Source organism: Lepus europaeus, chromosome 17 (genome assembly GCF_033115175.1).
Source record: "Lepus europaeus isolate LE1 chromosome 17, mLepTim1.pri, whole genome shotgun sequence".
Lineage (NCBI taxonomy): Eukaryota > Metazoa > Chordata > Mammalia > Lagomorpha > Leporidae > Lepus > Lepus europaeus.
This window is the reverse complement of record NC_084843.1, coordinates 76862511-77002525: the sequence shown is the minus strand read 5'-3', so window position 1 is coordinate 77002525 and position 140015 is coordinate 76862511. Positions and strand designations below refer to the sequence as shown.

The window sequence follows — 140015 nt, the reverse complement described above, 5'->3', positions numbered from 1 at the left end:
ATGCCTTTGTGAAACCGATGGTTAAGAATGTAATCCTACCACGGTTTTAATGATCTATAATTACTTAAAGATTTACCACAGAGGGATGAAACGCTCATTTCTCCGTTCAATGACTGTTTACACTCGGTGTCTATAGTCTCACTAAACTGGTATAATTTTGTTTTTTACTCGCTAACCTTAGCTAGTGAAGTATTAAGCCTTTTTACTGTAATGTAATTTGAAAATGGGCTCAAAGTCTAAACCAAAGACAGAAAGAAAAAGGAGAAGGAAACACAGTGGAAAGGAAAAAGGGGGAGGGAGGAAGGCAATATCACTGTGTTCTTACAGTCGTGTCTACAAAGCACACTGAGTCTGCTAAACACTAATTAAAAGGAAAAAAAGATAAGAAACACAAAGAAAATGGACACACATCAATTTGTTCCCCACATCACTGCTTACCGATTTGCCAAACAAACTGCAAAAACGCAGTATAGAACGAAGAAAATAAGGTACATTCAACAAATAACAACTATTGAAGTGTATTAACTATAAACAGGATATTGTATAGAAAAAACCACATATAATGTCATGAAACTTCACATAGTACCAAAGCATTTACATAAAATGTGTGTGCACATGGAAAAGATGAAGATTATTTGCAGAGAAATAAATATATGAAGGAAATAAAATTAAAACACATTGTAAGTTCTTAATTTCCTTTTAAAACTGTTGCTAAACTGTAGTGATTTTTAGAACTCAGAGGGACAAGCATTTGAAATCTTGGTTACCAAGCCAATTAAGGTCGCCTGCATCCCCTCCTTGAAGTACCCGGGTTCAGTATCCACCTCCAGCTCCTGACTCTAGCTTCCTGTTAAGGTGGATGGGGAAGGTAGTTGTGATGGCTCAAGAAATCGGGTACCTGTTTCTGGCTCCTGAGTCTACCTTCCTGTAATGTGGACCTGGAGGGCAGTGGATAGGACTCAGGTATTTGGGTACCCATCACCCTTTCTGGGAACATGGAATGAGTTCTCCAATCCTCAACTCAGCCAGGCTCAGGCCCAGTAGTTGTGGGAATTGGGGAGTCAAACAGCAGATGAGAATCCTCTTTATGGCTGTTTCTTGCACTGTGTGTGTGTGTGTGCGTGCATGCACATGCATGGGTGTGAGTATCTGCCTCTGAAGTAAATCTTAAGAATACATACAAACCACCCAGTTTTGAAGAATTTTAACTGTATTTAGTTAAGAGGCAAAGAATGGCGCTCTCCCATTTACTCCCCCACTCCTTAAATGCCTGCAGCAGCTAGGGCTGGGTCAGCCTAACGTTAAGAGCCAGGAACTCAGTCTCCCGTGTGGCTGACAAGTACCCAGGCACTTCTGCCATCACCTGCTATCTCCCCAGGACACACCTCAGCAGGAAAGCTGGAATTGGAAATGGATCCAGAGTGCCAATCCGGGCACTGGAACACAGGCCAGACATCCCAAGGAGACACTTAACTCCCACATCAAATGTGCGCCCCCAGGCATCTGACAGATGACACCACAGGCCGTTAGCCTAAAGCTAGGGTGAGGGGCACTCTCAAAGCGAGAGAAAACTCCCTTGCAACTGACTGCCTATCGTCCTTCCCCTTCATTCAGTAGATTACGACTGCTATGACGTTTCCCTACCCAACCTGGTCATCCGTACTGCCCACCTGATGTCCACGCCACGGCCAACTCAAGCGGCCACCGCCGCCTCCCTCTCTCTCTTCCGCTGCCCAACACAGAGCCACCACCGCCGCCTGCTTCGCTGCCGCCCCAACGTCACTGAGCCACCACCTTCGCCGCCACCACCCATCGCGTCAGCACCGCTGTCCCTACCTGCTGCTTCCTCACTGGCCGCCCGACGATGCTGACCACCGGACTCTGCACCAGAGGCCCCACCGCCGCGTCTTTCCACGCCGCCTGCTGGCCGAACCGTCCAGAGCACCATGGTCCACGGGACGCCCACGCCGACAGCCACCGCTTCCTGGTTCCCTCCGCTGCTGCCGCCAGCGAAGACTGAGGCTTCCCGCCTAGGAAGCCCCGGGCTTCAGTTAGGCCGAGGCAGCATCGGCTTCTCCACCCCGGACGCCCGACACGGAGCCGCCCCCGCCGCCTCTATCCCCGCCACCGCCGCTGCCGCTGCCTCCTTCGCCGCACTGCCCAGGGCTACACTAACACCGTCCACACCTACCTCTGCTTCCTCGCTGACCGCCGACTTCTCAGACCACCGCCGCTGCATCCTTCCTCGCCACTGCCAATGAACTGCGCCGCCCCGCCCACGACGTCGAACGCGACCCCGACGCTACGCACGCTGACGCTGACGCTATCGCCGACGACGTACACGACGCTATGACGCTGAGGCTTACCCAGCTCCGCATTTAACACTGCTGACGGATCAGCGTTGCGTCATGACGTCGTGTGCGGCATCAGCGTCAATGTCAGCGTGCGTAGCGTCGGGGTCGCGTTCGACGTCGTGGGCGGGGCGGCGCAGTTCATCGGCAGTGGCGAGGAAGGATACAGCGGCGGTGGTCTGAGAAGCCGGCGGTCAGCGAGGAAGCAGAGGTAGGTGAGGACGGTGTTAGTGTAGCCCTGGGCAGTGCGGCGAAGGAGGCGGCGGCAGCGGCGGTGGCGGGGATAGAGGCGGCGGGGGCGGCTCCGTGTCGGGCGTCCGGGGTGGAGAAGCCGATGCTGCCTCGGCCTAACTGAAGCCTGGGGCTTCCTAGGCGGGAAGCCTCAGTCTTCGCTGGCGGCAGCAGCGGAGGGAACCAGGAAGCGGTGGCTGTCGGCGTGGGCGTCCCGTGGACCATGGTGCTCTGGACGGTGCAGGTCGTCGGCGAGAGGCGGCGGCGTGGAAAGACCCGGCGGCTGGGCCTCTGGTGCAGAGTCCGGCGGTCAGCAGCATCGGGCGACCAGCGAGGAAGCAGCAGGTAGGGGCAGCGGTGCTGACGCGATGGGTGGTGGCGGCGAAGGTGGTGGCTCAGTGACGCTGGGGCGGCAGCGAAGCAGGCGGCGGTGGTGGCTCTGCGTTGGGCAGCGGAAGAGAGAGAGGGAGGCGGCGGTGGCCGCTTGAGTTGGCCGTGGCGTGGACATCAGGTGGGCAGTACGGATGACCAGGTTGGGTAGGGAAACGTCATAGCAGTCGTAATCTACTGAATGAAGGGGAAGGACGATAGGCAGTCAGTTGCAAGGGAGTTTTCTCTCGCTTTGAGAGTGCCCCTCACCCTAGCTTTAGGCTAACGGCCTGTGGTGTCATCTGTCAGATGCCTGGGGGCGCACATTTGATGTGGGAGTTAAGTGTCTCCTTGGGATGTCTGGCCTGTGTTCCAGTGCCCGGATTGGCACTCTGGATCCATTTCCAATTCCAGCTTTCCTGCTGAGGTGTGTCCTGGGGAGATAGCAGGTGATGGCAGAAGTGCCTAGGTACTTGTCAGCCACACGGGAGACTGAGTTCCTGGCTCTTAACGTTAGCCTGACCCAGTTCTAGCAGCTGCAGGCATTTAAGGAGTGGGGGAGTAAATGGGAGAGCGCCATTCTTTGCCTCTTAACTAAATACAGTTAAAATTCTTCAAAACTGGGTGGTTTCTATGTATTCTTAAGATTTACTTCAGAGGCAGATACTCATACCCATGCATGTACATGCACACACACACACAGTGCAAGACACAGCCATAAAGAGGATTCTCATCTGCTGGTTGACTTCCCAGTTTCCACAGCTGCTGGGCCTGAGCCTGGCTGAGTTGAGGATTGGAGAATTCATTCCATGTTCCCAGAAAGGGTGATGGGTGCCCAAATGCCTCAGTGCTATCCACTGCCCTCCAGGTCCACATTACAGGAAGGTAGACTCAGGAGCCAGAAACAGGTACCCAATTTCTTGAGCCATCACAGCTGCCTTCCCCATCCACCTTAACAGGAAGCTAGAGTCAGGAGCTGGAGGTGGATACTGAACCCGGGTACTTCAAGGAGGGGATGCAGGTGACCTTAATTGGCTTGGTAACCAAGATTTCAAATGCTTGTCCCTCTGAGTTCTAAAAATCACTACAGTTTAGCAACAGTTTTAAAAGGAAATTAAGAACTTACAATGTGTTTTAATTTTATTTCCTTAATATATTTATTTCGCTGCATATACTCTTCATCTTTTTCATGTGCACACACATTTTATGTGAATGCTTTGGTACTATGTGAAGTTTCATGACATTATATGTGGTTTTTTCTATACAATATCCTGTTTATAGTTAATACACTTCAATAGTTGTTATTTGTTGAATGTACCTTATTTTCTTCGTTCTATACTGCGTTTTTGCAGTTTGTTTGGCAAATCGGTAAGCAGTGATGTGGGGAACAAATTGATGTGTGTCCATTTTCTTTGTGTTTCTTATCTTTTTTTCCTTTTAATTAGTGTTTAGCAGACTCAGTGTGCTTTGTAGACACGACTGTAAGAACACAGTGATATTGCCTTCCTCCCTCCCCCTTTTTCCTTTCCACTGTGTTTCCTTCTCCTTTTTCTTTCTGTCTTTGGTTTAGACTTTGAGCCCATTTTCACATTACATTACAGTAAAAAGGCTTAATACTTCACTAGCTAAGGTTAGCGAGTAAAAAACAAAATTATACCAGTTTAGTGAGACTATAGACACCGAGTGTAAACAGTCATTGAACGGAGAAATGAGCGTTTCATCCCTCTGTGGTAAATCTTTAAGTAATTATAGATCAGTAAAACCGTGGTAGGATAACATTCTTAACCATCGGTTTCACAAAGGCATAAAGCAAAGTTTTACAAACTGTATTCGCAGCAATACTGATACACACAAACATTTCTTTCTGTTTGATTCCCTGAGATTCCTCCCAGCAGTGTCTGAGTGTTCCCCTTCCCCCACATCCATGCCAGCATTTGTTCCTCTGTTGTTTGGATTTTAGCCGATCTAATAGGGGTAAGGGGATATCTCATTGTGGCTTTGATTGGAGTTTCCCTGAAGCCTGGAGATGTTGAGCATTTTTTCATATGGTGGTTTGCCATTTGTATTTGTATTTCTTCTTTCTGAGAATTGATTCTTGAAGTCCTTTTCCATTTCCGAACTGGATTGATTTTGTTGTTGTTGACTTTTTTAAGTTGCATGTGTATTTGGGATATTAATCCTTTGCAGATAGATGGCTTGCAACTATTTTTCCCATTCTGCTGGATGTCTCCCCACTCTAACTGTCATGTGCTTTGTTTCTGAGTTTGATATAGTCCTGTGTCCTTAGTTTTGCTTTGGTTGCCTGTGCTTCGGGGTTCCCATCCAAGAAGTTGTTCCTACACCAGTGTCTTTGAGTGTTTCCCCTATGTTTTCTTCCAGCAACCTCATAATGTCCATAATGTCAGGTCTTATATTGAGTCTTTGATGTATCTTCAGTTGATTTTTGTATGTGAAGAGAGGTACGGATCTACTTTGGTTCTTCTACATATATGCATCCAGTTTTGCCAGTGCCATTTTGAAAATATTATCCTTAACTCCACTGTGTGGTCTGAGCACTTTTGTCAGAAGTCAATTGGCTATCTCTATGTAAATGTCATTTCCTGCAAACTTCAGGAAATACTCTTGTACTTTTAAATGTTTTAATCTTTTTTGGAACAAAAGCTCTCTGAGAAGGCAGAACATTTTGTTTTGTTCAACAGGGTGTTAGAAGTGCCTAGCACATAGTATGTGCTCATAAACATCTGTCAGCTTTATTGAAACACAGAATTAGCCCCAAGCCTAGCATTAAATACAGTTAGTTAGATGATTCTATATTGAAAAACAGTGCAGTCCTAGGTGCAGAAAGAAATTTGTTCCAATTTTCTAATCCCGTGTAACAAATCATCCCAAACGTTGTAGTTTTTAAGTGGTACTTATTAACTTCCCACTATTTGGGGGATGGCTGGGTGGTTCTCACTTGGAGTTCTTGTGTGTATAGTCTGGTGGTTGCTGGGCTGATGGTTCCTTCATCATGAGGCTGTTGAAAGCTGGCAGAAAGTAACCATTTCTTCCTCCACCTCCTCCAGTCCAGGTGGTGTCTCTACTTGGCTCACTTCAGCTTCCTCACCACATGGGCAGTAGGTATGATTTCCTACACCACAGCTGGATCCCCATAGAGCCAGTGTTAGGAGAGGCCCAGGTGGCAGCTGTCTTGCTGCCTTAGAAGCCTTAAGATCATTTATGCATGGTCCAGGAAGGAAAGAATTCATCTCTTAAGAGACAAGCTACTTAGGGGATATTAAACTCATGATGTTATAGACAAAGCGACCTTCTGAACAGAATGCCATGGAAAATATGGAGCAAATAGTGTTGAACGGTAATAAGAGTAAGAATGGTGTGTCTGGTTAGATTGCCTTGGTCAAGCCCTGACTTCCCCATACGCCAGTTCTCTTTGACACATCTTGGCCATTTCAGGTTCAACTTCTCACACATAATAATGGATAAGCCCATTCAGATTGCATCGTTAGATTCTTCTGCCATTAGGCATGTTTTGGTGGGACATTTTGAGACTCTTTGTAAAAGGAACATGGAAGCTGATATAATCAAACTAAAAATTGTATTTGGAATGTTGTATTTCTAGTCACTTTGGCCACTGAATAACTCTAAAATCAGAATGAACCAGTGACTGGTTGGTCTTAAGTTTTAGGAATGTAGGGAGATGATCCTTCTTGTCTTTGGCCTTGGGTGCATGCCTCATGGTGCAAAAATGCTGCAAAAATCATCCCATCACTGACTAGCTTGAAGTTTACTATTAGATAAATTTATTACAGATCAGTCCTTCCTGATGTTTACATCTCTGTTCTTTAACGCTAGAAGTGTACTCCTCAGTGAGCCTGAAGAAAATTCTGCGTCTTTGCAATAAATTCTGCTACCACTCCAGATTCATCCTGTTAGCCATGTGATGCAACGTTGAATGGGTTTTCTGAATCAATGTCGGTTTCTTGGAAGCCAAACCCTGTAAAGGCTTTTAAAGTTAGAACCTGTACCTGTTGATCTTATGAAGCCAGGGTCCATTGGTTGGCTTCTGGATATGTGAAAGTGAAGAATTTGGAGATTGCTTTTGGGACCATGTCCTAGTCTTACGCTGAAGCATCAGTTCTGTTTGTCCCAGGTTATTTCCGGTAGTAGTAGATGTGCCTTCTCTTCATTTCACTTGATCTTAGACAGCAAGGCATTCTGATTGTTGAGCGTTATTTTGTTTTTATCTTTTCTCTTGTTATCTCTACATTCTTCTGTAATGATGGAGTGTCAGAAGAGGCTCACTGAAATAAAATCAAAGGCCTGTTTCCATTTTCTGATACTACCACGTAAATCATCTGATCACATAACCATCATTTGTCCACCTTCTTCTTGGCATATGATGAGGGAAACATGAAAGGTTTTAAAAACTCATGAGAGCATTCAAGTACAAGTCATTGTTAACAATGGCAAGGAGATAGATGTTGTCGTTTTCCAGTTTTGAAGAAGGTAGACTTCCAAAATGTTTAAGGTGTGCTGGGAATACTATAGGAGATGAAGATCGACTTTTCTGCCCCTGGTCATGAATGTTTTTCAGACCAAGGATGTGATTTCTATTTCTCTTGCTTCATTCTTTCAAATGCTGTAGTCATTTTCAGTCTTTCTCAGTGAATGTTCTTATTCCCAACTCCCCATACGTTCCACCCAGTATCCATGTTGACCCACATTTTTTGCCTTTAAAGAGAGTTCCCATGAAGGAGGATGAGCAGACCAGAGTCATTGTTGTGGCCAGATTCATGAGGAGTGGTAGGAATCTACATGATAATTGTGTACACACAGGTCACCATGGGTGCCTTGTGAATAGTATTTCCAAGGTGGAATGAAGAGCATTGCAGTCTTTTGATAGAATACAACCAAAGTACTAAGATACAGTTATCTCTGTTCACGTGGGAACTTAATCAAAGAAGTGGTCGAAAAATGTGACTGCAGGGTCTTAGTGTAGGCTTTGAAAGTAACATTCACAGTCATTTCAGTGTTGCTGATGGGAAAAGTACTTGTGAGCATACGCAGCATTTAGAATCAGTATTTTATAAAACCCAGTTACTCAAATGTCTAGACAAAGACGTGATGCTGAGTCATTCCAAGTATTATATTGTCGTTGTCCATTCATGGAGACGTGCACGGAATCAGGAGCCTGAAAAGAGTGACGGTCTCTTTAAGATCCTTCAGTGGGGCAACCAAACCTTGCTTTCCTTATGGAAACAACTGCAAAGGACAGCTTCTGACTTCCCAAATTCCACGTCATGGGGCTTCTTACTCATGTCAGTCATGAACTCTGGGAAGTGACAACAATCCCAGTTGTGAGTAAAAGGCCCATGGAAGTGACACAGATTTGGGAAAGCTGAGGATTTGTTTTGAAGTTGAGATAACCAGTTGACTCTGTGTATATCAGATGTTTCATACTTTGTTTTTAAAAGCAGAATAGTTAATGTGTTTCTAGGGGTAGATAGCATGTAAGGATTCAAACGTGATAACATACGTTAGATGTTTTTGTAAAAGCTGCTTTGGTTTTCAGTCATTTACTATATTTCACTGCCTTTTCACTCTTGTAAATTAACTATTCAACTGCTGCACAGTCTTTACAACTTTATGTTTTACATAATTATCGTCTGTGCTGCTTCATAGTAAGATTGTACTCCACCCAAATTAGAAGCAGTCAAAGAAATTAAAGCCAATAGCAGTGAAATTCGCATAAGTGAATGCTGGTGGCTCAAGGATGTGTAAGTACTGATTAGGCAACATCTAAGTTGCTGCTGGCAGAAAACTTCTCTTTATTTGTATTATTAGAAGGATATAGTATAAGTCGTTGTTAATGAAATCCTCAGAAAGGAGGTGATTAAATAGAACTAAATACTTCCTCAACATACATACCACTTGCTGATCGGTATGGGGAAATACTGAAACTGGCCTCTTGTTAAACTTTTGGTCGCAGGGAACAAGGTCTTGTAGGTCCATTTTATTAAAGATTAGTTTATTTGAAAGGCAGAATTGACAGGGAGCTCTTCCATCTGCTATTTCACTCCCCAAATGGCCACAATGGAAAGGGTTATGCCAGGCCAAAGGCAGAGCCTGGAACTGCATTCGGGTCTCCCAAAGTGGTGCATGGACCCCAGCACGTAGGCCCTCATCAGCTGCTTTCACAGGCAGATTAGCAGGGAGATGGAATGAAGTGGAGCGCTGGGACTCGAACCTGTGCTCACGTGGGATGCTGGCATTGTGGGCTGCGGCTTAACCCACTGTGCCATAGTGCCAGCTCCTATCAGGCCCATTTCTAAAACCTTGGAGATCTTTCGGGAAAATCACTTCGGTCAGACCTGCTTGGTAAAGCAATCCCAACAGAGTTCCTTTCCCTGCTGCTCCACTGCTCAACTGCCTGCAGCTGCCGGGGCTGGGCCAGGCCAAAGCTAGGAGCCGGGAACTCAGTCCAGGCCTCCCCCGTTGGAGGAAGGGAACCAGATGATGGAGTCAACATCTACTGCCTCCGTGCGTGTGCATTAGCAGGACATTCAGTCAAAAGTGGTGCTCGGTCATGTATGGAATTTGGATTTCAAACCAGGGTTTGGTTCCCAACTGCATCATGTACTCTCACATGTCATTAGAAATGTTGTAATCTGCATATGCCTTCATTCTCCTTCTGTTTTCTCCATTGGAGCCTTACACTTCTAGTCATCTACAGGCCCCTCATCCACCCAGATACCACCATTGCACCACCATCCCTCCTACTCTGTGTTAGCTTCACCCTACTTGAGGGCCTACATACTTGCCTCCCACTCTGTCCTCTCTGTGTATCCTCCCATTCCTCTGGCCCACCACATTGGACTCACTTTCCTCCCCGCCTCCATACCAGCCTCATCATCCCAGCTGGTCCTGTGTACCAGCCTCACCCTCTTGTCAAGGCCAGCCTCACTCTACCTCTGGTCCACAAAAACAACCACACCTTATCCTCATCTTCCACCTCCGTTGCATTTCCCTTGTTTCCCCACCACAACTTCACCCTTCCTCTAGACTTCCACATCCGTTTCATCCTTACAATTTTCTACCATGTCCTCAACCTGTCTGTGGTACTCTACACCAGCCTCAACCTCTTTGTGGGGCCTACATCCTGGCCTCCCACCCTCTGTAATTCACACTGGGTTCAGCCTCCTTCTGGCTACCATACCAGAATCACTTTCCTTCTGACCCTCCAGCCAACCCTCACTCTCCTGGCCCTGAAAACCAGCCTCACCCTCCCCTGGTCCTCAGTACCAGCCTCACCCTCTCCTGGTCCTCGGTACCAGCCTCCCCCTCCCCCTGGTCCTGCATGCCACACCAGTCTTACTCTCCTTCCGTTGGTCCACTTGGCCTCACTCTTCTAGCCCTTCACATGGGTTTCGTCCACCAAATCTGCCGTAACTTCACCTTTCTGTGGTACTCTACACCCCTTCATCTTCCTTGTGGGCCCCCATCCTGGCTGTGCACTGCTTATACGCCACTGTGACTTCCAGCTTCCTTCTCATCCTCAGTGCCAGCCTCTCCCCCCTTCTCATCGCCAATGCCACCCTCACCCTCCTCGTTCTCTATGCCAGCCTCGCATTCTTTCTATTCCTTGACACTGTCCTCACCTTCCCTTTGTGGCTCATCCCTGGAATGACCCTTCTGGTGATCCCTCACCTGAGGATTGCTTTCTCTCTGTTCTTCCGTCCAGTTTCTACCCTCTCTATAGTCATCCACCTAAGCCTAGCCTTCACTCTGGTTCTCAACCCAAGCCTTTCCTTTGGGCCTCAGTAATAGCCTCACGTTCCTCCTGGTCCTCCACACCAGTCTTATTGTCCTGTTTCTCCACTGCAGCCTTACCCTCCTTTGAGTCCTCCACCTGTGCCTCACCCACCAGCTCTTCTATCACGGCCTCACCTTCCTTGCTGTGCACTGCACCAGACTCAACCACCTTGGAGGCTTCCATCCTGGCCTCCCTCTCCTGGACTCCATATTGCCCTCACTTTACGTCTGTTCCACCTCATTAGATATATTTTCTTTCAGTCTCCACAGCCCAGTCTAAGCCTCAGCATCACCAGCATATGGAAGAACCAGCGACGGAATGTCTCGCTCGCTCGCTCTTTCTCCCTCTGTCTCTCCCACCCCTCTTTTCAAAGAAATCATTTTAAAAAAAGAGAGATCAGATTCAGGAGCTGCAGGCAAGGATTAAACTCAGATATTCAGGATGCTTGTATCCCAATCACTGGACTATCTGCCTGCTCCATTTTTTAACATTTTAAATGTTATTTGTTTAGTAACTGCCATGGGATTTGCAACATGCATTTACAGTTAATCTCAGTCCATTTTCGAATATTCTGCTTCCTAGATGCTGTGAGTGCCTCATAATAACAAAATATTCCCCATCTCCTCCCATTCCTTCAACCCTCATGCATATTTTCCTTGCAGTGATAGAAATATATATACACATGTAATATATAAATATGAATATATATGAATATTATGTATGACATTTTTGTGTGTATTGCATATATGTAGCTTAAAATCATATATAATCTAATGTGTTGCTATCATTATTTTCAGCAATCCTATTAGTAAATTAAGAATAAGAAAAGTAAAATTTGTGTTTTACTGCTATTTTTCTTTTCTTCTCTCATGTTCTTCCTTTTTAGTAGATCCAAGTTTCTGACCTGTATGATTTTCTTCCTCTCCAGAAAACTGTTAGCATTTCTTGCAAGATAGTCTTCTGGCAACAAAATGTACAATTTTTGCCTGCCATTTCTTTCTTCTTCACTTTAGAAAGACAAGTCTCAGGATACCAAATTCCAGTTTGGTAGTTTTTTTCTCTCCATGCTTAAAATATTTTTCTCCACTCAGTTTTTCCTTGTGTGGTTTCTGAGGAGAAGTCAGTACGTTTGCTCCCCCATGGATTGTTTTTTCTGCACAAGCTGCATTCAGGACTTGTTTATGGGATACTTCTGTATATAATGAATATCAGGAAGCCTTTGGAGAAGTTGTTTTTGTTTTTAAGAAAGTATGGGAGGAGATATGGATCATTTTTTAAAAACTCGGGACAAGCAGACCTGTTTAGACTACATTCTACTAAGTAATAAAACTAAGCATGAATGTTGGTGAGCTACATCATGCATGAGATTTAAAATAGCACTCTTCATCAAAAACACAAGTTTCAAGAGCATCAGTTAACAGAGAGTATTGAATTTGCCTCTACGCTTTTTCAGTGTACTGCAAAGTAAGCATTTTGGGCAAGGACCACGTGTCAGATTTCTCTTTGAATCTCTCTTGCCTGCTAAATGATAGGCCTGAATATGTGCTTAAATGAATCAATTAAGGAATCTAGTCATGCATTAAATTCAAATCAAACTTCATGGTGTTTGATGTCAGAATTGTGTAACTAAATAATGTTAGGTTCTAAAATATCAACATGGCATTTCACTTGGAGAAAACGTAGATTAACGGCTCTGATTTTGAAACTGCTTCCTTCTTTCTCAAAAAATGCAGTAAACCTTGGGTGACAGTCATGAAGCCTCTTCCTACTGCAGCTAAGTAACGTAGACCCACTATGGCTCATTGTCCTCATTTGTAGCACTGAGTTTAGGTTGTCTGAATAAGTACCAAGAGTTTCGCCATACCATTCTTGTTCATTCTGGTTTGTGTGGTCTGCACTGATATCTGTCACAGATTTCCAGTCACTACTGGCAAACATTTAGTTCACTTGCTCTATACAGAACAGTTCCAGACTCTGCTGCTGGGATAGAAAATAGATCTCATGTGGAGTTTTACCCTGTAGATACAATTTGAAATAGAATGAAAACCATTGGCATAGAGTCCCTGTTAAAGATTTACCTGTTGTGGAAGCATTAGAAAGAAATCATACTAAGGGCAAAGATAAATATTTACTTAAATGATTAAAACATCTTGAGATTTTTTTGCCATGGCCCTGATGTCATAAAATAATATTTAAACTATTGTGATAACTTTGAAACCATAGATACAGAGGTTAGTATGCATTGAGAGGCACATAATGTATATACTGTTAGCTTGCTTGAATTAAGGGTAGCCATTGTATATTTTAAATTACTTTAATGTTGAAATTTGTATGTGGTTTAGGAAATGTAAGGTATGGTCTGTTGAGAGTTGGCCTTAATCCTCAAGTAGGTTGGCTTACACTCAATTTCAGGGAGACGACACACATATGCATAGTAGGATACTCAAACAGTAGGCTTTGTAAGGCAAAAAGTCTATGAATATCATGGAGAATAAGAATTCCAGGCTTTGTTTGTTTTTAATATTTATTAATTTATTTATTTGAAAGGCAGAGTTACTGTTGCAGTTGATTTCTCAACAGTGTTGCAGTGGATTCATTTCTGAGAGGAGCAGTGTGGTGGGGGCAAGAGGCGCCGGAGTCACCACACAGACCCCAGGAGTCAGGTGAAAGCAGGCTTGAGGCGAGCAGCCCGCAGACTCATTTATTTCAGTTGGTACCACGTCTTATATAGCCAAGACCAGCCAATCTGGTCAAGGGGCGGTCTATGCCCCAACCAATCCCAGCCTGGTGCCAGGCAGTTTCAAATCCATCCAATCACAGCCTGTTGTCAGGCAGTTTCCAAAGCCATCCAATCACAGCCTGTTGCCAGGCAGGCTCCGTTGCCAGGTGGGTTTCAAAGCCATTCCTGAGTAACTGATGCTCGCTTGCCAGTGGCCACCTCAGCATGGCCTTCTCATTCCACGACAAGTTACAGAGAGGCAGAGGCAGAGAAAGAGAGAAGTCTTCCATCTGCTGGTTCACTTTCCATATGGCCACAACAGCTGGAACTGCATCTTTCTGGAGCCAGGAGCTTCCCTCAGGTCTCCCAGGTGGGTGTAGGGGCCCAAGGACTTGGACCATCCTCTTCTGCTTTCCCAGGCCATAGCAGAGAGCTGGATCAGAAGTGGAGCAACCAGGACTCAAACCAGCATTCATATGGGATGGCGGCACTGTAGGTGGCGGCCCTACCAACTATGCCATGTCACTGGCCCCAGAATTTCCATTTTAACATTTTTTCTTACTTGAATTTCCATCGAAGAAGGGATTGATGATGACATGTTAGGAATCTATTATTAAATGATGCATAACAGCCCTCCTGCGTTACTCCTTGTTTCCAGCTCTGGCAGATTGAATTGACAGATTGTTTCGGTGCTTCTATCACACAGTAAATGATTTTTCCAACGTAAGCCATATTCATTCCTATGTTACTCAATTTTAACATTAAGACTTAATGATAATGCTAACTAAATTTTTTTAAATTTAGTTAAAATTACATTTGCATATGAAAGTGGAGGCAATATTACCTAATTTATTCTACTTCTAAATATGCATAAAATATTCTTGAGGAAACAGGATGGCAGTCAGGTTAGAGAGGGCTAGTTCTTGAAAAGGAAGTTGTAATATTTAATCATTTAGGAGTGGCCATCTGGAGGTATTGATGCTCTTCACTCTTCACAATTATTTAATTATGTTCTAGGTGGCATTTCTTTTTTTTTTTTCTTTTTTTTTCTTTTTTTTTTTTTGACAGGCAGAGTTAGACAGAGAGAGAGAGAGAGAGAGAAAGGTCTTCCTTCCATTGGTTTACCCCCCCAAATGGCCACTACAACTAGCACAGCTGGTGCGATGCGCCGATCCGAAGCCAAGAGCCAGGTGCTTCCTCCTGGTCTCCCATGCGGGTGCAGGGCCCAAGGACTTGGACCATCCTCCACTGCCTTTCTGGGCCACAGCAGAGAGCTGGACTGGAAGAGGAGCAACCGGGACAGAATCCGGCGCCCCGACCGGGAATAGAACCCGGGGTGCCGGCGCCACAGGCGGAGGATTAGTCAAGTGAGCCACGGTGCCAGCCTAGGTGGCATTTCATTGCTTGATGCCTTTTGTGGATATATCATACTTTATACATCCAGTTGCTGAACCACAGTAAATAGGCTGATTCCATATTTCAGCTATCGTGAGTAGCACTGCCATAAACGTGGACTGGAGACATCCTTTTGACACACTGATGTCATATCCTTTGAACACAGACCCAATAATGGAATTGTGGGATTTTACTCGGTTCTGTTTTGCTAGAGAGACTCCCATACTATTTTCCATAATGGTTGTGCTAATTTGCCTTCCCACAAATACACTAAAAATTTCACCTGTCTTGAAATCCATGCCACCCTTTGTTATTTTTTGTTTTCTCCATGATAGTCATTCATACTGGAGTGAGATGATAGTCTCATTCTGGTTTTAACTTGCATTTTTTTCTTGATTAATGATGTGGAGAATTTTTTCATGTAACTATTGGACATGTTCATGTCTTCCTTTGAGATGAGTATGTTAAGTTCTTCAGCCTGGTTTAAAAATTGTTATTTTTTCTGTTTTTTTTGTTTTGTTTTGTATTTTTTAGCACTGGGTTTTTTGAGAAAATTGTATAGTCTGGATATTAACTCCTTGTAGAAAACCTGAGGGGAAGTACTGTGTGGCATTGTATTGGGGACAGGTTTTGTTACTTACTTTTTGGCATAGAAGCACAGGCTAGACTGGCCTGGGTAGGTGGCTCGGGGCTGCTCCCACACCAGGAATCTGAAGCAGTGTCAGTGGCCGAGGGCTTAGCAGGTTGGAGCTGGATGGACCTGATGCAAGGTGGTGGGCACCACTGGCACAGCACCCTGGCTGGCCACATGGGGGAAAAGGCCCGGGCCGTGCTGCCCACGTGTGACTCTTGGGGTTTCGGCTGCATTGCCACTTTGTCCTGGGAGGCCCTGCTACATGCCGCTGCACTCTGGAAGCTGGAAGCCCAACAATGCCCTGCAGGTCTAAGGAGCCTGCCCTGGTCCCTGCACTGGCTGCAACCACTGGAGAATGAAAGAGCCCCAGATAATAGCACCTGTGGGCTCAGACAAGGAGCTCAGTGACCTCCTGGACTTCAGCATGATGTTCCTGCTGCCCATGGCCAGTGGAAAGGGCTGGCCTGTCTCCTTGGCCAGTGCACAGTTCAGAGGAGCAGGTCCGGAGGACTGGCCCGGGTCAGGCTCCTGGGACACTGGCGATCAGAACACCTCCTCCTTCAACCCTGGCCAGAGCTACAGTGAAGGACCCACTTCCCTGAGTCCCACGGCAGCCTTTCTTTCCCATTCCTGGGACCTGGGACCTGGGCTTGGAGGCAAGGGCGGCCATTGGGACGGGGTACGTACCCCACCTTCTGGAGAGGCACGGCTGTTGGTGGCTTGACTCGGGTCAGGTTCCTGACTGGTGAGCTGGCCCTCTGCAGCCCCGGGCCACTGTCCTCAGACATCAATGGCAGCACCCAGTACAATGCCTCCTAACCCGGCAACCCTTGGGGCAGAGCCTCAGGTGGCCACTGAGCCCACAGCCCAAGAATGTCCAGAAGTTTCTACCTGTTCCTCATTGTACCCCCCACCCCCAATATAATAAAAATAACTTTTTTAGATTTATTTATTTGAAAAGCAGAGTTACAGAGAGACAGAAAGAGAGAGAGATAGAGAGAGATCTTCCATCCACTGATTCACTCTTCAAATGGCCACAACAGCTGGAGCTGGGCCAATCCGAAGCCAGGAACCAGGAGCTTCCTCCAGGTCTCCCACATGGGTGTAGGGGCCCAAGCACTTGGACCGTCTTCTGCTGTTTTTGGACCATCCTCTTCTGCTTTCCCAGGCATATTATCAAGGAGTTGGATCAGAAGTGGAGCACCCGGAACTTGAACGGGAACCCATATGGGATGCCGGCACTGCAGGCAGTGGCTTTACCCACTGCACTGCAACACCGGCCTCAATAAGAATCACTTTCTTTCTCTCTCTCTTTTTTAAATAAGTCTTTTTTTAACAATTCTTTTTAGATTTTTATTTATTTATTTATTTAAGAAATAGTGTTACGGACAGTGGGAAGGAGAGACAGAGAGGTCTTCCATCTGCTAGTTCACTCCCCAAATGGCTGCAATGGCTGGAGCTGCACTGATTGGAAACCAGGATCCAGGAGCTTCTTCCAGGTCTCCCATGCAGGTACAGGGGTCCAAGGGCTTGGGTCATCTTCTGCTGCTTTCCTAGGCCATAGCAGAGAGCTGGATTGGAAGACGAGCAGCCGGGACTAGAACTGGTGCCCATATGGGATGCTGGCGCCACAGGTAGAGTAACCTACTGAGTCACAGCACTGGCCCCTGAATCACTTTCTTTCTAAGACCAGACTAAGAAAAGGCCAGGTGAGTGAGTTTTTAAAAAAAAAAAAAAATGTTCTTAGTGTCTGGAGTTCCTGCTCGATAGTAAACACTGGCTTGGGATGCGTTGGGGCACAGCAGTTAAGACACTGCTCATGGTGCCTGTATGTGCCTGTATCCGTGGACCTGGGTTCAAGTCTTGGCTCCACTTCTGAGCCAGCTTTCTGCTAATGCACACCCAGAGAGGCCAGATGTTGGCTCAAGTACTTGAATCCCTGCCACCCATGTGGGAGACCTGGATGGAATTCTGGGCTCCTGGCTGCAGCTTGACCCAGCCCTGCGTATTTCAGGCATTTGGGGAGGAGGTGGAAGGTCTCTCTCTCTCTCTCTCCTTTTCCAATAAAAAACAAATAAATGAAACTTTAAAAAAGGTTGACTTTGCTTTTTCCATAAGAAGTATTTTCATTATTATACAAGGGGCCTCAAAAAGTTCATGGGATATTCAAATTGTCATTTGATTTCTTTTTTCCCTAAACTCTTTGAAGCCCACTATATAAGGAAAGCACATTTTTTAAAAGATTTGTTGACTGATTAACTTGAAAGACAAAATGACAGAGGGTAAGGGAGACAGGGAGAGAAAGAGATCTTCTATCATCTGGTTCACTCCCTCAATGGCTGCAATAGCTGGAGTTAAGCCAGGCCACAGCCAGGAGCCAGAAATTCCATCCGGGTCTCCCATGTGGGCGGCAGGGGCCCTAATGCTTGGGCCATCATCCAGTGCTTTCCCGGGCACATTAACAGTAAACTGGATCCGAAGCAAAGCAGCAGGGACTAAAACCAGCACTTGCTACGGGATGCTGGTATTGCAGGCACTGGCTTAACTCTCTGTGCCCAAACTCCAGCCCTGGAAAGCACTTTTCATGTTTTAGGGTTGAGTGGGATGTGGAGGTACACACTGCAGGTACTGTGCATTTGTCACAACCAGACTGCAAGGGTTTATGTAAAGACACCCCTCAAACTCAACCTCTTAAAATAATAGTGATAATGATGCCTGTTTTTTAGGGTTATTGCAATGTCCAGGCCTGGACCAGGCTGAAGCTGGGAGGGAGGAACTCAGCCTGGGTCTCCCGTGTGGGTGGCAGGGAGCCACCACTTAAGCCATCCCCACTGCCTCTCAGGAAATTCATTAGCAGGAAGCTGGATTCGAGGGTTAGAGTTCGGTAGCGAACCCAGGTTCTCCTTTGTGGACTGAGGGCATCTTAACCACTAAACCAAATACCTGTCCCTTTTTTAAATGCCATGATTTATACAAATTGCCAGAAAGAAGAGGACAAGACAAATCCCATGAAAACATCTACTTTTTAAAATTATTTATTTGAAAGAGCAAGTCAGAAAAGTAGGTAGCTTCCAGCCACTGGTTCACTCCCCATATACTTCCAACAGGGCTGGAACCATGCTTGGCAAGTTGAGGCCCCATGGGGGCGTTGGGCTGGTGACCTGATGCGGCCATGGTTTAGACCTGTGTGGTCAGGGTGTGGAGGGTACAGTCAGCCCACGCAGAACATGTGCCAAGGGAGAGAGGCTGTGCTGAGTGACCCAGGCACTGAGCTACCCCAGCCAGCCCAAGGGTGGTGTGGAGGTAGCCAAAGGCACCCAGTCTCAAAGAGGAGTTGAACCTCCAGGGAGAAGTCAACGGCAGTGGAGACCAAGATTTCTTGAGACCTTTAGGCCCTAGGAGTGCATGGAGGATGCTGGTGAAAGAATGTTCTATGGGAGGCGTGAGCCAAAGACAGGCTGCAGGGGGCTGAGGTATGAACAGGGGATAGGATGTGCAGGCCAGGCAGCGTCAGGTGCCCTGTTTAACTCTGCACCGCAGTGGGCAGGAGGGCAACCATGGAGGAAGCGGACACGGCCCGAGGGGGAAGGTTTTGTTGGCTTAAAATGGGACAGGGTTGAATGTGTTTAAACTCGTGAGAGACCCAAGCCCGTAGAAAGGGCAGAGGCTGGCCGGCGCCATGGCTCAGTAGGCTAATCCTCCGCCTTGCGGCGCCAGCACACCGGGTTCTAGTCCCGGTCGGGGCACCGATCCTGTCCCGGTTGCCCTTCTTCCAGGCCAGCTCTCTGCTGTGGCCAGGGAGTGCAGTGGAGGATGGCCCAAGTGCTTGGGCCCTGCACCCCATGGGAGACCAGGAGAAGCACTTGGCTCCTGGCTTCGGATCAGCGCGATGCACCAGCCACGGCGGCCATTGGAGGGTGAACCAACGGCAAAAAGGAAGACCTTTCTCTCTATCTCTCTCTCTCACTGTCCACTCTGCCTGTCAAAAATAAAAAAAAAAAAAATAGAAAGGGCAGAGGCTGAAGGAGGAGGTGGCGATGGGAGACAACGGCGGGGGCGGGAGGGGGGTGTGTCCGGGGGAGGCAGGGCCAGCGTCTGTGACCTGCGATGGAGAAACCAAGCGTGGGGCAGTGTGGCTGGGGGCGAGAAGGCCAAGCGAGGCTGAATATAAGAGTTTAGAAAAAAAGTGGGGGCCTCGAAAATACAACTGAACCAAGGCATCTCTGAGAAAGCCAGGCCAGGGTGGAGGGTGGGGGTTAGAGCACAGGGCCCGCCCAACTAGAGACCATGACCTTGCAGCAGCTGAGTGCGTGGGAACCGCTGCCCAGATGCGGGCCCAGGAACCTCTGCCCGCCCTGCCTGCCAGGAAGGGAGGGGGCTCGGCCTCAGTCACAGCGAAGGCCAACAGGTGCCAGTCTCCCGCCCTCACTCGCTCCTCTGCCACAAGGCTAAGCTGGAGGCCACAGTGTCTTCTAGAAAAGGTGTCAGGAAGAGCTGCAGAGAAGGAACAGGGGGCTGGAGGGAAAGACAGGCGGCGAGGGAGGTGGCGGCGTGGGTGGGCTGCTGCGATCCTGGAGGGAACAAAGGCGGTGCGAGTGGGGCGCCTCTGGGAGCCTCCTCCCTGATACAATGAGCATGATCCTGGGGCGAAGGCGATGAGCGTGTGCCCACAGCACTCTCCCCGGCGCGGGGTGCGAGGGAGCCACGGGGCCGTGGTGGCAGGAGCGGGTGGCGGGCTCGGGACCCCACGAGCGCAGCGTGTAAGCACCCCCCTTGTCCTTCCTTCTGCCTGCCGGGCTCTGTTGGGGAGCCGGAGAGCCCCGGGACTAGCGGTGTGGCCACCTCGGAGCCCCAGCCCCTTTCCGTTCCCCTTCTTCCGCCACGTAAGCCCGGACCCCTGAGGGAGCACGGGTCTGATGGCAGAGGCCGAGCAGGACATAAGCCGGCCCGGCAGGTGCCTGTAGTCACCCCGGTGGGACCCGGTGGCGCACTCCGTCCTCGCACGCTGTGCTAGGCCATCTACCCGGCGGGGACCCAGCATCTGAGCGTGCGCCGCCCCCTTGGGGTCCCCCCACTGGGCAGTACTGAGCGAGGCGCAGGCCACTGGACGGTACTGAGCCCAGGGCGCCGTGCCCCGCGCCTATTGCCAACGGAGCCGGGCCCCCGCGCCTCTCCGTCTCCACTCATTGTACGGTGTTTATCCTGCGGATTTTTAATAGTCTTTTAAAAAGCATTTTTTCCTTCGGCGCGTCTTCCTTGCATCCTTTTCACCTGGGAGTTTGCAGCGGGCCGTGGGTGGGAGAAGAAACGTCAGTTTCCATCGGAAAACACCAAGAGACGAGGCTGTTTCTTACAGCAGCGAGGAGGAACGAAGCGGTGCCAGATGCACAAATCGCTGCGCCTCTCTGGTGCTTTCTGTACGCATTCCTAACCGTGCGGACATCAGTCTCAGCGGGCAGGCATGGGGTGATTGGGCAACAGCAAGACGACAGAAGACCAGGGCGTCGTTGAGAAAGAACGACGTGAGGCCAGCAACAAGATGGAGAACCAGTTGCGGAAAGCACCTGGCTTACAAAGCAACTCACCGGCTGCTGCCGCTGGGTAAGGGCATGCGGTGGCTGCGGCCCGGCGGAGCGCACAGCCCCGGGCAGGGCGCACGGCCAGCAGCCCCGCAGAGCTCTCTGGGCTGGGAACAGGGCGAGCCCGGGCAGAGCGGGCAGGGCCGGCCGACTCCAATGGCACAGGGCCGAGCTCCTGCAGCCAGGAGCGGCGAGGACGCAATAGCTCCCTGTTTAGGGGAAAACTCGCTTGGTCAGGTCAGGGTGAGCGGGGTGGGCAACAATGTCAGGACGCACATCAGAACATTCTGTCTGTCTGTCTGTCTGTAGGGGCTGGTGAGTCCGGGAAAAGCACTATCGTCAAACAGATGAGGATCCTGCACATCGATGGAGTCAATCCCGAGTAAGAATGATCAGTTCCGGGTTTGCTGCCCAAGTGCCTGCAAACCTTGTCCCTTCTCTGGCTGCCCTCAGAAGTGCTGTCACTGAACAGTTCATTGGACAGGGGCGGGGGTAGGTGAGGGAGAATACCAATCTGCTGCTGAATTAATGTACCCAGGCAAACTCTCCTTCTGACAGTATCTCCTTTAAATATCTCCTTTAAAAATACCTCCTTTAAAAAGGCTCGGTGGCTCAATAGGCTAATCCTCCGCCTGCGGTGCCAGCACACAGAGTTCTAGTCCTGGTCAGGGTGCCGGATTCTGTCCCGGTCACTCCTCTTCCAGTCCAGCTCTCTGTTGTGACCTGGGAGTGCACTGGAGGATGGCCCAAGTGCTTGGGCCCTGCACCCGCATGGGTGACCAGGAGAAGCACCTGGCTCCTGGCTTTGCATCAGCAGCTGCCACTGAGGGGTGAACCAACAGTAAAGGAAGACCTTTCTGTCTCTCACTATCCACTCTGCCTGTCCAAAAAAAAAAATCTTGACTAACAAAATACAGTTTATTCGATATTTTTATGCTGTTGGTTTGCAATACTGGTACTGCTCTGAGCCCACCATCAATGCAGTTTTTCCCCAGTGTCGATGGGCGATGGGTTCCTGGACCCCTCAGATCTGGGTTTGCTGAAGTTTCTTATGTAAAACACTGCGCTGTTGGAACAGAACCCACGCACATCCTCCTGTGCACTTGAAGGCACCTCTGGATGACTTGCAGTGTGTTAGCACAGTGGAAATGCCCTGCGCGTAGCTGCTTACTGATGATAGAGTGATGACAAGGGGAAAGGTGGTACGGGTTCAGCACAGACCCAGTGTTTTCCCCCCAAATGTTCTTGATCCACAGATTCTGACTGTGGATGTGGAGAGCAACTGCACCTCAATATACACTTTTCTCCATTATATCATTAGCTTGAGTCTACTTCAGTGTTTATGTAACAACATACAGGAGAGGTGGAAGTAAAACGTATTTACAAATAAAACTAAAGTTGTACTTATATGGACTATTCTTAGCAATTTTGTCGCCTTTTGAAGTAACTTGCATAAAGTTGAAGTAACTTTCTTAAAGCTATCGATTATGAAATGACTGTTGGAAAGCAGACATTGAAGTTTGTTTTGAGTTCAGTTTAGAAAGGGGCAGTATTTTCCCTTCCCAGATAAAAACTGCACAGCTGTTGTCTTGGGGTGGTGGAAACCATCTGTGAACCAGTCTAGCCCCACTCCATAGTGGGAAACTTAAAATCCCACTCAGTTGATTCACATCAGTGCTAAGGGGAAATTTATATTAATACCAATTCTCTTTCAACACAAGGAAAAGAAACAGAAAATCTTGGACATCCGGAAAGATGTTAACGACGCTGTGTGGTAGGCACCTTTTGTAATGGCTGCTTCCTAGAAAGTTGAAGCACTCTGCATTCTAAAACTGTGGAGACAGAAGTGGATACATCTTAGAGTAGCGACCATAGAGCCCAAGCACTGTGTTTATCCATCTTAGAGTAGCGACCATAGAGCCCAAGCACTGTGTTTATCCATCTTAGAGTAGCAACCATAGAGCCCAAGCACTGTGTTTATCCATCTTAGAGTAGCGACCATAGAGCCCAAGCACTGTGTTTATCCATCTTAGAGTAGCAACCATAGAGCCCAAGCACTGTGTTTATCCATCTTTCTTTTCTTCACTCTGTTTCAGACAATAGTTTCGGTGATGAGCACCATGAGACCCCCAGTTCCACTGGCCAACCCGGAAAACCAGTTTCGATCAGATTACATCAAGAGCATCGCACCTATCACTGATTCTGAGCATTTGAGTATTTACGTGCGCCCTCTCATTTCATCCTCACGACACAACTAAGACGTAAATGCTATTACAGACCCAACTTTCCTGGGTGCCCCTGAGATGAAGAAGTTGGTATCAGTCCTGGGCGCAGCACCAGGTGTGTGTGTGCTACCCTGCCCTAAGCTGTCCCACATGGGGTCACAGTGAGATGCAGGGTGGGCTCAGGGAACATGAACTCTGGAGTGTGCAGATGGGACACAGCAGCAGCTCCGGTGCTCGGAGCCTGGCCAGGTGCGCAGGAGTGTGGACCGACCTTGGACTGAGAAACCATGCCCACAGCCAGGCATGGGCACTGGGATCCCGGCTCAGGCACACCCAGGCTGTGTGACCTGGACCGAACACCTGCTCCCCCGGCAGCCCCTGTTCTCTGCTGTGGACAGAGCCAGTGTGGCAGCCGCACCGCCTGAGCCAGGTGTCTCTGCAGCCCAGGGGGTGCAGAGCAGAGCTCAGAAACTCAGGTCGGAGCCTGGGATCCAGCGCACTCAGCACCGGGCACCTGTGTGGTGGCGCTCGGGAAGCACAGGCCAAACCAACCTCGTGTCCTTGGGGCTGAGGTGGGCGTGGCCTTCCCAGGGACTGCCTGGGACACTGGGGACTTGCTGCCCCCTCCTCAGCTCCCCCACGTGGCCCCCAGCTGCCTTCCCCTGACTCCAGGACACTCTGTTTGCAGACGCCCCTCCCCCCAGGAGGCTCTGGGCCACCTCCTCCCCAGGGGTGCACAGGCTGTGCAGGGGCTCTCACTGCCTCTCCCCCACTGGCCAGAGCCGTGCATGCGACCTCAGTAGCCAGAGGTCCCTCGGCCTACACTTGCTCAGGAGCGGCTTAGACGGTGAGCGGCCCCTGCCTATGGGAGCAAATGAGCATGGAGCCCTCCTTACCCCAGACCCCACCCAGCCTGTCACACCCTGTCCCCATGGAGCCCACAGCAGCCCTCCTGGAACTCCCGTATGGATGGAGACAGGGGTGGGGCCAAGGAGGAGTGTGCCACAGACAGCTGTGGAGCCAGAGCTGGGAAGAGACCCAGGAGAGATCCAGAGTTCCAGCTCCCTGCTAATGCGCCTGGGAAAGCAGCAGGGGACAGCCCTGGTGCTGGGCCCCTGCACAGGCATGAGAAACTTGGGAGACGCTCCTGGCTCCTGGCTTCGGATTGACCCAGCTCTGGCCAGTGGGGCCACCTGGGAGTGAGCCAGCAGATGGAAGACCTCTCTGTCCCTCTCTACCTCTGCCATTCAGATAAATAATAAAGCTTTTTTTAAAAAAAGAAAAAAGGACGCAGTGTGGGTTGGCCTTCTCTTAGAAGAGTGGACAGAATCCTGAGTGTCCATGCACATGGGGACAGTGTGGGGGTCAGGAAGGAGGTCTGGCTTCCTGAGGGAGGTGGCCTCGCCACCTCCTTGACTCAGACTTTTATGTGGCCACACCATGAGACCCTACCATGAAGCACCCAGCACTAGGCATTCGAAGGCTTCTCTGGAACATTAGGGGTTGGAGGAGATGAGGGTCAAGTTCATATCTCACAGACACTTGGGGACTGTTTTCACAGAGATCGGGAAACATGTTCCTGTGTCCCCAGCCCTTGGTGACAGGGCTGCTGGGACAGAGGCTCACCTATGCTTTGAGGCCACACCACACTAGGTGCCCTGTCTCAGCAGGTGCACCCAGAGGACATCTCCCACAGTGCAACGTCTCCCCAGGTGACAAGCCCTGGCCACTGGCAGCATGCTCCTACTGCTTTGCCCATAAAGCAAGACTCATGCACACATCACACTCAGCAAGCAAAGCCTCTTCATCTGGGGTATGGGTGCTGAGAGGCCGGGCTACAGGGGAGGCAGGGACAAGGTGCTCCTGCAGAGAGCCGGATTCTGGGGAGCGGGCAGCGGCAGCATCCTGGTGGAAGGCCTGGTGCACCTGTCTGGGAGGTGGTGGCACTGGGGACACCAGGTGAGGGGGAGACTCTCCAGGCTGGGTTGAAGGCAGAGGCTGGAGGTGCTGGGGGCCTTCATGAGGGCGAGGTCGGGCCACCTCTCCTGGAGGGAAGAGAACAGAGAGAGGGGGCTGGGGCTGGCATTTCCACTTGGCCAGAAGGCAGTGGTGGGCGGGTCAAAGGGATGGGGCAGGAGCATCAGGACCCAGAGCTTGGACCTTGGTGAAGCCCCTGGTGGCCCGGGGCTGCTGGCCTCAGAGCCTGGAGGCCTCCTTCCTGACCGAGCACAGGTGCCAAACACCTGCCGCTCCTGGTATGCTGAATAGAAGCTCAGAACGATGTCCTGTCCATCAAACTGAGAACCTGTGCCCAAGTCCCTGGCCAGGCAGGAGGTGCTTGATGCCTGTGGCTGTGGAACCTGGGCTGGGCTGCTGGTGCAGATTGTGTGGGCGGGCTGATGTAATACCAGGAGTCCCCATCAGGGGGAGGCAGAGGGAAGCTTGAGGACAGGGAGAAGAGAGCCTGGGACCAGTGTGGCATGGAGACCAGGGAATTCTCTGCACTGCTGTCTGTGGATGGACAGAGGAGCCAGCATCCCAGGAAGGGGGCGGGTGCTGAGCTCTAGAACTGGGGAAGGTGAGGGGTCCGGACGTCCAAGAGCCTCGGCAGGGAGCTGAGCCCTGGGCACTCCTTGATTTCTGCTGAGTGCTTTTCAGATGGGCAGGAGCCGAAGCCCCGACAGGTGCAAAGGATGAGGCCTGTGGGGCGTGCGGGGCCAGCACTGGGCGCTGAGTGCAGCGCTGAGGCCCAGCTGCCTTTGAATCAGAGCTAAAGGCAGAGACACAGTGACCCCCCACAACCTCATCCAAAGTCTGGAGGGGCCTCCAGGACTGAAGTGAGGGGGCGCACAGGCAGCCACAGCAGGTGGGCCTCCCAGTGACGCACCTGTCCCTGGCTCTATTCCCGGTGACACTGGGCTGGGTGCACTGCCTTCCTCCAGGCCCTCCCAGTGCTGCCTGCCCCCAGAGCTGCTCTGGAGTGTGGGGCTCCTGCCTCCCTGCTGTGTGCCTCCCAGCTATGGGCACGCCCCTTCAGCATCTGGGCATGAGGGAGGGGGAGGGCCCTGGGCAGGTCAGTGCTGGCCACACTGCAGCTGCTACCATGTCCCCAGCACTGCTGCCCCAGGGAACTGGCCACGGCCATACATGGGGCCACGAGCAGGAGCTGTCAGCTCTGTGTCCAGGGCATTCCTTTTGGCACCTGCCAGCCCTGACTCTGAGCCATGGTTCCAGCAGGCAAGTGTCAAGGGCAAGAGCAGTGGCCGTTGTGCCCCGGGGAGCATCCCTGAGCCCGGCTCACCTGGCCCCTGGCCCGGCACAACATCATCGGCGAAGGGTGGCAGCTGGGCTGGATGTAGTTGTAGAAGCCGTCCACGGTGCCCTGAAAAGCAGACGTGGCCGTGAGCAAGCCCTTGAGCACAGACCCCGCCTCCAGAATCCCGGGACCAGGCTGCAGCCTCCTCCTGGGAGGGGCCGGTGCCTGCGTGTTTATGGGGCGCTTGCTGCCCGCCATGCAGAGTTTGGGATCTGGAACAAAGCAGCCTCTTTGGAGCAGGAAGCAGGGAATTCAGGGCTGGCCTGAGAGGGGAAGTTCACGGTGGATACGTGGGGGGTGCGGGGGGCACGTGGTGCACATCAGGGCCTGGGCAGGAGCGGGAGGAAGGAGGAGAAGGCCTGCATCTGGGGTAGGCACAGGGAGAGCCTGGTAGGGGCCCTGTGCGTGCCGGGGGGACAGGCAGGTGTCTGACAGCTGGGGCGAGAGGGGAGGAAGTAGAGCCCAGGCCAGAAGGAGCCCTGTGGGGCCCTGCAGTCCAGGCCTGAAGTCTGGGCCCTGGGGAAGGCGGGGCCGCACCCTGCAGGCTGATAGGCCTGGGCAGTGGTCGGCTGGGCTGTCTGTGTCCAGCACGGTCAGGGGACAGGCAGAGGAGCCGGGAGCTCCCAGGAGTATGCCGGAACCCCACCTATTGCCGAGTATCCATCCCTGTGTGCACAGTATTCGTGATGGCCTTTTAGGGTCCTGTGTCCTCCTACTGGTGTAGTTCAGTGCCCCCGGCTCAGCAGGCATCAAGGCCAGGGACAGCTGTTTCCCCCCAGCCTAAGGAGCCTACAGCCGGAGCTGGCAGGGACCGGCCTTTCTGGCGAGCATCAGGCTTGGAAGCGCACGGTGAAGCCCTCACGTGTACCCCTTCCCTGCACGGCCTGTGAGCAGGACAGCTTCACGCACGCACCTGCTAGCACAGGGCTGGACACCTAACTGCTGCTCAAGCTGGCAACGTTCCCTGTGACACCGAGGTCAGCCCCGTGTCTACAGCCTGGGCCCTGCCAGAGGGGAGGCTCTGGTTTGGGACAGCCTTGGGGGCAGAGCTCCTCAGCATCCTGTGGTCCCTCCCCTGGGTGGGCCTGGCGGTTTCCATGGGAACAGAGTGATCTCCCTGTGTGAGGGGCAAGCACGCAGCCCCAGACCTGGGTCCCGTCCCTCCCGCAGGACCCTGCTCACCTGGGAGACTCTGCTCACCCACACCCCCTGGCAGGCACAGCAGCAGACGATCACCGTGGGGCACACGGTCATGGGGGGCGGCGGGGGTGGGGGCGGGGGCAGTGGAGGAGGCACTTTCTTGGGCTTCTAGAAGAGAAATGCAACCATCCACTTCCTTGCCCGTGGCTGTCGGGGAGCAGGGGCGTGGAGTCCCATAACTGGCACAGGGCTGGCTGATCCTCTATATTTTGGGCTGAGTGGAGGTCACACGAGGAGCTGTACCCAGCACAGGGCACAGCCCTGCATGAGGACCTCCCACAGCCTTCTTCCAGCACTGCCACAGCCCCTCCCCAGATGCCAGCACCTGGGCTCCTAAACTCTTGGCTCTCCTGGGGCTGCCCTTGCTGTCTGAGGCCTGGCCTGCAGGCTGTGCGGTCCCAGACACTGGCTCAAGCCTTTGCCAGCCCACACTGCAGCTCCCCCTGTCCTGCTCCTGCCTCCCTGCTCCTTCTGTGCCCTGTCTGGGCGTGCTGGGAGCCTGGAGGGGTCTTCAGGGGACATCACTGTGCATCCTCAGACCCTGGGGCCACCCCCTGCCCCTTGGGAGGGAGATATTGGGCCCAGGCCTCAGGATGCTGTGGGTGAGGGTCCCCGTCCTCTCCAGGCAGGGAACAAATGAAAACCAAATCCACACTGACCTTTTTTGGGGGTGGCGGCGGCGGTGGCTTCCTGACTTTCTAGAATGTTAGAGACAAAAATGGGGGTGGCATGGGGCTGCGTGGGAGCCTTGTCTGGGGCAGCAGCACAGGGTATGGCCTTGGGGGTATCCATCTGGCACCCCGTGCCTGTGGCGCTGTGCCTAGCAGGCTCCACCTCCTGGAGCGTCAGGCCTCCCCTCCCCCGGGGGCTCCTCATCCTCCATGGCCTGCCTCCCCCTCCATCTGGGGCCCTCAGGACTTCCCAGGACACCCACAGAGGTCACCCCCTGGCTGCTGAGCCAGCCCTGGTCTCAGGGACTGGGATGGCCCCTCTACATGGACCAGGGTAGACCTTGGTCCAGAGTTCAGGTGTCCCAGGCCAAGTTCTTGGGACCAGCCTGGGCAGGAGGCCAGAGTGAGGCCAGGCTCAGGGTCAGGTGCAGCCACAGTGGGAAGACAATATCTGTGACTGCAACAGCTCCTGAGAAGACCGCAGAGTGGCTGGGACACTGGCCAGAGGCAGGCTCAGGGGCCGGGCCAGGTGCAGGTCCCTGTAGTGGGTGTGACCTGGGCCCCCAGCTGGGCAGGAGGGGGCACTCACCCTGCAGCACAGCCACCAGAGCCACCACAGCAGCACTGAGATCAGCGCCAAGGCCAGGGCGAATGTGGTGATCACCAAAGCTAGGCTGGGGTGAGGCACGGTGATTATGGTGCTGCCTGGTGGATAAGGGGTCTTGGGGGGTTTCGTCTTTGGGGGTGCTGTAGTCTGTGGGGGAGGAGGAGGAGGAGGGGGAGGAGGAGGGGGAGGTGGAGGTGGAGGCGGAGGCGGTGGGGGAGGGGTCGTTGTCGTGGTGGGAGGAGTCGTCGTGGTGGTCAGCTTTGTAGTAGGTATGGTGGTTGGTTTCGTAGTCGGTGGGGGCGTTGGGGGCGGAGGCGGTTTCGTAGTAGTCGTGGTTCTGATGGTCGTACGCACGGTGGTCGTTCTCCGAACAGGCTGCAGGAAAGAGCTCACCATGCAGCCAGCAGGCACTCACGGCCGCTGTGGCTGAGGCCCAGGCAAGGCTGTGCTCTCCTTGGAAGCCCCCCATAGGCATCCCCACCACCCACTCCCCTTTCTCCCAGGTCTTCCTGGATTCGTGAGGGCACGGCATGTCCCCAGGGTGGGAGCACCTGGCTGTCACTCTTCTCCTGGGATTGGTGCGGTCCCCCAACCCCAGGAGCACACACAGCTGAGTTTTGGGCTCCCAAGAGGCGTGGGCCCAAGTGCGGGACAGCAGACCTGGGGCTACATCCCAAGGCCTTCTCTCCGCACTTCCTGGCCTAAGCACCCCTCTGAGCCTGTTTCTAGTTTTGCTGAGGGATAGGAGCCGCTCTCCCTGTGGGTGCGTGGCAGTGTGCAGGGAGAGAAGGGGCGAGCCCAGGCCAGGTCACGTGGGCCATGGGGCAGGGGCCCTGCCGCCCTCCTGCTCGTTCTTCCCACCTAGGGACCTGGAGCTGGAGCTGAGGGGCACAGGCAAGGCTGCAGAGAGGAGTCTGAGCTTGCGGACAGAGGCTGGTGGAAGGCGGGGAGGAGGCTGCAGGCCGCTGCAACATGACAGCAGATTCTGCACAGCCACAGCGCCTGGGTCATTAGTGGGTTAGGGGCCGGGTCACCGGCAGGGCACTGAGTCAGAGGCATACACGTCCTGACTGCAGCTGGTGGAACCGTCCCAGTGCTCTGTGTCTAGGACACCCTCAGGGCTGCTGGCTTCCCCCGAAATCCTGGACCCTGCTCTTAACAGACTACCTCCCCACCCCGCAACTCCCGCCACCCACCCTCCTGGAAGCCAGCACGGAACTCTCCCAAGGTGCCTGTGTGTAGGAGCTACTTCCTGGGTCAGCCCAGGGACCTGCTGCCCCTCTGGTCTCCCCACGGGGAGACCAGGCTCTGGACCTCCCACGGGGACTGCTACTCCTCTGGGTACTCACGCAGTGCACGACCGTCATGCTGACATCGTTGGCTAAGAAGTTCCTCCCTTTGTTCAGGCTGACTTCCACAATGATCTTCCTAGGGCACAGTGAGGGCAGGAGGTGAGCTGCGGGGCGGGGAGACCCAGGACCTGCCCTCGGTGGGCCCCAGCCCCTGGCGCCCCCCTCCCCATGCTCAGGACCCTGCAGAGGGGGCAGTTAGGGCTGCGGAAAGCGAATGGGCCAGGTCACGAGTGCTTGGCCCCCAGGATCTCAGCTCTGCAGCCATGGCCAAGGGCATCCAGGTCAGGCCCTGAGGATTTCATGGCACCTGACACCATCATGGCCCTGGATTGAGGGGACAGAGAGGGCTGCCTGGTGTCCTGCTCTTGACTCTGCTGTATCTACAGGGGGCCTTATCTTGGCTGCAAAGAGTTGCTGGAGGAAGAGCCCATTCATGGGATCCCTCACCTCCTGCAGTCTGTCCTTACCCCAGCCTGGGCCACTGCGGGAACCTGAACACCTTGGGCCACTCACAAGGGCTGGGGGGTGGAGGGCGTCCTAGGCCCGCCCACAGACAGGTGCATCCCACACTATGCACCCGGGACAGGCACACACTGAGCACCTTCTCTCCTGCCCACGGGCCCCAGCCAGGACACTTACTGATTAGGTTTCGCTTTCTTGGGCAGAGGGCACTGTATCTTAAACCTGCCTACTAAACGCACCGCTTTTTCCTCTAAAAAAAAGATAGGAGAAGAATGTCAGTGCACGTGTCCCATCACTTGGTCACCCTGTGCTGCCCTGAGCAGGCAGAGTCACACTTGGCCCATGACCCCTTCTCCTCTCCGCCTGCCTCTGCTCACAGGCACCTGCTGGGCGCTGTGGGGGCCCCTGGGCTGGGTAGTGCTTGCCCTTTAACAAGACTGACAGGAGGAGGCCCTGCTGTGGACGGAGTCACCTGTCAGGGACTGAGGGTGACAGGGGACAGGGTCATCACTCACTTCCTGACGCCTTTGTGTACTGCTGATCACAGCCACTGCAATGCGTCCTCTCTGAGGAGGGAGGGTGCAGTGACACCACATGGGGCACCCCGGGGGAGCGCTCTGGAGTGTGCAGCGGCCTGTGCCAAGGCCCCGGGGCAGTCATAGCAGGGCTTGCTGGGGAGGGAAGGAAGGGAGCCGGGAGAGGTGGGCGGGGCCTCCTGGCACCAGGTTGGACTCCAAGTTCATTCGTCTGCTGAGGTGGCACAGGTGCTGGCCAGAGGTTGGACAAGAGGCAGCAGGACCCGCACAGGAGCTAGGTGTGGGGATGAAGTTCAAGGCTGACATCCAGGATTCTGAGCAGAGGGAGTGGGGGGAACTGTGCCACTGAGGAGCTGGGGCAGCCGGGGGAGGAAAAGGGCTTTCCGTACTTCTGTTCTGGTTCTGTTCCTTCCTCTGTGGGAGCTGGGGGGTCTCAGGAGATCCTTGACTTGTGGGCGGAGTCTCCTCAGTCCTGAGCCCACTCCCTTGTACCCCTGCGCTGTGCTGAGGAGCCGAGAGCCAGCTGCACGCCTGTCTGGCTCTGGCATCCTGAGGCCAGGGCTCCCCGCTGCAGGTTGTGGTACAGGCCACGGAGGGTCCTGCAGGTCAGCCCCTGTGCCTGCGGGAGGAGGGCCCCTGCCCTGTCTTCCTGCACCTCTCACACTCCCCCAGGCTCCCCAGTGGAGCTGGCATGGCCCAGACACCTAAGCTGCAACTCTGCACCTGCTGAGCCCCAAGGAAGAGCCAGCAGGGAAGGCCCCACCCTGGCCACTGCCCCAGGGCTGGGAGGACACTGCATTCTCTTGCTGGGGCCACCCGGAGGGCACTTCCAGAGCCCTGTCCCTAACACTGGGCGGTCAGCTTGAAGGTTGTTGTTGCTGTTGTTTTAACAAATGGGTTTCCTGTCTGTTGAGAAACATTCCCTGAATTTTGCAAGACAGGAGTCTGCCTGTGACCGCCTGGACACTTGGCCTTGGAAACACACATCAGAAATCTCGCAGGAAATCCGTTTCTTTCCGTGGCCTCTGATTTTGTTCCTCTTACTTCCTATTCATTGGCAGGGCATCTCCTAGGAGCTGAAGTGAGCCAAGTAGACCCACCTGTGTGACACAGAGCTGCACCTGAACTTTAGAGTCCAGAACGTGAGCTTCTCACCCGAGCTTCTTTCCTTCATCCCGTTCCGGGCACATCACATCATGATGCCCAGGCTCCCTCCACTGTTTGACTAGGGCTCATGTTGGCAGTCTTGGTCTGTTTTCAAGTTCACTGTCTTCCGCTGCATAATTTTTATCATAACAACTTATATGGGATACATTTAAAGTATTTTAAAAACATGAATACAGAAGTAGAAAGTGATGCAACTATAGCAACAAGTTTATACCTCCAAGTATCTTCTCTTAGTCTTTGTTTTTCCTCTGGAGTCAAGGTTGCTTGTCTGAAACACCATATTTCTACCTGCACCACTTTGCTGGCCCTGGGCACAAGGTCACGTCACCCAGGAGCCCAGGAAGCGCTTTAACCCCATGTTGGGGCTGACCTTGACAATCAGCACAGACAGCTGAGACGCTTTGCCCTGGGGGTGCTGTAGTTGGGATGAACTGTGAAAAGCTGCCCCACTGAGGCGTGAGTGACAGCAGCGAGGTGCTCCTGGATGGAAAGGCAGGTGCACCTGGCACACAGGGGCAGTGGCTGAATGCAGGATGGGCAGGGAGCCCAGCACCGCCAGACTGAACAGAAAGGTTATCAGAAAAAAAAAAAAAAAAAAAAAAGACTATCAGTTTAAAACTAATACAGTCAAGGGGCCAGCACTGTGGCGTAGTGGGTTAACGCCCTGGCCTGAAGCGCCGGCATCCCATATGGGCGCCAGTTCTAGTCCCGGCTGCTCCTCTTCCGATCCAGCTCTCTGCTATGGCCTGGGATAGCAGCAGAAGATGGCCCAAATCCTTGGGCCCCTGCACCCGCATGGGAGACCTGGAAGAAGCTCCTGGCTCCCGGCTTCGGATCGGCGCAGCTCCGGCCGTTGCGGCCATCTGGGGAATGAACCAGTGGATGGAAGACCTCTCTCTCTCTCTCTCTCTCTGCCTCTCCTTCTTTCTCTGTGTAACTCTGACTTTGAAGTAAAATAAAAAAAAATTAATACAGTCAAAAATCTTTTAAGTACAAAAACCCAGGGCTGCAGAAAAAAAAAAGCATAAAATATATAGAAACACGTTTTACAATTGATCTTCTTAGTACTCCTCTCCCATTCCTAATACCCACTGTTCTACAGTGAAAAATGTCAGCAAAAGCAGCACAAGTCATCCGGCCTGCTCTATCATCTCAGCTGCAGCCATGAGGAGCTGAGTGTGGCCACCTCAGGCCAAGCCCCAGAAGACAAGCAGGTGGCCGTGGTGGAGGTCCCGGTGCTGCAGCCTGGGCTCCCCTGGGGTTCCTGGGGCAGGCCCATCATGGAGAGAAAACCATTGACTTCCAGAGCTGCCGGTGCTGAGTGCCGCCAGACCTAGGCTCCGACCCGAGTTACTACACCCTCCTCTGCACCACCTGGGCTGCAGAGACTCCTAACTCGGGCAGTGTAGCTGCCATACTGGCTCTGTAAAGAGAACAGGTGTTGCCAGGGGGACAGGTGCTTGGTCACACAGCCAGGGTGTGTCTGAGCCAGGATCCCAGTGCCCACGCCTGGCTGTGGGCAGCCTTGTCAGTCCAAGGTCGGTCCAGACCCCTGTGTACCTGGCCAGGCTCAGAGCTCTGGGGCTGTTGCCATGTCCTCTTGGCAGTCTCAGGGGCTCACGTTCTGGACTCTAAAGTTCAGGTGCAGCTCTGTGGACAGGGCTTGCACCACCACCACCCTGGCTAGGCAGACAGGGCCCTACCCCCAGAGGCCCTTGGTCAGCAGGGTGCTGCTGAAACTATGGTTCTCAGCTTTGCAGATTAAGGGATAGAAACCAGATGGGCATCCAGGTCCATCCTCCAGTGCCCATCCTGTCAGTAACCACTGGGAAGCCCCACCCAAGTGGGAAGCTTGGCTGATACTGGGACCAGGATGACTCGGAGGCACAGGCAGGCTACTTACCAACCACATCACGGTCACTGAACTTGAACCTACAGATTATGTTGTCCTCGGTCTTGGCGTTATGAAAGCCGTAACCAATGAAGTTGACAATGTCATCTGTAAGGGCAAGGTCAAATGTGTGAGCGAGGAACGTTGCAGGCAGCGTCTCACATCTCAAGGTTCCTGTCAACCCCAACAGGATCCCAGGGCTCCTCCCCCCACTGCTGTGTCTTGTCCACCCACTGAGGGCTCTCCAGGCCAGGTTCGTGGTCATTTTCAATCCATGCTGGTGGGTTGTACATGTGGAGATAACCCAGCTCGCCTGAAAAAAAAAAAGCCCATAAACTGTCCCTGGGTGGCCCCTTGGCAGAGGCCTTTCAGAGGTTCTTGGTTGGAAACCCCCAGGAGCAAGGGCAGGATGGGGGCAGGCAGGTTAGGGAGGTGAGGTGGTGAGGCACCTTGCACCTGCTCCCAGAATGCCTCACAGGGGGAGGATCCGGTCTGAGCTGCAGGTGCTCAGACCACAGCCCCATCCTCCTCCCCTGCCTCTTCCTGACCCTCAAGAACCACGCCCACCCAGCCTGGGGCTCAGCAAGCCCTTCCCCTCTGTGCCATCTGCCTGCCCCTGAGCCAACCCCTGAGAGAGAGGCAGGGCACAGGGCTGGACAGGATGGCCCGGGGCTTCCGGTCACACCCAGCTACTTCCCCTCCACTGCTGCCTTCTTGCCCAGGCCTGGTCCATTTCCATTTCCAGGGACGCCAGAGATGCTCGTGTCTCAGGACCTAGGGGCACCCCTGACCCACAGTTGTTGCCCAGGCTCAATGGAAGCCCAAGGAATCGGCTCCTGGTGATGGCTGGGAGTCAGGCTCCTGCCTTGGCCTTGCCCTCTCATGGCTGGGACCCCCTGAGTGGCAGCTTTGGACAAGGCCCCCAGTTTCACAGTCAGGCCTGTGACAGCACAGCCTGACAGGCAGAAGCCGTGGGGGAACAGGCAGGTGGGGGTCCTGTCACCTGGGCTCAGTTCCCCAGGAAGGAGCCCCAATTCCCATCCTCCCTGCCGCCCAGACACCAAGGCCTGTGTGTGCCCAGGGGCAGAATCCGAGCAGTGCAGGGGCAGGAACAGCAGCAGCAGCAGCAGCAGGACACCCCGGGGAGGCGGCCTCTCCCCACCCTGGTACTGCGCTCACCCCTACCCAACCTGTGTCCCACCCGGGGGCGTGCAGGGGAGCCCAGGGCCAGGGAAGGGCGGTGGGAAGACCAGGGGCAGCTCCAGGGGTCGGCACCCAGCAGCCTCCATGCACCGAGCCTCTCACTGCACACACCCCTGGTCAGTCTCACAGCAGCGCCCCGAGGGTCCCCTGTGGACAGGAGGCAGGGCGGCAGCCCCACACACTGGGCACTTGGCTCCCATCGGGGGCACAGCCCTGTCTGTCCCCACAGCCCAGTGCCATGGAGCCTCACACCTGGGAACCCGCAGGCCAGAACCCAGTGCCCGGGCCTGGATGCAGCCGGCTGGGCTGAGTGCTGTCCCCAGTGCGGGAGGACGCCCGTGGCTCCTTTCTCCCCGTGGACGGCAGTGGGCAAGTGGCAGCCATGTGCCCCCAGCCTGCACAGAGCTCCTCAGGGCAACGGCCGCACCTGCCTGACCACAGCGCCCTGGGGCAGGGGCCCAGGCTGGAGGCAGAGGGGCCTCCTTGTCAGCTTCCAGCCCTCAGGGACAGGCGCTGGCCCTTAACCACTGGGGGAGGCGTCCCCGGCTGTCTCTGTGGGTGCCTCTGAGCTACCTCTGTGTGTCACTAGCACACAGGTGTGAGTGCTGGTGTCCCATTCTCTGTCTCCATCCACTGAGCCCATGGCCTGGGTCTCTTCCCCACTTTGTTCTCTGGCAAACTCCCCCCACACCTCCTGTCCTGGCGCAGCCTTGTGAGTCTGGGATGAGCCCTGGTTACTCTTGACATAAAAGTTGTATTTTGGAATGCAACTATACAACATCTGAAATGCTCCAAAATTTGTCACCTTCTGAGTGTCAAAATAACACCAGGGGTGGAAAATTCCACACCTGGTTCCATACAGCAGGTTACAGCCAAATCAGAGGCGCAGTAAGAATTCTCTACAGTCACCTTCAGGATCTTGGAACAAGGGATAGATGAAACATAAATGAAATATCTTAGCCTTGGCTTACATGATATCTCATTATGTATATGCAAATCCATAGGTACACACAGCATTATATTATGTTATCTCATATATATGCAAATCTATATGAATATGCAAAATCCAAAGAATGCCAATCTCAAATACTTCTAATCCCAAAGCATTTGGAGTAAGGGACTTGTCTGTGCTGGCCTCTTTCTATGTTGTCCATCCATAGGTAGTGTTCCTTTGAGAGTTTTAAAACTATGGGACACATTTTTTAATTGCTTTATACACTTTCTGATATGAGATTAGAGGAACATAGCTGTAGCCGCACAGGTACCCTCTCCCTAGACTTGTATCCTATTACAAGTTCACCCAATGCTTGTTCCACAGGCACCTGACCCATGCACACACCCCCCCACATATACACCACACTCCAGTCCATCAGATACACAAACTCCAGACTCGCATGGTGCCTGATGCATGCACACTCACCACCCAACCCCATCCATACATGTGACTCACATGTTTACACATACATACATACAAATAACACCCAAACATCACACGCCGTAGTGCCCAGACACACAGCACACACACATACTCCACATCCACCACAAACACACTTAAAAGACACACCACACGCTCCCGTAACATACAGCATACATATTCATAAGCATCTGTACCCATCAGCACACCTGCTGCACACTAGGGCAGCACACACACAGTACACACCACAAGCACCACATGTATCACACACAGACCCACACTGCCTGTACATCCCACAGACATCTGATGCTGCCTGAAAACACAGGCACAGATGCACATGGCACACACACACCCCATACGTGGTGCTCAACACACATGCACTACACATGACTCACACACAGACACCATGTGCCCCAAACTCAGACACACCTCATATCTCACAGACAAAAGTACATACACACAATAGACAGGCACACACTACACACAGGCACAGACAAATGCCACGCACATCACCACATAGGGCCTCTCCCCACACACACACCTGCACCCCCACCCTCCCTAGCGGTGCCCCCAGCTCTTACCTCCAGCACACACGGGATCAGGATCCACTTCTCTTAACTCCAGACAGGCCCTTGTACAAAACTGCAATGGGGGGGGGGGGGGGGAAGAGTAGGAACCATGGGTGCAGTTTCAAGAAGCTCCCTCCCCCACCCCAGCCCCAATCACCTAGTCCACCAGAGAAGGCCCTCCCCCTCCACCCCAGCCCCACTCACCCAGTCCACGTGTGCATGCAGGCTCTTGGATGGACCTTCCACCACCTCTACGTGGTCTGGGCTGTCAGCAATGGCCTCCAGCTAAGAGAAACAGCAGGTGGCTTGAGCCCCCCAGCCAGGGACTTAAGGAGGCACCAGGGCCTCAGGCCCAGGACACAGTGTCAACCCTCCTGCGTGGGGACAGTGGAATGTCAGATCTCAGGGTCAGACCCTGGCTGGCGGCAGCAGGAAGCCCTCTCCCTTCACCTTCCCACTGGGAGGTCTGAACCAATCCTGTGCCAATCACATGTTCAGTGGCAAACCTGGCCCATACCACCTGGGGCGGGTCAGTGGCCTTGGGAGCCCCAATGGGGCTCCAGATGTCACCAGTTTCGGTTTCGTGTCCCGAGGTACCTGGTATTTCTCATAGGTCATCACACCCACCACGTAAATGTATGCCCCCAGGCTCCGAGCCTTTGCAGCCTAGGAGAAAGAAGGCCAGGAGGAGAAATTACCGAAAGACAATAGAAGGAGCCAAGTGCAGGTTATGGGGACTGCGCTCACCTGCACCTTAGCCTCCTCAAATGAAGCTTTTGGGATCGGTCCACTGACCAGCGCGATGATCACACTTAAAACCTTTGCTGCAGAGAAACAAGGAGCAGGCTGCTGGGCCCAGTGCCAGCCCCAGGACTGCCCAAGGCTGCCAGGGTCATAGCACCCGACACACAGCCTGGGTAGGGGCTCCCACACCTCGTCCTTCCGGCCGAGCCGCTGAGACCCCACCCCCCACGCAGAGCCCCAGCATGAGAAGGGACCCAGGACCCCACCTCCCACGCAGAGCCCCAGTGTGAGAAGGGACCTGGCCCAGCCCCTTCTGCAGAGGGGCTCCCTGAGGCACAGCAGGCCCTTCCCCCCAGGTGACCTGAACCCCACTGTGCACCCCCACTCACAGCTGTAGGAGCTGGGTCCCAAGGGCAGCTCCCCCCACTCCCGGACAAGCACCAGCAGGTCATGGAGACAGTGTGGAGCAGCCAGACCCTCCCAAGGCCCAGGGCAGGCCCAGCTCCTGCTCGAGGTGCAGCCTGGGGGCTCCTGCGGGCATCCCTGGGCCCAGCGGTTCAGGACCCTGGTCAGAGGCGCTTGGGCAGTGGACTCCTGGGCTCCATCTGTCCATTCTGTCCCCTGCCCCAGTCCCTTCTCCTTCTTGGCACCAGCGGGGACCCACAGGGGACAGGGAGGCAGCTCTGGCTGTGCACAGCCTTCCAGCCTCCAGAGACCCGGGCCCAGGATGCAGGGGGCACTGAGGAAGACGAGGCAGGGAGGAGGAGGAGGAAGGCATGGGCACCAGGGGGCTGGGCTGTGTTTTCCACACGGGGTCCTCAGGCTGCTCAAGGCCCCCAGGGCTGTTCTGCTTTCCTCCCAGTGGACCCCAGGCCAGGGCAGGCGCCTCACGCTGATTCAGACCCATGGGTGCCCATACTGGGTCCTAGTGTTTCCCCCCCACCCCCCCCCACCCCCAGGGCCAGCCTGGGATTCATGGCTACTGTGGTCCCTGCACAGTGTGGAGCCTGAGGCTCAGGGGAGATGAGTGATTGGCTCCACATGCCAGAGACAAGAAAGTCTCCCAGGTGGGATGTGCACCCAGACCAGGAGGCCCCGGTCCTGCTCTGTCCCCAGCACCTGACCTGGATGAAGTGGCAAGGAAGCTCACCAGCGGAATTGGCTCGTTCCATCTGCTCGATAGCCTGCCAGGAAGTGAGGACACGTGGAGGGGGACAGTGAGAGGCCCCAGGAGCACTCAGACCTGTCCCTGAAGTTTCTAGCACACTGATCCTCTGTACCTGTTTCAGTCCCTCCTGCAAGTTTGACTCCATACCCGAAAGTGAGTTATCTTTCATTTCACTCATAACTCGAGCAAAGGTTCCCCTGAAAATAAGCAGAATGGGGGGAAGGGGTGAGGAGGATTGAAGGCGACAAGATCCCAGTTCCCTGGCCGGATGGGAGAGGGAGCTGGCCCAGGAGCTCCACCTGACACAATTGCTGGCTGTCTGCGGCCGGCCCTGGCCCATCTCAATATATCATTAGCAGGACACTCCAGGCTTGGGAACTCACCAAAGGCCCTGCCTGGACTGCCCTTGGGGATGGTTCTGGCGCCCAATGGAGCTGCCACTGTGCACCATGGACCCCCGCATAAAAGGCATTCCAAACTCTCACCCCATGCTGACCCTAACCCTGGCCATGAACGTGCAGCTGAGGCAGCCGCTCTCACAAGGCCTCCGTCCCTCACCCTCATGCTGACCCTAGCTTAGGGGCTCCGTCCTGGGGGCTCTCTGCCACCACAGGTCAGGCACAGCTGAGGGCTTCCTGCCACACCCCCGACTGCCCCCACCCCACGGCCACAGAACTCCGACTCTGCCTCCGTTCCACCCCCGCATTGCCGGGTAAAGGAAGTCACAAATGTCTGTGTGAGGGAGCCAGGTTTCTGGGCCCCCTGTGCTGAAACAGGGAGACCCACGTCGGGAGCCTGGTCCAAAAGCTGAGCACCAAGGAGCCCAGCACTGCTCTGCCGGGGGCGGGCGGCCTGGCTGGGGCTGAGAAAGTAGGCAGGGGGCGGGGCGGGCAGGGCTGGACTGGCAGGAATGGGACAGGCCAGGGGTCCCTAGGATCAGGTTCATCCAAGGTGACAGCTGAGCGGGCACAGCCAAGCCAACTGGGGCCTGAGGGGGCTTTGCGCCGTGGGCAGAGACCACAGCAGGGCTGATACCTGTACACAGGCCCCGGAGCCTCCCCCTCCTCCCCTGGGAGCTGTGGGAGCTGCGGGTGCTGAGGGCGGGGGGGGGGGGGGGGGGCGGCTGCGGCTGCAGGCCCCAGGGTATCCTAGGGGACAAGGACCAGGACGTGGGCCTCAGTTTGGGAGTGAAAATTAGAGGGGTCCCCGTCCAGGCCACCTTCTGCGTGCATGGGGACCCCACCCATGCCTTGGGGACCCCAGGCCTGCCTGGGAGTGCGAAGCGGCACTCACCTGTTCCCGGTGAGCGGCATCCTGACACGGGATGTTGTGGAGTAGGTGATGTAGGACATGCGCAGGGCAGGGCTGGGGGGAAGCAACGAGCTGAGGGGTGCCGCCCCCTGGCGCCCACGCCTTCCTCATCCTCCTCCCTGCCTCGTCTTCCTCAGTGCCCCCTGCGTCCTGGGCCCGGGTCTCTGGAGGCTGGAAGGCTGTGCACAGCCAGAGCTGCCTCCCTCTCCCCTGCGCAGAGGCTGGGGCTTCCTACGTCCCCGGCGGGTCTGCTCCGCGGTGCCCGGCCACACCTGGACTTTGGGTGAAATACTGGCGGATTCTGAGGCCTACGAGATGGGGCCCATGGAGGACAGAGTGCCCCGAGTGCATCCTCCCCTGGCCCCGTGTCAGCGATGCCCCCAAGACACCCACAGCACACAAGCCTTCTACAGACCACACACACACGTATATACACACACACCTACTACATACCACACACACACATACACACACACCTACTACAGACCACACACACACATACACACACACCTACTACAGACCACACACACATGTATACACACACACAACTACATACCACACACACACCTACTATAGACCACACACACACATACACACACACACCTACTACAGACCACCACACACACATGTATATACACACACACTTACTACATACCACACACACACTTCTACACACACACACCCCTACTATAGACCACACACACATATACACACACACACCTACTACATACCACACACACACCTACTACAGACCACACACACATGTATATACACACACACTTACTACATACCACACACACACTTCTACACACACACACCCCTACTATAGACCACACACACACATATACACACACACACCTACTACATACCACACACGCATACACACACACACCATACACACTCATTCCACATACCACACATAGACACATAGACACACCCCACACACACATCACATACCACACACACACACACCCTTCACACCATACACACTCATTCCACATACCACACATACACATACCCAACACACACATCACATACCACACACACATAGTACACACATACACAATACACACGTCATACACATGTGCTACACACACACCACACAGAGAACATGTGAGCACACACAGACCCACACCACCAGTCCCACCCCCTTCTCCGGGAGCCCTTGCTTTCCCCGACCCCTCTCTGGCAATGGCCCTCAGCTCGCTTTCCCCGGTGTGCAGTCCCTGAGCTCCTGACCTGCCCCTCACAGAGACCCCTTACCTTGATGTTGCAGAGCACCCCCGTAACTGGTTTTGCTTCCAGGGGGGAGACCCCCAGGAGCCAGTGCTCCACCCTCCTTTCCTGCCTCAGTCACCCTGGGCTCTGGGCTTCCCCTACCCAGAAACTCCCACACCAGCACATCTAAATGCAGCAACCTCTCCTGGCCGGAGGGGCGCTCCATGCAGTCCAGCCACCCCTGTAAGGGACCTACTTCAGGTACTTCTCCATCATGTCTTCCCAAGCCGAGTACACGCCATACCATTCGTCCAGGGTGTTGGACCTGAAAGCAAAGGAGACTTGCATGGGGAAGGGGTGTGTGGTGTGTCTGTCCGGGGCAGAGTCCCTGCCTTGCCCAGCCAGGCATCAGCCCTTTAACCAGCACAGCACAGCTGACCCCAGGGGTCATCCCCAAAGGGGATCTGCAGCAGGGTGAGCTTTGGGCAGAGGGGGACCCAGCAGAGCCAAATGTCTGGGCCTCTGAGGACACGGAGCGTGGGGTCTACCCAGCGGGGCTGACCCTGCAGGGAGGGGCTGTGTACACGTGACATGGGGGAGGGCGTACAGTCTGCAAAGGCCCCAAGGGAATCCGACCTTGGCTCTTCTGGCCTCCCCGTGCCCTCGGGCTCACCCCTGCCCAGCTCTCCGTGATCCCTGGGCGACTCTGGCAGTCCTGGGCATCAGACACGTCCCTTAACTGGGGGATCCTTCTGTGCGCCTGACCCACACCCCTTCCTCACGACACCCCAACTCCACTCCCTGCCCCCATTCCACAGCCCTGCAGAGCCAGGTGGAGACAGCCCCTGGAGCCTGGGTCTCAGTGTGGCAGAAAGGGGCCCCGGCTGCCTCCGCTGCCAGCCTTGGCACCAGCCTGCCCAGCTGGCCCCGCTGACCCGGAAAGTCTCCGCCAACAGAAATGCCGGATCCCAGAGCACAGTGCAAATTTCGAGACCCAGGTTCTCTGTTTCCAACCAAACTCTGCCAATGCACCCAGAAAGCATGATTACGGTACCTGCCACCTCTCTGGGAGACCCAGATGGAGAGCCTGGCTCCTGGTCTCAGCCTGGCCCAGTCCCAGACACTGTGGTCATTTGGGGAGTGAACCAGTGGATGGAAGTTCTCTGTCTCTCAAATAAATGTATAAATCTTTAAAAATTATAAATGTGTGTCACTGGGCATAGAACATGTAAAGATGTGTGACACTGATGACCTATGTGACACTCAGTGTTGTCCATTGGTAGAGGTTTTGTGTGTAAGTTGAAATTAAGTTGGTAGTGATTCAAGTGGATGGGCGTAACGTTAGGATGATACACATGATCCCCACAGAGTCAGAAAGAAAATATCTATAATAGAATACACCCAGAAGGAAATGCTAGGGGAATCAAAATGCATCATCACAAAAAAAATCAACCAAACACAAAAGAATAGACATGGAGTGGTAGAAAAAAGCACACACAGGAAAAAACAGCAAAATGGGAAAAGCCAGTCCTTTCATAAAATGACCATTTAATTGTAAATGGATCAAACGGTCTAATACACACACACACAGAACGGCAGACTGGATTTAAAACTAAAGGGGAAAGAAACCTAGGATCTGACTAAATGCTGTGTACAAGACACTCATTTTAGATCTAAAGGCACAACTAGGTTTAATGCAAAAGGATGGGAAAAGATGCTGTGTGCAATCAATGCAGAAAGGGGCCTGGGGGGATGGCACTAACACGAGACAAGATGGAAATCCCACAGAGAAAGGGATACAAGACACAGAAGGACGTTAGGTACTGTTGGGAGGGTCAATTTGCAAGGAAGAGAAAACAATTACAAGCAAATATGAGCCAAATCTATGAAACACACATGAACAGAATTGCTCCGATCATTCCAGATCAACTGAGGGACAACTTCAGTAAAGAAGTGACAGGAGCCCTGAGCAGCAGAGACTGCAAAGCCGCAAGAGAGAGAGGAGGGGCCCGCACTGTGCTGTAGTAGGCAGTGCTGGATTCCCTTATGGGCACTGCTTTGAGACCTGGCTGCTCCACTTCTGATCCAGCTCTCTGCTGTGGCCTGGGAAAGCAGTAGAAGATGGCCCAAGTGCTTGGGCCCCTGCATCCATGTGGGAGACCCAGAAGAAGCTCCTGGCTCTTGGCTTTGGATGGGTGCAGGTCCGGCTGTTGCTGCCATTTAGGGAGTGAACCAGCGGATGGAAGACCGTTCTCTCTGTCTCTCCCTCTGTCAGACTGTAACTCCTACCTTTCAAATAAATAAATAAAAGTCTTAGAGAGAGAGAGAGAGAGAGAGAGAGAGAGAGAGAGAGAGGCAAAGCACGCTGCAGCTACTACTCCAGCTCCTAGCCAGAGCAATGCCATCTTGCTGAGCAAATCGAAGAGGAAAGTTCTGGAACCCCTACCATGGCTGCAGGCCACAGCCCTGACTGCAGGAGGAGACCACCAACTCACAGGCTTCAGATTGGCTCTGGAAAGCTGACTGGGGGCTGGGCAATGACTTCTGCTTTGTCTTCCTCACCCCTGGAGAGAGGGAGGGGCTGAAGGAGTCGGGCCTGGAAGCTCAGGTTAGCTGTTCTGTTCCATCCTACAGATGGTGCTGGGTAAAACGGAGGCTGCTCCCTCTTCCTGGCTCCTTGCCTGGATAATAGTTGCTTCATGGCTTTCCTGTGTGGCCTGAGTCCCAGGCACCTGCCCTGTCATCCTCCTTGTCCCTTCCAGCAATTCCTGTGCCCATAAACACATCGTGCTTGTATGTGGTGACACCTAGGTATCCAAGGTAAACTCTGCCCCTCTGTCTCCATATATCATCACCTTTATTCCCATTCTACAGGTGAGAAAGCTGAGGCTTGATGGTGAATAGGCTTGTCACAATTTTTCCAACTAGCCTGCTTCCAAACATGGATCCAGCTGCCCATAACATGACTCCCCATTGTGCCTGGCACTTCCGGGTGGCACTGGGGTCCTGTGAATTGCTAAGGAGCAAACCTCCAGATTGAAAACCCCTTCCCATCCTGGACTTTGCCCTGGCCGGCCCCCTGCTGCGGTGTTACATGGTGCCCCTTTTCCCCAGGATCCCTTCCCTTCTCAGCGCTCTGCTCATGTCCTTTCCTGGAGTGCGAGGGGAGGTTTATGGGGGACAAAGATCTTTGATGGACTCCAACTCTGGCGTGCTACCAGTTTGAGATGCTTTTCAAGGAAGCTCTGGATTCCGGACACAGAAGAAAGCCAGCACTCAGGGGCCAAGGTGAGGGTCCGAGGAGGGAGAAAGCGGGGAACAGAGCCAGTCATACACTTCCTCCCTCAGCACACGTGTGCCCACCGTGGGAGGGGTGGGCCTCTGATTTCCTGTATGACAATAAGTAACAGTGAACATTCTTAACGGTGAAAATCACAATAAGTCCAAAGGATCAGAAAACACAGTGCATTCAGTGGAACTAAAGAACTGGACAGAAGCCCCCTCAGAGGCATACTGGCCCAGGCTTAGAACAGCCATTGCGGCTGTGCTCGTGGATTTGAGTGAAAATGAGGACAAGGAAGTTAGTGAAGTCGGGGAAGCTATATAGAAACAATGGGAGGCTGCCGACGCACGCAGACCAGGGTCTTTTCCTATCGCCATGGAATCAAGTGGGAAAAAAAAAAAAAAGCACCTCAAACAGCTGAGGGCCAGTAAAAGCCCTGCTCAGCAAGATATTTATAGCTGCAAGCAAACATTTAAATGAAACATTATAATCTTATGAATAGTGGTCAGTGCTCGTGGCACAGCAGCTAAAGCTGCCGCCCGTGGTGCCGGCATCCCATATGGGCACCAGTTCGAGTCCCAGCTGCTTCACTTCTGATCCAGCTCTCTGCTGTGGCTTGGGAAAGCAGTAGAAGATGGCCCAAGTCCTTGGGCCCCTGCACCTGCGTGGAAGACCCGGAAGAAGCTTCTGGCTCCTGGCTTCAGATTGGCATAGCTCCGGCTGTTGCGGCCAACTGGGAAGTGAACCAGTGGATGGAAGACCTCTCTCTCTCTCTGCCTCTCCTTCTCTGCCTCTCCTTCTCTCTAACTCTGACTTTCAAATAAATAAATAAATCTTTTTAAAAATTATTGTAATTTCTTTGTATTAACAAGGAACACTGAGAAAATGAAATTTAAAAACCTATTTTATTTATAATGGCATCAACTGAAAAAATACTTAGGAACAAATTTAACCCAAGAGACAAAAAAACATGTACTAAAAACTATACAACACTGCTAGAAGTGTGTAAAGGTACACAAATTAAAACACATCACATACTTAAGGACCAGAAGACTCAATCTTGTTAAAATGACAGTACTAGCCAAAACCATACACAGCTTCAATTTTAGACTATTTAAAAATTGAAGGGGCATTTTTGGGGTAGAAATAAAAAACTCCATCTTAAAAGCCATGTGAAATCTCAAGGGGCCCAAATACGACACCCCCTCGCCCAAATAATCTTAAATAAAAGAGACATAGTTGGAAGACTCACATTTCCTGTTTTCAAAATATATTACAAAGCTACAGTGGCCAAAACTCTGTGGTACTGTCATAGATAGACAGCGATAAACAGATGAAGAGGCCAGAGTCGTCCAAGTGTTCCCAGGAAGGGCATATTCTCAAACAAGTATGCATGTATTTCAAAGCTTTCTTGCAGCAAAATTGCCTTGCACTGACTTGACACATGGGGGTGGGAGCTGCATTGAGGCACTCAGAGGCGTTAGACCTCAGCGTGAGGAGAGCCCCCATCAAAGCAACATGGATTGTGCCAGAACTGAAGGCGAACAAGCATCAGATGGATGGCGAGGCTTGGGTGGGATAGTGACTCACTGATGTCTCCTGAGCAATTCTGGGGACAATTTTCCTCCAGAAATCAACAGCCACGCCCATCTGAAGAAGGGGTGGGATACACAGACGATGGAGCCACAGTGGCAAGTCCCCATCGGTATTGTGGACAATGAACCTTGCCCATGCCCTCAGTGAGGAAGACTAAGGATCACCAGCAGAAACAATGGCCAGCACCACAGATGCCCTAGCCAACGCGTTGTGGAGATTTGCAGCCCTGCACTGTCTGCCTAATGGGTGCCAGGAGTTCTGGGCCCAGATCAGTTTTTAAGAGCAGAGCTTTCAGTGGAGTGGGATCAAGATCCCTATGCCTTGCTTCAAGAACTGAAAGACAAGATGCCTTGTACCCCATCTTTCCTTTGTCTGCACTGACTGCGAGCAGATCACAGGGCTTCTGGGACAGCAGAGCTCAGAGCTCACCAGGCACTGACCCTTGTGCATCAGCTGGATACCCCTGCGCTGCCTACCTGGCTCTAATGCTGGGGGTAGCTCCCTGGAGCAGGGCTTGGCACATCTCGTGTGCTCAATTAGCATTTTTGCCATCACTCACCTGAGCCCTGAATCCTTCCCATCCACACCAGGGCTGGGCTGGGACCCCCTGGGTCTCACTCAGGAGTCCTAGCACAGTGACAATGGGAGGGTTTACCAGGTGGCAGCTGAGAGGACCCTCTCTGGAAGGGCTGGTCCAGCAAGGCTGTCAGTGCCCACAATGCCCATGCATCCTCCATCCCGGGTGCCCCTTGGCAGCCACCATGCCCCTGGCTGTGCTAAAGAGCAAGACCTGGGGAGGAGCTTCTCCTCCAGCGGGCACCGCTGGCTTTGTTTAAGAGCTGCTGGGCTGGGCCCACATCCTCCAGTCCTCTGTATCCATGGAGAAAGAGGACGCCCAAAGGGACTCCAGCGTGGACAGTAGAAGGAGCCACAGCCCAGGAAGCCTGAGCCTGGTCCCCAGTACAGCCTCAGGGCATGGCACCCAACCCCAGGAGCTCACAGATGGAAAAGCACCTTTTCTCCCCTACACCCCGGGAGGGGCCTGAGGGCACCAGGTGTGGGGTAGAAGGAAGCTGGGACCCAGAAGTGCAGCCGCAATGTTCTGGCAGTGCTACCCCCGTCACAGCTTCCTCCCAGCCCACAGAACAGTGAGGGTGGCAGCGAGGCACACCCGCCAAGCCTGAGACTGCCCCTTCACCCTCTCTGAGAGCCAGAAGGTGCCTCATGCCCTGCCTGGCCACCCCAGTGCCACACCGAGACACCACAGCATTCCTGAAAGGGCAAGGATCCTCACGCGGTCCCCAGGTCCTAGGACACAGCAGCAGGCACCAGGAAGCACCACGCCAGGGGCTGTGTGAGCAGTGACACTGTTCACACCCAGCAGAGGAAGTGCAACTATCTCACCGGGTGTGCAGGAAAAATCCCAGTGAGCTCCAGAGGGCAGCTCCCGGCAGCCACTTCTTAAGGGAAGTGGGATCCCAACATCCAAGCCCCATGGGTGCTGGGCAGGGTGCCTTTCAGAACCCCTCGGGAGGATTTTTCTTCCTCCTTCCAGGAATCAAGAGTGCCACAAAGACCCGGTTTTTCTCTCGACAAGAGGGTGGTTCCGCATCTCTCCTGACAGTAGCTGGTATCCCTCCTCCCCTCCACCAGGCCATGTCCAGCCTGTAGTGACCTGGGGGATGTGAGCTTCAGGGGGCTTCTGGAGCCATGGCAGGCAGGGCCACTCACATGTCAAAGATGAAGTACAGGTCAAAGGTGCCCTCGCAGTACTCCATGATATGCTCTCCTTCATCTGAAATTCCCGACCTTGCTAGCACATCCTGGTAATTGTAGCCATGTATAATAGCACCCTGGCCATTACCACCATCCTGGTAATCACTGACACTTACAAAGTCCCGGTGATGGTCATCACTGTGGTTACTATGGATGCTTACGGAGTCCTGGTCACGGTCATCATCCTCATAATTGATGATGTTTACAGAGTTCTGGACACGGTCATCATCATGGTAATTGCTGACACTTACAGAGTCCTGGCCATGGTAACTGTCCTGGTTATCATGGATGCTTACAGAGTCCTGGACATGGTCATCATCCTGGTTACCATAGATGCTTACGGAGTCTGGGTCATGGTCAACATCCTGGTAATCACTGACACTTACAGAGTCCTGGCCATGGTAACTGTCCTGGTTATAGTGGACATTTTCAGGGTTCCGGTCACGGTAACCATTGTGGTTATCATGGAAACTTGGAGGGTCCTGGTCCCGATCATCATCCTGGTAATCACTGACACTTACAGAGTCCTGGCCATGGTAACTGTCCTGGTTATAGTGGACATTTTCAGGGTCCCGGTCCCGATCATCATCCTGGTAATCACTGACACTTACAGAGTCCTGGCCATGGTAACTGTCCTGGTTATAGTGGACATTTTCAGGGTCCCGGTCCCGATCATCATCCTGGTAATCACTGACACTTACAGAGTCCTGGCCATGGTAACTGTCCTGGTTATAGTGGACATTTTCAGGGTCCCGGTCACGGTAACCATTGTGGTTATCATGGAAACTTGGAGGGTCCTGGTCCCGATCATCATTCTGGTAATCACTGACACTTACAGAGTCCTGGCCGTGGTAACTGTCCTGGTTATAGTGGACATTTTCAGGGTCCCGGTCCCGATCATCATCCTGGTAATCACTGACACTTACAGAGTCCTGGTCTCGGTCATGGTCGTAGTCATAGTGGACATTTACAGAGTGCTGGTTGTGGGGCTGTAAGAATCTCAAGTGAGGGCCGAGGTCCAGGAAGCTCTGAGCTCTGAACTGTGGCAGACAGAGCAGCAGCAACAGCAGCAGCAGGAAGAAGAGTGAGGAGCTGGGCACATGGGCACTGTGGCTCCCCATTTTCTTGGCCATCCCTATGATCCCACGTGCTCTTTGGTTGCTATTTCAGGGCCCAGGTAGTCTAAAGTGCTGGTCTTTTTCTTAGCTAACTCCACCAGTGCCCAGGGACTTGGGCCCTCCTACCCTGTCGCCAATGTGCCCTACGACCAGCACCAGGTATGTGCTCAGAGTGCGGGGACTTGGGCGAGCAGCTGGCTCTGGGGTGAGCTGCTGACAGCTTGCTGAACAAGTCCTTCCCCCACCCTAGGGGCAGAGCTCCCTGGTGTGGAGACTGATGCAAAGGTTGACATGGTGACTTTGTGACCTACAGCTCTGCTCAGTGTCCGTATGTTGACTAGCCAGTGGGAGTCACCAGGATCCTCTGTCCTCTTCCACTTCACTGGGGTTTTCCCTGTGTCAAGATTCCAATTTCCTCTTTGTGTGCCCAGCCCTTCCCCACATATCTTCAACAAGGTTTTCATACCCTCTTCTATTCCACAGGACTCCTTGGAAAAGTATTTGAGTAGATTGTGTTTGAAGAACTGAAAACTCTGACCTTTAACTGCGAAGTTAGGGGCTTTTATACCGTGAGTACCGTGGACCTGCACCACAGACAGGGGCTGTATATTTGGGGGCTATTCTGGGAATGTAGCCCCAGCCCTACATTCTACCACCCCATCCCCACCAATACAGCACTCCTGCCAGGCCTCTTCCAGCCAGTGGTGAGCACTGCAGGGAAATTAAGGCAGGCGTCCTGACAGCCCATGCACTCCCCATCAGCAGGTGAAACTCCCTGGAACTGCTCTACACTCTGCGGTCTTCCTTCATTTTCCTTCCTCTGTTCTCTTCCAAAAACCTCTCCAGATTGGTGATGGTCACTATTTTCCACACAGTGGTCTCCCCTAATCTGTGGCTTACATGTTTCTGTTTCAGTTACTTCTGGTCAACTGCAATTAATCTTAAAAATATTACATGGAATGTTCTAGAAATAAGCAATTCGTAAGTTATCAATGTGTGTCCTTCTGAGTAGCGGTGATGAAATCTTGCACCCTCCTGCTCCTTCTCTCCTGGGATGTAATTCTCCCTTCGTCCAGTACAGCCATATCACACTAGGAGACTGGAAAAACAGGGGAAACAGAATTCAAAGATAAGTTTCTTTGGGTGCAAAAAAGTTTGAAATCCATGCACATGAGGTAAAAATGTTCATGGGATATGCCTATTCTTTGCATGGATTTCAAAAAATTTTGGTGCCAAGGTAAAGATCTTTTACTAGAGCTCTGTAGTATCTCTTGAAATCAGGTATGGGATGCCATCAGATTTCTTCCTTTGATTCAAGATTGTTTCAGCTCTTCAAGGTCTTTTGTGTTCTAACAGGATTATTTTTTTCTAGTTTTGGGAAGAAATGTCATTGACTTGTTGTTGGGAAACCATCGATTCTGTGAATTTCTTAGGGAAGTATAGACATTTTAAAAACATTAGAGCTGGCGCCGCAGTTCAATAAGCTAATCCTCCGCCTGCAGCGCCGGCACACCGGGTTCTAGTCCCTGTCGGGGAGCCAGATTCTCTCCCAGTTGCCCCTCTTCCAAGCCAGCTCTCTGCTATGGCCCGGGAGTGCACTGGAGGATGGCACAAGTCCTTGGGCCCTGCACCCGCATGGGAGACCAGGAGAAGCACCTGGCTCCTGGCTTCGGATCAGCGCGATGTGCTGGCTGCAGCGCGCCAGCTGCAGCGGCCATTGGAGGGTGAACCAACGGCAAAAGGAAGACCTTTCTCTCTGTCTCTCTCTTACTGTCCATTCTGCCTGTCAAAAAAAAAAAAAAAAAAAAAAAACATTAGGTCTTCCATGTTTCTGTGTCTTCTTCTGTCTTGTCAATATTTAACAATTTCCATTGTCAAGGCCTTTCAGTCCTTAGATTAAATTTATGCATATGTATTTTATTATTTGTAGCTATTATGTGCACAGTGACTCCTTTTGTTGATTAAACAATTAACACTCTTATTTATGATGTCAGTGATCACTCAAGGCTCTTAACATGAGCTGCCAAGGCTATGGAAGCCTTTTGAGTCCACAAACTCCATCAGTATTCAGACAGGGCCATAAGCAGAGTGGAAGTTCTCGCCTCCCTTCAGAGAAAAGTACATCCTTCTTTGATGGCCCTTTCTTTCCACTTGGGTCTCACTCACAGAGCTCCTTCATGTAGGACATTTTTGCCACAATGTCTTGGCTTTCCATGCCTGAAATGCTCTTATGGGCTTTTCAGCCATGTTCGAATGTCTTAAGTGCTAATACTGAGATCAGAGTGCTATTTAGGGCATTTGTCATTCTATGAGTCTGCTGTGTGGACTGCTTCCCATGTTGGAACATTCTCTTCTTTTTATTCTATCTATTGTTATTACTAGACCCTTGGTCTTATTTATGTGATCCCTTTGACACTTAATCCTAACTATATGATCAACTGTACACTTAATATGATCACTTTAACATGTAAGATGGCATCAGTACCACCCAGCTTAATGGGATTTCTAATTATGTTTATTTTCTACAGTTGGGTGCTTTAGCATTCAGTCATGTATATTTCAATCATTCTGCCTTTGAATCGATCCTTTGATCATATATGGTGAGGGTCTTTAGAATCACTTTACAGCTTTTGTCTCGGGGTTTTGTTTTGTTTTTATTTTCTGTCTATGTAAGTGTATCCACTCCTGCACACTGTTGGTCTCCATTCTCATGGAGTACCTTTTTCAAATTGTTCACACTCAGTCGCTGTGTCTTTTGTGGCGAGGTGAGCTCCTTGTAGGCAGCCTATCTTTGGGTCTTTGTTGTAATTTGGTTACCAGTCTATCTTTTAACTTGGAATTTAGTCTCTTTACATTCAGGCTGTTACTGAAGCAGCCTTAATGCTAAAATCTCTGTGGCTTACTGGACTGATACGGGTGGATTCTTTTCTGTTTCTCTATTTGCTTGTCCAGCGGGCTTTCTACTTCCACGCCTTCCTGAGATGGCAGTGACCTCTGGCTTCTGGCTACGCAGTTCCCTCACCCCGGCTGTCTTGGACAGTGTTTCTCCTGCATTTCGGAAGCATAGCTTTGCTGGGGATCATATACTTGGTTGGCCAGGTTTTTTCCATTCAGAACTCAGACTCTGGAATTCAATTTCCTCCTGGCCTATATGGTTGCTGCTGAGAAATCTGCTATTAGTCTGATTGGTTTTCCCTTCAAGGTGTCTGGGTTCTTTTCTCCTAAAACTTTAGTTTTCTCTCTTCATGCTACACTTTCGACCATTTCCCTTTAGTATGACACGATGAGGGACCTCCTTGACCTGGGTGTTCACATCTTCCCCAGGATTGGGGGAGATTTCAGATACTATTTCACTTTATAGGTGTTCTATGCCTTTCCACTCCTCTTAGCCTTCAGGGACCCCCAACATTCAATTATTTGCTCACTAAATGGTGACCCTAATACCCTAATGTGTTGTCATAAGCCATCTTAATTTTTTGTTGTTTATGTGTGCTTTTTTTTTTTCCAAGGGGGAAGGCTGACTGGAATATTCTACAGTATCCTTCTTCAACTTCAAATATATATATTTTTTAAGATGTATGCACCTGAAAGTCAGAGTTACAGAAAGAGAAAGAGAGAAACAGAGAGAGAGAAAATCTTCTACCTGCTGGTTCATTCCCCAGATGGCTGCAGCAGTCAGTGCTGGGCCAGGCTGTAGCCAGGAGGCTAGAGCTTCATTTGGGTCTTCCACATTGGTGTAGGGGCCCAAGCACTTGGACAATCCTCTACTGCTCTCTCAAGCCATTAGCAGGAAGCTGGATAGGTAGAGGTGCAACTGGGACTTGAACTGGTACCCAAATGGGATTCTGGCATTTCAGGCAATGACTTTACCTGCTAAGCCACAATGCTGGCACCCACATATTCTTTCCTCTACTTAATCTATATGAGTCTTCCAACAGTATTTTTAAATTCTGGTTTATTTATTTGAAGGCAGAGAGACAGAGAAAGGGAAAGCTCCCATCCACATGGCCCCGGGTGCGGCCCCAGAGGAGAGGAGGCTGGAAGGGGTGCGGACAGGGACGCCCGCCCCTGCACTGCCTGCTGGCTCTCCTGCCTCAGCCCACGGGCCTGACCCCTAGTGGCAAGCACAGGCGGCCTCACTGCGGCGCCTGCAGCTTTACAGAGATCTGTGACACTGGGGACTCCATGCTGGGAGCACCAGGGCCAGCAGGAAAAGCAGGGCCATCTCTCTCCCCGCGGAAAGCAGCAGGCCGGGCAGGCACCGGGCAGAGGAAGCGCTGCTCTCCCCGTAGCGCTGGAGGCGCGGGCTCCTCGCTGCAGGCTCTGTTGCAGCATCAGAGGCCGGTCCATGTCTCTGAGGCAGCAGCGGGGCGCAGGGCGTGTAGCCTTTAACAAGGGCACTCGAGGGTCCCGGTGACCCCAGCTCCCTCATCTTCCCCACCCCTGAACCGGAAGAGGAAGTCGCAGTTCAGGCGGCTCAGAGGACATCAGCCTGGAGGATCCCCGGCCCTGACCACCCGAACGGACCCCACCTGGTAAGGCCATGTGCGGAGAAGGTCCATGGGGTCAAGGACTCCTGGCCTGCGCGGCCCCGCAGCGGCTCCTGTCAGTCCCGCCGGAGCCCCCGAAGCGGTGAGGGTGGGTGCATGCCGGGCTCCCAGCATCCGCCCGGACGCCAGCCCCGGGCCAGGGGGCGCCTGCAGCTCACTCCCCATGGGGGTCGTTCTCGGCCCGCACCTCTGACCCGGGTGAAGGAGGCTCCCAGACAGCCAGGTCCCTCAGGCCTGGACTACTCTGGGCTCGGGGGCGGGGCCTCCTGACCTGCGACCCCTGGGGAGGCGGGCTTGGCGCCAGACTCCGGGTGGGCGGAGCCCGGGCGCTGGCAGCTCTCCGGAGCTGGCCCCTGCCTGCCTGCCCAGCAGAGCGCGAGGCCACCCCCACCCCCACCCCGCCCAGGACCTGCAGGTGTCCAGTCCCCACCGCCCCTGCTGGGAGGGAAGCTGCCTCAGCACCTGTCACTGTTCAGCTGCATTAAATTAAGAACTTTCCTGGTGCGGCCACCTGTGAGGATGTAGCAGCACTTGGAGTCCTGGATACTGCACTCCCGGGCCCCTCCCTGAGGAATGCACCTGGGAGAACAGCCCAAGGTGGCCCCAGCGCTCCACTCCTGACGCCCTCATCCCAGACCTGATGGAGCTCCCGGCTGCCGCCTGGCCCAGCCTAGCCCGTGAGGCCATTTTGGGAGTGAACCAGCAGGTAGGTCTCTCCGTCCCACCCCTCCCCATCTCGCTCTGCCTCCCTTCCTTAATTTTTTTTTTTTTTTTGGACAGGCAGAGTGGACAGTAGCCACTGCAGCTGGTGCGCTGTGGCCAGCGCACCGCGCTGATCCGAAGCCAGGAGCCAGGTGCTTCTCCTGGTCTCCCATGTGGGTGCAGGGCCCAAGGACCTGGGCCATCCTCCAGTGCACTCCCGGGCCACAGCAGAGAGCTGGACAGGAAGAGGAGCGACCAGGACAGAATCCAGTACCCGGACCGGGACTAGAACCTGGTGTGCCGGCGCCGCAGGTCCTTCCTTAATTTTTAAAACGTACATCTAATTACTAGGTGCAGACAGAAAACCATGACCACGCGTCCTGAAGGAGGCGGAGCCGAGAGCCCTGTGGTGCTGCTGGGAAGGCAGCTGGACCAAATCAGTGGTGACCGCCTCTGACTGCAGGCAGGCCGAGGTTTCAGACACTGCACAGCACAGAGAGCCAAGCACCAAACTCCCGGTGCCCACGCCCGATGCTGGCCGAGCCGTGTCGTTTAGTGCTGCCCATTCTGAGACGTCTATTTTAGATTTACTTGGATAATCTTGAGTATCTCACTCCTGTTAAAAAAACTTGGGGACCCCGCCCACTCTCCTGCTGGCCACTCCCCCTCCCAGCTGCCAGCCAGCTGCCCTCTCATGGTCAGCGAAGGCCTGGCCACCCAGGAGGGGCTGGAGTGGGGACACTGGGCACCTGCTCTCCCACCCCCACCAAAGACCCTACAGCTCCCACTTGCCATTGCCACGTGCAGGGCCCTGAGCAGAGCCGCAGGTCACAAAGTCACCATGTCAACCCCCCATCAGTCATAACCCCCGGGAGTTCTGCCCGCTGGGTGGGGCAAGGGCCATGTGGGCAGCTGGCAGCAGGTGGCCTGGGAGCCAGCGGCTGCCCCTGTTCCTGTGCTCTGAGCGGGTGCCACGAGGAGGACACAGCGCACATTGGTGCCAGGCAGGAGGGGCTAGATCCCTGGGGAGCAGGTGGAGGTGGCTGAGACGGCCACAGGCAGCCAGGGCTCTCAGCACGCAGAGCAAGTGGGGTCCCAGGGACAGCCAAGAAAATGGGGGGCCACAGTCCCTGTGCACCTGGCTTCCCTCTCTTCTTCTTCTTGCTGCTGCTGCTGCTGCTCCCACCACTTGTTAGAGCAGGGAGCCACCCATACCGTGGTCCTGGCTGGAAACTCTTCCAGCGCCTGGGCATGGGGTCCAGACTCCTCCAGCATCGCCAGGGCCTTGGCGGGAAGCCACAGTGGCGCCAAGCAGAGGAGGAGTGCCACGGATCCTTCGACCTCTACATAATCCTGGACAAGTGAGTACCCCTTCCTGGCCTGTCCCCATGGTGGCCAGAAAACAAAGAGACATGACTTCTGCGAGGGGAGAAGCAAGACCGGGCTGTGTGTTTCCTGATGCAGGAGGAATTCACTGGCCACCGTTTCCCTGGTCCTTGTGTTTTGGTGGGAAAACATTCTAGGTAGTTCTCTGCCCACCACCCACCGGGCTTGGATCTTGGGATCCCACTTCCCTTGAAGAAGTAGCTGCGGGAGCTGCCCTCTGGAGCTCACTGGGATTTTGCCTGCACACCCGGTGAGATAGTTGCACTTCCTCTACTGGGCGTGAACAGTGTCACTGCTCACACAGTACTTCCTGGTCCCCAGAGTCCTTCTACCCCACACCTGGCGCCCTCAGGCCCCTCCCGGGGTGTGGGGGAGAGAAGGTGCTTTTCCATCTGTGAGCTCCTGGGGTTGGGTGCCGTGCCCTGAGGCTGTACTGGGGACCAAGCTCAGGCTTCCTGGGCTGTGGCTCCTTCTACTGTCCACGCCGGAGTCCCTCTGGGCGTCCTCTTTCTCCATGGATACAGAGGACTGGGGGATGTGGGCCCAGCCCAGCAGCTCTGAAGCAAAGCCAGCAGTGATGGGAGCCCCCTGCCCACTGGAGGAGAAGCCCCTCCCCAGGTCTTGCTTATTAGCACAGCCAGGGGCATGGTGGCTGCCAAGGGGCACCCGGGATGGAGGATGCATGGGCATTGTGGGCACTGACAGCCTTGCTGGACCAGCCCTTCCAGAGAGGGTCCTCTCAGGTACCCTCCACCCATTGCATAGGGCTCCTCTTTGAGGCCCAGCTCAGCCCTGTTTTGCATGGGAAAGGGTTCTGAGCACAGTTAGTGCAGTATACAACAGCATTCATTGAGCACTTGCTGTGTGCGGAGGCACTACTGTGCATTTTAGACCTCTCAGCAGAGAGTTCCAATCTCGCCCTTCTGGTTGGTGAAATTGAAACTCCCCAAGGTCAGTCAAAGCTAACTTCCAGCCAGCCGCAAGTCCGAAAGTGGGAGGGTGGTCTCCTGTTCTTTCTCCCAAGGATAATGACGTCAAGGATTGGGAAAGGACCAAGAAATGTTTTCCTGAGCCAGAGGTCCCCACTCATCACCCCTAGCCCTGTAGGCATCCTTAGGCTTCCTCCATGCTGGGTGCCAGGCCTGGCTCCTGCAGCTGCGCATGGCTATGGGTGCAACATGAGGGAAGGGGCCTGGCTTTGGAGCTGGGAGGTCCCCTGTCCACCAGAGCAGGCTCTAAGCTTGAGGCTGCTCTACAGGGCACCCCTCAGCCCTCAGGGCCAGCTTTGACATTTGCCATCCCTGCCCATCAGACAGGTAGGTGCCTGCTGGATACAGGTGGTAGGAGGAGGTGCTAAGGATACAAAGGGGAGCTCCCTCCCATCCCTGCTCCCCAGCCCAGGCTGTCAGAGGTGAGAGGCTGGAGTGGGCCACAGGGGGCTGGGGAAGTCTTGTGGGACACCACAGCAGCATCCTCAGCCCCAGAGAGGTAGCCCATCCTTATCCCAGGGAGCTGCCTTCCCCAGACTGGCTATGTCTCAGGGCTGGAGAGTGAGGCACCCCTTTCCGGGCAGTCTAGATGTGGATGTGGAACGTGGCTGCTCTGTGGCTCCTGGGAAAAGAATGGCAGCGGGTTTGGAGTCAGCCAGACTCCACTCACCAGCCACGTGGGCTTGGACAGGCAGCCTCACCCTTCTCTTCCCCAATGTCCCCATCGGACAGGTGGGTACCTTCATTCCCACCTTGCCAGGTGTGATGAAGATGAAGGGAGAGCTTGTGGCTCAGGTGCAATGAGTGTGACGCAAGCTACCAGGTGAGGAGAAGTGTTGGCCAGCGCTCCCTGCACTGCAGGGACCCCTGATGCTGGCTCGGAGGCGACAGCCCTAGGCTCCCCTCGCACACGCCTCTGCCCCTGCTTGGGGTTCAATGCGTTTAGGCCAGGGCTCAGGCCAGGCACCTCCAGGGTCCTCTGGGACCTTGCATGCATGGGGAGAGCTGGCCTTGGTCATTCATTCCACCATGATGCATTCCTTTGTTCAGGAAGGCTTTCTGGACAGCTCCTCAGTGCCAGTCATTGCCCAGCATTGGAGGGTGACACAGGGAAGAGCAGTAGATAAAGCACCTGCCATGCTGGGACTTCAGGGTTAGGACAGAGGTGACCAGCCGATCACAGGAGGAAGCACTGTGTCCAGTGAGGAGGAATGAGCATCCTTGGGGACAATCCGAGTGGGGGTGGGTGGTGCTGAAACAGGGGTCTTCCAAAGAGGGAATCCTAGAAGGCGGTGCCCTGCACTACAAGGGGAGGGCCCAGCAGGTGTCTAGGAAACTCCATGTATCCGTCATTTCTCAAGGGCAGCTTCACTGGCTGTAACATGCTTGGCTGGACGTTGTTTTCTTTCAGACCCTGAGTATATTGTCTCTCTCTCCTCTACCCTGCCGGGTTCCTGCTAGAAAGGCTGCCGTGAGCCTAATGGGGCCTCCTTCGTATGTAACTCAGCATTTTTCTCACTGTCTTTAGGATTCTGTGTCCTTACTTTTTGACAGTTGGACTATAATATGCCTTGGAGAGGGGCTTTTTGGTTGGGATCCTTTGCGCGTCCTTTATCTGAATATGCTTATCTCTCTCGGCACTTGGGTTTTCAACTCTTATTTCATTCTCAATACCTTGTTTTCTTCTCTTCTCCTTCAAGGATCCCTAGAATGATTGTTTCTTTACTAAATGGTATATCGTATGTCTCCTAGGTTTCCTGCCATTCTTTTAAACTCTTCTCTTTATTTTTGTATGGCTGGGTTATTTCAAAATCTTGTCCTCAGGATTCGAAATTCTTCCTTCAAGTTGGTCTAGCCTGTTGAGATTATTTTACATGGGTTTCCAAAAGTGTGTATCTTCAGTGTCTGGAAAGCTGGGTGCGATCACACTTAGGTTTGTGATGGCTGTGCTCACATTCCTAGCTCTGTGGGGCACAGAGGTTGCTGCTGCCTTGTCCCACCAGGCAATCTGAATGATGCTGGGGGCTTTTGACACCGATAACAGAGGCCTTGGGTCTGTGTGATTGGGTAAGAGAAGGGTGAGGCTGCCTACCCAAACCCACGCGGCTGGTGAGTGGGTCTGTGTGATGATAGGACCTTCCCTAGATCCTGCTGGGTGGGAGCTGATGATACTGGGGCGTATAGCACCAGAAACCCCAGTGCACACTTGGGGAGTGACGGGGATGTTTTCTGGTCCCATGGGGTAAATACAGGTTACGCTGGAGATTGTGTGCTGGCCTAAGGTGGTGGAATTCAGGTAGGATCTTCTCTAGGTCCTGCAGGGTTGGTTTCTGTGTCTTTAAGGATTGCAGTACCAGTAGTCACAGTCTTGGAGCTTCAGGACAGGAAGGGCACCTTGTCCAGATCCCGCAGGGAAAGTGTAGGTTGTGCTGAAAATGGCACAATGGCAACCATGGGCCTGACACAGTGGAACAAAGACAGAGCCTTCCCCACTTCCCACAGGACATGCACAGTTGTTCCTAGAACTTAAAGAGCAACCAGTCACAGCCCCAGAGATGCAGTGGAGACCTTAGCCAGGTCTCCTGTTCCATGTGCAGGTCATGCTGGGGATTGTGCACTGGCAGGCGTGGGTCCGGAGCAGCGGGGTGCAGATAGGATCCTCCCCAGGTCCATAGGGAGAACTCTGGGGACTCTGGAATCTAGCTCCAGTGACCTCCATCTCAGAACTGCAGGACTTGGAGAGGACCCGCCTCATGTCCCAACTATTGATCACAGATTCTTCTGGTGATTGTGCACTAGCCACTGCAGGCCTGGATCAGAGGGATGCTGGGAGGGCCCTCCACGGCCACCTGGGGAGCAAAGTCGCCAACCCAGAGCCGCAGGGCTTGGAGGCTACCCTACCCAGGTACCAGATAATGATTGCACATTATATGAGCATTGTGCACTAGCAGGTGCAGGCCTTGAGCAAAGGAATACAGATAGGGCCTTGCTCCAGGCCCCAAGGAGACGTAAAGAACCAGTAGTCACAGTCCCAGAACTCCAGGGTGCAGTGGGGTCTTTACCCAGATCTTACAGATCAAGGGCTGGTTATGCTGGGGCTTGTGGACTGGCAGCCCTCAACCTGAAGCAGAGAAATGCAGACAGGGCTGCTCCTGTTCCCACAGGTGAGTGCCCAGGGGATTGTAGCACCAACATCCACACTCCTAGAGCTGCAGGACACAGAAGGGACTGCCCCAGCTCCCATGGGGTATGCAAGGGTGGTGCTGCATCTTGTGCTTTGGCCACCCCAAGCCCTAATGCAGAAGGGGACTCTCTTGGGTCTGGTCCTCTAGGGTTGAGCATAGCTGCCGCTGGCTGTGAGCTCTGAGAAGCAGAGGGGGTACTGTTTCCTAGAGCGTGCAGAGAGAGTGTGGCCCCAGGGCCAGTGCCCAGGAATCCTGCAGCTTGGGATGCAGAGCGGCCTGCTCTCTACATGGGGAAGCCTCTGGGCTCCAGTTCTCGGGTCTTCTGCTTGCTGGCCCCTTAGAAGAATGGTGTTTAGCAGCGGTGTAGCACGGCAGCTGGGGTCAGGCCTGGGGATTTAGGAGCAGAGGGAAGCAATGAGGGTTTCTTTTCCATCTTTCTTTCTTTTTTTTTTAAGCAAAGTCATTGCCCAGACCCCAGTCAGCTTTTGAGAGTGGATCTGAAGCCAGTGAGTCGGTGGTCTCCTCCTGCAGTCAGGGCTGTGGCCTGCAGTGATGGTAGGGGTTCCAGAACTTTCCTCTTAGCTTTGCTCAGCAAGATGGCATTCCTCTGGCTAGGAGCTGGAGTAGTAGCTGCAGCGTGCTTTGCCTCTCTCTCTCTCTCTTTTATTTATTTATTTGAGAGGTAGGAGTTACAGTCTGACAGAGGGAGAGGCAGAGAGAGAGGTCTTCCATCTGCTGGTTCACTCCCCAAATGGCCACAACAGCCAGACCTGGGCCGATCTGAAGCCAGGAGCCAGGAGCTTCTTCCAAGTATCACACAAGGATGCAGGGGCCCAAGCACTTGGGCCATCTTCTACTGCTTTCCCAGGCCATAGCAGAGAGCTGGATCGGAAGTGGAATAGCCAGGTCTTGAACCGGTGCCCATATGGGATGCTGGCACTGCCTACTATGCCACAGCGCAGGCCTCTCCTCTCTCTCTTGTGGCTTTTGGAGTCTCTGTGCTGCTCAGGGCTCCTGTCACTTCTGTACTGAAGTTGTCCCTCAGCTGATCTGGAATGATCAGAACAATTCTGTTCATGTGTGTTTCATAGATTTTGGCTCATATTTGCTTGTAATTGTTTTATCTTCCTTGCAAATTGACCCTCCCAACAGTACCTAACGTCCTTCTGTGTCTTGTATCAGTTTCTCTGTGCGATTTCCATCTTGTCTCGTGTTAGTGCCATCCCCCCAGGCCCCTTTTTGCATTGATTGCACACAGAATCTTTTCCCATCCTAGGTTTTTCCATCCTAGGTTTGCATTAAACCTAGTTGTGCCTTTAGATCTAAAATGAGTGTCTTGTACACAGCATTTAGTCAGATCCTAGGTTTCTTTCCCCTTTAGTTTTAAATCCAGTCTGCCGTTCTGTGTGTGTGTGTATTAGACCGTTTGATCCATTTACAATTAAATGGTCATTTTATGAAAGGACTGGCTTTTCCCATTTTGCTGTTTTTTCCTATATGAGCTTTTTTCTACCACTCCATGTCTATTCTTTTGTGTTTGGTTGATTTTTTTTGTGATGATGCATTTTGATTCCCCTAGCATTTCCTTCTGGGTGTATTCTATTATAGATATTTTCTTTATGACTTTGTGGGGATCATGTGTATCATCCTAAAGTTACACCAATCCACTTGAATCACTACCAACTTAATTTCAACTTACACACAAAACCTCTACCAATGGACAACACTGAGTGTCACATAGGTCATCAGTGTCACACATCTTTACATGTTCTATGCCCAGTGACACACATTTATAATTTTTAAAGATTTAGATATTTATTTGAGAGACAGAGAACTTCCATCCGCTGGTTCACTCCCCAAATGACCACAGTGTCTGGGACTGGGCCAGGCTGAGACCAGGAGCCAGGCTGTCCATCTGGGTCTCCCAGAGAGGTGGCAGGTACCGTAATCATGCTTTCTGGGTGCATTGGCAGAGTTTGGTTGGAAACAGAGAACCTGGGTCTTGAAATTTGCACTGTGTTCTGGGATCCGGCAGTCCTGTTGGCGGAGACTTTCCGGGTCAGCGGGGCCAGCTGGGCAGGCTGGTGCCAAGGCTGGCAGCGGAGGCAGCCGGGGCCCCTTTCTGCCACACTGAGACCCAGGCTCCAGGGGCTGTCTCCACCTGGCTCTGCAGGGCTGTGGAATGGGGGCAGGGAGTGGAGTTGGGGTGTCGTGAGGAAGGGGTGTGGGTCAGGCGCACAGAAGGATCCCCCAGTTAAGGGACGTGTCTGATGCCCAGGACTGCCAGAGTCGCCCAGGGATCACGGAGAGCTGGGCAGGGGTGAGCCTGAGGGCACGGGGGGGCCAGAAGAGCCAAGGTCAGATTCCCTTGGGGCCTTTGCAGACTGTACGCCCTCCCCCATGTCACGTGTACACAGCCCCTCCCTGCAGGGTCAGCCCCGCTGGGTAGACCCCACGCTCCCTGTCCTCAGAGGCCCAGACATTCGGCTCTGCTGGGTCCCCCTCTGCCCAAAGCTCACCTTGCTGCAGATTCCTTTTCGGGATGACCCCTGGGGTCAGCTGTGCTGTGCTGGTTAGAGGGCTGCTGCCCAGCCCGCCGCTCCGTGCATTCCCCACATCCCTCTCCTCTCCTTTCTTCTCAGGTCAGGCAGCGTGAACAACAACTGGATTGACATTTACATGTTTGTGGAGCAGTTGGTGGAGAAATTCCAACAGTAAGACTTCTTTGGCCCTACAGGCTCAGCTGGGCTGCAGGGAGCTTTTCCTCTGGTCAGCAGGGGGCACTGCATTTGGATGTGATGGGCGTGGGAGTCCCCAGGGTGAGGAGCACAGGGCACTGTTGCAGGAAAAGAGGGCGAAGCACAGGTCTCCTGGGGTGGCTGCAGTGTGGTGGCTCCATCCTGAGAGCCAGGGGATTAGTGAGCCTTCCAGGACCTCATGGGCTGGGTGAGGTTGCAACAGGCAGGCCCGAGGCTCAGGGACTGACCACCAGGATCCTTGGAGCTGAGGGACATTGCCAGGGAGAGGTCGGTGAACAGCAAGGACTCCTAGAGGAGCAGGGGACGGGGAGAGGTGATGTGGCTGTGGGAAGGCTGGGGGGAGACGGGGAGGTGGCCACCATCATGGGTGCTGCAGTGCCCTGGGGACAGGGGTGCCCAGGGGAGGCCATGCGACGAGGCTGACAGCTGGCACCCAGCACCACAGGGACCCCGATTTCCCATGGGGGTCACAGGGAGCTGCAGAAAGTTCCTGGGCAGGGGGAGTGGCACCATGATGGTGGAGTTCCAGAAAGCAGGGCTGACGACCTTGGGTCAAATGAGTGGGGACAAGAGCAGGTGCATTGGGGCTGAGCCGGGGTGGGGGCAGCAGGTGCATAGGGGAGACTGAGGGTCAGGGTCAACAGGAGAGGTGCAGCAGGTGTTCATGTGTGTGTGCGCATGTGCAAGTGCAAATGCCTGCCGGGAGAGTAGGATTTCTCAGAGCTGGAAGGAGCGTGGGGAGGAGGCAAGGGGGCGAGATGCAGAGAAGTTGAGGATAGAATAGAAGCCAGTTGGGGGCACGCTGTCATGAAGGAGTGTGTGTGTATGCATGCATGAGTGTGTGGGTGTGTGTGTATGAGTTTGTGTGTATGCATGAGTGTGTGTATTTTCTGTGTATGTGTACATGTGTATGTGTGAGTGTACTGTGTGTACACATAAGTGAGTGTGTATGTGTGTGTGCCTATGTATGCATGAGTGTGTGTGTGTCCCTGTGGGTCTCTTGGGGTCCATTCACCCTTGCTTCCATGGGACCCCACACCTCCACAGGCCTTGGAATCCCTCATCCCTGGTGAATCCCTCATATTCCTTGTGTATGAAAGGAGGAGGGATTGGTTAGGGAGGAGGGATATGGGCAGGCCCTCTCCCTGGCTCTGGCCGCCGTGTTCCACCTGCGCCCTAGCTCCTCATGATCACATGCTTCCTCTCCAGCCCAAAATTGCGGATGTCATTCATTCTCTACTCCGGAGATGCCTATACCCTCATGCCGCTCACCTCGGACAGGTAGGTGCTGCTTTGAACCCAGAGGCAGGACCAGGGAGCCGCAGGGTTTGATGAGAGCCCAGGGAGTGTGTCTATCAGTTTTTCTTCACCATAACAAACATCCGAGAGGAGCAACTTGGGAAAGAAGGACAAAGGTGGATTTCAGCTCGTGGCTTTGGAGGTTCCCAGTGCAAGATCGGGCAGCCCTCTCGGTCTGGCATCCAGTCAGGGGGCGAGGGGCCGTGAGGCCAGGAAGCCATGAGAGGGCCTGAGCTGAACTCTGCTGCTGTAGCCGATCGTATTGGGAGGCTTGTCTTCCACAAGCACACCCCCAGTGACCCAACATCCTCCCATGAGGCCCACCTCCTAAACACCATAATGGATCAAGCTTCCGCCTTAATGAATCAGTCATTAACATTGTCGTTAACAAAAGACTAGAGACCTTTGAGGAACACACAAACCATAGCAATGGGGCCCCATCAGGGGTACCAAGGGGCCTTTTGTGCCAAACTTGACCCCCAGCCCAGCTCACCAGCCCCCACTAGCTGCTGGCTGTATGACTGCCCAGAGACCTACCCTGTGCTTCCGAAAGCTCACTATTCCCTCTTCCCCTGTCTTGGTTCCTTCCCTGGGGACTAGTAGGAGGGATCCCTGAGATTCAGGGAGGCCGGTGGGGCAGATGGGTGGTCTCCACATGACCACGGCCTGTGGGGGCCCAGTAGGGAGCTCAGCACACCCTGCTCTGGCGCATGGGGCAGAGGCAGGATCTCCCCAGGGGGAAGGGAACTGGTGCCCCTGCAGGGTCTCTAAGTGGGAAGACTCACAGGAGGGCCCGAGCCTCAGGCTGGGTTGGGTGCGGGGGAGGCTGCAGGTGCCCGCACGGTGGGCACCAGGCCAGGGTGGGCAGCCTCCGGTTGGCAGGAAGCTGAAGGAGGTTTGGGCACTGCTCCTGGAGTCCACCCAGGGGCCCAGAACAGAGCCAAGGGCCGAGGGTCCTCTTGGCTGCTCGGATTTGGGGCACAGAACCTCTGTGAAGGGCGTTGGGAGCAGCCAGGGTAGGGGGCTTGAGGCAGCACCTGCAGCTCCCACAGCTCCCAGGGGAGGAGGGGGAGGCTCTGCGGCCTAGGCACAGGTCTCAGCCCTGCCGGGGTCTCTGCCCATGGCGCAAAGCCCCCCTCAGGCCCCAGTTGGCTTGGCTGTGCCCGCTCAGCTGTCACCTTGGACGAGCCTGATCCTAGGGACCCCTGGCCTGTCCCATTCCTGCCAGTCCGACCAGCCCTGCCCCCCCACCACGCCCCACCACGCCCCCGCCTGCTTTACCCCTCAACCTCTCTCAATTTGTCCATTTCATTTTCTTTTTTTCCAGAGATGAAATCCGTAAGGGGCTTGAAAAACTTCAGCAAGTGATCCCTGCCGGAAACACAAACATGCACGAAGGACTTAAAAAGGTACAAACCGCTCATGGCTCCCAGCATCCCCCTGACTCAGGCTCTAAGAGCCTTCCTGGGCCCCTCACTGCCCTCCCCCAATATTTCCTCCTTGCCTTGCAGGCAAACGAGCAGATTGAAGAAGCCAACTCCGGAGGTAAGCTGCCTGGCGCCTTCATCCTGGGCACGTGCCGCGAAGGGTCCTGAGGTGGGGTACAGAGCAGGACCCTGGCCTCACCGAGGTCTGGGTGCATGTCCCCCCTGGGCCTCTCCTGCTTCTGGCTCCTGGAGCAGGCCACTCCCCTTCTCTCAGCCTCAGGCCCCACACTGTGCAGAGAGCAGACCCCTCTTCCCCCAGCATGGCCCTAGGGGCAAACACCAGGACCCAGTATGGGCACCCATGGGTCTGAATCAGCATGAGGCGCCTGCCCTGCCCTGGGGCCCACTGGGAGGAAAGCAGAACAGCCCCGGGGGCCTTGAGCAGCCTGAGGACCCCGTGTGGAAGACACAGCCCAGCCCCCTGGCGCCCACGCCTTCCTCCTCCTCCTCCCTGCCTCGTCTTCCTCAGTGCCCCCTGCGTCCTGGGCCCGGGTCTCTGGAGGCTGGAAGGCTGTGCACAGCCAGGGCTGCCTCCCTGTTCCCTGTGGGTCCCCACTGGTGCCAAGAAGGCAAAGGGGCTGGGGCAGGGGGCAGAATGGACAGATGGAGCCCAGGAGTCCACGGCCCAAGCGCCTCTGACCAGGGTCCTGAACCGCTGGGCCCAGGGATGCCCGCAGGAGCCCCCAGGCTGCACCTTGAGCAGGAGCCGGGCCTGCCCTGGGCCTTGGGAAGGTCTGGCTGCTCCACACTGTCTCCATGACCTGCTGGTGCTTGTCCAGGAGTGGGGGGAGCTGCCCATGGGACCCAGCTCCTACAGCTGTGGGGGGGGGGGCACACAGTGGGGTTCAGGCCGCCTGGGGGGAAGGGCCTGCTGTGCCTCAGGGAGCCCCTCTGCAGAAGGGGCTGGGCCGGGTCCCTTCTCACGGTGGGGACTCTGTGTGGGAGGTGGGGTCTCGGATCCCCTTCTCACGCTGGGGCTTTATGTGGGGGGTGTAGTCTCGGGTCCCTTCTCACGCTGGGGCTCTGTGTGGGGGGTGGGGTCTTGGGTCCCTTCTCATACTGGGTCTCTGTGTGGGGGGTGGGGTCTTGGGTCCCTTCTCACGCTGGGGCTCTGCATGGGAGGGTGGGGTCCCGGGTCCCCTTCTCACGCTGGGGCTCTGCGTGGGGGTGGGGTGTTGGGTCCCCTTCTCATGCTGGGGCTCTGCATGGGGGGTGGGGTCCCGGGCCCCCTTCTCATGCTGGGGCTCTGCGTGGGGGCGGGGTGTTGGGTCCTCTTCTCAAGCTGGGGCTCTGCATGGGAGGGTGGGGTCCCGAGTCCCCTTCTCACGCTGGGGCTCTGTGTGGGGGGTGTAGTCTCGGGTCCCTTCTCATGCTGGGGCTCTGTGTGGGGGGTGGGGTCTTGGGTCCCTTCTCATACTAGGGCTCTGCATGGGAAGGTGGGGTCCCGGGTCCCCTTCACACGCTGGGGCTCTGCGTGGGGGTGGGGTGTTGGGTCCTCTTCTCACGCTGGGGCTCTGCATGGGAGGGTGGGGTCCCGGGTCCCCTTCTCACGCTGGGGGCTCTGCGTGGGGGTGGGGTGTTGGGTCCCCTTCTCATGCTGGGGCTCTGCATGGGGGGTGGGGTCCCGGGCCCCCTTCCCATGCTGGGGCTCTGCGTGGGGGTGGGGTCTCGGGTCCCTTCTCACGCTGGGGCTCTGTGTGGGGGGTGGGGTCTCGGGTCCCTTCTCACTCTGGGGCTCTGCGTGGGGGTGGGGTGTTGGGTCCTCTTCTCACGCTGGGGCTCTGCATGGGAGGGTGGGGTCCCGGGTCCCCTTCTCACGCTGGGGCTCTGCGTGGGGGTGGGGTGTTGGGTCCCCTTCTCATGCTGGGGGCTCTGCGTGGGGGGAGGTCTCAGCTAGTCTGCCGGGAGGATGAGGTGCGGGAGCCCCTCCCCAGCCTACACGCTGGGTGCTGTGGCCCTGGCAGCCTGGGCAGTCCTGGGGCCGGCACAGGGCCCCGCAGCCTGCTCCTTGCTTCTCTGCAGACGAAAAGGTTGCCAGCATGATCATCGCCATGACGGATGGGACGCTGTTGCCCATGCCCTTTGAGTTGTCTAAAGACGAAGTGAGTGCCGCCCCTGGCCACCGGGTTCAGGTCCCTGTGGGGGTTTTTGCTGAAAGCCTTCTTTCTTTCAGGCTGCAAAGGCTCGGGAAATGGGGGCGGTCATTTACACCGTGGGCGTGAAGGACTATAAGAAAGAGCAGGTAACTCAGAGCAGGTAACCAGGTGGCAGGTGGAGCCCTGTTGGGGAAGGTATCCAAGGGGGCTTCCCCAGGGGCCCCCAGCTCAGGGGAGTCTTCCAGCCGAGCGAAAGATACCATTGCAGATGGGATCAGCACTAGTCTGGCTCAGACCTCTCAGTGGGGAGGTGAGCGGGGCTAGCTGCTGCCGCCAGCCAGGGTCTGGTCCTGCGATCACTGACCATAGGCAGCAGGGTGGGCACTGTGTCCCGGCCTGGGCCCCTGCTGCCTCCCCAGGCCCCTGGCTGGAGAAGCTCCAGCCACCTCCTGTCTCCTGTAGCTGGAGGCCATCGCAGACAGACCGGATTACGCGTTTGGGGTAGACAACGGATTCAAGGCTTTGAAAGACATCGTGGACTCAGTGAGTGGGGCAGGCGGTGAGCAGAGGCAGGGTCTTCTTACTGGTGCGCAGTCCTCACTCCCGGCCCCCTGCCAACCTCTCTGTTCCAGTTGGCTAGCCAGTCCTGCATTGAAGTCACCTCAATGGAACCTTCCACTGTGTGTGTAGGCGGTGAGAGCTGGGGGCCCTGCTGTGTACAGAGGGGTGTGGCTCAGGAACATGTATGTGCGTGGGATATGCATGTTCTGTGTATGCCCTGTGTGTCTGGTGTTGGGGGTGGCCATTGGGGTCCCTCTTAATGCGTGTTATACCTGTGTGTGGTTCATATATGTAGCACGTGTAGCAGATATGTGTGCAGGTGTGTACGGGGGTGGTGGTATGTGTTCTTTGTGTGTGATACATACATGCCAGGTGTGTGTGCTATTTGCCTGTGGCAGTGCATGGTGTGTACGTATTGGGCGTGGTGTGTGTGCCTATGGTGTGTGTGCAGGCTGTCTGGTGTGCTGTATGTGCGTTGTGTCTTTGTACAGGGAGGGTAAGGTGCAGGTGCTCCTGTTGTGAGCGAGTTGCATGGGAGGTGAGGGTGGAAGTGCAGGGTGAGGGCAGGAATTGGGGATGAGCATAGCGTGTGTGGTGTGTGTGCTGCCCGTGGTGTGCATGCGCACAGCGGTGGCTAGGACATAAGTGCTCATACGGATTTGCATGGTGTGAGTAGATGTGTGTGCCTTACACTGACCTTGTCTCAAATATGCAGTGATTGGAGATTGAAGGATCTGGTGCAGGTGACCAGGATGGGTGTGTGCGTGCAAAGCTGCTGTTTTAATCTCATTACCAAAAGTTTCACTAGAAGCCTAGGAAAACATATGTATTTAAAAACTGTGAAGGAGGCAGTAGGAAGGGGGATGGAGTATCACACATGGGGTGGGGAGGGTCGTGCCGCACTATCAGGGCTCATCCCAGACATGGGAGGTGTTGGAGGAGTTTGTCTGAGAACAAAGTGGGGAAGAGACCCAGGCCATGGCCTCAGTAGATGGAGACAGAGAATGGGCACACACGACTTCTCACACCTGTGTGCTAGTGACACACAGAGGCAGCTCAGAGGCACCCACAGAGACAGCCGGGGACGCCTCCCCCAGTGGTCAAGGGGCCAGCGCCTGTCCCTGAGGGCTGGAAGCTGACAAGGAGGCCCCTCTGCCTCCAGCCTGGGCCCCTGCCCCAGGGCGCTGCGGTCAGGCAGGTGCGGCCGTTGCCCTGAGGAGCTCTGTGCAGGCTGGGGGCACACGGCTGCCACTTGCCCACTGCCGTCCATGGGAGAAAGGAGCCACGGGTGTCCTCCCGCACTGGGGACAGCGCTCAGCCCAGCCGGCTGCATCCAGGCCCGGGCACTGGGTTCTGGCCTGCGGGTTCCCAGGTGTGAGGCTCCATGGCACTGGGCTGTGGGGACAGACAGGGCTGTGCCCCCGATGGGAGCCAAGTGCCCAGTGTGTGGGGCTGCCGCCCTGCCTCCTGTCCACAGGGGACCCTCGGGGCGCTGCTGTGAGACTGACCAGGGGTGTGTGCAGTGAGAGGCTCGGTGCATGGAGGCTGCTGGGTGCCGACCCCTGGAGCTGCCCCTGGTCCTCCCACCACCCTGCCCTGGCCCTGGGCTCCCCTGCACGCCCCCGGGAGGGACACAGGTTGGGTAGGGGTGAGCGCAGTACCAGGGTGGGGAGAGGCCGCCTCCCCGGGGTGTCCTGCTGCTGCTGCTGCTGCTGCTCCTGCCCCTGCACTGCTCGGATTCTGCCCCTGGGCACACACAGGCCTTGGTGTCTGGGCGGCAGAGAGGATGGGAGTCGGGGCTCCTTCCTGGGGAGCTGAGCCCAGGTGACAGGTGCCCCCAGCTGCCTGCTCCCCCACAGCTTCTACCTGTCAGGCTTTGCTGTCACTGGCCTGACTGTGAAACTGGGGGCCTTGTCCAAAGCTGCCACACAGGGGTTCCCAGCCACAAGAGGGCAAGGTCAAGGCAGGAGCCTGACCCCCAACCAAACACCAGGAGCCAATTCCTCGGGCTGCCATTCAGACCCCAGGGTGCCGGCAGCCTAGGCAAGGACTGCTGGGCCAGGGGTGTCCATTGGCCACATTGAATCAGTGTCCCTTGGACCATCTCAGGCATCACCGGGCATAGAAACGGGCCAGGGCTGGATCAGGAGGTAGCAGTGCAGGCAAGGGAGCTGGGGCAGTAGCTGGACGATTTGCAGCCATTCTGCCCAGTCTCCATGGTCCAGCTGTGCCCCTGCTCTCCCTGTGTCTCCTGTGGCCTTGACAGAGAGCCTTGACAGAGGGAAAGGGCTTGCTGATCCCCAGGCTGGGTGGGTGTGGTCCTGGGAAGGTCAGGAAGAGGCAAGGGAGGAGGATCAGGCTGTGGTCTGAGCACCTGCAGCTCAGACCGGATCTTCCTCCTGTGAGGCATTCTGGGAGCAAGTGCAAGTGCCTTACCTGCTTCCCCGACACAGGTCCTGATGGCCTCAAAGCTGGAAGTTCTTGTAAGGCGGTGGCTGAGATGGCCCTGGTGGGGGCACCAAGGCAGGCTTGTAGACCCTGGAGAGGGACAGCCTCCAAGTGAGCAGGTCCCAGCCCAGACCCTAAGCACCTGCAACATCTGAGGGTTTGCTAGGCCCGTGGGCACGGATGTCTCAGATGCACCTGCTGGCCATGGGACCTGCCCAGGAGGGGTTTTTAGAAGGAGACCACTAGGAATGGTGATATCTGAGGGGTGCAGTGTTAGCTCTTCCTCACTCAAACATCTGAATGGCGCTGTTACAGAGTCCAGCCAAGTGGTCATCAATGGAAAAGGCTTTCACAATGCAAAAGATCAGGACAAGGTCATCTGCAGATTCACGGTGGACGAGAGCATGGTTGTGGGTAAGTAGCCCCTGGGGAGCCTGAGTCTCCACACCACCATTCCCCACAGCGAGTGCGTTCCTTAGCCTTTCGTTGCTATCGCGAAATACCCCAGGCAGCCTGTCTCTCTAGTGCAAAGTGGTTTATCTGAGCTCAGATTCAGCGGGCCCCAGTAGGGCAGCTCTGGTGATAACAACTGTGCTGGCAGAGACCCAGGGTGACACTGGGCATCACACAGCAAGAGACAGGGAGTGCCTCTCTCTAGACAGGCCTCACAGAGCCACCAGATCTACTCTTGGGGACTCCACCCAAAGGCCCCTCACTTCCAAAATACACAATTTGATTAAATTTGCACTCTGTTAGTACTGTGAACATAATTCACTGGAGGCCAAAGGCCTGCATTGAGAGGACAAACATTCAAACCAGAGCAGCCAACCAAGATGCCAGCCATAGCTGGTGGCTCCCAGTGGACTCTGTGTGGGTGAGAGGCAGTGTGGACACTGGAAGCTGGGGCCTGGCTGGCTCACCAGCCACCTCTCCCTGCATCTTCAAAGGGAGAAGTAGTAAGTCCCCCAGTGCCCCAAGTCCTGTAGGAGCCATGCTGGGCGTGGTGCTGCCTCTGCACTTAAAGTGGTGTCTGCCCCACTCTGTCCTCAGCCCTCCCTTCTCTGGGTGGGCAGTAGCAGCAGCCCCGGTGCTCGGAGCCTGGCCAGGTGCGCAGGAGTGTGGACCGACCTTGAACTGAGACCATGCCCACAGCCAGGCATGGGCACTGGGATCCCGGCTCAGGCACACCCAGGCTGTGTGACCTGGACCAAACACCTGCTCCCCCGGCAGCCCCTGTTCTCTACTGTGGACAGAGCCAGTGTGGCAGCCGCACCACCTGAGCCAGGCGTCTCTGCAGCCCAGGGGGTGCAGAGCAGAGCTCAGAAACTCAGGTCGGAGCCTGGGATCCAGCGCACTCAGCACCGGGCACCTCTGTGGCGGCGCTCGGGAAGCACAGGCCAAGCCAACCTTGTGTCCTTGGGGCTGAGGTGGGCGTGGCCTTCCCAGGGACTGCCTGGGACACTGGGGACTTGCTGCCCCCTCCGCAGCTCCCCCACGTGGCCCCCAGCCGCCTTCCCCTGACTCCAGGACACTCTGTTTGCAGACGCCCCTTCCCCCTGGAGGCTCTGGGCCACCTCCTCCCCAGAGGTGCACAGGCTGTGCAGGGGCTGTCACTGCCTCTCCCCCACTGGCCAGAGCCGTGCACGCGGCCTCAGTAGCCGGGGGTCCCTCGACCCACACTTGCTCAGGAGCGGCTTAGACCGTGAGCGGCCCCTGCCTATGGGAGCTCATGAGCATGGAGCCCTCCTTCCCCAGGCCCCGCCCAGCCTGTCACACCCTGTCCCCATGGAGCCCACAGCAGCCCTCCTGGAACTCCCATGTAGGTGGAGATGGGGCAGGGCCAGGGAGGAGTGTGCCCCGGCCACAGACAGCTGTGGAGCCGGAGCTGGGAAGAGACCCAGGGCTCTGCCAGTACAGTCAGGGCTTCCTGTCTCCCCAGGGTGACAGGTTCTGGGAAAGGCAGGGCCCAGCCGACGCCCACAGGCTCCCTGCAGATGATCCCTTAGGGACCCATGGGCCTGTTGGGTCCCCATCTGGAAGTCACTGGTTTTCTCTCCATGGTGGGCCCACCCCAGGAACCCCCCAGGAGCGCTCAGGCTGCAGTGCCGGGGCCTCCGCAGACAGCCGCCTGCTCCTGGTGCGCGGCTGGGCCCGAGGTGGCCGCGTTCAGCTGTGCATTACAAGGAGCTCAGATGCACGGACAAGGATGGTTTTGCTCGTTTCAATAACATCCTCTGGAAAACATTCGGATACCGTTTTTGAGAAAACCAGAAAGCAGGAGAAGGAAGGCAGATTTCAAAACGTGTGTTCCTGTCGGAGGGAGCCCTCCGCAGCTCACGGGAGCTGCTCGGCGCCCTTCATCCCATTCCCCATGAGCTTCTCGAATCGCTCGGTCCTCATGACCTCTCGTCTGCCTTTGTCAAGGTTTTATCGCTTCAGAGGAAGATGTTTATTGTGGCAGGCGGAGCAGTGGGCTTCATCAGCTGACCTTGGTTTAAAAACTCCGCTCTGCTCCGCCTGACTGCGCTGGGCCCTCAGTGTGCCAGGTGCACCTGCCCGGCGGGTCCATGATCCGTGTTCTGTGTGGTGAGATGTCTGGCCACAGTGCATCCCAACCATTGCACCCATGGCTAAACAGCCGCCGCTGTCCCCCACCCCACCCCACCCCAGGGTCCCCTGTCCCTTCCTCTGCTCATCCCTGTCACTGCGTTTGACTCTCAGGCATTTGCGTTGCTCTGTTGTCCTGTCCCTGTCCCTCCTGGTCCCTAACAGGTGACGCCCTGCACAGCAGGGCCTCCTCCTGCCAGCCCCTGCTAAACAGCAAGCACTGCCCAGCACCAGGGGCCCCCACAGTACCCAGCAGGTGCCTGTAAGCAGTGGCAGGCAGAGAGAAATGGGTCGTCGGCCACATGTGACCGCATGGTGGGACACGCGCATTGCCATTCTTCTCCTGTCATTTTGTTTCAGATGAAAAGCCCAGCAGTATGGACGACAATACGATAACTTGCCCTGTGCCAGTCATAGATGAGGCCAACCAGTAAGTGCCCCTGCGTGTCCTTTGCCCCGTGTTCCGTGTTTGTCTCCATTGGGTGCACAGAACAGGAGAGGCAGGTGCCTGTCTGCATGTGGCTAAGGGCACTCTCCCTTCCTGTTCTCCTGGGTGGCTCCCAAAGTGTCCTGGGCAGTGGCCCAGGCTGTGCTGAGGGGGCTGGGATGTAGATCGTTGCCCAAGGAATGGCACCTGTGCTCCAGTCCCACCGGCAGCTAAGCCAGCACACCTGGGGAATACAGACGAGTGAGGACAGTGACACTGAACAACCCTCCCTGGCTCTTAACCGTGGCCAGGATGGCTTCAGGCACCAGGAGGGCAGCTCCCGTCCTGATCTACAGTTCCTTGGCCTCTCTGCAGAGCCGAGCCATCAGTGCTTTGCGGGTGAATGCTCATGACATATTCTCGGGGACCTGACCATGAGGAGAGCCAGGGGCTATTGCTCCGCCAAGGGCAAGACCCGTGTCTCTCGGGCTCTTTCTCACTGTCTCTCCTTTCTGGGCATTAGGCTCATCTTTCTCGAAGTCAGCCTGACCAATGGCAAAAGCTTCATCGGGAATAAACTCAACATGACCAGCACCCACTGTGTGAGTACTGGGGTGGGGCTGCCCTGCATGCACACACGGTGGCGCAGGGGGAGGCTGGAAGGGCAAGGGGGCCAAGAGTGGGCAGATAGGCCCCTCCCACCACTGTTTCCTGGGTTCCCGCCTTGGTGAGTAGGGAGGGCAGGCCACTGTCTACTAGGAGCAGGGTCTTACTGTGGCACTCAGTCCCCTCTGGGGGCATCTCAGAGCTCTGGAGGATTGGCCCGGCTGTAGCCAGAGTGGATGTGCCTCGGAATCGGTGCCCAGCTCCTGAGCTCTCCCTAAACCCACTCACGTGGCCCTTGCCATGCTCTAGCAAGCACCTGCTGCCGTTCTGTGGCTCTCTCTACCTCTCCTCCTCTCTAGGGCTCTCCAACTGTGTCCTCTGATGCTCTCTCTGAGCTGCAGTCGTTTCTTTCCTGCACGTGGTGGGCAGCTGGCAGGTGTGTGGACCAGGGCTCAGCTCAGGAAGGTGCACCTGGGAATGGAGGTGCAGCTGTTCTGAACTCCACAACTTCCGGGCACTTTGGCCCAGGGCAGTGTGACAGGAGCACATGCCTGGGTTTGGGGGGAGGCCTGCTTGGGCTCCACATTGCCCTCAGCATGGGCGGAGCTTCCTGTGTCTGCCTGGCTGACTCCGCCCATCCACGAATACATCAGCAGCTGCACTCACACATGTGCATGCATGGAGTCCCGCCCACCGACAGCCCTCGTGGCTGGTCCACCATCTCTCTTGAGACTGAGGGGATCTTGGGAAGAAAGAGGTTTCATGAGCCATCCCAGACGCTAGGCAGGAGAAGGACTAGGTCCTGGGCAGCTGCTGAAACTACTGGCGGCAGGTGGAAATGCATCCCCCAGAACAGGGCATCGTTTTAGAATGGAAAGCTGGGGGAAGGAAGGAAGAAGTGGTTGACATGGACCCTCCATGGCCTGCAGGGAAGAGGTGGGAATTACAGAAAGTGGAAACAGCTCTGGGCCACCTGTTAGTCTCCGTTGCCCTGGGTTGGTTGGAGTTCACAGTCCCAAGACTTCTTTGTGTACACACAGTGGGTGCTGGTCCTGGTGGCCGGCTGTGGTGGGATTGCAGTGCAAGTTCCCGCACGAACAGTCTTTTTGCTGCTTTTGCTGTCAGCTGTTAACTAATTTACTTCCCTGACTTCTTTCTTGGCCTTATTCCACAGGCCTTTGCTATTCAATTTAAGACATCTCAGAGTATTTCTTTTTTTTTTTTTTTTTTCATTTCTCTCTTTCACCAAGATCTTGGGAGAAAGCATTGCCGATGAATGCTTGCATTATGTTTTTTTTTTTTAAGATTTATTGGTTTATTTGAAAATGAGTGTTACAGAGAGAGAGTGAGAGAGCGAGAGCGAGAGAGATCTTCCATCTGCTGGTTCACTCTCCAAATGGCTGCAACCACCAAGCTGGACCAGGCCAAAGCCAGGAGCTTCCTTAGGATCTCCCGTGTGGGTGGCAGAGACCCAAACAGTTGGGCAGTCTTTTGCTGCTTTTCCCAGGCCATTAGCAGGGAGCTGGATGGGAAGTGGAGCAGTTAGGACTTGAACTGCGCCCATATGGGATGCTGGCATTGCAGGCAGTGGCTTAACCTGCCACAACCCTGGCCCCATTTTTTTTGTATTATGTTTTTATCATGGTCCTTTAACCCTGGTAGATTCAGAGCATGTCCCATATCACTTATTCCTAGTGACCATGTCCCCTGGAGATGAAAAAATTCTAGATATGAGATACGCATTGGCCCAAGTACTGGTGAGAAGAGAGTGGTGGAGGGGGCCAGAGAGCAACCAGCTAAACACTAAAGGATCTTAAGGGAATTTTTCCCCTAACAAGTGGCTTCTTTCGGAAAGCCAGTTAGCAAGGATATTGTTGACTACAGTTCAGTCCACCGACTTATACAGTTGGGGAACACAAAGGGTACACTATTGAAAGGTTACAGCCACCAAAACAATGCAAAGTAGAATTATTAAATCCACTTACAATGCTTCTCTAAATAATGAGCCAGTTCCATTTGCTAACTAGCCAAACACATCATGCAGAAGACCTGAAGATTTATTATAGATTTATTTGAAGGGGAGAGTCACACACACACACACAACACACACACAGAAAGAGAGAGAGAGAGAGAGAGAGAGAGAGAGAGAGAGAGAGAGAGAGAGATCTTCCATCTGGTGATTCACTCCCAAATGGCCATAATGACCAGAATTGGTCCAGGCCAAATCCAGGAGGCTAGAGCTCCATTTGGGTCTTCCACAGGGGCCTAGGCACAGGGCCCTCATCTTGTGCTTTTCCAGGTGCGTTAGCAGGGAGCTGGATCAGAAGTAGAGCAGCCAGGACTCAATCAGGCATTCCAATATAGGATGCTGGCATTGCATATAGCGGCTTAGCTCGCTGTACCACGAAACAGGCCCCAAAGATCTGTTTTTCTTCCATCTTGTAGTCAGTGGGCATTTTGGCTGATTCTTCCCATGATTCCCCTGACGTATTAATCCAGGTGCAACCAGCAGGGTGAGCCACTGTGAATATTCCTCCTTTTTCTGCTAACAGATCACCGAGCAGGGGTGGCAGGATTTTTTTCTGCCAAGGGGCATTGAATATATATAACATCATTCATGGGCCATACAGCACTGTCAGCCTAAGAAATTAGCCTGCTACTGATTGAATTTCGAGCCAGACCAAAGGATGTCACATGTCTCACAGGGCCCACGGCCTGGCGTTCCCTGCCCCAGAGCAGCTCCATTGTCCTGCACCAGGGGGCTTCAGAAGCTCCTGAAAATGGACAGTACTGAAAGACAACGCATGGACTTCCAAATGTTTGCACCCAGATTAACTTACCTTTTCCCTCCACTTTGCCGAGTCTTTTGAAGTGCCATGCAATCCAGTCGAGAGAGTCTGCTGACTTTGCTTGGGAAGCAAGAGCCTGGGCAGTGTCTTCTGCTATTTGACAAATGGTGACCGAGAGATTTTTGGTCACATCCCTGGTCAGGTACAGTCCAACACTACGCATGAGAAACTCAGTTACACCTGCTGGTGTGCTCCTCTTGCTTCTCCACTTGATGGAGTCTGGGCTTTTGTGAGAGAGGAGAGAGGACAATCAAATGTCCTGGGAGGCAGTGTCCTCCTGTTCTGCACCTGCGGGTGCTCTATTAGCAATGAGCAGGAGGCGGGGCAGGGCTGTCCCTGCCGCTGGACAAACACAGATCTTAGAGCAAACAACACGAAACACAAAGCTGACAGCTTGGCATAGCCTACAACAGGCCTACAGGCAGAATCGCCACAGCAACCGTAACACCTGGATAAGAACTGTGCATGGTAAGATGGAGCACTGGAGGTCTGCAGGGGCCCGGGCTGGACCCCTGGGTGAAAGCAGTTCCTTCACTCCGCCAGGGACTGCTCTTCCTGGTCAGACAAAACTCGACATTGGTGACAAGGGCATGGGGCCATCCAGGGCGCTTCGCCTTTTTGCAGGTGGGAAATGTGGGTCCAGGACCTCTTACCTGCATGTTTGGCTTCCCAGGGATTCCCAGGAAGCGCCTGGAAAAGACTTTTCCCCACTGGGCTCTTCCAAGGCTGTCTGTTCCTTGGAGATAGCCAGGCTAGGCTCTGAGGGTTGGAGGCCACGGTCGGTTTCCCTGTAAGGTGTGGCTGGAGTGAAGAGTGGCTTTTGTTAACCGCCTCAGTGAGCTCTTGACAATAGGTAACAATAAGTAAGAGACATGCAGACAGCTCTCTGCTGTGATTGCAAAGGGGGCCAGCTCAAGTCTGCCCAAGGTGGGAGGGCCACCCCAGGTTTGCCCAAGGAAGGGAGGGACCAGCCCAAGTCTGCCCAAGGTGGGAGGGGCAGCCCAGGTCTCTTGTATGGCAGCGCCAGAGGATCCCATGCAGCTCCAGAAAGGCCTTTGAGTTCAAGCAAAGAGGGTCATCTGTTACAGACCTCGAGTTCATTTCAAAAGAAAGAATAACTAAACAAACTGGTTTTTTTCCTCCCGTTGCCATTACTTTGGCCTGGGGAGATATAACCCAGTATTAAAGCTATGCCCCTCTTAGAGGAAGACCTCACTCTGGTCCAAGTTTTTTGTAGGAAAAAAAAAAATCTCAGCCTCAGATACACGCCGGGGCAGGAGGACTGACCAGCAAGCAATGGGTGGCAGTCTGCCGTCCCAGTGGAAGGGGCCCAGCTTGGAAAGCAGTGTGGCAGGACGCGCCTTACTCCCCACAGCCTCCATTGTACTCTGAGGGAGGAGGCCCCTGGGGCCGCCCAGGGTTGGTGGCAGGATGAGCGGCATGGGTAGGAGTTAAGGTGGGGTAAAAGCCAAGTGCAGCTGAGTGCACGTTTCTCCCAAGGGAGTCAGAGGAAGGAGGAGCAGCACCCCCCTCATTCCTCCCAGTCCCTTCTGTCCTATCTCTAGGGACCTCAGAGTGAGTTGTGGTTGAAATGGCAGCCACAGAAACCATAACTCTTTTTCCTTCATTTATCCAATCTCCTGCAATTAATTAAAAAAAAAAAAGTGATTTGAAGAGGCAGAGACAAAGAAAATCAGAGAAAAGGAGAGAGCTGTCATTCCCAGTTCACTCCCCAAATGCCCACAATACACAGGGGGCCGAAGCCAAGAGCCAGCAACTGAATTCAGGTCCTCCTGTGGGTGGTAGGTACCCGGTTATCTGAGCCAACAGCACTGCCTCCCACGGCGCATGTCAGCAGGAAGCCGAAGCCAGGAACTGGTCTGGGAGTGGAACTCGGGCACTCCTGTGTCAGGTCTAGTCGTGAGCACCGGCCAAACGCCCTCCCCTCTGTGGCCCTTGTGCTGCCTGATTTTGGTGAATGATTCCATACACCCTTCAGTCCCTACATCAGTCTTAGAAAATCCTTACCCAGTCCTACGTGATTGGAAACCCACGCATCTGCTGCATCAGCCCTTGTGAAACTCCTCAAAGGTAACACAGTGTAGGCTCCTAGTTGCTTGCAAGAGGCTCCCAGGAAAGCGTCAGAATAAAGCAACAGAACTGTGGACAAGACCTAAAGTATCCATGCTTAATGACCTGCTGATTGTTCACAGTTGACAATGGAATTTGATAATAACTTGACATTAGAATTATGACTGGGCCGGCGCCGTGGCTCACTTGGTTGATCCTCCGCCTGTGGCGCCGGCATCCCATATGGGCACCAGGTTCTAGTCCCGGCTGCTCCTCTTCCAGTCCAGCTTTCTGCTGTGACCCGGGAAGGCAGTGGAGGATGGCCCAAGTGCTTGGGCCCTGCACCCGCATGGGAGACCAGGAGGAAGCACCTGGCTCCTGGCTTCGGATCAGCGCAGTGCCGGCCCTGGTGGCCATTTGGGGAGTGAACCAATGCAAGGAAGACCTTTCTCTCTCTCTCTCTCTCTCTCTCTCTCTCTCTCTATATATATATATATATATATATATATACTCTACCTGTCAAAAAAATAAATAATTAATTAATTAAAAGAATTATGACCAATGCACGTTAGGTTACCAGGAATCTCTTATAGTGTCAGAACACACATTACTAATGCATTCATACAAATATAACTCAAACGAGGTTTAAAAACATCATTTTCATTTGATAATGCTCTCCATGTAATTCAAATCAAATACTCATAAATCTATTTTTTTTCCTTCCAGAGCTACCTGGAAATGTCAAAGTTAGTTCTAGGCCCTAAAGAACTAATTTTAGAATTTAATTTCAGGATGTCTTTAAGTTTGTCAAAGGTTTAAAACACTTTGTTAAATAGGATCATTCCGGGGGGGACTGCTGGTGGAGACACCAGCAGCCGTGTTGGAATACCTGGCTTCCATGCCCAGCTCCATCTCCCGACTCCAGCCTCGTGTGAATGCACACCTTGGGAGGTAACCGTGACGGCCCAGGGATTGGGCTCCTGCCACTCCTGTGGGAGAGCTGGGTGGAGTTCCCAGCTCCTTTCAGAGTTGACCTTGGCCCTGACCCAGCCATTGCAGATGTTTGGGTAGTGAGTTGGTGAATGGGAGCACTCTGTCCTCCTGTCTATCTCTGTGTCTCAAATAAATAAGCAAAAATATGCTTTTTTAAATATAATCATTTTGAAATAAAACCAAAGTGACCAAAACACTTTAAAGGCCAAAAGCACAGGAGATTACAGAAACTTTGTTTTCCACATCTGTTATCAAAGAGGTAGAGAAGAGCTCTCTTGGAGTTCCCTGTTGAAGGCAGGTGGAGGCTCCTGGGAACGCCGCTCTTCCAACACAAGAGTTGAGCTGAGTTTCACACCCGTGTGACCTCGATGCCCGCCCTCAACCTCCAGAAAACTGTCATTTTGGCCAACTCAATCCACAGAAACTCCTGCGAGATCCACTCCTTTCCATAACTCCCTCAAGCTTTCACAACTTGCCCATACCCTGAGTTTTTGTCTGACACACCTCCTATCTTGGAACAAGCAGTCACCTTTAGAACAACAAAAAATTATTTTCATTTTCTCTCAACAGAAGCAGGTTGTCATAACTTCCTTTATAAAATCCCTATAACACCCATTATAAAATCCTCATAATTCCTTTATAAAAAGCCTCATAACTTCCTGTGTAAACTCTGTTTGCCTTACTCCCACACAGCCACTTCCTTCTTAGTTTCTGTCTTAGTTCTCAGTTGCCATCCTTAGCAACCGTGATCCTGCGTTCTGTACACTAACACCATTGTGGAACTTTCTTCAATGCAGGCCTTCTCTTAGCACAACTTTTTAAACGTGGAAACCGGACACGTTAACTAGCAGACTCAAATATGCACATTTAATATCATACAAGCAAAATGCCAAAATGCATAAATGTTAAACCTGCTTAATAATTGATGGTTAAGTAATTGAGAAATGGCTCCAACACCTAATGAATATGTGACTTAATAGAACAGAACCTTAAGATATCAAGGTACCGAGACAGACTTTCCAAACTATGAAAAGCCCACTGACGAATGCCTAACCCAGCTGCGTGTACTCAATGAACTCAAGCTGAACAGTTATGTCTGAACTGTTCATGGACATTCCGTCACACTGCACAGAGCTAAGCCATTTCCGTTAACAGCACTTGTCACTCTCCCTACCTCAGATATCTTATGACTCAGAAAACAGGAGTTTTTCAGGAAACCAGCAATGTTAAACTAGGCTTACTTGGGATTTTCTGAAGTCATATAAACCATGGGAAGCTTTGGCCTTCATTTTACTTACTTCATGGGTTCTAAGTCAATGTGGCACTGTGTAGACTGAACAAACGCAGGCCTGGGACACCAGCATCCCATGATCGGAGGGCCCGGTCTCAAGTCCTGGCTCACTTCCCTCCCCAGCTTCCTCCCAGTGCCCGCCCTGCGAGGCAGCGGCTGATGGCTGAAGCCGCTGTGGCGTTGTCTGGGAGCCAGGTTCTTGACCTCCCTTCAGGAAGACTCAGGAGGGAGTGGAGAGCAGCCAGCATTTGACTGGGAAAGCAAAGATCCACACCGCACGGCGTGGGGCCGCCTTGGAGAGGACCGGCCCTGGGCCTGCGTCCCTGCGGCGGAACTGTGCTTAACGTTAGAAGGGTCCTTCAATGAAAGGGGAGGTTCATTCTAACCGGGAGGAGGAGGAATATTCACAATTTCCCTAGGGAGTCAGCGGAGATTTCCCGGGATCTACTGCCCCTTTTTGCTCCATGTATGGTCTCATGTTTGCTGTCATCCAACACCCAGGTGCGACATTAGCATGCTAAGGTCTTCCGTTGAACTCCATGGAGGTCCACCTAGGTCAGCATTGGCCCCCTAAACTGGAGTGAGCCTGGTCCAGGCCATGAGTCTGTGTAATTCGGGACAAGGAGAATTAAACACCTACCCTGTAGGTCTTGGGAAAACAGGAACTGTTCCCTCCGGCTAACATCCCTGCCCCCCTCTGCCTCGCTGTCTCAGCTGGGTCCCTGCCACCCACATAGGAGACCTGGATTGAGTTCTCAGCTTCTGCCCCACATATACATGGCTGTTGCGGGCATTTGGGGAGTGAACTTGCAGATGGGAGATTCGGTGTGCTCGCTCTCTCCCTCTCTCTCTCTCTCTCTCTCTCTCTCCCTCTCTGTGTTGTTTGTCTCTGTCTCTGCCTTTAAAATAAATGTTTTCAGCCACATGTGTAGACACAAGCATCCGTGTAGACATAGACTACAATACACATATGTGCTCGTACATGCAGAAAATATGGACAAAGCTAGGCAACCTTAACTTTGCATTTCCAACCATCTGACTCGTAGGTGAGAAAAAAGCTAGAGAATTTACACCTCAGAGACACAGCACTTAGATCTAAACACCATTATTTGCCGAGACACAGAGGGGCTCGAAAAAAAGCCCAGGTAAGACAAAATGGTCCAAGGTAAGGCTTGTTGGGTGGATTTTAAGTTCGTGAGCCTTTCTCTGTCGTAGGACTCAGTGCCCACAGGGAGACGCCCTCCCAAGGAGCCCTAGTGGACTTCAGGCACAGAAAGCATTGTCTGTACCCGTGTGAGCGAGTGAGGGCTTCCGCCTTGATACAAATGTTCCATGGCTGGCTTTAGTCCTTTGCATGCTAGAGCGAAGGGAGAGTTGAAAACTGAGTTTCAAGGAGGAGAGAGGGTTAGCATGGGGAGCAACGGCCTTTTCAGAGCCGTCCAGTGCTGTGCGGCCTCCTCTCGCTTCGACTTAACTGCTTTAGCAAGACAGATGCACAGGGAAGTGTTTTTTGCTTCTGCGAACCCCACCAGCCGCCAGCTTCCGTGCACCCCTTGAAGGGAGCCTCCAGTCCTAACTGCCCAGTAGATATGAGTTCTAATGTAGATGGCGATAAACCACTCTGCTGCATGGCTGCAGCCGTCTTCCTCAGCCAGGGTGACCCCTTTCCATGAGGTGTGAGCCCTTCGGGTCCATTGCTCTTGGACCGACAAGGAGGCAGGAGGAGGTTGAAGACTTTTGTCCCCCATCGTTTAGAGGGACTGCTCCAGGGCCCCGTCCCCTCCCCCCCGCCCCCCTGGGAAATAGGCTGTTCTGTAGGATGTCACCACGGTGTCACCAGTCACCCACCAGCTGCTGTTTTAGGCATCTGGGGGATCACGAACCCCACGCAGTGTCTGGGTACTTGAGGTCCTTGGAGAGCCAGGCCTGGTGTGCATGCTCTGGGTGAGCCAGATGTGTCCGCCTGACCCAGGAACGGGGTGCACTCTCCTGTTGGGGGCCCTATGGGACCCCTACTCACCAAGGACTGTGTCCCAACACTTCTGCGATGCATCCAGCCATCAGGAAACAACCCCAAGAAAGCCAGGAAGAGCAATTTGTTTCTTGCCTCCAGAGTGAATTTTTATAATTCACCCTGGTCTGACAGAGTATTGATTTTCTGAGAACCAGCAGGATCCCAGTTGCAGTGACACGAAGTGGCCACACGATGTCACTATGAGCTCAAAGTATTTCAGACAAACCACCCAGAAAAAAAAGACAGTAATAGGAAATGTGTGGGGTTTGCGTTTTAAAAAATTATAATACCCACTTTGAGGCATCCCTCAAAAACATAAAGTGAGATTTAAAGGCGTCCCTTGGCCAAATATGAGGGTGTCCCTCAGCTCACTGGTTTCCCAGATTGTCACTTAGATGACAGACGCCCAGGGCAGCCACTTAGGGATCCCCAGCGACAAGGAGGGGCCCCACAAGGCCCGAGCATGAGGGCCACGGTGTGCGATGCTCGACCCTAAGGCCTGGGGAGAAGCAGAGGTGTCCCCTCCTGGTCCCACTGATGCTCTCCCCAAATCGTAGGCCTGCTTCCTCACAAGTTTAATCAAGAAAGGAACCAGAAGTTGTTGTCAAGCAAAGCCAGTTTATTTGTGGTAGCGAAGGAGACCACAAGGAATCCTTGCTCCGCAAGCAAGAGGGAGCAGATGTCTTTCAGGAACATGCCTGGAACATGCCTGTACATATAAATCCATGTAGCGTGTTACAGTCACAAAGTTTCAGCTTCTCCCGAGACAGAGATCCTAAGGCCTCAGACGAAGCAGAGAGTGACCACAGAACGATGTCCACCCACCTGCCCATGTGTTATCCTTGCAGTAGGCTCTGGACCCACCCAGAGCGGCTGGGGATGGCATCCTTCCCCTTGAACACAGCCTGGAAGACAGCAGGTGCATTGGCAGCTTCAGGGTCTTGAAGTAGAGATGAGTCGTACAGAGCATTCGCCAGGGACACCACGAGTTTGCAAAGCACTGCCACTCAGGGTTCCAGACTCGCACCTGAGGGAGCCACGGCCCCTTGTGCCCCATGGGAGACCAGATCCCTTCACCGCCACCCTCAGGTTGAACAGAAACCCCTAGAGCCAAGGACCCCTGAAATGAGAGGGCTGGTTGAGGCGTTAGAGGTGCCAGCCAGAAAAGGGACCAGGTCCTGGGACACTTCCCGCAACTTGCACAGCACTAAACACGGGTCCCCCCACACCTCCAGACCAGAACCGAGAGTATAGGTCACTATGGAAATGTGGGGCGTGAAGGAGACCACATTGTCTGCAGATATAGCAGGCGGGAGGGCTGGGGTTACGTGCATGGGGAGAGTTTAGGCCCAAGAAGTCAGTGCAGGAGCAGAAGTCAGGGTTGCTCAGGCTGGTCCAGGTTGGCAGCAGGAAGTGCATTGTGTGTGTGAGTGTGTGTGTGTGTGTGTGTGATGGGGGCGGGGCAGCCCTGGTTATCTGCCTGCATGAGATGTAAGCCAAGATTTCCACAAATGCAATCTCTTCTGGCTTTAACAGAGGGACTTCCTTCACGCCACCCCCTCCTCTACCTCCCAGCCCTTCTAATTACACGGAGGACATCTCAGAGTTTTTCCGTCATCATAGCAACAGGTGTATTTAGACAAAGTCCCTGGAGCTGCAGCCCTGTGGCTCCAGGCCAGCCAAGGGTACCTTGGTCAGCCTCACCGCGGCCTCCCCTTTTCTACCAGGCTCACTGGTTTCTCTGCCCCGCTCCCCCCACCCCACCCCACAGCCCTTGGTTCAGCACAGCACCAGCGTAGTGCAGGATTGGGGGGGGGGAGACGCCTGTGCCCCAGGGCTACAGCACCAGGTCCCCAGCAGGAAAGAACGAGCAGGAGGACAGCGCCCCTCCCCCCAGCCCAGGGGAACAGCGACAGCAGGGACAGAGGTGGGGTCCACCTGTCTCCGAGCCCAGCCCCTGCCGCTGGAGGACAGGCAGCCCGGGGAGAAGGGGAGAAGGGGAGAAGGGGAGATGGGGATGCTAGGGAGCGGGCACCGGGGAGGAGCACACACAGGCCCTCTGCGGGCCTTGGCCTTGATGCTGTCTGCTACCTCTTCTCCCACAGCGCACTGTTTCTGTCAGCAACCCAATCTATCTTTCATTCCTGCCCGCCCTGCTGCTGATCCCCTGCCTGCTGTGGTGTTGCTGGCGGCTGTGTTGTAGGAGGGTGAGTGCCAGCTCCTGCCAGCCCCGGGGACCAGGCACACACACCCATGACAGCCCCTGCCTCTGGCCAGTTTAACGTCCGCTCCGCGGACATCACAAGAGCCAATGGAGTCCCAGACCCTGTTCTCACACTGCTGCACCTGACACAGGGTCTCCTGCCTCAGGCTGGTCCCAGGGGTTTGGAACATCTGGGCTATGGCCCAACACCCACCCTAGTCCTTGGAGAGGGGCCACCCCAGCCCCTGAGCCCAGGAGGTGACCTCTGTGGGTCCCCTGGGAAGGCCTTGGGCCCCAGATGGAGGGGGAGGCAGCCAGGGAGGATGAGGAGCCCCCAGGGGAGGTGGGGCCCGACGCTCCAGGAGGTGGAGCCTGCTGGGCACAGCATCACAGGCCCTGGGTGCCAGATGGACACCTCCAAGGCCACGCCCTGTGCTGCTGCCCCAGACCAGGCTACCACCCAGTCCCATGCAGCCCCCGTTTGTATCTTTACCATTCTAGAAAGTCAAGGAGCCTCCACCACCGCCACCCCCAGAAAAGGTGAGTGTGGATTTGGTCTTGGTTCGTCCCCTGTCTGGGGAGGTCGGGGACCCTCACCCACGGCATCCTAAGGCCCCTGCTCACCATCTCCCTCCCAAGGGTCAGGGAGGGGGAGGTCTCAGGGCCTGGGACACATGGGGACCTCCCCAGATGACTCCCTCCGTGCTCTCCCCGTATTTGTCCACTCAGTCCAAAACATAGCAGATCGGCCAGCCCTGTGCCAGGCCCTGGGACAAAAACGCCCTGTCCCTGGATGCCAGGGGCTAACAGGCAAGGAGTATATGTTGGTGTTTCTGTTTCTAGGAGCCAGAAGAACTCCCGCCACCCCCACCGCCTCCACCCCCACCACCGCCCCCCATAAACACCTGCCCCACCGTGATTGTCTCCTGCTGTGGGTGTGGTTGCACCAGCGGCATAGAGGTGGGTGGCATGGGGGGGGGGGGAGGGCAGAGGGGGAGGACCCAGCAGGGTGTTGGGGAAATCCCCCAGGCCCAGCCAGGGGAGGGGCCCCGAGGATGCAAAGGAGCCCCGCCCCCACCCCAAGCCCATCTCAAACCAGGGATTCACCTCTGGCAGGGCCTAGCATGTAGACATGTGGCTGACCTCAGTGTCACCGGGGATGTCCCCAGCTCGGGCAGTGGCTATGGTGCATAAGTAAGAGAAACCACAAGGCAGGCCTGCACAGAAGAGCCCCACTGTGCTCTGCCCAGCGTGATGCTCCCCAGAAAGGCTGTGCCTGAGATGGACAACGGTAATCGGTGTGAAAGCCGCCGCCTCCCACAGGTCCCTGGGTCCATTCTCAGGATGCAGAGACTGGCCAGGCAGCAGCCTGGGGCCCCAGGAAAGGATGGAGGGACCCCCAGTGGCCGGCTTTGGCAGGAAGATCCCAGGGCCAGCTCTGGATGGGGTGGGGACCCTCGTGTTCTCCTAGAAGCTCCTGGCTCCTCTGCAGCCTCAGAGGGCAGCTGTGAGGCCACCCTCCCTGTCCCCTGACCGTGCTGGACACAGACAGCCCAGCCACGTCCTCCAGGGAGGGCAGCCGACCACTGCCCAGGCCTATCAGCCTGCAGGGCGCGGCCCAGCCCAGGAGGAGGCTGCAGCCCTTTCCCAGGATTCTGGAGGCGGGGTCCGTGCTCGGGGGCTTGCTCACGGCCATGTCTGCTTTTCAGGGCACTGTGGACGGCTTCTACAACTACATCCAGCCCAGCTGCCACCCTTCGCCGATGATGTTGTGCCGGGCCAGGGGCCAGGTGAGCCGGGCTCAGGGATGCTCCCCGGGAGCACACAAATGCCACTGCTTTTGCCCTTGACACTTGCCCGCTGGGACCATGGCTCAGTCAGGGCTGGCAGGTGCCAAGAGGAATGCCCTGGACACAGAGCTGACAGCTCCTGCACATGGCCCCTACTTGTGTCCATGACTCATCCCTTGGGGCAGCAGTCTGGGGACATGATTGTAGCTGCTGTGTGGCCAGCACTGACCAGCCCACCTGGCAGGGGATATTCCTCTTTTGTCACCTCCTGGTGGCCATAAGGAGAAGCCATAGTGTTGGGATGTTCCTCCTGGGGATCTCCCAGCCCTCCTGTGGGTCAGTTGCTGGCCTATGCAGCATCCCTGTGGTCACCTAATTCCCTTCTCCGAAAGCTGCCAACAGGTGCTGCTGTTTTCCTGGTCTACCAGGAAAGAGAAAGCAAAGAGAGGGTGACTTGTCTCAGGTCACAAAGCTGGACTTGAACTCTGACTTGGCTCCTGCCCTTCCCACTGCCTGGCCGCCCATCAGGTCATCCTGGTGACCTCACGAAGGGCCCCCCAAACCTCTCAAGGCTTCTCCTTCCTGATGTCGGTCCCTGAGAGTCCTCTCAGCAGTCATCTACCTGGGCTTCTCACACTCTGTGCAAACAGACCCAGGAACCTGGATGACTCTTAGTTCCAGGGTCTGTGTGAGGCTGCATTCCCTGAGTCAAGCCAACCTCAGTGGCTGATGGAGTAGACATTTGGGAGGGCTGTGCAGGCTGGGAGCTCTTAGACATTGCCTGAGCTGATTCAAGGCTCTGTGTCAACAAACAAGGCTCTCTGGCCTGACTGTGCTTGCCCCTTGTCCATCTGATTTCCCAGGGACCTTTCCCCATTGCTATTGCCCAACTAGTTCCTGGGCAGCACCCAGCCTGATGGCTCTGAACAGAGGAAATTCACACCTATGGATTCACTCAGGTCTGGGAAGAACAGAGCTAAATGAAGGGGTTGAACGTGGGACACGGCTTGCAGAGACCAGAGGATGGGCATGGGAGAAAGCCAAAATTCCTTATTGCCCAACAAGATGAGGCCAAGGGGTTGAGTGACTCTGCAATGGTCCCTTCCCACCTTTTTTTGATCTAAGATTTGGAGCAGGGTGGCAGGGTCATCACATGATGGATGGCACTTGCAGCCACCCAGGCCCCTGTCCTGAAGTCGTGCTCATAGGAGTGGCCAGTCCTGTATCACTGACAGCAAAACTAGGGCCACGAGAGATCCAGGAGGTTGTCCAAGGCCAGACAGAGGGTTAGCAGCAGCGTCCAGGATTATGTGAAATCAACCCCAAATCTTTCCTGAAGCCCAGGAAGCCTGAAACTGCGCCCATACATCTGGGCTCCCCTCCAGCTCCTCTGCTGCCATCTAACCTGACCCTGTGCCTCTCAGTCATAGTCCCGAGGTCCTTACTGGGTGTTCTGTAAGATTCATGTTGGGTACCCAAGCCCTGAGTCAGACTGGCAGGAGCTCAGGTCATTCCTCTTTGTGTCTGAGGGCTTGTATGTATGGTCTGAGGGCTTGGAGTGAGCCGAGCACTGGAGGGGATGGGTGTCACCTGGGCCCTTCAGCCCCCTGCAGAGGGCTCAGAGATTCTTCCATTTGATTTCATCGACTGTTGAGGCACTCAACTAGACTTTTTATTTCATTTATTGAATTCTTTAGCTCCAGAATTTCTGTTTTGTCCTTTTTATGATCTCTGTCTCTTTGTTGAATTTCTCATTCATGTTATGAATTGCCTCTGATGTCATTGAATTGTCTGTGTTTTCTTGTATCTCATTGATTTCCATTAAAATCATTACTTTGGCCGGCGCCGTGGCTCAACAGGCTAATCCTCCGCCTTGCGGTGCCGGCACACCGGGTTCTAGTCCCGGTCGGGGCACCGATCCTGTCCCGGTTGCCCTTCTTCCAGGCCAGCTCTCTGCTGTGGCTAGGGAGTGCAGTGGAGGATGGCCCAAGTCCTTGGGTCCTGCACCCCATGGGAGACCAGGAGAAGCACCTGGCTCCTGCCATCGGAATAGCGTGGTGCGCCGGCCGCAGCGTGCCAACCACGGCGGCCATTGGAGGGTGAACCAACGGCAAAAGGAAGACCTTTCTCTCTGTCTCTCTCTCTCACTGTCCACTCTGCCTGTCAAAAAAAAAAAAAATCATTACTTTGAATTCCTTTTAGGGAAATCCATTGATTTCCTTTCCTTTGGAGGTCTGTTACTAGATATTTCATTCCTTTGGAGATAGCATATTGCCTATTTTCCATGTTCCTTGAGTCCCTACTTTGACGTTTTCTCATCTGATAGGTTGGGTGCCTCTGCCTATTTTACGGAGTAGCTTTTATAGTAAGAGATTTGCTCTTGGTGATATGTCCTAGGGTGTCAGGTCTGTAAGCTGTGTTGGCTTTGGCTCCAGGTGGATGCTTTAAGGTAGCAAGAGTCTTTGTAGCTTCCTCAGCTTTGATCGACATTAGCAATGCCTGTGGGTGACTCATGACCTGGGCCGTAGGGGTTCTGGGGTGGCTGGCTGGGATGCAGCCCTCTTAGACTGGCAGCTCTGGACATGGTACTTCTGGCCACATGTATGGAGCACCCTTCAGTTTCCAAGGGTCATGGAGGGGTAGGGAAGTTCCAGGAGAGCCTGGTGGGTCTGGCACAGCATTGTGCCCCGAGTAGTGGGGCAGAGCACCTGTTAGTGTCTGAGGGTCGGGCAGGTCCCAAGCCATACCAGTGGACCAGGATGGCACGTTTCCATGTTCCAGTGATTTCACAGGCCCTCCATGGGTCAGCTGCTCAGGGTGAGATGCCCCGCTGCTTCCTGGGGCCAAGCATCAGTGAGCAGGATCCCGTCTTCGTCTCAGGGCCCCGCAGTGGGCTAAGCTGCTCTGGAGAGGCTGCTCAGCTGCCTCCTGGGATCATTGTGGGGATGGTAGGAGAGCTACCTGAGCACAGTAGGCCAAGAGTCATCATAACACGATAACCCAGATGCCTCTCGGGGCTGCAGGAGGGCGAGCAGGACTTCCTAGATGCTCCCCAGGCCCTCAGTTGGCTGCACTTTTCAGGACAGGTTGCCCACTGCTTCTTTTTGGTTTTTTGTTTTATTTGACAGGCAGAGTTAGACAATGAGAGAGAGAGAGACAGAGAGAAAGGTCTTCCTTCCATTGATTCACCCCCCAAATGGCCGCTACGGCCGGTGCAGCGCCAATCCAAAGCCAGGAGCCAGGTGCTTCCTCCTGGTCTCCCATGTGGGTGCAGGTGCCCAAGCACTTGGGCCATCCTTCACTGCCTTCCCGGGCCACAGCAGAGAGCTGGATTGGAAGAGGGGTAACCGGGACAGAATCCGGCACCCCGACCGGGACTAGAACCCGGGGTGCCTGCACCGCAGGTGGAGGATTAGCCTAGTGAGCCACAGCGATGCCCACTGCTTCTTGAGGCTTCAGGAAGATGGGCAGTGCCCCTCAGGACACGCTGCCCGGCTGTTCCCTTGGGCTGAGAGCGGGTAGGTGGGGCTACTCATGGTAAGGAATCTATGAAAAAGAAAAGGAGCAAGGGAAGATTAGCCTTTAACACATTAAGCTCTGAAGATTAAAACAATAGGCCCATTAAAATGATGGCTCCATATCTATAAACACCATCCAGAATATACAGATTATATTATTGATGGTGGTAGTCCTTGGGGAACCTATGAATGTTTACTGATTGTTTAACACATGATTTTGTGAAATTTGGGAAATGCACATACCAAAATAAAGTCCAAATAGTCTTTAAAAAGTTAGATAGGTAAAAATCTGCACTAAAAATAACTAAACATTTTATCTCAGTATATAGGTCTAGATAAACACAAAGGCTAGCCTTGTAATGCGCCAGGTTAAGCCACTGCTTACAATGCTGGCATTCCATGTGAGCACATTGGTTCAAGTCCTGGCTCATCTGCTGCTGATCCAGCTTCCTGTTAATTTACCTGGGAAGGCAGCAGACGATAGCCCCAGCACTTGGGCCTCTGCCACCTACTTGGGGGACTGGGATGGAGTTCCAGGTTCCTGGCTTCAGCTCGGCTTAGCCACAACCATTATGGCCATTTGGGACTGAACCAGGGGATGGCAGATCACTCTCTATCTCTATTCTCTGTGTCATTTTGCCTTTCAAATAAATAAGTAAATCTCTTCTAGAAAAAATAGATCCACATAGGGGCTGGCACTGTGACATAGTAGGTAAAGCCACTACCTGTGGTGCCAGCATCCCATACAGGCACTGGTCAAGTCCTAGCTGCTCCACTTCCCATCCAGCTCCCTGCTAATGAACCTGGGAAAACAGCAGAATATGGCCCAAGTCCTTGGGCCCCTGTACCCACACGGGAGACCTAGAAGAAGTTCCTGGCTCCTGGCTTTGGATCAGCGCAGCTCTGGCCATTGTGGCCATTTGGGTTATGAACCTGCAGAACTGCCATAACTCTGCCTTTCAAATAAATAAATACATCTTTAAAAAAAAGCATAAAAGCAGTGGAAGGAATTCACAATGGAAAATATCCATGGACTTAATCTTATCCATGAATTCAGCAAAGATTTATTGCATGTCAGAGACTGGGAGACGAAGTGACCTAGAAGAATTTCCCACTGTCATGCCAGGGTTTGCATTTCCTGCGGAGGTCAGCCGGTGACAAATGCTGTCCAGACACTATGCCAGCAAATGCCCGACTCTCTGGAGGCAGACATGTCAGCGGAAAGTGAACTGAGGATAAGGAGACAGCGGAGTGAAAATCAAGGGACCCTTCCAAGCAGGAAGCAGCCAGAAGAGTGCCCGGAGTGGCTTGCACTTGATGAAAGCAGAAGTCAGGAAATCACTTCTTGTCTCCATCAACCCAGCTGTCAATCTGCACTTGATGCGACTCCGTGTCACAAGAATGGGGAGGAGGAGAGAGACGCAAACCAGCCCTGCAGACGGGGGCAGTTGTCAGGCGCAGGCTTCCCAGCAGCAGTGTCTTACATCCGGGTCTCCAGGCGCAGGATTGTCCACCGGTGGTGAATGAATGATTGAACGAATGAAGAATGTGGAGCTCTGTAAGTCGGACGCGGGCCTGTGAGTGTACTCTCGGTCTGCTCTCTGACACAAGGAGGCATTTCAGGTCTGCTGTGTGTGAAGGCACAGGAGTCAGTGTTGGAAAAGGACCGGCCCCTTTGGCATTCTTCAAGGGCGTGCACCTGTGAAGAATGTCAGGCCATCTGGGAAAGCAGTGGAAGATGGCCCAAGTCCTTGGGCCCCTGCACCCACGTAGGAGACCCAGAAGAAGCTCCTGGCTCCTGGCTTCAGATTGGCACAGCTCCAGCCATTGAAGCCATCTGGGGAGTGAACCAGCGGTTGGAAGACCTCTTTCTCTCTCTCTCTCTCTGCCTCTCCTCTCTCTGTGTAACTCTTTCAAGTAAATAAATAAATCCTTTAAAAAAAAAAAAAAGAATGTTAGGCCACGCTGTGGTGAAGCTTAAGGGAGTGGTCAGGTGAGCCTGTATGTCCAGGTGAACAGGAATCCTGGAGCCCAGTCCAGCGCACCTGCCAACAGCCTGCCCCTGGGGGCCATTGCCTGCTACAGTATCAGAGTGGGGACAGGTGGTCCTGGGGTGGTCCTGGCTCCTCAGTTGTCTGGGATGAGAATAAAGGAACAGCAGGACGAGGACTCTCCCTTGTGAACACAATGCCTGTCCCCTCTTAGTGCGGAGTAGAAACACACTTATAGATGGGGAAGCTGCCATTTGTCCCCCCCGCCCCCATCTGGGAGAAGCAGCTGTCTGCCGTGTCCCCATCCGCCTCAGCCCCCCTCCCCACACGTGGAAAGATGACCAGCCTAGCCCTCCCCCCAGGAGAGGCACGGACCGCCTTTCACGTGTTCCAGCTTGTGGCTCCGCAGGGTCCTCAAGGGGTTGACCCTGCGAAGCAAAGAAGAAAGCAACTAGCATCGAAAAAGAAGGAGGTGCTCCGGGAATGGAGGAAGACAACCATCAGAGGGGAGGAGCCTGAAGTTAAAGTGTTTCTGGATTCCATGCGTGTCTCCCCTGGAGGCCGGCCCCTACCAAGCCGGGTGGAAGGCAGGCATAGGGTGAATGGGCAGCAGTCAGCAAGTCCCCATGGCTAGCTCCTCCCCCCTCCTCCCTCCCCTCCTCCTCCTCCTGCTCCTCCTCCCCCTCTTCCTCTTCCTCCTCCTCTTCCTCCTCCTCCCCCTCTTCCTCCTCCTCCTCCCCCTCCTTCCCCTCCTCCTCCTCTTTCTTCTCCCCCCCTTCCTCCTCCTTCCCCTCCCCTCCTCCCCTCTTCCCCCTCCTCCCCTTCCTCTTACAAGGTTTGCTTTTCCTAAGTAATCAAAAACATGAAGCACACACAAAATCATTGTTTCCTAGGTCAGTTACCTAAAGATGAAAAAGAAAGAAACCTCCTCTTGCAGTGTAATTGCTTCTCTTTTGGGAAGCCCATGTGGATGCCCAGAAGTCAAACCTGATGGAGAGGTTCTTGAATTTCGTTAGATACTGGAAGAGGGTGTCCAAGGTCGTGCATGAACACCAAATTACAGACATAAACAAGAAAACCAGTCCCTCGAGCCGGGGAATGCCTGACTCTTAGAGCAGAGGCAGGGGAAATGGTCCGGTTCCGTGGAACAATTCATCAGCAAAAGCCAAAACCACAAGGTCAAGTTGTCCTGGAGGAAGACACTGCCCCCAGGCCTCCAGGACAGAACTGGAGAGAACACGGCTTATAGGAGCTAAGATTGGAGGAAGACAGTCACCAATGAAATGGAAACTAAAGCAGGAAGAGCTGCAGTTCACAAGATGGTTAAAAATTTAAAGAGACAGATTTCAGAAATAAAAGTAGCAGCTTCTTGGAGCCGGTGCCGTGGCATAGCAGGTAAAGCTGCCACCTGCAGTGCTGGCATCCCACGTGGGCACCGGTTCAAGTCCCAGCTGCTCCACTTCTGATCCAGCTCTCTGCTGTGGCCTGGGAAAGCAGTAGAAGATGGCCCAAGTCCTTGGCCCGGAGGAAGCTCCTGACTCCTAGCTTTGGATCAGTGCAGCACCAGCCATTGTGGACAACTGGGGAGTGAACCAGCAGATGAAAGACCTCTCTCTCCCTCTCTGCCTCTCCTTCTCTCTGTGTGTAACTCTGACTTTCAAACAAGTAAATAAATCTTTAAAAAAAAAAAAAAATGAAAGTAACAGCTTCTTGCAGGGCCAGTGCTGGTTCATGTCCCACAACTCACTTGCAGTCCAGCTCTCTGCTATGGCCTGGGAAGGCAGCAGAAGATGGCTCAAGTGCTTGGATCCCTGCACCCACACTGGAAACCCAGATGAAACTCCTGGCTTCGGTCTGGCTCAGCCCTGCCTGGCCATTGCAGGCATTTAGGGTGTGAACCAGCAGATGGGAGATCTCTCACACTGTAACTCTGCCTTTCAAATAAATACATCCATCTTTAAAAAAAAAAAAAAACTTCTTGCAAAACTTTTAATTAACAAATCAATATTCTAAGAAAATATTATTTTAGCATAGTTGTCTGGATCTGGTTTTGAATCGGGATCTTTTCACTCAGTTTTTAGAAGGAAACCTAAGTACAGACAACCTGATCACATTTTTATAAGATACACTTCTCCTAAACCTTCAGAGACCTCCGGCAGTCTGCACCGCTCCTCAAACCTCACACCACGACTTCAGTCTTGAGCTGGCACTGTGCATCCTTGCTCCCTTTCCAGAACAAGCCAATCATTGATCGAACAAAAATTCTATACTACTGCACAAAATTATTTTTCATACAAAAATAATTATTTTTACCTTCCTTGGTTACCAAAAATAACATCCTTTTTTTAAAAAGATTTATTTTATTTATTTGAAAGACAGAGTTACAGAGAGGGGTGGAGACAGAGAGAGAGGTCTTCCATCCGCTGGTTCACTCCCCAGGTGGCCGCAATGGCTGGAGCTGCACCAATCCGAAGCCATGAGCCAGGAGTTTCTTCCAGGTCTCCCATGCGGGTGCAGGGGCCCAAGGACTTGGGCCATCTTCTACTGCTTTCCCAGGCCATAGGAGAGAGCTGGATCAGAAGTGGAGCAACCGGGTCTCGAACCGGCGCCCATATGGGATGCTGGCACTGCAGGCCAGGACATTAACCTGCTGTGCCACAGCACCAGCCCCCCAAAAATAACAACGTTATAACTTCCTTCAAGTCCTTGTCTCACCTCCTTACTGTTCTTTTCTTCCTTTGTTTCCGTTTTCCTTCTGAAGCTACATTTGGAAACAATCCCTTAAGTAACTTTAGAATTAGAATTAATTGCTTAATAAAATAACACACTTGATGTCTTTCTTGCAGTTTTTTGAATCAAAAACACATCTTAAGTTTCTTCCTGTACCCATTGCATATAGAAATACATAGACTAATCAGAATTTTTAACTCTTAGTAACCTTAATTTTAGAGCATATACCAGCATTTTAGATGCAGAGATGTGCCTCCTCATAGAGCAGTTTTTCAATATACTAAAGAATACATTTATTAATAGACCCAAATACATAGTTTTTCTGTAGAATTTACATATCCAAGAGCACTCAAATATATTTAGCCTCTGTGTTTCAGTATTTTAATTTATTCAGTAATGGCTCAGACATTTCATTGAATATCTTTTTTTTATTTATTTATTTACTTGAGAGGCAGAGTTACAGACAGAGAGAGGGAGAGACATAAAGGTCTTCCCTCAGCTGGTTTACTCTTCAAATCGCAGGAGCTGGGCCAATCCGAAGCCAGGAGCTTCTTCCAGGTTTCCCACATGGGTGCAGGGGCCCAAGCACTTGGACCATGTTCTGCTGCTTTCCCAGGCCATAGCAGAGAGCTGGATTGGAAATGAAACAGACAGGACCCAAACCAGGGCCCCTATGGGATGCCAGCGCTGCAGGCAGCCGCTTAACCCACCATGCCACAACGCAGGCCCCAAAGTCAAGTTCTTTACCAAAGATTGACTTGAGCTACAGTCACTGATGCTTGAATTTTAGCAAACTGGCTGAATTATGTAAGGAAAAAAAAATTCTCCAGGCAGCTTTGACTGTCTTTTGCTATAGATCTGCTGGTCTGATCTGCCTGACTTAATGTGTGTGGGCAGGGAAAGTCCTCCAGGAGAGCAGATTTTCAAAGGGCGTTTGCCGTTTTCTGTCTTTTCTACCCCTGTGAGGCAGAGCAAGCCATCTCCGGGTCAGACAGAACGACCTTTTGCTATTGCTCTGAGCTCAGATTTTAATCAAAGTGTGAGGTTGGTCGTTTAACAAGGAGACGCTCTGATTCTAGGACCTAGAAACGCTATGTAGTTCTTTCTTTTTAGGTTGTTAACCTTTTACTCCAGCTCTTTGTCAGTCTAAGCAATTGGTTGCCAGGCAAACTTACATTTCTGTTTCTTAAATGGATGGCTCTTCGAGCGCCTAGGTTGCTGGTGGCCCTGGAGATGCTCGTTAAGCCATGAATCTTGAATGCATTTTCTTTTCTTTTCTGGGCTAGAACGTCAGAATAAAAGCAGTTTTCAAGTGGGCTTTGCAAACAGCCACAGTCTATTCCTGGTTTTCCGGATGGTTTGTTTTATACAGACATTGCAGCAGAATTTTTTTTTATTTTATTTTTAAGATTTATTTATTTATTTGAAAGGCAGAGTTCCAGAGAGTCAGAGGCAGAGAGAGAGAGGGAGAGAAAGTCTTCCATCCGCTGGTTCACTACTCAGATGGCCGCAACGGCTGGAGCTGTACCAATCTGAAGCCAGGAGCCAGGAGCTTCCTTGGGTCTCCCACATAGGGGCAGGGGCCCAAGGACTTGGGCCACCTTCTACTGCTTTCCCAGGCCACAGCAGAGAGCTGGATCAGAAGTGGAGCAGCCGGGACTCAAACTGGTGCCCATATGGGATGCCAGCACTGCAGGCAACAGCTTTACCTGCTACACCATAGCGCCGGCCCCACACTTGATATTAATTTGATGGTAAGTTCATGGAAAATGGAATTAAATGGCAGTTTGTTGTAGTACAAAAGAATTTTGAAACCCATGTGTGCAAAGGATCTTGTAAAAGTTCGTGGAAAATGTACACCATGAAAAAAAAGACATAGATTTCAAAAATTCTTGCACCACATTTAATGCCATTTTTTTCCATGATATTTTGGGAATATCTCTGAGTAAACGGAAGAGTCTGCAGAGTAGGGGGGCGAAGGGGAAGAGAAATTGAGAAGTCACAACCTCTGCAATGCCAGTGTGCCTCTCAGGTTGTGACACTCTACGGCTGTGGTTTCAGAATGTCTTCTTGGTGCGCTTTCTCCAGTGCTCTGAAAGTGTGCGTGCGAAGGAGCCATCCTGTAGGCAGCTGGAAGTCCGAGAGGGAGTTTTCTGCATGCTCTGGAATCTGGAGGTCCCATTTTGTTTCTAAGCAAGAGGAGGAAAAAAAAATCCTCTAAGCGAGTGAATGAATCGTGAGGGTTTGAGCCAGGTGTGAGGCTTTGACGGGTGTACCTGGCAGAGGTTCCTTTGTGCACTTGCTGAACAGTCTTGGCCCTAGTAGGTCTGCCCTGTGACCGGGGTGTCCCCAGCTGCTGAGAAATTGCCCTGCAGGTGCCTGAGTGCTGACCCACGTATCCTTCCCAAGGGACACTTCCTCTGCCCACATCAGAGGCCCCCGTGGATGGTCGCGACTACCCTCAGGGCCTCTCAGTGGCCACCGCACGTTTATACTGGCTCTTGGGAAAAGTCCAGAAACAAGGAGAGAGCCAAATCATGCATGGATGCGCGGAATCAAAGCAAACCAAGGGCGCTCACAGAGACGTTCAGTCAGATGTGCAGAAGCAAGAGGGAACTCACCAGGAAGACACAGTGTTCTCGTAGACAGAATGCAAGCTCTCAGAAACCAGAATACTCGGACCAGAAAGGTGCTTGCCCTCGGATCAGGAAGGGTTGAAGAGGGATGCCAGGTCTTTTATGCCAGGGGGTCCTACGCAAAACAGATCCCAAATGGAATCAGCAGGGAGCCTGTATCCAACAAAGTAGAAAAAGAGGATCCTAGCCAGGGTGGAAAAACACTGAGCCATGGAGACAGCACAGAGGGTTCGACGTGGCCACCACCTGGGTGTCCTCTGAGGGTGATGTCACTTCAGACAGCAGAGAGCTGGACCCGAATACTAGCGAGAAGGAAGCTCTCCGGAGACAGCAGGTGCATTCCAGAGCAGCCGAGTGTTGCCATGGGGACAGACAGGCCACAGTCAGCTAAGGGCGTGTGAGGAGGGGACCGACAGGGCAAAGGGAACATGAGGCAGACCACACAAGTTGAAGCAACGATCCTTGGCCACAACGATTGACAACAAGGTTGTTCAAGGATCGGTAGCAAGGCTGACGTGAGCCCAGAGCGGAACAGATCTGTAATGGCTACTAGATGTCCTCACAGAAGGACAGAAGTTGCCAGTGTCTCCAGAGCTTTGAGGTCTTTCACTCTGTGCAGGGCCATGGCCGGCACAATCTTCTGTAATAATTGTCAGGTGTATGCATGCAACAGCCGCCACTCACAGCCTTCTGGCTCTGTTCATTTTGTTGTATTTTTTGCTAGGGCTTGACGCGAGTGACTCTGTTTTGATTGGGATTTGATTGGACTCCCAAGGACCTTCACCAAGGCCCACCCGGCGGATCCTGACCGCGACCCCTTTGAGCCAGACGGCAGGAGCCTTCTGGTGCAATTGATTCCCTCGGGATCTTGGTGACCACCTCTCTCTCCTCTTCCCCACAGGCAAGGTGCGCCAACTTGGCCCTGGTGAACAGTCGATGCGCACAGGCTCGCTGCAGCTCGAAGGTCTGCCTTCGACCCAGTAGGGAGTGCTTTCACGTCCCCACGCCGTGTGGCCCACAGATCTGTCTCCAGCCCAGCCAGGAGTGCTTCCCCATCCCACAGGCACCGTGTGGCTCCAGGATCTGCCTCCAGCCCACCCAGGAGTGTGTGTCCCTCCCACAGGTACCTTGCGGCCCCAGGATCTGCCTTCGACCCAGCCTGGAGAGCCTGTCCTCCATCTGCCATCCCCAGTGCTACGGCCTCCCTGCCAGGTACACCACGTCTTGCTCCAGGATACTGCCACTGCTCTCTCCTAGGAACCGGCAATCCCTCTATCGACACCAGCCCCGTTGTCCAACCTCTAAATGACCCAAAACCCAAGATTAAGAGGCCTCTATTTGCATATGCATTGAGCCTTGGTTTGTAGTCAAAAAACAGGTGGGCTTTGTTGCTAACCTACAAGGGTCTGTTGCCTGGACGGATGAGATGTATTTATACGGTGGTGTGTGGATGCTAGGCATGGACCAGTGTCACTCCCGGCAGCTCTGTCCCCAAGGCCTGGGACACATGGGGACATGTGCCAAGTTCTGTAAGAAAGAGAGCCCAACAGGTCTTTGAAACATCAACACAATGCTGTGTCTCCTTCCCTAATTTTTGCCAAGAGGAAACCTTGAGCCCCTCAGGCTTCTTGGGAGGCCTCCATGTCCCCGGTTCCCATTCTTGGACACCCAGATTCCAAGTGTGTTGGAGGAGGGGAGGGTCCTTCGGGAAGGCAGACTTTTCTCTCCTGCACCCCCAAGTGCAGGGGGAACCTCAGGGTCCTGTCCACTTCCCTGGAGAAGGTCAACCCACTGTGTGCTCTTTGCCACCACTAAAGCAGCAAGACCCCCATGGGGATGAGTGTCACATGCGTGTGTGACCCAGGCCTCTGTGTGTGACCCAGACATGGGCACCTGACACAGCACGGTCCCTGGTGGCCCTGGACCAGGCTGCCCTGTCATCCCTAACCTACCTTGAGAGTAAATGAGACAGCCCTCCACCTTCCCCATGTCCTGGAAGCCTACATGTGTGCAAGGCACCGGTAGGTAGAAATACCCACCAGGCTTCTGGTTTTTAATCAGTATCAGTCAAATTGGTTGGATAGTGATGAACACGCTGTTCCCTGGGTTCCCAAAGGAAGTCTCTTTGGCCCAAGAACCAGACTTGAGAGGACTTAGGGAGTGCACCGGCTAGGAGGGAGGGGACAAAGGCAGGACCCAGGCTGAGCAGAGTCACGGGTTCAGGTAGGGCCCTAGGGGGCATCTCAGGTGAACTGGAAGAGGAATGAATGGTTTGGGGGTGAAGAACTTTCTTCCGCAAGAAAAGCTGCTTGACCTGGGGTTCTGAAACTTCCTCAACCTAGGGACCTCACAGAGAGGGGTGGAGGTGGCTGGGACAGGGGTTGCCACTGAGCAACCAGGCTAGAGGACAGCAGGTGTGATGGAAGCACTGGGCTGGGCCCTGTGCACCTCCCCAGGTGGCTCCATCCTGTACCACCAGACCCTGAGTGTCCCTCCACTGCCTGCTTTGTGCAGCCTGCCCATCACCAGGCGTCTAATCTTTTAAATCTTTAAAAAAGATTAAAGAAAGAAAGGAGACTTCAAGTTCAAGGTCAACGCTGGTTTCCTCTGTGGCTTGCGGATGGCAGCCTTCCCCTTGCCTCCTCTCGTGGTCTTCCCTCTGTGTGCGCCTGTGTCCTGCCCTCTCCTTATAAGGACAGAGTCCTGTCGAGATTGGGCCACCGTCATGCCCTCTTTTAACCCCATCACCTCGCCGAAGCCCCTACCTTCCCATGGTGGGTTCCAGGGGACAGCGGCACCCCCTGGAGAGATTCGAACAAGTTAAGTCCACAAGAAGCTTCTGCCGGACTCTTGCTCTGGGGGCAGTTAGGCAGCATGAAGTTTCCTGCGCAGCTCCTGAGTGGCAGCTCCCAGGTGAGGAGCTCGGGCCTTTGAGGCTGCACTGGCCCAGGACAAGCTGCAGGATCCTGAAGGCACCTGGAGACACATCGACTCCTTGGGCAGATGGAGCCGTGGCAGGTGTCCTCACAGTTCTGGGAGCACTGGCCCCAGGCCCCTGAGCCACCCAGGCCAGTATGCCAGCATCTCAGCTCTCTAGCCCATAGTGGCTGGGGACTCTCAGATCCCAGCAAGGACTCCCTGTGACCCTTCCTTCCCTATTCCCCTTCTGCCAGAGGCATCCCTGGGGAAACCTGGACAGATGGACCTGGAGGTGCCGCTGGGCACTCAGGAGGCACTGCAGGGCACGGAGGCCAGGACAGGGTCCTCAGTGATGGCCAAGGCCACCTCTGTACCTGCTGTGCCGCGGGCCCAGGGCATCAGGCACCAGACAGAGGGCCCTCTCCTGCGTCGCCTCTGCGACCTGGGTCCTTCCTGCCTTGGGGGCCTTGGGCATTAGGGCTGGAGCCTCTGAGGCCTGGGGATAGAGATGAGAAGGGGCCTGTTATTCCAGGAGGGGGCGCTCAGAGCTCACATTTGTTTACCAATGATCACAGTGACATGGAAGGAGTAGAACTGACTTGCGTTTCACCGTCTGGTCTGGCTTCGTTCCCACTGTGTGTCTACATCTGCCGTTGCCACCTGCGGGACTCACACATTCCTGTCTGAAGCCTGAAGATGTTTCTGTAACACGTGGGAGAACGGAAGAGCATCTGGGAGGGGCACACGCCCCCAGAGAGCACGTTTCCCACCCACAGGCCTCCCCCAGCAGCTTCCTGCTCTGAGCCGAGCCCCCAGCCCCTCTGCAGCCTCTTAGCCTCAGGGGGCCATGTGATCAGGTACTGTGGAAGAGACCTGTCACTTGTCTGCACCGTGCTCTCCCCCGCCCCCGCCCCCATCATTCATCTCCCCCACACTCGCTCACAGCAGACTTGGACAGTAGCTGACACAGCCTACAGCCCATGGCCAAGATCAACCAGGGAGCCTCAGGACCCAGCCAGCACTGTGGCCTCGGTGGCTCTTCGTTGCTCCCTTCCCTGAACCTGTCACTCCCAAACACACTATGGGGATCTCTCTCTCCCCTCTGGCTCTCCCACCAGCAACTGTCGAAGCCACCACCTCGCCTGACTCATCACTCCCACACCCACTATTTGCTCAGCCTCATCAGGGTCTCCTCTCCAACCTGGCTCTAAGCCCCGCCCCCAGAGGAAACCTGGCGAGGTGCATGGGGCCTGGTGTGCCCATCCTGGGTTACTAAGTGCTCCCGGGCAGGTTGGCGCCCATGATGTTAATGCTCAACACCCTTCAACCGAAGCCTCAGTGCTCGGCACGGCTTGTTAATGCAAAGTTCAGCTCTCTTCCTCCCTCCCTCCCTCCCTTCCTCCCTCCCTTCCTCCCTCCCTTCCTCCCTTCCTTCCTTCCTTCCGTTCTTTCTTTCTTTCTTTCTTTCTTTCTTTCTTCCTTCTCTTCTCTCCTCTCCTCTCCTCTCCTCTCCTCTCCTCTCCTCTCCTCTCCTCTCCTCTTCTCTTCTCTTTTTAATAAATGTTAGAGGAGGAGACTCGAAGCCAGGAGAGCCATAGCTGTAGAACCTTAGAGATGAGAGAAGGCCTGATGCCTGAAGGGTTAACAGGCTTCACTCCGGGTGGGGCTAGGAGATGAGGCCTCAGAAGCTGCAGTGGGCAACACAGCAGCCCCACGCAACAGGAGCAACAGGAGCAACAGGACGCAACACAGCACAGGGCCACCCCCCCTCTGTCTGTAATTCTGCCTCTCGAGTAAATAAATACATCTTTAAAAACAATAGCAAGGGAGGAGTTTACATAAGCTTCTTGGATTCAAAGTGCATTGGCCTTGGAGACCAGACATGGAGTGTGCACAGCGCAGATCGCGTGTACGAAGGAACTACAAAATGTTCCTGGAAAAAGTGGATCAATTTATTTTGGTGCAAAAAAAAAAAAGTAAAATCCTTGCACATGAGGGAGTCTTCAAACATGTATGGAAAATGTATATTATGAGAAAAAAATCTATGCATGGATTTCAATTTTGGGTGGGATAAACATCTTTATTTCCATCTTTTTGAAATTATTTATTTGAAAGGCAGAGTTAGAGATAGAGACAAAGAGAGACCTTCTATTCCCTGACTCACTCTCCAAATGGTCACATGACCAGGGCTGGGCCAGGTGGAAGCCAGGAGCCCGGAGCTTCATCAGTGTCTCCTATGTAGGTAGCAGGGGCCCAAGGACGTGGGCCATCCTCCACTACTTTTCCAGGCGCATTAGCAGAGATCAGAAGTGGGGGCATCTGGCCCCCACCCACAGGGCTCCCTGGGAGGTCAGGAGACCCGAAGACCTGCAACAGGACCGGCAGTGGCTGTAGATTGACCCAGTGATGGACGGACTGACTGCATCCCACGGTGCCCTGCACCTGGCTTCTCTGGGAGGTGCCTGCACTCCCAGGGTGTGGCTGCCTCCCAGCCTCCACTTCCTGGCCCCGCTCCATCCCCACACACCCCAGCCACTCTTGCAGAGGGAGCAGGCTGTGAACACTTCGTACTGTGGAGCAGAGAGCACTGGGCCCAGGGCTTGTCTCAGGGGACAGTTCTCAGCTGCATTGACCTAAAGCGCCACGGGAGCGAAACTCCACAGAGCAGTTAACGCGGACGGAGCTCCAGCAGCCCGGTGAAGGAACACCATAGAGAATGAACAGCTCCTTCAAAGAGATGGGGACTGCGGACGCCTGGGAAGAGGCTTCCGCCCCTGGAGAAGCCCCTGGAGAAGCGTTTTTTTGTTGAGGTGCCCTTGTGCAAGGCTGTGGTTAGCAGGCTCTGCTGTGGACTCAATGTCAAGGCCCTGGGCGGAAGGACCCTTTCCTTTGTGACCCCCCAAGGGCTGGCTTCCTCCTCCCTCCCTCTCTACCTCCCTCCCTCCCTTCCTCACTTTCTTCTTTCTTTCTTTCACTTGACACAAGCCATTCTGTTTCTATTTTTACCCCTCCAAGAATTTGATTTTTGATTTGCATTTTAAAAAAAATCACCCTATCACGGGCCTGGGTTTCACTCGGGGCTACAGGACCCCTAAGGGTGAGGGTGTGTGTGTGTGTGTGTGTGTGTACAGCTGTGGGTCAGGCCTGTGTGGCCCAGACCCCAGCTCTTTCCACCCCGTGGCTCTGGGCACCCTGCCTCCAGCCTTGGCTCCCCCCAGCTGCAGCAGCAGGTGTTTAACAAGCTATGGACCATGTTGGGTGAATGAGCGTTTGGGTGCTCCTGGGTCCCCACCCCGATGCCTACCTAGTTTGTGGGTGGAACTGTCTCTTGTGACCCACTTTCCACACCAGCCGCCCCATCATGTAACAGGTAAGAGCACCACGGGAGATAACAAAGGAGTAGCCAGGAGTGGAAAGCAAGGAACAAGGGGGTGACGGAGGGTGGGGGGAACCCCGGTAGGGAAAGGGACGCGTGGCCACGAGGAGGACCCCTCTGCTATGGTGACAGCAGCTGCCCTCTCACAGGAGCCACCTGGGGAAGGGGCGACATGGGAAGAGCCACCGGGGTCAACCATCCAGGCTGGGGTCCAGGGTGGGCAGACTCCCCGCCCCAGGCAAAGGGTAAGCTCTCCCTCGGGGGTTCAGGGAAGAACAGGAGACCTGGGGGACCCAGACTCTGTTCCTTTGTGCAGATTCTCTAAGCACCAGAGCTGCTGCCTGTGTCTTACTCCCTGGGACATAGAACTCACCCCTGCCTCTCAGTGCTGCGGCCAGGATACATAGGGACAGGGAGGTCCTGGACACGGCGACGGTGACACCGCGGCTGCATCACTGCCCCATGGCACCATGCACTACGTGGAAACCGTGCCGTCAAGGACAGAACAGAGGCGTTGTTCTGCTTTTACGTGCTTGAAGTCTCGCAAACGCTGAACAGAAACAAGCCTTGTTCACTGTGCATGCCTTTCAAAGCTGGAACTCCGACTTTCCAGTCCCTGCAGCCACCACAGCCCAAACACTGGGTGGGGAGTGAAGTCATTCCCCAGTACAGGCCGGGGCGGTGCCTGGGTGGGGCCTGGGAGCCACAGGAGGGGGCCTGGAGCCAGGCAAAGAGGAGGGAGGGGAGGAAGGCAGAGGTGGAAGGCGCTGGGTGGGGCCTGGGGCCAGTTTGCACCGCACCCACCCAAGCCGCCAGCTCGGCAGCCAGCAGCGGGAGCCAGCAGTGTCCAGTCTCCAGGCAGCTGCTGACCTGTGTCCATCTGTCTTGCTGGGACAGTCGGCCGTGAGGTGGACAAGATGGCCTGGTGGAAGGCTTGGGTACGTGGAGCCAGCAGGGGAGAAGGGATCATGATGGCATCTGGTGCTGGTCCCCCCCCCGGGGGGGGGGATAGAATTTGAGCGGGGGGGGGGGGGGGTCAGCTCAGCCTACATCTGGCCGCCTGCTGGGCCAGCACAAGGAGAAACTGGGGAGAAGCTCCCCTAGGCCCAGGGCAGTGCATGTGGGATGGAAGCAGGGGATCAGGCAGATAGAGATGGCTGGAGAAAGCAAGGGGGGCAGCCGAGGGGCAGGGCGTGTCCAGAGGAAGGACCCCTGCCACAGTCAGGCCTCTGGTATGTGTGTGTTGGCGAGGGGGCTGGGGAGGGTATCTCTGTTGAGCCTCGTGTGTGAATGTGTGTGGTATCTCCACTGGCACCTGCATCTGGGGAGAATCAGGCAGACTGCGGGGTGCAGCGGGAACAGTATGTGCGAAGGCACAGAGGGTGGGGAGCTTGCCTTCGGCGGGCTTGAGGACCCTGAGTGAGAAGAAGATGGACACGGAGAAGCAGGCAGGGTGTGTCCCAAAGGCCCTGGCATGGCAAGCTTGGGGAGTTCCTGCTTTAACTTAAGATCAGTGGGGAGCCATGGGAGGCCATGAAGCTAGAGAGGGGCCTGCCTGGACTGGCTGAGACTGGGGACCAGGGAAAAGGTGGCTCTCTGGGGATCCGGGATACTTACTTGTCCGGACTGGGGAGGAAGGAGAGTTAGCGGGAGGGTGTGGCTCCCTGGGGCCTTGCAGGCAGGAATCCAGGCCTGGGGGAGGAGGAGGACTGGGGGTAGGGCACAGGCTAGCCCTAGCTGAATGACTGGTGCTCAGGAATGCAGCCTCTGAGTTTGAGTCCCAGGAGTTGAAAACTCTGAAGGGGACGAGCAGAGGGTGCGTCCTGGACAAACAGGAGGCTGCGTGCTCTGCATACTTTCCTCACTTCCTCCCCAGGCAGCCCCTAGATCAGGGCTGCACCTCGTACCCCACAGAGGAGGCTCACAGACATCAGGCAGCCTCGGTGGAGAACCCCGGCTTGCCCGGCTTCAGGAAGTCTTTCTGTGGCAGCCCGGTGAGAGGCTCTCAGGTGAAGACAAGCTGGGCTCTGGACAGGTGGGGCAGGCAGGACACTCTGCAGCTGTCCTGGTTCTAGGGAAGTGGCCGTCAGCCAGCACTGGGCAAGGGATCCAGGGTGGCCTCCAGTTTCATCCTGGCTTCCGGGACCCAGCTTCAAGCAGGGGCCGTGGCAGTGGTGAGAGCCTAGCGCTGGGCAGTTTCCAAAGCCAGGGGCGGGCTGTGGCAGTCGGAGATCCTGGGGCCTCACAGTTGATGGGGAAGGGGCGGAGGTCGGCCCCAACCCCTGCTGTACCTATAGCACACACACCAGTCTCCATGAGTAAGCTAAGAGCAACCAAGGTCGCCACAGTAGCAAGTGTTAGGGTCTGGGTTACAGCCTCATTCTTGGGCTGTGTACGTCCCAGCAGAGAGAGAGGTTGGGGAGCAAAGCCACAGGCAGACGCCGGGAAGGGCCAACCGTCTCCTAGGCACAGAGCCAGGCCAGGAACAGGACCGTAAGGGAGGAAAAAGCCGCTGGAGGGGGCCCTGTCTTCAGGGTGTGGCCCCTCTATGCCTTGTCTCCCACAGGTTGCCCCATGACAGGGGAAAGCCAAGGTGTGGCGGTGGCCCGGTGCCCATCAGAGAACACGTTCTAGATGAAGCGCCATGGGTGATCTGAGTCACCTCTTAAATGTGCCTGTCGAGACCAGCCCGCCCCGGGCAGGCCCCCGCAAGAGCCTGTGAGCCAGCATGGGGGTCTGTGACACAAACGCCTGCTGATACCCAGGCCCCTGCCTCCAGCCAGGGGGCTGCTGGCAAACTGTGCAGCCCTACCTCACACCCTCGTGGCCTGGTGGGTCACAGCTCCCCAGGTGCCAATGAGGGGGGGCAGGGCAGCCCTGCAGAAGTCCCCGCAGCCCAGTACGGAGAGTGGAGGTGCTCCCAGACAACCTGCGTTCCCGTGGGTGACACTTCCTTCAGTTACGTCTTCCCAAAAACCCACGGTCTTGGGAAAGGCTGAGTCACGGGCAGAGTGGGGGAACTGGGTGGAGATCACTTTCTGAGTCACACTGGGGATGAGGTCCCAACACCACGGCCTCAGGGCTGCATCCCCTTGAGGAGCGGAGCTGGGGGCGTTAACACTCACCTGGTGCAACCGTTGGGGGCGCCAGCGAGCAGCTGCTCAGGGTACTGACAGCAGCACACGGCTCCACAAGCACAGGATGGAACAGGTGCACGCACAGCTGGGCCACCCCTGGGTCCACGGGGGCTCTCTGGATGGAATTCCCACAGAACTGTTTGTAGCAAATGCTCCTGCAGAACATGGTGCTAAAGCAGGAGACAGGCATTCAATGACGTGCGAAGTTCAAGCACAGGGGACAGAAAGAAGCCTTGCTCCTTACTCAAGACAAACGTCTACAGATACAGCGCAGATGGGAGTAGTTGGCTCTGTATTTTTTTTAAAGATTTATTTATTTGAAAGGCAGAGTTACAGGGAGGCAGAGACAGAGAGATAGAGAGAGAAAGAGAGAGAGAGGTCTTCCATTTGCTGGTTCACTCCCCAAATGGCCTCAACAGCCAGAGCTGGGCCAATCCAAAGCCAGGAACCAGGAGCTTCTTCTGGGTCTCCCATGTGGGTGCAGGGCCCAAGGACTTGGTCCATCTTCTACTGCTTTCCCAGGCCACAGCAGAGAGCTAGATGGGGAGTGGAGCAGCTGGGACTCAAACTGGCACCATATGGGATGCCGGCACTGCAGGCAGCGGCTTTACCAGCTATGCCACAGCGCTGGCCCCATCAGCTCTGTATTTTTTTTTAATTATTTATTTATTTATTTGACAGAGTTAGACAGTGAGAGAAACAGAGAGAAAGATCTTCCCTCTGTTGATTTACTCCCCCAAAATGATCTGAAGCCAGGAACCAGGTACCTCTTCCTGGCCTCACATGTGGATGCAGGTGCCCAAGCACTTGGGCCATCCTCCACTGCCCTCCTGGGCCACAGCAGAGAGCTGGACTGGAAGAGGAGCAACCGGGACTAGAACCCGGCACCCATATGGGATGCCGGCACTGCAGGCGGAGGATTGACCAGTGAGCCATGGCGCCAGGCCCTGGCTCTGTATTTTTAAGATGTGACTCAGTGGTAGGGAGGAACTGATGGATAGAGAGGTGGATCCATGGATGAGTAAATGCGTGGGTTGATGAGTGGGTGGAAAGTGGGCAAGTGGATGAGTGAGAAGGTGGGAAGCTGATGCGCAGTCCCAGTGAGCAGAGATCAGACTCAGTGCACATAGCGCCCTGCCCTGCAGGGTCCCCGACTTCACTGCTTTCAGTGCCTAACTCCAGGCCCCTCCCTCCAAAACACACCCCGAAGAGGGTCATCCGTCTTAAGAAGCATCTGGGAAATTCCACAGGTGCACATCCAAACGGGCCCCAGGCGGCCCACGGAGAGGCGGCTCGGAAGCCCCAGGCCAAGATGCTGGGATCACCTGGTTGATTTCACACTCTGCACAGCATCCCACGGTTCTTTTCTGAACCCAATCCTATGACCCCCATAAGCTGCCAGGATGGCCCTGGAAGTTCCTAGAAGAACCCAGTCCTTGGGAAGAGCGCAAACTGAGCTCACACCACGCCTCCTACCACGGAGCCGTGCCTGGCGTCCCAGGCTCCTCTGTACTCTCCCAGCACTAGGAAGCCTTTTCTTTTTTTTTTTTTTTTTTTTTAATTTTTTTGACAGGCAGAGTGGACAGTGAGAGAGAGAGAAAGAGAGAAAGGTCTTCCTTTTGCCGTTGGTTCACCCTCCAATGGCCGCCGCGGTAGCGCGCTGTGGCCGGCGCACCGCGCTGATCCGATGGCAGGAGCCAGGTGTTTATCCTGATCTCCCATGGGGTGCAGGGCCCAAGGGCTTGGGCCATCCTCCACTGCACTCCCTGGCCACAGCAGAGAGCTGGCCTGGAAGAGGGGCAACCGGGACAGGATCGGTGCCCCGACCGGGACTAGAACCTGGTGTGCCGGTGCCGCAAGGCGGAGGATTAGCCTATTGAGCCGCGGCGCCGGCCTAGGAAGCCTTTTCTTTTTTTTTTTAAATTTATTTATTTATTTATTTTTTTGACAGGCAGAGTGGACAGTGAGAGAGAGACAGAGAGAAAGGCCTTCCTTTTGCCGTTGGTTCACCCTCCAATGGCCGCCGCGGTTGGCGCGCTGTGGCCGGCGCACCGCGCTGATCCGATGGCAGGAGCCAGGTGCTTCTCCTGGTCTCCCATGGGGTGCAGGGCCCAAGGACTTGGGCCATCCTCCACTGCACTCCCTGGCCACAGCAGAGAGCTGGCCTGGAAGAGGGGCAACCGGGACAGGATTGGTGCCCCGACCGGGACTAGAACCCGGTGTGCCGGTGCCGCAAGGCGGAGGATTAGCCTAGTGAGCCGCGGCGCCGGCCTAGGAAGCCTTTTCTTATGTGGCCATTTCCCTCCTAGCTTCCAGGGGGCCTGTGCCTCCCCACTGCTTATAGATGGTGTAGCAGGAAGCTGGGTGCCATCGGCCTGCTGCCTGCCTCCAATGGCACAGGTGGAGACACAAGTTTGGTGGCCCCAGCCACTCCTGCCTGTTCACCAAGAGGCTCGGGGGCTCAGAGAAGGCGCCTGCCAGGGTGGGCTATGAGCTGGGCCAGGAGCCTGGGCCATCCTCGCTGCCCCTTCCTGCTTTGAGCAAGCCTGGCTCTCTTGCAGGTTGAACAGGAGGGTGTCACGGTGAAGGGCAACCCCCACTTCAACCCAGACCCCGATGCAGAGACCCTCTACAAAGCCATGAAGGGAATCGGTGAGTGGGCGCCCACAGCCTGGCCACTGCGGTGTGCGGGGGTTGGGGTGGAAGGAGTGTGCCTCCTTGGGGCGCTGCTGTGTGCCTGAGAAACTTCTATAGCACACAGCCCTGCAAGGTGGGTAGCAGGGAATAGTGGGGAGTAGGGCTGGCCCCGTGATGCTCTTGGAGACTGACAGCGTTACTCAGCTCCCCCAGCAGCGTCAGCACCTGCACCCCCAAGGTGGGCTCCTCCCTGAACAGTGAGAGAAGTGTGACAGAGGCGCCCTGCTGTGTGTCCCTGGGCAGGCGACTTGATTTTGCCAGCTGGGCTTTCTTGCAAGTACATTGACCCGTACGGCTGGGGCAGTGCCGGGAATGGGGTGTAGACAGGCATTCTGGGTGTTCTGCAGTGTGTCCCCTGCCCGCTGGTGGTTGGCCATGGAGCCAGCTTTCTTCCTGTCCCCAGCATGAATTCGAGGGGGAAGGACCGGCCTGGAAGCCTTGCTTCCTCCCCCACCCCCAGCTGGGATTCCCCCCTCTGCTGGCTCTGCCTGGTGAGGAGGTGGATTCCTAGACCCAACCATAATTTCATGTCCTGTATGTCCAGTGACATCTTCATTATTCTCTGCACTTCCCAAATGGGCAAACAAGACTCAGAGAGGGGAGGCTGCTTGTCCAAGGCCATGTGGGTCCAGTGGTCCGGACTCTGGGTCATGACCTTTCCCCCACCATGGTCATCTCAAGGGAGGGCCGGGCGGGGGATGGTGCAAAGGCCCAGGGTCCACGCCCAGAGCCACCTGGTCCTCAGAGGCACCACCGCAGGGGCGGGGCTGGGGCTGAGTCACACCCAGACATGGTGCACATGGGAGGTGGGACTGGGGAGCATCTTCTTTACCCGACTGGCTGCTCGGACTAGCCAGGTTGGGCAGGGGGAGGTGGTCCCCAGGGCTGTACCCCCAAGCAGCTGCCCTGGCCAGTCCCCCGGGGACTGGGGGTGGCATGGGGTGGGGCGCTAATGCCATGTCCCTCTGCAGGGACCAATGAGCAGGCCATCATCGATGTTCTCACCCGGAGAAGCAGCGCGCAGCGGCAGCAGATAGCCAAGTCCTTCAAGGCTCAGTTCGGCTCGGTAAGGGGACGGCTGAGTCGTGTGGGTTTTCAGCGACAGCCTTGTGGGGGAAGTGTGGGCCTGCGGGACATCCTGACACCAACACAACTTCCTTTTTTCATTCCTCTGAAGTTCAAGTGTCCCTGGCCGCTCCTTCTCATCCCTCTTTGTGGCTCCCCAGGCCCCACCTTCCACTCCCACTCTGGCCTGCACTGTGCTCAGCAGGATCCCTTGGCGGCCCCCCCCACTCCCCGCCGGGGCCTCCAGCTTAACTCCTCCCACTCCTGCACCTGACCCGCCCACTCCGTCCCACACCCCAGCTGTTAACTGGAACTGTTTCCCTCTGCTCTGCCTTCCTCTTTCTGGAGCTGCTAGGCCTCATCCCTTCTGTCTCATGGGAGTTCGTCTCCCCCCGTCCCCGCCCGGACAGAGCAGGACATTTGAGGGTGTCAGTTAAAGCAGGAGCACTGAGTGCTGCTGGAAGTCCCCATTGGCTCAGTCCCCTTGGTTTGGAGATTTAATGCAGAAAGACCAGTGGGAGCCGGCGCCGTGGCTCAACAGGCTAATCCTCCGCCTAGCGGTGCCGGCACACCAGGTTCTAGTCCCGGTCGGGGCACCGGATTCTATCCCGGTTGCCCCTCTTCCAGGCCAGCTCTCTGCTGTGGCCAGGGAGTGCAGTGGAGGATGGCCCAAGTGCTTGGGCCCTGCACTCCATGGGAGACCAGGAGAAGCACCTGGCTCCTGCCTTCAGATCAGCGCGGTGCTCCGGCTGCGACGGCCATTAGAGGTGAACCAACGGCAAAGGAAGACCTTTCTCTCTCTCTCTCTCACTGTCCACTCTACCTGTCAAAAAAAAAAAAAAAAAAAGAAAGAAAGAAAAAAGAAAGAAAGACCAGTGGGGACGCCTGGGCAACAGGAGTGCACTTTTACGGATTCTGGCCTCCGCCCAGCCGTGCGTATTCCCTGCACTCAATGTCCAGGGAAAGCGATGTTCACAGGGGTTGAGGAACTTGCCCAGAGTCTCAGGGCCTACAGGCAAGGCTGGGACTTTCACTGCAAGGTGGACGAAGCCTGGATCTTTCTGCCACTCTCTGCAGGTCAGGTGGCCCCCTGTAGAGACAGGCGTCCATTCCTTCACGGGGTGGGTGCCTGTGGCCACGTGACGGGCAGTGATGGTGAGCAAAACTCCACAGTGCCATCCTCAGAGCTGACTGTGGGGTGAACAACAGTGATTCCATTTCCCTGGGAGCTCACGATAGGCCCAGCGCTGCTGTCGAGTGCTGAGCTGTGTCTCAGGCACTGCCGACCCCTAAACCATGTCTACCAACCCCTACACCCCGTCCTGAAGCAGGACAGCCATTATCTCTAACAGGTAAGGATATTGCTGCCTCTACCGGGCTAAGAGCTGGCCAGGGAGACCTCAGCCAGTGCATGGCAGGGCCCACGTGGGAATCCAGCCAGAGCAGCCCCTGGGCCCAGCCACCACCCCCTCAGGTGGGCCCGGCAGGTAACTCATCACCTTTGCTTGTGCCTGCGTCAGGATCTCACGGAGACCTTGAAGTCGGAGCTGAGTGGCAAGTTTGAGAGACTCATTGTGGCCCTCATGTACCCGCCGTACAGATACGAGGCCAAGGAGTTGCATGATGCCATGAAGGTAACGCCCCCTGAGCCTCCTGGTGGGATGGCCCCCTCGAGCCTGGGCTGGGAGCAGCAAGCCTGCAGCTGGCCACTCAGCACCAGCACCCAGGGGCTTTGATGAAGCCAAACTCAGTCCTGCCCAGGACACAGTCAGACCAGGCTGCCCCCCAACCCCCGGCAGCCCCTGTGTGGTCCCAGGGGCCCCCTTTACATCTCGCCACTCCTGTTGCCTCTGCAGACGTGGAGGGAACAGGAGCCCTGTAGCAATGAGCATTTCTGGGAAAGGAAGCTTGCATTGGGGGCAGGGGCTTGTGCTGTACACCTGTGGTGCCTCACCCACCAGCTAGGTGGGGGCTGCCTGTTATCCGGGTCCGAGACCACCCACGTACACGCCACAGCCACCCCTGAAGGCAGACACGGGATTTCCCCTGGGAGCAGGCTCCGTGGGGGCTCCCATCAGAGCAGGGCAGAGCAGGGACTGGTTTTTCCCGAGAGCCCAGCATCCTGGGAAGGAAGAGTGGCAATGTAGCAGGAGGTGACAGCACAGAGGCTTTTGTCCCCAGGGCTTGGGAACCAAGGAGGGCGTCATCATTGAGATCCTGGCCTCTCGCACCAAGAACCAGCTGCAGGAGATCATGAAGGCCTACGAGGAAGGTAAGGAAGCCACAAGGGTGCAGAGGGCACGGGGCTGGAGGCACCGGCCTCCCCGGGCAGCCTGGTGGGGAGCACACGGGGACCACCCTTCTGAGACTTTTCCCCACACGGGGAATGAGCACCTACCGTGTGTCAGGTCCAGTGCCTGCTCAGTGAGATTGGACCTGACTCCAATCCAGTCTAGAAGCTGGCCGGATGCTGGGGACTGGCCCGGCTGCCGCCGTGCCCAACTCTCTGCCCTTTGAGGGCCAGGGCAAGGCTACAGAGGACCAACTGCCAGGGCCCCATGGTGGTGAGGGGTATGGACCACAGCCCAGCTGTTCTGCACGGTCTATGGGATACCTGGTAGGCAGAGGCCTGAAGTGTGCCATGCTGTGTGCTTGGCTCTGCCCAAGCTGGTGATGAAGAGGAGCTCGCTCAGCCGCCCCTGACCTGCCCTGTGCTTGTGTGCTGAACTTGGCCAGGCGTCTATGTCCCTTCTGGTTCTGAATGACCACCCAGCTGACAAGGCTAAGGATGTGTCCTTCCCAGAAGCCTTAATGAGGGAACGAGAAATGGGGCTCGAAGAAGGGAGACAGGCCCCTGCCCCCGGCCATGCCTTCCGTCTTGTTTCCCTACAGATTATGGCTCCAGCCTGGAGCAAGACATCCAGGCAGACACGAGTGGCTACCTGGAGAGGATCCTGGTGTGCCTCCTGCAGGTATCACAGCCAGGCCCCCACGGGCTTCCTGGGCCCCGGGGGAGGCAGGGACAGAGGCACGAGATGGCTCTAGCAGCCTGGGCACATTGGGTGTATCTCAGCGTGGTTGGAGGGTCCTGTCTGCAGTGTCCCCACATGACCCCTGACTCAGCCAGGTGAGGGCACCCCGGGAATGGAAGAGGAGCTCCTTATCACCACACAGGTCTTGCATTCAGGCAGCCCTGGTGCCTGGCCCATTGCTTGCCTTTGCTCACTGAATCCCCCAATCCCCATGAGGTGGTCCTTAGTGCTCCCACTGTACAGATGAGAAGGTGGAGGGTTTGGCTCCCCCTGCCTGCCCTCTGCACCCCGGCAGCTTTGGCCGGCCAGCCTGAAAGCTGCCTCCTCTGTTCCCAGGGCAGCAGGGACGACGTGAGTGGCTTTGTGGACCCAGGACTGGCCCTCCAAGATGCACAGGTTAGGCTGTGCCCTGCTGGCACCCCTGGACCGCTTCTGACCCCAGGGACTTTCTTGAGGCCAAGCTGGGCCCCTCCTGGCTCAGCAGCTCCCCGCAGGAGCCTCTGGGGAAAGGGAAGGGGTGGGGAAACTCAGGGGAAGGAAGGGGCCACTGCAGCCGTGGCCTGGCAGGAGCAGCCCACGAGCCTGGGCCCTGGGGTTCTGCCCCTCACCTCTTTGGTCCCCTTCACCCGGCGGCATCCCAATGGCAGGATCTGTACGCCGCGGGGGAGAAGATCTGCGGGACGGATGAGATGAAGTTCATCACGATCCTGTGCACACGCAGCGCCCGTCACCTGATGAGAGGTACGGGGAGGGAGGGGTAGGGAGCGCCTGGTACATGGGCTGCCATCCCCATGTCCCTAAGTGGAGCCCACCTCACCACAGTGTTCGAGGAATACGAGAAAATAGCCAACAAGAGCATCGAGGACAGCATCAAGAGTGAGACCCACGGCTCCCTGGAGGAGGCCATGCTCACCATTGGTAAGAGCCGAACCGGGCGGTAGGGCTCAGCCGCGGGACAGCACGGCAGGTGCAGGGCCCCCTCCCCTCCCCAGAAGGACCCTCCCCCAGCCTACACGCTCAGCCTGGGATCCTGGCAGCACCCGAAGGGCTCCGTGGGGCCTGCCAAGGAGTGTGCAGCCCGCGTGGTGCTCGGTACTTTGTGGGTGAGTGCTGAGGTCTGCTCCCAAGTGACACCTCCAGGCCCTTGAAGTTCTCATCTTCCCCGCTTCGCACCTGAGTCAGGGAGGCTGAGTGACAAGGTCACACGGCGCCGCCATCTAGGCGGGGCTTGAGCACGTGTGCCTGCCTGCAGCCCAGGGTTGGGTCGCCAGCCTGCTGTCCAGATACCCGATCTGCGAGAGACACGCCCAGTGGCCCAGGGTGCCTCCGTGAGGGTTTGTCTGCTCCTAAGTGATATGCAAAGAGGACCCAGGCAGGCCAGTGGCCACCATGCTCGGTGCCTCTGTGGAGCCGACTGGCAAGACCCTAGGTGGAGGCGTCTCTGGGTATGAGAGCCCCGAGGTGGCCAAGGGTCTGAGCGATCCCTTGAGAGGCCCGAGCTGGTGTCTCTGGTTGAGCCCCATGGTTCCCAGTGCATTTTTTTAAAGATTTATTTATTTGAAAGGTAGAAATACTGAGAGAAAAGGAGAGACAGAGAGAGAGAGAGAGAGAGAGAGAGAGAGAGATGCTCCATCCGATGGTTCACTCCCCAAATGGCTGCAAGGAGCCAGGACCTTCCTCTGAGACTCCCATGTGGGTGCGGGGCCCAAGCACAGGAGCCATCCTCTGTTGCTCTCCCAGGCACATTAGCAGGGAGCTGGATTAGAAGCAGAGCAGCTGGGACTCCAACTGGCGCCCATATGGGATGCCAGCACTGCAGACGGAGGCTTAACCTTCTACACCACAGCCGCTGCTGCACCCCCACCCCCCACCCCAGTGCATTTTACATCTCACCCTTTCACCTGCCTGCTCTGGGCTTTTGGGGCTCTGCCTAGTGCCCCAGGCTTCCTTCCCTGCCCCGCCTTCCCCTGACACAAAGCCTCTCCTTTTGGGAGTAGGCGGCGCATAAAGAAATAGGCCACACCTTGCACAACCCACCCAGCCCTAAGACCGGAGGCAGAGACATGAACAAATAAAGGTGTGTATGTGGCTCCGCCCACACCCTCCCGGTGCTAACATAGCTTTCCTGTTGCCAGTGAAGTGCACCAGGAACCTCCACTGCTACTTCGCCGAGAGACTGCACTATGCCATGAAGGTAACTGCCCCGTCCTCTGCCCCCTACCACCCACCTCCACGGCACCAGCTGCACCTCGCCAAGGGGACAGAGCCACCCCATCTTCAACGCCGGGCTCTCCCCTTTTCCCAACCTCTTGTGGACCAGAGGGATTTCAGTTCTCAGGGGCCAAACAGGGAAGGGCAGCCGCCGTCTCCTGCAGGTGAGTCTGAGCAGGTGCACTCAGGGTGCTGTAAGACCCACGTCAGGACTGCCATCTGGGAGGTGGTGACACTAAGGCCCAGGTTCAAGGCCACGGTGCTGCTGAATGGCAGGGGCCTAGGCTTGAACCCAGGCCAGTCTGGCTGTTCTTGGCATGGCCTCATGTGGCCTCCTTGGGAACAGATTGGCCACTGGAGATCACGGCGGAGATTGCTGGCACTCCAGGACAGTTCACAGGGACATTGCCACACATGCAGCTTGGTTTTCTTCCATCTGCCTATTGTCCAAGAGCCTGCACCAGCCAAAAACAAAACAGAAAACCAACCGACCAAACAAAAAACCCAGATGTCCAAACCACTCATCAGATGGCATTTCCTGCATCTGGAACCGAAGTTAAATGAATTCCCGGAGACGAAAGTCAGCGGCCACCTTCTCTGATTTATGGTTGCTGGAACCACGTAAAGATGAGGACCACACCAGCACCCCCAGGCCTCTGGCCACAGCTGCCCAAGATATGAGGATGGGCTTTGGCCATGCAGCTCCATCTGGCACTGAGACCAGTCAGGGTATAAAAGTAAACAGGAAGGGCCCCTGCTTGCCAAAAGGCCAGTGACGTTGACCTTGGTAATGCTGCTGCCCCAGGAAGAGCTCTTCCTGGAGCTGTGGCTGGTTCACCCGTAATCCAGTGGCACAAACCAAGTGCAGCTGGAGGCGTTGAGCTCCCAATAAGAGGAGAGACCTGAGCAGGGAGAGAAGAGATTAAGGGAGTGGAAACCTAGGCCACCAAAGCAGCTTCTTCGAGCTGCCCCTCCACCCTGGGACAGGCTCATTTCCACATAGGTTTCCCCCTCCCTGCAGAGATGGATGTAAAAGGCAGGAGGGGATGGCTGATTGCCACTGTCTCATCCAGGGAGCGGGGACGCTGGATGGGACCCTGATTAGGAACATCGTGTCACGGAGCGAGATTGACTTAAACCTCATCAAGGGTCAGTTCAAGAAGATGTACGGCAAGACCCTCAGCAGCATGATCATGGTAAGTGGAGGGTGCCCAGCTCTGACCCCAGCCTGAACAGAGACATGAGCAGGAGACCCGCACGCTCAGACTGACGCGACACATGTCCAGCCCCTCGGTGGGCAGCACCTGCTCGCTTCATTAGCACGTGGCATGTGCAGAGCCTAGCACGGAGCCGGTGGGTCTCAAACCTGAGGGGGGTGGGCGCAGGTAGGAGCATGCAGAGAACAGATTGTGGAGGTCCCCACAGGTCTGACCAGGAGGTTGGCTTTGCATTTGAGTCACGCTTGTTCCTTTGAAAATACACCACCTCCTTGCAGACAGAACTAAACAGCCGATGAGCCCACGAGAGGACATGGTTTGGTAGGAGTGGAAGCAGCTGCTCATATTCAGGTTGAAGCAGTCCTGAGAGCAAACTTTCTTTTGAATTCCAGAATGAGACCGACTGCGATGCCGCATATTTCATTATTTATTATTTTCTCTCTGTTTATCTTATGTATTTGAAAAGCAGAGACACGTGTCCCATCCACTCATTACTCCCCAAGTGCCTGCAGCAGTCAGGGTGGGGCTAAGCCAAAGCCGGGAGCCAGGAAGTCAGTCTGGGTCTCCCACGTGGGTGGCAGGGACCCACGTGCTTGAGCCGTCACTGGCTGCCTCCCTGAGTGTGCATCAGCAGGAAGCTGGAGTGGAGCTCAGAGCCAGGACTTGAATCCAGGCACTTCTGATACGGGACGGGGGCATCTCAAGCAACAGTCCAGTGGCCGCACCAAATGCCCACCCCAGCAGCAAACGTTTGAGGAGCTAAATCATGTGGGCTCCAACACATCCCCTAACCAGGTTCCAATTACTGAAAGTTCTGGAATCTTCTAGATGCACCTGTCACCCTGCTATAATTTCAAGAGAAATAGTTCACCTGGCAATTAATGTAAATTGAAGCTTGGACAGTCTCATGAGCAAAGGTCAAGTCGTGGCCAGTGTATCCTCAAATCTTCACCAGCTACTTAGTCAAGTTGCTAGTGCTTCCATAACTGTCTACCTTGTACTGCCTTTCCCAGGAAACATACAGCTTCCAGTACAGTCGGCCCTCCCTCGTGGAGTATTCCACACCCATGTTCGGCTGATCACAGATCAAAAATATTCAAAAAAAGCCAGTTGCATCTGTACTATGTAAAAATCTTTTTCTTGTCACTATGTCCTAAGCAATACAGTGTAACAACCACTCACGTAGCATTTCCATTGTATTTGGGATTATAAATAATCTAGAGTTCACTGAATGTACCCAGTAGGATGTGTGTAGGCCGTATACGGGGTCTCCCCAGAGCTGATGGAAAATGTGCATTGTGGGAAAAAAAAAAAAAAACTGCTCATGGATTTCAAAATCCTTCCCACATAAATTTACCCTTTAACTCCGTTTTCCATGAACTTTGGAAGTGCCCCCTTATGCCAACACTGCAGTTTTTGTGAGGGACTTGACCATGGGTGTCCGGGGATGGGGAGGGTCCTGCACCAGTCCCCCTGTGAGTGCTGAGGGACAGCTTGGAAAACAGCAGCTAGGTTGGCGGGGGAGGGTTGCAGTCATTCCATGCTTTGTTTTCGCTTTGGAGCTGATCTGGTCGACAGACAGAGCGATAGTGACAAACGAGCCCGGGCAGGCAGATGAGCTGACTGTCAGGAATTCCTTCAATCACACGTGATAGCACACGCACCCCAGAGATCCTTTGCCTTCTGAGTTAGCTTCCGTGAGAACCAATTGTTCTTCAGAAGCAAGAGAGCCCTGCTCAGTAAAATGACCGCTTTGACCTGTGTGGACCCCACGGTGGAGGCAGACGTAGCAGGCTAGTGATTACAGGATTAATCGACAGCGCCATCTCCAGAGACATGTGAGGCTCACCCGTCTGGATGTTTTTCTAAATGTAAGAAAATCCAGGTGGGCATGTGAAGAAGCTGGCTGTCCATTTTCTTTCACTCTCTGTAGACAGCATCAAAGCAAAAAAACCCTTTGCACCTGTGCTACCAGTGTTAAAAACTCTCACATAGGGACAGGCATTTAGCCTGCTGGTTAAGATGCTGCCCCACCTCCCTGCGTCCGGGTTCCCAGCCTGGCGCTCGCTGCCCACTCCAGCTTCCTGCTGTTGCAGACCCTGGGAGGCAGTGGTGATGGCTCAAGTCACTGAGTTCTTGCTCCTCATGAGGGGGACCTGGGTTGAGTTCCCAGCTCCCAGCAGCAGCCCAGCCCCAGCTGCCTCAAGGATTTGAGGGGTGGATCACTGGATAAGAGCTCCCGCTCTCTCTCTCTCTCTCACAAATAAATAAACAATTCTTTAGTTCCCATTTAGAAATTAATAGGCAAATGTATTAAAATCCATGTATAATGTATACATTTTAAAAACATACTTAATTAATGCTTTTTTTAAAAAAAGATTTATTTATTTATTTGAAAGTCAGAATTACATAGAGAGAGGGAGAGACAAAGAGAGAGAAAGAGATCTTCCATCCAGTGGTTCACTCCCCAGATGGCTACAACGGCTGAGGCTGGGCCAGGCCAAAACCAGGAGCTTCTTCCAGGTCTCTCACGTGGGTGCAGGGGCCCAAGGACTTGGGCCATCTTCTACTGCTTTCCCAGGCCATAGCAGAGAGCTGGATCGGAAGAGTGCGGCCACTGGTCTCAGACCAGCTCCCATATGGGATGCCGGCACTGCAGGCGGCGGCTTTACTTAATACACCACAACACTGACCCCAATTAATAACTCTTTAAACAAACTATATTACCAACATTGTCTTTCAAATAATACTTTAAAAGGGGAAATTTAAACATCTAAATAAAATTGCGGAGCCCAGACAGGCAAATTTTACTGCACTGTCAAGGAACAGATAACACAGGTGAGACCCGTAATGAATCCACTCCCCCTCTCTGGGGTCTTCAGCCACAGAGGCAGGCGCTGTGTAACTGACCCCGCCCCTGGCCCCTGGCCCTGTGTGCAGACCCTGGACTACTGAGTCCCTTCTGCCAGCAACTCAGGAATGGGGCCCAGCGCTGGGCCTGCGGGGTGGGGCAGCCTTTGGGGGATGAGCATTCCTGAGCAGCCAGCATACCCTCCCCTGCTGTTCCTTCAAAGAGGCCACCCTCATCGACATCATTTTGTGGGACAGGAACAGGTCTGAGGGAGGTGAAGGGACTGCTCAGCCTGGTGTGTGTGTGTGTGTGTACAGCTGCGGGTCAGGCCTGTGTGGCTCACTGCTCGGCCTGGGGTGTGTGTGTGTGTGTGTGTATAGCTGCGGGTCAGGCCTGTGTGGCTCACTGCTCGGCCTGGGGTGTGTGTGTGTGTGTGTGTGTGTACAGCTGCGGGTCAGGCCTGTGTGGCTCACTGCTCGGCCTGGGGTGTGTGTGTGTGTGTGTGTGTACAGCTGTGGGCCAGGCCTGTGTGGCTCACTGCTCGGCCTGGGGTGTGTGTGTGTGTGTGTGTGTGTACAGCTGTGGGTCAGGCCTGTGTGGCTCACTGCTCGGCCTGGGGTGTGTGTGTGTGTGTGTGTGTGTACAGCTGCGGGTCAGGCCTGTGTGGCTCACTGCTCGGCCTGGGGTGTGTGTGTGTGTGTGTGTGTGTACAGCTGTGGGTCAGGCCTGTGTGGCTCACTGCTCGGCCTGGGGTGTGTGTGTGTGTGTGTGTGTGTAGCTGTGGGTCAGGCTTGCGTGGCCCAGACCCCAGCTCTCTCCACCCCGTGGCTCTGGGCACCCTGCCTCCAGCCTTGTCTCCCCCAGCTGCAGTAGCAGGTGTTGGACAAGCAATGGGCCACATTGGGTGAATGAGCGTTTGGGTGCTCCTGGGTCCCCACCCCCATGCCTACCTAGTCTGTGGGTGGAACTGTCTCTTGTGACCCAGTTTCCACACCAGTCCCCCCTCCATCATGTGACAGGTAAGAGCACCAACAGGTGATGCAAAGGGGCAATTGGAACGAAAGGCCAGGAAAGAGAGAGTGACCCAGCGTGGGGGATCCCCCAGCATAGGAACCCCAGAGGAGCCCAAAGAAGCAGCCCTGGGGGCGTAACACCAGAAGCTGTGCTTGGCAAGCCGGGCCAGCCTCACAGACACTCCCTCCCTCCCTCCTAATGCCCTGTGCTTCCCGCCCTCAGGAGGACACCAGTGGTGACTACAAGAACGCCCTGCTGAGCCTGGTGGGCAGCGACCCCTGAAGGCACTGAAGACTAAGAGCAAAGGCCAAGACCCCGCCAGGACCCCTGCGCCCTGCCTGCTTGACCTTGGCCATGGCCCACAGCCAGCCCTTGCATCTTCTGTCTCCGTGTCCAGCCAGTGTTTCTGACCCAGCCTGGGGCTCCTCTCTCCACCTTGCTCCCAGGGCGCTTCCAGTGTGAGCGCAATGCCAGCCTTGGTGTTCTCTCCAGGTGAGCAAAGGCGTTGGCGTGGAGGGAGCTGGTCGGACACCCAGAGAAGCGGAGGCGCCTTTGCTGTGGTTGTCAGGATAATAAAGCTTCCTATGTCCACAAGTGTCTCTGGGTTTTTCAGCAGTGAGCAGAGTGAGGTCCATTTCATTTGTTGGAACCAAACCTTTGGGGAGTGAGCAGGCCCCAGTGCACCTGTGGGCCTGCCCCTTGGGGACACGCGGCGTGGGCTGTGCTGCCATTGCCCTGCACACCGCTCTTGGTAGTGAGAATGGTTTCTATTCACCTGATTCGTAGCCCAAGTCCTCACACCTCAGGGTTGGGAGGGAATTCACAAGTCACATAGGCCTACCCCAAACCTGCAGCCTGACTGCCCTACAGGGCATCCAGCCGGGGACAAGCCTGGGGGTGCTTGGAGGTACCTAGTATACTTGGTGTGCTCAGGGTATACTCAGAGTACACTTGGAGTACTGATGTGCTCATGTACTTGATATGCTTGGATATACCTTGTATACGTGGGTATATTAGTATATATATATATGGGGTATGCTTAGTATACCTGGTGTACTCAGAGTGTAGTAGGGGTACACTTGGTGTACCTGGTGGGCTCAGGGTATACTGAACTGTACTTGATATACCTGGGTATATTTGGTGCATTTGGGGTATACTTAGTATACCTAGTATACTCAGGGTATACTTGGAATACTTAGGTATACTTGGTATAACTGGGGTATACCTAGTGCACCTGGCATACCCAGGGTGTGCTTGGGTGTACTTGCTAGACTCAGGTGTTCTTGCAGCAGCTCAGAGCCCACACTGTTCCCACCTCCCCATCTCTGGCCCAGTGGACGCCCTTACCCTTGGCCCTACACACTGCAGCAGGTTCAGACGCTGTGGCCCAAGCCAGGCTCTAGGCAGGACAGTCGCAGGGACTGGAATGTTCAGCTTTGATGGATACGTTGTCCTCCTTCGGATATCTGAAGTGTTGCTATTATGAAAGCACAAGTGCTGTGGCCCCTGGTGGCAGAGCTGAGAACCGTGGCACAATGAGGCAGGCATCGGCTTCATGAAAGGAAGAATTTTTTTTTTTAACAGGCAGAGTTAGACAGTGAGAGAGAGAGACAGAGAGAGAGGTCTTCCTTTTTCCATTGGTTCACCCCCCAAGTGGCCGCTACGGCCAGCGCGCTGCACTGATCCGAAGCCAGGAGCCAGGTGCTTCCTCCTGGTCTCCCATGCGGGTGCAGGGCCCAAGGACCTGGACCATCCTCCACTGCACTCCCGGGCCACAGCAGAGAGCTGGACTGGAAGAGGAGCAACCGGGACAGAATCCGGTGCCCTGACCAGGACTAGAACCCGGGGTGCCAGCACCGCAGGCGGAGGATTAGCCAAGTGAGCTGCGGCGCCAGCCAAAAGGAAGAATTCTATGGATTGCATTGGTTGGAGAAATACTGGGCTGCCCAGAGAGGCAGTAGCCCTCATCTTTGGAGGTAGCCAGTCCACTTCAAGTACACCAAGGATACCCAAGTACATGCTGAGTACACCAGGTGTACTAAGTATACTCCAAATACACCAAATATACACAAAGGAAACCCAAAGAAGCCTCCTGGCTCCTGGCTTCGTCATGGCCCAGCCTGGTTGTTGCGGCCATCTGGGGAGTGGCCCAGTGGATGCTCTCTCTCTCTCTCTCGCTCTCTCTCTCTCTCTCTGTAGCTCTGCATTTCAAATAAATAAATCTTAAAAAAAAAAAAGAGGTAGATACTAAGAAGGCATAAACATAATCCAGTTACGGTGTTGAGTGGCAGGGTCTCGAGGGAGGTCCTTAGGTCATGGGGGACACACCCAGCTGTTTCTCATGAGGGGGCTGCTTTGAAAGCCTGCGTTGGGGGCGCTCAGCCCTCTGCCTCTGCTGAGCCGCCCGCCTGGCCTGCCCAGGTGTATTCTCTCCATTCAATCATATAGCCTCGCTCTCCCCCAGTCTGAGTGATTGCGCGTTCTCTCTCTGTCCCTTGGGTTCTGATGGATGCCCTGTCCACAGTAAAGCCTTATTATTCCTCTAAGCAAGCAAGCAAGCACTGGGGCCTAGCTGCCTCCCTGCTTTGGGTCTCGCTATGTGACCCATCCCCCACTGTGCTCACCACCCCCCACAGGCCCCTCACCCCAGCCAGAGCCTCATCATGCCATGTGGACTCTGGACCTCCCAGACTGTGAGCTACACAAGCTTCTCTTTGTACACTTGCTGCCTGGGGTATTAGGTTCTAGCAATAAAAACCTGACTAATAATACTCCTTCACTTGACGATGCTCCCAGATCCTGTGGGTCAGGCATTCAGCCGGGACACCCTGCCCCGTCTCCGCTCCAGCACGTCTGGGGTCTATACTGAGCAGATCTGAAGGCTGGGGTGACTCAAGGCCACTGGAATGTTCTGGAAGCTTCCTCACTCCCAGGTTGGGCACCGGGGTGAGAAGACCAGAAGGCTGGGTCAGTCTCAGGACTGACCCCAGGAGCTCTGACACGTGGTGTCTCCAGCCTGGCGGGTTTGGCGTAGCAAGACTCCTTATGCGACAGCCCAAGGAGGATCACTGGGTTGCTTCCTGTGAAGCAGCCTTGGGAGTCACGGCCCTTCACCTCTCTCATGGCATCGCATGCCACCCCATCTGTCGCTGGGGAAAACACCAACAAATTGGGAGCGGGAGAGCATGGTTTTTTAAACATTGATTGATTTGAAATGCAGAGTTTCAGAGAGACAGAGATCTTTCATCCTTGGAGAGGGATGGCTGCAATGGCCAGGGCTGGGCCAGGCTGGAGCCAGGAGCCAGGAGCTTCCTCCAGGTCTCCCATGCGGGTGCAGGGGTCCAAGGATGTGGGCCATCTTCCACTGCTTTCCCAGGCATGCTAGCAGGGAGCTGGGTTGGAAGTCAACAGCCAGGACTAGAACTGACACCCATAGGGGAAGCCAAAGCTGCAGACCGTGGCTTACCCGCTATGCCATTAACACCGGCCCTGGGGGAACATTTTTTTAAACCCCACCAATGGTGCTCCAAATATCTAACGGCTGCAGCCCGGCCACCCACCCAGATGCTGCCCCGTGCAGGGCTGAAGCAGAGCACAGGAGGCCGGCTGCAGGGGCAGGCTTCACTCCTCGCTGCTGGGTTGGGAGACCGCCCATGAAACACCAGGGAAGGTGCCCCGGGTGGGGGGTGGGGGGTGGCAGCTCTGGGCCAAAGTAGCTTAGTCAGTGGCCATAGCAAAATAGCAGCGCTGGCTGCTCCAACGACAGACATTTGCGGCTCATCCCCTGGGGCCGGTGAGTCTGAGGTCAAGGTGCTACTGGCGCCAGTCCTGCTGAGGCTTATTCCTGGCTGGTAGACGGCTGGCTTCCCCAGCCACCCTCACACAGCCTTCCCTCTGTGTTCATGCTGCTGGGGGAGAGGGGAAAGAGAGAGAGAGACAGACAGACAGACAGAGAGCTCTCTCTTCCGAGCTCTGAATCCAATCATGAGGCCCACATCTCCACTACCTCATGGGAGCCCAAGCACCCCCAGAGGCCAGAGGCCCCACCCTCAGGAATGTTCAGTCCCTAGCACAGGAAGCAGGGCGTGTTGCCTGGACACAGGCGCTGGAGGGTGGGCGATGTATTTTCCCCCTCTTTTTTTCTCTTTTTCCATCTAGACAGCTGCGTGGCCCCCAGGAGCCTCGGGGACAGCTACAGCCACCGAGATTCCCCCAGGAAAAGCTGGCGCGTCCACGTGGGCGCCCCAATGGGGAATCCACTCCAGCAGAACCGTGGTGCCCGCCTGCCACTCCTGTGGAGAAGAAGGGGCATGGTCTGAGCCCAGCAGGGAGCACCAGGGCAGGGTGCAAGCAGGAGGTCTCTCCGGTTAGAGAGGACGCTGCCTCTCCCCGGGGTGAGCGCTACAGTGGCTTGGCCACGGGTGGCGCCACTCTGCTGTCACCTACCTGGTGACTCTCCTGGCTGCTGGGGACAGAAGGGGACCTGGCTGGGTCACTCTAGCCCCCTCTGTACCTCCTTCTGATCAAACAGAAACATCCCCAAAATGCTTCTGCAAAGGAGAAAAACGAGAGAGTAGTGACAGGGACTCTCTGCCTGACCAAATCATTTTTTTTTTAAGATTTATTTATTTGTTTGAGAGGCAGAGTTACAAAGAGAGGGAGACACACACACACACACACAGGTCTTCCATCTGCTGGTTCACTCCCAGATGGCAGCAATGGCTGGAGCTGGGCCGATCGGAAGCCAGGAGCCAGGAGCTTCTTCCGGGTCTCCCACATGGGTACAGGGGCCCAAGCACTTGGGCCATCTTCTGCTTTCCCAGGCCATAGCAGAGAGCTGGATCGGAAGTGGAGCAGCCAGGACAGGAATCGGCGCCCATACGGGATGCTGGTGTTGCAGGCAGAGGCTTAGCCTACTATGCCACAGCACCGGCCCCTGCCCCTGACGAAACCTTTAAAGTGAGATTCCAGAAGCTTCTTCTGGGTCCATGTGAGCACTTCCTGTACAGCCCAGGTTGAGCGAGAATCCCCCACCCTCGACGACTGCTCGCTCTGGACGCCTGATCAGCTCCACATCCTCCAGCACCCCACCGATGATGCCCCCACACTCAGGTCTGTCTTCAACAAGATCCTGGTGGCCCATGTGGCCACAAGCCCCTCCCCACTTATGCTTCCTCGGGGCAAGTTCTCATCCACTGCTCCTAGGCTGTCCCGTCTGTACTCATCCTTGTGTGTTCGGCATTGAGTCCGGGTCTATACTGAGGTCTCTTTACTATCGCAATAGCCAGGAATGAAATCCGTTTTGATTCACTGAGCCTATTGTGCTCTGCTCTTACTTTGTCAGTAAGTACTCCCTGCCTAGCTCTATAATAAAAGCAATGTTGCTGATTTGTTTTATTTTTAAGCTCTCTACAACATATTATTGCATTAGTCTATTTTTCATTGCTATAATGAAATAGCAGAGGCAGGCTAACTTTATAAAGAACAGAGGCTGATTTAGCTCACAGCTATGGAGATCGAAGGGCAAAGCGTCGGTACTGGCTCAGTTTTGGTAAGGACGTCGTGGCCGACGGTGTCACGGTGGCAGCGGTTGTATGAGAGGACCAGAGCATCTTGAAGCAGGAAGCCAGAGAGAGACCCGAGGGCTCCGGGTCTGATCCCCCAACTAGTGCCTGTGCACTCTCCGATGTGCCCTAGAGCTGGACTCCCAGACATCTCCCAGACCTGAATCCCTAGGACGCCTGTCACTCAGCCCTCACTGGCTCTGCCCTCTACCTGGGCCAGTCACCACCTCCTAGGGCCACAGCTCTGGGGACGAGTCTTCCTCTCCGGTGCTTAGTAGCTCTATTCCCAGAATGCCTTGCCGGAGTGACCAAGTTGACCCCAGGGAAACCTCATCCCACCCCCTGTGGTTATCCTGTCTCTGCTGCCTGTGGCTCCTCACAGGTAAGTCCCCCACCCCAACCACAGCCCCACCCCAAATCAAGTCATAAGTCGGTCCTTATCAAACCAGGATGTGGTCATTTAGCTCCAGCCTGGTGAGCCGTAGACCATCACCCTCCCAAACTGGGGTTGGCTGACCTGTTCCAACATGCCAGACCCTGCCACGTCCCCCACATCTCCCTGCACCAAGCCGACAGAGGACACCTGAGCCCCACGCTGCCCTTGTCCCCCGATGGACCCATACCTGGGTCTGGATAACATGGCAGCCGCAGGAGGACCCCTCGCAGCTCTTGGATGGGGTCGCCGCCTGCCCACAGGACCACGTGACCCCCCACTCCTGCCCAGAAGGCCAGGCGGTTAATGCCCAGTGCTGCCTCTGCACTGTGGGGTGGTGCCAAGCCGGCCTGGAAACCTGCTCTCACAGAGCCCTCTAGTGGCCAACTCCAGCCAGGAAAAAGCAAGGCACAAGCATCCGGTATGCGCTGGCCTGGTCCTCATCAGAACCGGATCCTGGGGTGGGCAGGGGAAGAGCGGTTCCCATGATTCTCGCTCAGCAGCTTCCTGGAGTGCCTCGATGTCCCAAAGCTGAGTCGACAGCACCGCCAGTCAGGCTGCAAAGCCGCTTCACTGTCTCACCCTGCTGGGTCGTTGCTGACCGCACGGCCCACTTGGTTTCCTAAAACGCGACCTGACCAGGTCAGGTGGCTGGACACAACCAAGACACACCTTGGGCTTCAAAGCCAGTGCCATTCCCACCACCTCCCACCTCCTACATTCGTTTCACTTCACTTTTTAAAACGTAGTTCATTTATTTGAGAGACAAAGAGATAGATAACTCCTGTGCACTGGCTCACCCACCCTAATGCCCTTAACAGCCAGAACTGGGCTAAGGCAGAAGCTACAAGTGAGAGATTCAGTGCAGGTCTCCCATGCGGGTCTGTATCACCTGACCATCACCACTCTCTGCCAGGGTCAAGAGCTGGAGCCTGGAATCGAACCCAGGCACTCTGGTGCAGGACTGGTGGCTTTACTGCTAAGCCAAATGGCCACCCTCATTTGTTTCTCTTTCTTTGTAAATATTTAATTTGTTTGAAAGTCAGGATTATATAGGTGGGGTGTGTGTGTGTGGAGAGAGAAAGAGAGAGAGAGAGAGAGAGAGAGAGAGAGAGAGAGAGAGAGAGAGAGAAAGATCTTCCACCTGCTAGTTTACTTCCCAGACAGCTGCACCAGCCAGGCTGGGCCAGGCCAAAGCTAGGTGTCAGAAGTTTCATCTGGGTCTCCCACTTGAGTGGCAGAGGCTCAAACACTTGTGCCATCCTCCATTGCTTTCTCAGGTGCATTAAAAAGGAGCTGAATTAGAAGTGGAGCACTTGAGACTCGAACCGGCACCCAGATGGGATTGCCAGCATTGCAGGCAGGGGCTTAACCCACAACTCCACAATGCTGGCCCCTTCATTTGTTTCTTTAATTAATTCTTTTGTGGCAGAAGACTTGAGCAAACACATCACAAGGGAATATGCATAAATGACCAATATGTGCTATGGCCTGGGAAAGCAGTGGAAGATGGCCCAAGTCCTTGGGCCCCTGCACCCACATGGGAGACCTGGAAGAAGCTCCTGGCTCCTGGCTTCGGCCTGGCCCATCTTGGCCAGTGCAGCCATCTGGGGAATGAACCAGTGGATAGAAGATCTCTCTCTCTCTCTCTTTCTCTTAGTCTCTCCCTCCCTCTTTCTATAACTCTGCCTTTCAAATAAATAAAATGAATCTTTAACAAAAATAGTTTGATCATTTCTTATCAATTTTAACATATATGAGGGACTTTCCAAAACTACATTGGAAATGCATATTATGAAAAATCTATGCATGGATTTCACATTTTTATACCACCAAATAAACATCTTTTAATTCAAATTTCTATGAACCTTTTTAAAAAGATTTATTTATTTATTTGAAAGAGTTACAGAGAGGGAGAGGGAGAGACAGAAAAAGAGAGATCTTCCATTTGCTCATTCACTCCCTAGATGGCCGCAATGGCCAGAGCTGCTCCGATCCGAAGCCAGGAGCCAGGAGCTTCCTCTAGGTCTCCCATGTGGGTGCAGGGGCCCAAGCACTTGGGCTAGCTCCCACTGCTTTCCCAGGCCATAGCAGAGACTAGTTGGAAAGTGGAGCAGCCAGGACTCAAACCGGTATCATATGGGATGCCTGCACTGCAGGCGGTGGCTTTACCTGCTATGCCACAGCTCTGGCCCCTCTATGAGCCTTTTGAAGTATCCTCATATGGTCCAGCAATTCCATTCTTAGGCTTTTATTAAAAAGAAGTGAAACCTCATATCTAACAAAAAGATGCATACAATACTATGAATACAAACTGTTCTCACAAAAGACAAACTGGAACTAATCTAAATACTAATTAGCAGAAGAATGAACACACAAACTGGGATGTATCCACGCAACGGTACACCAGCAGGCAACACAAAGGAGAGAACTACTGATGCGCACGACTTCTTAATTAAAAAGAACAAAATTGCTTTTATTTTAAAGGTGGAGACACAGAGAAAGATCTGCCACCCTCTGGTTCACTTCTTAAAGCTCACAACAGCCAGAACTGGGCCAGGCCAAAGCTAGGAGTCAGACACTCCATCCAGGTCTCTCATGTGGGTGGCAGGGAGCCAACCACAGGAGCCACCACCTGGTACCTCCCAGGATATGCAGTAGTAGGAAGCCAGGACTTGAACACAAGTTCTCCAATCCAGGATGCAGGCATCCCGAGTGGCATCTTACCTGCTATGCCAAGTGCCCAACCGCTTTTTAATTGCAACTTATTTATTTTAGAGTTGGAGAAGCAGACCGGGAGAAAGAGAACTTGCATCTACTGATTCGCTTCCCAAGTTGCCTGCAACAGCCAGGGTTGGGCCAAGCGGAAGCTGGGAGCTGGGAACTGCACACAGGTCCCCTGTGGGTGGCAGGAATCCGATTGCTTGAAGCATCACCATGGCCTCCCACTGCCTCCCGGGTGCTGGAAATCGTCTAACGCTTATCCGGAGCATGCATCACGCAAAACACACTGAGCGCAAAGTTTAAAAATTTGTGCATTTTGTTGCATGTAAATTGTCCCTCAATACTATTGATGACAAATAAAATTGCTTTGAGCATTCGTGTGAACTTACATTTTAATTTCTCTGATGAAGCCTAGGAATGCACCGCTAGATAATATAAGTACATGCTTAGCTTTGGTTTTTAAGAAACTGATCCTATTTTCCAGAGCGGCTGTGTGTGCCATCTTACGTTCCCACAAGCAAGGTACGAGGACCCACTTTGTCACCGCAGGTTGCCAGTCACCGTTTGTGTCATTGTTGTTCATCTGAACTGCTCTCGGGGTTGGGCAGTGATTTCTCATGATGATCTTAACTTGCATTTCCCCAAAGGCTAGTGATGTTAAATGCCAGTTCATGTGCTTGTTTTCTTCGGCCATGAAATCTCTCAATGTATCTATTGCCCATTTTCTAATTAAATTATGTTTTACTGTTGGGGTGCAGATTCCTTTATAGGGTCTGGATATGCCCGAGTCCTCTGCCAGCTACACCTCCTCTCTGTCATCCTCCCCGCAGAATCCTTCGAAGAGCCAGCATTCTTGATTTTGACAAAGTTTTCCCTTTTATGGCTTTAGAGCCGTGAACACCTTTCACCGAGTCCAGAATGCAGAATAGCTTCCCCCATGTTCTGGGAACAGCTTCAAACTGGAGAGCAACCGAAATATTCAACAGCTGGATGCTCAAGCCAACAGATATACCCGCACCAATATCCAGCCATAAAAGGAACAAATTATTGATACCTGCAAGCAATTGGTTGGATCTCGAGGGCTAAGTGAAAAAAAGCTGATCTAAAAACGTCATACAATTCGTTTCTATAATATTCTTCAAATGACAAAATGAGAAAAATGGAGGAGTGGTTGCCAGGCACTGGTCGGGGGTTGGAGGTCAGGGGCATTGACGCAAGCGATCACCGTGGAAGGATTTTGTGGTGATGGAACAGTTCCATGCATTTACTTACTCTGGATAGAAGTCCTGTATCAGCTATGTGATCATCAAAATTTTCTTGCGTGTTTAAGTTGCCTTTTGACTTTATTTTTTTAAAGATTCATTCTATTTAATGTTCACACTATACACTAAACGCATGGGGCTCTATGGAAAAAGAGAGATCGGCTAACCTCATGGAAAGCGGAAATTAAACATGCAAAGGAGATACTGGCTTTGTTAAACTCCATTATGCTTTCAGAAGAAGTGACCATGGAAACTGATCAGGCCACCAATGGACGGAGAGTTATATATCTATAGTCCAGGGAAATGACCTGGCTGACCAGGCAGCAAAGCAGGAAGCCAACTCCCAGTGCAAAGACTCTGGCACCTACTCCAAGTGTGGATGTATCCCTGTGGACATGCCAGTACACAGAAATAGATTTGGAGAGGGCAGGCGGATGAGGGTCTTAGACAGGTGCTCAAGAGATGGAGATGGAGAACAGCTAAGGAAAGCTGGATTTAGAATAATAATGATAATAATAATAATAATAAAGAATCATATTTGCTACCTATTGCAGGCCTCACACACTAAGGACTGTCCAAAAGGTTGTCCAGAATGATCTTAGTTGTGCTAAAAATAATCCAAAATCAGGACTTCCTCTAGCAATCAAAGGAGTTCAAATTCAAGGAGCATAGCCAGGGAATGATTGGCAAGTAGACTTTCCCATCATGCCAAGAGCAGTGTCAATTACAGCCATTTGTTAGAATGTGTAGACACCCTTATTGGATGGGTTGAGACATAGTCCAAGCCAAAGTGAAAAGCCATCTGAGGCAATGAAAGCTTTGCCCAAAGAAATCACTCCCCAATTTTGGAAGCCATTTTCAATTCACAGTGACAGTGGAGGAGCCTTCACAGCCAAAGGTAGCCCAGAAGTGACTGAAGCTCTTGAAAGACATTCAAAGTTATATGCTTCTTGGAGGCCCCAGGCCAGTGGCAAGTTTGAAAACAAGACTCACGCCTTTTGAAATATAATCACCAAAATATGTCAAGAAACCAACTCAACACGGGACAAGGTTCCTTAGAATGAGAGTGACCCCTAGAAGTAAGCTCCAATTAAGCCCCTATGAGACCTTCTTCAAGATGAAATAGTAATATAATCTATAGAATGATCATGGTATAAAAGAATTAAACACTTTATAATCTGTGGGTGCCATATCGTTCGCCAAATGTAAGTAGGACTCTAGCCATTTCCTGTTTGCCTCCAGTGCCTGAGCTCAGGAGACTGGGTACTCCTCAAGACTTGGAAAAGTCGCCACCCCAAAGGTCAGCTACAAGCCAATGTCTCTGTGAAGTTCTTTCTGGGACCCGTTCATGAGTAAAGCTAAAGAGAGTTACACCTGGAGTAACTGCACCTAAGGAAAAACTAGACCTGTTAATGGTAGAGGAGCACAAGGACCCAATCATCCAAACCCCAGGTGACTGTGGAATCCGACTGAGGATTTCTCCCTGCGAAATTACCCTCGTGAGCACTTAGCTGATCTCCCATTACTCTTAGAAAGGAAAGCAATAAGATAAGGTAAGGGCTGACTACTTGTTGGACCATTGCTTGCCTTGTAACTTTGGGGTAAGCTAGTTTGCCCGCTAGGTAAGATGCCTTTGTCTAACTATTATCTGTGCTCAAGCAATGACAGCTAATTCTTTGATAAGAATCTCCCAAGCCATAGCCAAAACCGAAAACCTACTAAAACCTAAATTTTTTAAAAATTTCTTTTTTATTTATTTGAGAGGTAGAGTTACAGAGAGAGGGAAAGACAGAGAGAAAGGTCTCTCATCTGCTGGTTCACTCCCCAGATTGCTGCAATGGCCAGAGCTGAGGATCCAAAGCCAGGAGACGGGAACCTCCCTCGGGTCTCCCAGGCAGGTGGGTGCAGGGGCCTAAGCACTTGGGTCCTCCTCCACTGCTTTCCCAGGCCATAGCAGAGAGCTAGATGGGAAGTGGAGCACCGGGACTTGAACCAGCGCCCATATGGAATTCTGGTGCCGCAGGCAGAGGCCCAGCCCACCACCCCACAGCGCCAGCCCCTAAACCTAAATTTTCAAAACCTTTCATGGATCTTGTGTGCTCCATTTGGATGTATTTCTGTTTGTGGGTTTGGACAATGGTCCTGGGCCTGCTTGTCTTGACAGCGGGCAGACGAGCGGTATCAGCGTCCACAACTCTAGTGCTACCCATCATGGGGCTAGGTCCTTCTAAGAAGCCATCTGGGGCTGGGGTAGAGGGTAGGGGGTGGCAGTCGGGATGGTGAGAGAAGGATGAGGCAGCGAATCATTTATAAATGGCACCCAGGATCTTTCTAGAGAGAAAGATACAGGGCTCCCCCTCTCTCTGTCTGTAACTCTACCTCCCAAATAAATAAATGGCACCCAAGCAGGACCCAAAGCATGAATTCCAGGATGCTAAGCAAGGATTGTGCTCTTGTGGGTCTCTTCTTTATGAAGCAACCTATGGAAAGGTTGCTATAAAGGACAAACAAGTGAACTACTTCCTACATTACAGTGGTTGGAATAAACGCTGGGATGCACGGGTTCCAGACAGCAGAGCCCTCAGACATGGGGCCACCGATCTGCAGGCACAGGGAGTGCTTCCAGAAGCCAATCAGGAGCAGGTGTGCAGAGGGGAGGAGGCGAGGGGCAGCTCCAGGAAAGAAGACACATGGTCTGCAAGAGGAAAATTGCAGCCAGGAAAGAAAAAAAGAATACAGAGAGACCACCTGGGAGCAGAGTTGGCGGCGGCAGCAGTGAGACAGTTGGATTCCACCACTGAAAATGGAGAAACATGGGGCCGGTGCTGTGCGCAGCGGGTTAACGTCCTGGCCTGAAGCACTGGCATCCCATGTGGCTGCCAGTTCGAGACCCGGCTGCTCCACTTCTGACCCAGCTCTCTGCTGTGGCCTGGGAAAGCAGTGTAAGATGGCCTAAGTCCTTGGGCCCCTGCACCCATGTGGGAGACCCGGAAGAAGTTCCTGGCTCCTGGCTTCAGATCAGCACAGCTCTGGCCATTGCAGCCATCTGGAGAGTGAACCAGCGGATGGAAGACCTCTCTCTCTCTCTTTCTCTCTCTCTTTCTCTCTCTCTCTCCTCTCTCTGTGTAACTCTGACTTTCATATAAATAAATAAATCTTTAAAAACAAAGTACAAAAAAAAAAAAAAAAGAAAGGAAATGGAGACACGTGCACAGACAGAGCGGAAGTTAGTAAAGACTCCTGCATAGCCGGCGCCGCGGCTCACTAGGCTAATCCTCCGCCTGTGGTGCCGGCACCCCGGGTTCTAGTCCTGGTTGGGGCGCTGGATTCTGTCCCGGTTGCTCCTCTTCCAGTCCAGCTCTCTGTTGTGGCCCAGGAAGGCAGTGGAGGATGGCCCAAGTGCTTGGGCCCTGCACCCGCATGGGAGACCGGGAGGAAGCACTTGGCTCCTGGCTTCGGATCAGCGTGGTGCGCCGGCCGCAGCGGCCATTGGAGGGTGAACCAACGGCAAAGGAAGACCTTTCTCTCTGTCTCTCTCTCACTGCTCACTGTCCACTCTGCCTGTCAAAAAAAAAAAAAAAAAGACTCCTGCAGAGCTACAACCGTGGTTTGCCTATGACTGGGACTTAATCACCCGACAAAAACAGCTCCTTCCTCTTCCTGCCCAGAAGACTGTGGATTCCATTCTGGAGGAGCAGGCAGATGATGAAAAACAGGGAGTAGGGAATACGCTGTTAGTGGAGCTAAGACAATGCTGGGCACTCAGCCGCTCCGCACACCTCGCCGCGGGCCCCGCTGCACCCAGGGCCAGGTGTCTGGAGCGCCACATCTCCCGCGATTGTTCAGAGCAACGCTGGCGTAGCCAGCTCTGGAGGGAAGAGGGTCAGCTTCATGACTTCCTCAAGTCCCCGGCACAGAATTCCACAACTTTCTTCAGCGCCAGCGATGATGAGGTGGGTCCCCCTGAGGGTCACCGGGCAGTCTCACTCACTAACGTTTGCATCTCTCTGAACAGTTTTCTTTTTTTCGTTTCAAAGTTGCTTCCAGTGTATTTGGTGATGGACGACAGAAGGACATGCTGTAGAGGGTTTTATTGCCTAGGTGACAAAGGTGCTTTTCAATGCTGGTGGTTCTAGTCCTTTACCACTATGCCTTTTCTTTAAGATTTTAATTATTTGAGAGGTAGAGTTACAGAGAGAAAGAGAGAGAGAGAGAGGTCTTCCATTGCTGGTTCACTCCCCAAATGGCTGCAATGGCCGGAGCTACACCAATCCAAAGCCAGGAGCCAGGAGCTTCTTCTGGGTCTCCCACATAGGTGCAGGGGCCCAAGGACTTGGGCCATCTTCCACTGCTTTCCCAGGCCACAGCAGAGCTGGATTGGAAGTGGAGCAGCCGGGACTTGAACTGGTGCCCATATAGAATGTCGGTGCCGCAGGGGTTGGATTAACCTACTGCGCCACAGCGCCGGCCCCACTATGCACTTTTTTTTTTTTTGACAGGCAGAGTGGATAGTGAGAGAGAGAGAGACAGAGAAAGGTCTTCCTTTTTGCTGTTGGTTCACCCTCCAATGGCCACTGCAGCCGGCGCATCTCACTGATCCGAAGCCAGGAGCCAGGTGTTTCTCCTGGTCTCCCATGCAGGTGCAGGGCCCAAGTACTTGGGCCATCCTCCACTGCCTTCCCGGGCCATAGCAGAGAGCTGGCCTGGAAGAGGGGCAACCGGGACAGAATCCGGCACCCCAACCGGGACTAGAACCCAGTGTGCCGGCGCCGCAAGGTGGAGGATTAGCCTAGTGAGCCGCGGCGCCGGCCCCCACTATGCACTTTTGTAATAAGTGATAATGCTATATGACAAGAAGCTCTGATTCCTGGTGCCGAAGGCTCAGTTGAGTGTGTGTAAGTGAACACACTCGTCCATTTGTGCCCTTTTCCTTGATGATGCTTTAAGTAAAGAGCCCGTCCTAAAGTGCCTAAGGAACCACTTTATCTTTGCTCAGTGTGTTGAAGAATGATGGCTGGTTTCATGATTTTTGTATTTGTGTTTCATGCACGTTTTAACACAATAAATGCAATGCATTGAGTAGCTACGGTTTTCTGGAAAAGTTGATCTCTTAGGAAGTGTTTTTGAATCTTCAATTCTTTCTTTACATTTCAACAAACAGAAGCCACGTGGCCCCAAGAACCAGGGTTTAATCAGCTCCATGCTCTTTTTAGTTGGCTTCCTCAGGATGCCGGATATTTTCTTTGTTTGAGGTCGCAATTTTTCCTTCTTGTTCTATCTGGTATTGCTCTGATATTCTTCAAACTGAGACCTGGGCTCCCTAGTAGCCAGAACCGTCCTTGCCTTATCGACTCAAGAGTAAGAAATACATAGCAGAAGGAGGGATTTGTAACTGCAAGAACTAGCCCCAACTGGATTGACTTTGTGGATAGCAGATACAGCAGTTACAAGTCACATAACCAAAGGAGGAAGACCTATAGCTTTAAATAAGACTCAGAACCCATGTTCCCTGCCTGCAGAACCAAGAGACCAGAGCATGGCCAGAGACACTGATCCTCCACAACACACAGGCAGAACCCAGCCTGTTGTCTGTCCTCCCCTAGCACAAAGTGTCCTTGGCCTGCTGTTTATCAGAAGGACTGTATTGAGGAGTGACACAGTATGGTTCACTCCCTGTACGGCCACAACAGCTGGGGTTGGGCCAGACCAGGCCAAAACAAGGAGCCAAGAACTCCATTTGGATCTCCTATGCGGGTGGCAGGGGCCCAAGCACTTGGACCATCATCCATAAATTTCCCAGGGGGCTGGAGTTGAAGTGGAGTAACTGGGACTTGAACTTGCACTCTGATATAGAATACCAGTTTAACTTGCTATGCCCCGATGCCAGCCCCACGCCTGGAGTTTGTCTTCCTAGGATGATGGGTTTCACTAACCAAATATTGCTCATAAACCATTTTAGCAATTTTAGAACTGTCACCAGACCAATTACTTTTTTGCATAATTTAGATTTTTTTCTCTTCCATGGTGAGTCAGGATGTAGAGGGTTTTATTTTTAATATTTTATTTATTTACTTTAGAGGCAGAGTTACAGTGAGAGGGAGAGACAGACAGAGAGGTTTTCCATCTGCTGGTTCACTCCCTAAATGGTCACAATGGCCAGAGCCGGGCTGATCCAAAGCCAGGAGCCACGAGCTTCTTCCAGGTCTCCCATGCGGGTGCCGGGGCTCAGGGACTTGGGCCATCTTCCACTGCTTTCCCCAGGCCATCAGCAGGGAGCTGGATCAGAAGGGGAGCAGCCGGGACTCAAACTGGTACCCATTAGGGATGCCGGCGCCACATGCTTAAGCAACTACATCATGACACTGCCCCGGAGTGCAGAGGTTTTAATAAAGGAAGCTCTCACCAGGGACCATCCAAGGCCTCCATGAGTCCGTGCGTGATGCTGGATTTATGTCTTTTTAAGTGCCAATTTTGTTTCTCCAATTCAAGTGCCTGGCACTGATAACTAAGTAGGTTATCATAAGTATTTGGACTTGGATGATGGCGTTCATTCAAACTGCATTGCTTAACAGTTCCAGTACTGGCTGACTTAGCAGGAAAATCTGCCAAAGTGTATCCTTGGTAGTTCATTAATTCTTGTTCTTCTTGCTGTTGGATGAGCAATTTCATAAAGCAGCCAGTCTCTTCCTTAGAGCTCTGGGAACCCTTATCCAGCCCTATGGTGTGGTCTTAAGGTTATCAGAAATCCGTACTTGTCAGAGTCTTCCCCACCTTTTCCGTAAGTCTCACTGGAGACAGATGAGGGGGCTTCAAAGCTTTAACGATAAAGTAAAATGAAAAGATCAGGTTCTTCCATGAATTCCTGAACCCCTGCTGGGACTTTGAGGGTGATAGTCGCTTGCAAAAAGCTTTCAGGAAAAAAAGCAGCAGAACAAAGCAATTAGTGGAGGACAAGACTCAAAAAGGCTATGGGTAAAAATCTGATAAAGGATCATTATATCTAGCAATTGGTAGGGAGACTGGATCGTTTCTGCGGTGTCTAATATTTTTTTATTTGACAGGTAGAGTTATAGACAGTGAGAGAGAGAGACAGAATGTGATGTCTAATAGTTTAACATAATAACCAAAATTATGACCGATAACATAACAATTTCTAGGAATCTCATATAATTTTTAAAACAGTCTTATCAATAAGATACCCATTAATGTAACATACAGAAGATACGGCATCCCTTCTCATTGGACAATGTTCCCCATGTGATCCAACATATCAAATCATTCAGGTCAGTTTGATGTTTCTTTCACAGAGTAAGAGACGTATCCGTCAGTTTCTAAGGGACCAACTGGAAAAATCCCAGAAAGAATTTGAGGTCAAGAAAAAGACTTGCTTTAGAATTTTCTTTGGGGA

The 140015-nt window shown here is 54.0% G+C and overlaps 4 protein-coding genes across 4 annotated transcripts; 2 read left to right on the top strand and 2 right to left on the bottom strand.

The window, feature by feature from the left end:
• Positions 1-25136: 25136 nt before the first annotated feature.
• LOC133775710 (anthrax toxin receptor-like) lies at positions 25137-27893 on the bottom strand. The gene is made up of 3 exons (XM_062214187.1): positions 27815-27893; positions 26618-26698; positions 25137-25361 (listed from the first exon to the last, which is right to left on the bottom strand). Exons 1-3 carry the CDS (start codon positions 27884-27886, stop codon positions 25152-25154), a joined length of 363 nt encoding a protein of 120 aa, XP_062070171.1. The 5' UTR covers positions 27887-27893; the 3' UTR covers positions 25137-25151.
• A 963-nt stretch (positions 27894-28856) lies between these two features.
• Positions 28857-54660, bottom strand: LOC133775826 (anthrax toxin receptor-like). The gene is made up of 15 exons (XM_062214311.1): positions 54451-54660; positions 42402-42470; positions 40910-40981; positions 39729-39813; positions 39599-39632; positions 38452-38528; positions 38302-38370; positions 37909-37989; positions 37717-37777; positions 34531-34626; positions 31102-31174; positions 30460-30538; positions 29313-29485; positions 29093-29208; positions 28857-28972 (listed from the first exon to the last, which is right to left on the bottom strand). The coding sequence occupies exons 2-15, from the start codon at positions 42419-42421 to the stop codon at positions 28857-28859; spliced, it is 1152 nt and encodes a 383-aa protein (XP_062070295.1). The 5' UTR covers positions 42422-42470; positions 54451-54660.
• Positions 54661-56162: 1502 nt separating this feature from the next.
• ANTXRL (ANTXR like) lies at positions 56163-100701 on the top strand. Its single transcript, XM_062214310.1, has 18 exons — positions 56163-56531; positions 63373-63444; positions 64699-64770; positions 66116-66197; positions 66300-66333; positions 68298-68377; positions 68449-68517; positions 68834-68914; positions 69004-69064; positions 71696-71794; positions 74348-74417; positions 74938-75016; positions 83270-83368; positions 86343-86444; positions 86942-86980; positions 87284-87400; positions 88150-88230; positions 100007-100701. The coding sequence occupies exons 1-18, from the start codon at positions 56284-56286 to the stop codon at positions 100412-100414; spliced, it is 1893 nt and encodes a 630-aa protein (XP_062070294.1). The 5' UTR covers positions 56163-56283; the 3' UTR covers positions 100415-100701.
• A 5478-nt stretch (positions 100702-106179) lies between these two features.
• ANXA8L1 (annexin A8 like 1) lies at positions 106180-123234 on the top strand. Its single transcript, XM_062214923.1, has 12 exons — positions 106180-106338; positions 111099-111189; positions 112206-112300; positions 113820-113933; positions 114481-114571; positions 115192-115271; positions 115668-115727; positions 115979-116072; positions 116154-116249; positions 117467-117525; positions 118616-118738; positions 122847-123234. Exons 1-12 carry the CDS (start codon positions 106318-106320, stop codon positions 122904-122906), a joined length of 984 nt encoding a protein of 327 aa, XP_062070907.1. The 5' UTR covers positions 106180-106317; the 3' UTR covers positions 122907-123234.
• The last annotated feature ends 16781 nt before the right edge of the window (positions 123235-140015 follow it).

Bases quoted from the DNA above. Each gene is read 5' to 3' on its own strand.
- ANTXRL (XM_062214310.1), top strand. From the start codon at position 56,284: ATGGGGGGCCACAGTCCCTGTGCACCTGGCTTCCCTCTCTTCTTCTTC. The intron at 66,198-66,299 runs GTACAAACCGCT...CTTGCCTTGCAG, and splicing joins TGCACGAAGGACTTAAAAAG to GCAAACGAGCAGATTGAAGA. The intron at 71,795-74,347 runs GTAAGTAGCCCC...ATTTTGTTTCAG, and splicing joins GGACGAGAGCATGGTTGTGG to ATGAAAAGCCCAGCAGTATG.
- LOC133775826 (XM_062214311.1), bottom strand. From the start codon at position 42,421: ATGATGGAGAAGTACCTGAA. The intron at 30,539-31,101 runs GTAAGTGTCCTG...ACTGTGCCCTAG, and splicing joins AAGAAAGCGAAACCTAATCA to GAAGATCATTGTGGAAGTCA. The intron at 29,209-29,312 runs GCCTCCACCTCC...CTTATCCACCAG, and splicing joins ACCCCTCCCCCACCGCCTCC to GCAGCACCATAATCACCGTG.
- ANXA8L1 (XM_062214923.1), top strand. From the start codon at position 106,318: ATGGCCTGGTGGAAGGCTTGG. The intron at 106,339-111,098 runs GTACGTGGAGCC...GCTCTCTTGCAG, and splicing joins TGGCCTGGTGGAAGGCTTGG to GTTGAACAGGAGGGTGTCAC. The intron at 113,934-114,480 runs GTAACGCCCCCT...TTTTGTCCCCAG, and splicing joins AGTTGCATGATGCCATGAAG to GGCTTGGGAACCAAGGAGGG.
- LOC133775710 (XM_062214187.1), bottom strand. From the start codon at position 27,886: ATGACCGTGTGCCCCACGGTGATCGTCTGCTGCTGTGCCTGCCAGGGG. The intron at 26,699-27,814 runs GTGAGCAGGGTC...TCTGCTTTTCAG, and splicing joins GGGTGAGCAGAGTCTCCCAG to GGCACCGTGGACGGCTTCTA. The intron at 25,362-26,617 runs GTGAGCCGGGCT...TCTTCCCTCCAG, and splicing joins TGTGCCGGGCCAGGGGCCAG to GAGAGGTGGCCCGACCTCGC.